This window comes from Heterocephalus glaber, unplaced genomic scaffold (assembly GCF_053883595.1).
Source record: "Heterocephalus glaber isolate CG9 unplaced genomic scaffold, H.glaber_assembly_v1.0 deba00001564, whole genome shotgun sequence".
In the NCBI taxonomy this organism is placed as follows: Eukaryota; Metazoa; Chordata; class Mammalia; order Rodentia; family Bathyergidae; genus Heterocephalus; species Heterocephalus glaber.
The window spans coordinates 5,802,899-5,944,865 of NW_028258351.1; the positions used below are offsets into that span (position 1 = coordinate 5,802,899).

General features: G+C 51.5%; 1 protein-coding gene and 1 long non-coding RNA gene across 3 annotated transcripts; one reads left to right on the forward strand and one right to left on the reverse strand.

The window, feature by feature from the left end:
* Positions 1-3,114: 3,114 nt before the first annotated feature.
* On the reverse strand, positions 3,115-56,803 carry Tmem132e (transmembrane protein 132E). 2 transcript variants are annotated; one of them, XM_087191491.1, is made up of 9 exons: positions 55,315-56,803; positions 14,332-15,262; positions 12,930-13,076; positions 12,526-12,718; positions 11,721-11,864; positions 9,269-9,474; positions 7,301-7,493; positions 6,118-6,309; positions 3,115-5,240 (listed from the first exon to the last, which is right to left on the reverse strand). In XM_087191491.1, the coding sequence occupies exons 1-9, from the start codon at positions 55,379-55,381 to the stop codon at positions 4,188-4,190; spliced, it is 3,126 nt and encodes a 1,041-aa protein (XP_087047617.1). In that variant the 5' UTR covers positions 55,382-56,803; the 3' UTR covers positions 3,115-4,187. The 2 variants fall into 2 exon arrangements, with proteins under 2 accessions (XP_087047617.1, XP_012923193.1); XM_013067739.3 differs by having other exon boundaries at positions 7,205-7,493; positions 55,315-56,799.
* A 143-nt stretch (positions 56,804-56,946) lies between these two features.
* On the forward strand, positions 56,947-66,260 carry LOC110346894 (uncharacterized). The gene is made up of 3 exons (XR_002391186.2): positions 56,947-57,810; positions 58,072-58,226; positions 58,586-66,260. It is a non-coding gene; the product is annotated as an uncharacterized LOC110346894 (long non-coding RNA).
* The last annotated feature ends 75,707 nt before the right edge of the window (positions 66,261-141,967 follow it).

Here is a 141,967-nt window from a genome sequence, read left to right on the forward strand (position 1 = left end):
ATCTGCGACAAGGTGTAATAAGTTCTCATGGAGCCATTGTAGCAAGGATGGGGCTGTTCCCAGCTTCCCAGTTTCTCTAGCTGAGTCCCAGAGGTTAGGACAGGGGCAGCCTCACACCTAGCTCCTTGCACCAGGCATCTCTACTTGTGTCACCAGCTCCCCAGGCCAGCTCAGCAACTGATCAGGAAAGCCTGCTGCTTTTCCTCTCTGGGTCGGGGGATGTTTGTCTGCTGTAATAGTTGGCTGGGGGTGAAGGGGGGTGAGAGTATAGCCCCTCGGCCATGATGCCTACTCCTACTGCTCATCTCCCTAGCCTTGTCCTTCTTGCCAATGTCATCAGCTGTCTTGGGACATGGCAAAGAGTGGGTGGGTTTGGAGCTGCCTCTGGGTCATGTCTAAACTGGAGAGTTTAGGCAAGTCCCTTGCCCTCTCTGTGCCTGTGTCTTCATGTGCAACCCAGGAGTAGGAATTCTTACCTCCAAAACTCTTGGTAGAAATACAAATGGTGAGCCAGGGGCATCTTCAGCCAGGCTCACAGATATTCCCTAGGCGTAGCGATTTCCATGTTTTTTCACCAGTGGGGAATTGAGGGCTCAGTGCTGGTGATATACTGGCTGAAGAACACACAGCAAATACACAGTCAGACCCTAGGAGTCCCTGTCAAGTTGTCTTGGGATGTTCAGTCCTTTGAAGTAAGAGTTTCCTTCTCCAGTCCACTGATTATATCTATAATTTTCTCAGTTTGGCTCCAAACTCTGTCCCTGCCCCAGGAGCTTTCTCATTTGCAGAGCTCGGTGCCTGGCTTGTGGTAAGTGCTCAATCAATATCTGTAGAAGACCAGCATTGAGGACCATCCAGGGCTGGTGTGGAGACGGGTGGAGGGGTGTGGAGCTGGCCCAGGTGGGGACATGCAGCAGCAGGTTCTCCATGCTTCCTGCATCTCTGCTCCGCCTTCCCGCTGTGGCTGTCTGGGAAATCTCATTTTGCTCACGAGCTGATTCATGAGCCCAGTTCTCCAGTGCTCCCAGAGCAGCTCTCTGTCAATAACTATTCTTTACAAGGTCCCTCGATTAGTTTTCAGGGTTGAAGACAAATTTTTAAAGAGGAGTTCAGTGCCAGGGCCATTCCAGAAAGGCTGTCAACTTAATGTCCTGCCTCGCTCCCCAAAAGGCTGCTCCTGCTCCCTTGGACTCTCAGAGGGTCAGTCTTTGCTGCTGTAGCAACTGCTCTTGGGTTCTTGTGAGTGAACAGAGTTGTGAGAGCTGGGGAGATAGGGGTGGAGTCCAGGGCAGCTCATGTGGCTCTGGCTTTGTTCTGAGGTCTGCTGTGTGGCCTTCGGCCAACCGCTCCTCTTCTCTAGACCCTCATCTCCACATTGGTTAAAGCAGACAGGGGAAACACAATTCCCATGGTATCTACTTCCTCCCCTGCAGGGCAGGTCCCTGGAGATAATTAGGAAAGGAGGTCTCAGCAACGAAGCAGCAGCTCATATCCCCTCCTGTTGCCTCCACAGGGAATGAAGTAGTCAGTGAATCTGCCGATGAACCACTGCATGCACCAGCTCTGTTCATACTGCCCTGCTTGGGCCCTCAGCCTCTTAGCTGCAGCATCCTCTCAACCTGCCCCTTAGTCCCTGCCCTCCTTCCACCTGCCACCTGGGGACAGGGAGAGCTGGACCTCAAGTATGAACCTGAGCCCACCACATTCTCAGTGTCCTCCCCACCTTTGGATGGATGCTCTTTGCTTTTCTCTATGGCCAAGGATTCATGCTCTGGCCCGAACACCCTCTGGCTTCCTTAACCATTCCTAGCCATGTTCTCAGCAAACATAGCCTGAGTGTGTCTTCCCCTCCTCTGTGCCCCAGCCAGCCAGGGCAAAGCTGTATGGCCATCCCAGATGATGGCAAGTGGCCTGTCTGTCTTCCCTGGGGGGGCTGGAGGCTCTGCAGCATAGGCCTGTAATGTTTGCTAGGAACCTACTAACTCCAGGTACCATGTTAGGCGCAATGGGTTATGAAGTTATTGAGATCTCTGTGCCCCTCTAGGGTCCCCTAGGAGCTCACCATCAGGGCAAGCTCACATAGCACATGTCTGGTGCTCTGGGAGCTCTGTGGCTGGGCACTGTGCACAGCTTTCAGCAGCTGCCCCCTTGCAACTGAGCTAACACATGGCAGGCAGAGACGGCTAGCCTCTAGTTTCTTTCAGATCTGCACTTTGCTTGCAAACTAAGGCACAGGTGGGGCGAAATCCATTTACTGAGACCCTCTTTGGGCCATGGATTGTACCAGGTTCCCTGTCTGCTATTGGGCACTGCATTGCACATTTTACATACATGATCTCATTTAATTCTCACAATAACCACAGAGCTGCCAAGATGGGTGGAACAGATGGCCTTGGAAGCCAGGCTTCTTTGAGGTCAGGCAGTGGCACATTCTAGCAGTACCAGTGCAGCCCCTGTCTGCTGTAGCTCCCTTCCCAGAGATGGGCTGCAGTTCCTCCTCTCCAAGAGGGTTGTTGTACCACCTGTCCAGAGCCCTGGAGGCTGACTAGCCACCCTGCAGGCCAGCCTCCTTTCTCTCTACCCTGGCCTGGAGCTCCCAAGCCTGCCACTCTCCCCATGTTGCTGCCTGTGCTGGGAGAGGAGTCCTGGGGCTATGGAGACCCAGTGTGTGCTCTGTACAGCCTCTCCCAGCAGTGGGAGGGGGACTCCCTGACTGTCTCCTCTATGGTGGAGCCCCAGGCTTCCCCTTGAGCATGAGGAGGAGGCTTCCTTCAGAGTGGTAGGAAGGGTTTATAGTGCAGGAAATGAGCAAGCTCAGGCAGGCACACCAAGCCTCTCCTCAGTCTCTGTCCCCTCCCTCCTCCTAGATGCTTCTCTGCCCTTCCCTCTCTCCTCTGAGCCAGGCACACCAGACTCCCACAGGAGCCACATCTTCTCAAGGGCGAGTTTCCAGGTTGGAGCGTTCTTCATCCCTGGATGTGGCCATCCCCATGGCACCAGAGTCTAATGGGCCTGGCTGTAGGGGAAGGAGAGCAGGACTACAGCTGTGTGTGTGTGTGCGCGCGTGCACGTGTGGACATGCTCATGCACACAAGAGACAGAGTCAGCCATGTGTACTGTCTGTTTGCTGGGAGCTGCTGCCCCCACCCCCAGTCTGATGGCCTCCATTTATTTATGAAAATATGACACAGTGGTGGGCAGAACCCAGAGAAAGTGGCCACGGGGTGGGGAAGTGGAGGTGCCAGCTCCCTCCGGCCTTAGCACTCTCCAGGTCCTTCACACGCTCCCAGGTGCCCTCTTCTCCCAGCCAGGGATTCTGCACTGGAGAGATGGTGGCTGCCCACCCTGTGGCACAGAGGGAAGCAGTGTGAGCACAGCCAGGCGGCTAAGGTGTGCTAGTGTGGATCTTGCTGCGGCAGAGGGGCACCGTCTCCCTGCACCCCGAGGTCCACAGTGCAGGGGTGTGGTGTGGCCAGACAGAGATGAGGACTCCTCTTGCATGGGCCCTGTCGCAGCCCCAGAAGAACCCAGGAAGGTGCCTGCTTGGCACCAGGCCCCTCTGTCGAGTCAGCTCTGGGACCTGGGAGGCACCCAGAAGCCTGCAGTTGTCACAACTGTCCCCAAAGCCCCAAATGTTTTGTCTGAAGCAAGATCTTCAAGATCTTCGGCAAGGCAGGCAGCTGCCACCTCCCCACCCTGCAGGATGGAAATCCCTGAATATTGGTTTGAGGAAAGTCTTTGTGCAGCCTGTGACACAAAACCCGCCAAGTCGCCCTGCACAAGGGGGAAGACAGGGTGCTCAGGAGGCAGGGCCGGGCACAGAGTGGGCCCACCTCGCCCAGGAGCCGGTGGCCTCCGAGCCTCACTCTTGGGCAGGCGTTGCTGGAGACTGGGGTGGGGGAGGTGAGGGGGTTGGTTTGGGAAAGGGTAGAGTGAGGCCGGGATCACTTTCCTCCTGCAAGCCAGGGAGGAAGGAGCGCTCTACCTGCAGGGGGCGTGAGAGGGTAAAGGTGGGTGACAGGCGGGGCCACACCAGGGAGGTGGCTGTTGGCTCAGAGCAAAGCTGCAAGGGCAGGGGATAGAAAATCAATCAGCTGGCCCTGCATCAGTGTGAGCTGGGGGTCCTGGCTGCGTCCCACCTGGAGCAGACTGCACGGGGGACGTCCCAGCCACCCCAGACGGTGCCTCTATGCAATCTGTTTGATTCTGCGCATGTAATTTTGCAGGTCCGGAGGTGGAGTAGGCCTTGTGGTGCCTGCCACATCCGGGCAGCCCCAACCCAGTTCCTCTTCATCCTCATCTTCCTCACCAGCAGGCACTGAGTCATAGGCCAGCTCCTCTGAGGGCAGTGTGGTGAAGGTGGTGAACTTCACCCTCTTGCGCTTGGAGGTGGGCGAGCTGGCAGGGTCCTCGGCCTGGTCCCGGGCCGAACCACCAGAGGAGCCGTCGCCCCGGCCATGCACCTGGCTCTGGACGCTGGTCTGCGAGCTGCCGCTGCTGTGGTGGTCGCCGTGGCAGCAGGCAGGCACAGTCTCCAGTGGGTTACCGACCGGCGGCGAGAGCTCGCCCTGTGCCCTCAGTGGCTGCCCGTTGCCCAGGAACACCCAGTGGTGGGAGTGGTCCATGCTGGTCTGGCCTTCCGGTGGGATGCGCTTGTGCCGGTATCGCAGCACGAAGACGATGCAGTTGATGAGGAAGACAAGGATGGCGAGGCAGAAGACCCCCAGCAGAGCATACATGCCGATCTCCAGGTCGGTCAGGCCGCGGGGCATCTGCAGGAAGCCAGTGGGCAGTGGCAGGAAGTCTTCTGTGGGTGGCATGGCTGGGCTGGATGTGCCCGGGCCGGGGCCCTCCAGCGCAGGGACCCCCGTGCCTGGTGGACCAGCTCCTCGAGCCTCGTCCTCGCCACCACCAGGCCCCGGCTGGCTGGGGCCCGGGTAGTCGTAAGTGGGGTCCTCCTCGTCCCGCCCAAAGTGCACCCGCAGGCCCACAGGGGTCGTGGCCAGCACACTCTTGCGCTTGGTTTTCTGGCAGCTCTCAGCAATGGTGAGCTCGGCGCGGAGCAGCTCCCCTGACCCCTCGGCCTTGGCCACCACCAGCGGGAAGGCCCGGTCCTGGGTCACTGTGGCCACTCGCTCGTCCAGGCTGCTCACCAGCAGCCCATAGTCCCGGGGGCTGTAGAGGGAGAGTGGGGCCATGGTGCCATCACTGTAGGAGAGCCAGAGGCTCAGGAGGGCTTCCTGGGGGAGGAGGAAGACGGGACAGGAGTCAGAGCCTCTTCTGAGTCTTTCTGGCTAGATTCTGAGCTTGTGAGACCAGGACCAAGGGCTCCTGGCCCCTGCTGTGCCCCCAGTGGTGGAATGGAACCTGGCATGGGGCAGGCACTCGGGAACCCTCCTGTGGGTGGGAGTGCTCCCTGCCCAGGCGGGTGCAGAGAGTGAAGAGCAGGTTGCACGGGCATCTAGACCTCGTACGGCCCTGAGATCGCTCCTCTCCTCTTGATAAACTGAAGGAAGCTCTGCAGAGGTAGCCCCATATGTCCATGCTTGACCTTGGGGATTCCTCAACCACCCCCAACCTAATGAGGGTCCATACCTGCCCCCGCCTCCTCCTCCATCAGCCAAGACCATCTGGGGATCACCCTCCCCGCAGGTTCGGGGGCCGAGCCCAGAGAGAAACGACGGACCCGGGCACACCGTGTTAGGGTGAGGAGCCCTGCGTCCTGGCTCCTGGCCCATCGCAGACACCCACTTCCCACTCCTTTGGCCTCTCTCCTGTCACCTTCCCACCTTGGTCTTGAAGCCGGGGCTCATGATGTGTGGCTGGGGCTCCAGGCATGGGTTTGGGTACTTCCTGGGGGTGAGCCAGAGGCGACTGCCCTCTGGGAATCCAGGAGGGGACCCTCTGTGGAAATGTCTCGGGGTGGCAAGTGGAACAAGCGAGACTGTGCTCAAAGCCTCTGTGCAAGGAGCAGTGGGTGGGGCAGGCGGGGCTCTGAGGGCAGACAGACCACCCATTACCTAAAGTCCTAACTCAGGGGCTCATGGCATGAGAGCAAGACAGAGTCCCCCAGTGTACACCCCAGACTACCTGGCTGGCTAGCTGGGAACCAGTTACCTGCTTGAGGAAGCTGAGGGTCTGTTGGGCAGCTGTGGTTGCCAGGATTGTGTGGCTGCTCCCGGGGCTGGGCCGCAGGGAGAGGGCCAGGCTGGCCACCACCTGGGCCTGCAGATGTGTGATGCTGACCTTCTCCTCTGTCACTGTCAGCAGTGTCTCCCCCAGCACAGCCTCTGTCAGCGGGGACACCACCTGAGGCAGACAGGGTGGGGGTGGGAGAGGGCCAGGACAACAGCAGCCCCTAGCCAGGGTCCCTGCCTAGGGTCTCCAGCACTTCCGGAAGAGATTCCCATATGGTGGGGCTGGCAGGAAGGCAGGACTCCAAGCCCTGCACATGAGAACCAGGGTCCAGGGGTCACAGGAGAGTCACAGGCTCAGCCGGGAACACAACTAAGAGAGGTGAGCTGATTTTAAGGAAAGCAAGCCACCCCCAGAGATGAATGGCAACTGATGTTCAACTTCAGTGTCAGGGAGACAAAAGGGAGTGGTGGGGCCTGTGGCCAGTGGGAGAACCCGTGCTCACTGAAAGGGGACGCTCAGCTTGGCTCTGGTCGATCCTTACTGGCTGACACTGCAAGTCTGGCTTTGCCAAATTCGTTCTTTGGTAAACCCCACAATCTAGATTATCTTTTAAAATGAGAAACGCCTCAATTTTGAAATGTTGGATCATTGTTTTATGTACAACATATATCTGCAGGCAGATTCTGGCTCATAGGTCACTATTAATAATCGCTTAGGTAGGTGACGTCTACCCAGACACAGTTGTTAGAAAGGAAGGTCAAAGTTAAGTTCCTAGGTCCTCAAACTTACCTTCCTGCTGTTCCCCCTCCCGCCTATACCTGTTCTGGGGGCAGGGTGGGTAGAGTCTGCTGGAGTCACCTCACTGAATGGGGCAAGGTTGATAAATGCTGATAAAGCTTGGCGTGAGAACCCGACCAAGAGGAAGCTTAAAGAATTTGATCGTGGGTGCTGCAATCCTGGGTAGAGGGCAGGCGGGAAAGAACTGATTCTGGGACCAGGTGGGGTCCGTCCCAGAGCCTGAGGCCCCTGACAGTGTCCCTGTGTGCTCAGATGCACCCAAGCCTACCTTAAAGGGGGTGGTGCCTGGCTCCAGGCCGGCCAGGGTACTACTGTCCACCATGTGTGCCACACGGGGGTCGCCCACCCGCATGAAGTCACTGACCAGGTCTGTGACCTCCACCAGCCAGTCTGGGCCCAGCATGGTGACCACCTGGTCGGTGCCCTCGGAGGACGTCGTGTGGAACTGGGTGAAGACCTGCAGGGTGGAGTGCTGGTACTGCAGGGTGCAGCCCCTGCTGGCACTCTGCCGCCGCTCCTCCTCCTCCTCCTCCTCATCCTCGCTCTCCCGGGCAGACCTGGGGTGGATACGTGCCAAGGTCAGGGCTGGTGGGGCGAAGAGGCCCCTGCCTGGCTGTCAACTAAGCAGTCCCTCCCCTCAACCCTGCCCTGCAGGCTCCTCTCCAGCTCCCTGTGCGTGCGGTGGGGAAGCTCTGCAAAGAGCAAGCCACTCCCCTGGCTCATGCCTTCCATCTCTGGGTGCACCAGGAGTCCCAGCTCTCTCCTCCTAGAAGGGGGCTTCTTTGAATTTATTTTCAGTGCTTGGGATGAAATCCCGGATCTTGCACACGCTAAGCACAGTTCTGCCATTGAGTCCCATCTCCAGCTCCTTCTTTGACCCCTGTAATCCATGTCTGGGAACAGCTGGCATATAATCCCAACCGTAACTGCTTCTCTTCTAAGTGCTGGTACTGTGTGTGCTCTACGCTGGAGTGAGTAGGGGCTCCTTGTTATAGAGTGCCACAAACTTAGCTGATTTGTGTCCTAGAGTTGTGTGGAAAGTAGAAATTGAAGGTCACAAACTTGGATGTTTAGCAGAGGAGATTTCCAAGTCCAGCATGGAAGGTGCCACCTGACTCCCTCTTGCTGCTTTTTAGTAAAATGTGAGAGGAGAGAGAGAAGCTGATATACAAAAGGGAACTTGGACTTGATTAGGGAAATCCTTGGCCCATGAAAACTGCAAAAGATGCTAAAATCAGGAGACTTGTGGGCAGGAAGGCACGTTCTGGAGATAAAGCTTGCTGGTGCTTGGTTAGTGTCAACCAGGCAGAATATTCATCCACAAGGAGGGCTCTTCGCTGTGTTAACTAATTCAATCCTCACAACAATCCCAGGAGGTATTATCCTGCCTATTTAAGGCACAGAGAAGTTCCATAAACAGCCCAAGACTGCACAGCCGGTAAATAATAACATTTAGAGCAGGCTGCCTGGCTTCAGAGTCCACTACATCCTTACTAAGAGCAACAGCCCCATCATCACAGCTGGTCAGCAGCGCAGAACCACAGGCTTTACCCCAGACTGGCAGAATCGAAAGCTGCGTTCTAACAGCATGCCCGGGCGAGAGTGTCTCCATCTGGGTCCGAGAGGTTCTGGTTGGCACTGACTTGCTCTCTCAAATCTCTGTGGAACTGAACTCAGCCCACTTCTCCCATGGCCACCTGCTTCGATCTCCTGCCTTGTGCCCCAGCTGCCTGACTCTTTCCTTTGCTTCTCTCCCGTGCTGGGCTTTCTCTCCGCAGCACACAGTGGGCGAGGGGAGCATGGTGGGGACACAGGAACATGCCCCCCACCCAGAGGGCCCCGGCTGTGTGAGTCAGGGAGCGGGGGGCAGATGCACAGGGGCCGTGCCCCTGCTTTGTCTCCTCTGTGTTGTCGGCCTGACTGTTTTCTCTCTCTGCCTCCCTGGCCCAATCTTTCCACTTATCCGTAAAGATATAGATCAAGAGTAAACTCTTCTAAGACGACTCCCTTGATTTCTCCTGGAAAGAGTGGGGTCTTCTCCTTTGTGACACCTGACTCCCTGGACAGGGGGCTTCCTACTCACCAGTGTGCTCTGTGGCATGTGCATGACTGCCTGCCCTACTGGGCAGAGCTTGGCTGGGTCAGGCACTGGCCGCAGCCACCCCATATTTTCAAATACCTGTCAGTGCCCAGCACATAGTAGATGTTCAATCAAAGTTTGCTGAGTGCACAGCTGACTCAGACTGTGTGTTCCTTGGGTCTTATATACACACACAGATCAGACTGTGCTGAAGCTGGGTCCACCCAAGTGTGTCCCGAGAGTGCACGGTACCTCCGGTCCGGGAGGATAGGTACCCTCCAGCCCTTCACTTGGCTGAGGCGGGCATCTGAGAGCTCAATGTGCAGGGGCAGCTTTGGCACCCAGACTGTCATTTCCAGGGGGGCACTGAGGACATCGTAGCGGAAGGTGACTCTGGCATTCATGGATCCTCTAGACTCCTTTCCACTCACAAATACATAGTCGCAGCTGCTGGACACCTAGGGAAAGGGAGGAGCGAGATGACCATCTGACCCTGAAGGTCTTCCTGCAAGGCAGTGCAGGGGACCTGGAGGGAGAGAGAGAGAGAGAGAGAGAGAGGGAGAGAGAGAGGTGAGACTGCAGGGGAGGGGCAGGTGGAGAAGGCGCCGTCTCCTCTGGGAGGGGCTAACCTCTATCTCTGCCTCTCCAGAGATCATTCCTCTGCACTGGTGGTGGGAGGCATTTGCCCCTGCCAAGGGGCCAATGGGCAAATGTAATTACCAGGGGCAGTTTCTAACCTGCCAGCACCACATGTGGAGGGTGGAGGCGGAAGGGGGAGGGGGCCTCCCATGGCTGGCCCCCTTCCTGGCATGCCTGAGGCTCCAGAGCCAGGGGTCTTCCAGGCAGAGTCTAGAAGGTGCATGGCTAGGCAGGAAGGAGCCAGGGATGAGGGCAGGTCCACACCTCCTCCATGGCCTTGGTGGCACTGCTGCCCAAGAGAATGGGCAGCTGGTCAATTTCAAGTGAGGGGGCTGCTTGAGCCAGGGGTGGAGCTGAAGAACAGGGGAGGAAAACTCAGATCCGAGAGCCTGGGCCCAGCCAGATGGGAGGCTGCCAGCATGTGCCCACCTGGGTAGCAACCTGTATTTCTCAAGGTTCCCTGGGTAAAACCACATGCCACTGGGCACATTTTGGTGGAGACCAGCGCCCACTCACAGAGGGACACTGCCAGAACTCCAGGGCAAATGCAAATGGCTATGTGCATAAGTGTGCCCACACACACCTGGCACGCTGGAGTGGATCCTGCGTGCACATGCATCTTGGGCTTCTGCCCGTAAACGCTCATGGGACACAACCTTGAGACTGCAGGAAGGTCTATCATGCAGCCAGTGGGCTGGTAGCACCCTGGAGGCTTTGCAGAGATGGGGTGGGGTACTAGGATGGTGGCTCATGTGAATCATCTCACAGGTGCATAGAGGGAAGTGGGGACAGCAGCCCTGCCAACAATGCTCATTTCCCACCTGGGAAGGCAGAGAATTCCATCTGCAGGCTGGTGAGTTCCATTTAGAATGCTGGCAGACCCCACACAGAACTGGAGTACACTTCATTGAGATTTGTAACAAATTCCATTTAGAATCCGCCTTACTTCCCTTCCGTATCTGAGCCATCACTGGGGTGGGGGAGTCTGGGTGGAGAAGAGGCGCTGGATGAGGGCTCTTGGGAGCAGGTGTGTTTGGTCCTGTCCCAGCCTGCAGCAGCAGACAGACCCATGGCCTGGAGCAGCGAAACCGCCATGGCAGTGGAGGGGTGCTGTGTGCTGAGCCTCTGCTCTGATTCCCCTGGAGGGCAGGAGTGGACAAGGAGCCCCACGCTCCCAGACTTACAGGGCCCCAGAGGCAGTGCATGGGGGGGGGGAGCCGCTGGGGAGAGAGAGAGAGACAGAGAGAGAGGGGGAGGGAGAGAGAGAGGGAGAGGGCACGAGCGCTAAGAGAAGTTGTGCTGGAGCCTGGCACAGCACATGGCTCACCCACATGGGTATCAGGGTTGGTCACACTCTCCTATGACTGCCTTCCTTCTCCACTAACTCCAACCCCATCTCAACTCTGACTACCATCCAGAGCCATAAGGAGAAACAAATCTGGAGGCCTCTGGGGGAGCTGGCAAACCGGCACCAAGTTGGATGGATGTCCTGTGTGCTGGGCTGTGGAGGACCTGGGAGGAGGGAGCTATGGCTTGGGAGTTGAAGGATCTGGGGTGGGATGGGAGCATGGCTCAGTACACAGCCTTCAGTCCTGGCCTGACTCACAGGAGGCTTCCTTGTGAGCTTCATCTCCCCCACTGGCTCCTGGCACCCTGTGTTCTGACCAAGTTTTTGAGGGTCCCTCTCCCCCACTGATGCCCCCTTGTCCAGGGTCTGTCACATATCAGGGCTTAGTAATGACTCGTGGGGCTGAGTTCAAGTTGTCAGTAGTGTCTTTTCCCTGAGGCCTGCCATGTTCCTCCAGGAAGCCCACCAGAAGTGGCTGTAGGGGCTGGACGAGGAAACCCGTGAGGACAGGCTGATTCTCCTAAGTGTAGTGGGCTTGGGTAGTGTAAGCTTGGTACTGGGTGGGGGGCATCTGCTACAGGAGAGGAGTCTGGGGCAGGTGGGAGAGCATCATCTTCAAGGGTAGGTGACAGGAGTCACCTGCATTCTGGTTGGGGTTCTGCTCCCCTGGAGGCCCGAGGCCTTTTTCCCCAGAAGCCCTACCTCTAGCAAGCCTACCTTGATGATGTCCTCATTGTCGGACTCGCATTCCACTAGTGCAGAGACATCCAGGACCAGGCCGGTCACCTCGATGGCAATGACTTTGACAGGGATGGCCACTGTCCGGCCTGTCAGGATGGCTGTATTGATGATCTCTGTATCCTGCATGGAGGAGAGAGGAAGGAGACTCTGCTTCTTGTCCTCTTCTCTCCTGGAGGGCACGGCTCCCGGCTGCTGTCACTGCTCCGATGCATGTCTTTCCCACGGGGACAGGGCAGTGTGTGCAGGGATATGCTTCCACCCAGCCTCAGGCCCCTCCTCAGACGGCCTGCTTTCTTGGACTGCTGCAGTGGCCTCAGGGTCCCCTCACTCTGTGCCAACAAGCACCTCTTTCCAACTCCCATCTCTCCTCTACAGCATCTTCTAGCACCCCCAGGCTTGGAGAGTGACACCCAGAGCTTACCCCTGGCCATTCCAGGTGCTCAGTGATGGTCCCAGCAACCATTCCAGCCTGTCACCCCCTGCACTCTTGCTAAACCCATTGCTCCTTTGCGCAAACCACACATCGCCACCGCTGCACCTTTGCCCATGAAACCCCCTACCCAGGGCACCTTCCTCATCACTGACAATTAGGAGCCTTTCCTCCAACATGGCCTTCAAGACTCAACTGCATGGCCCCTCCACAGCCACTTCTCTCACTGCTGCCCTCCTCAGCACGGGCACCCGGCGCACGCAGAGTACATCCTCCCTCCGGAGCGCACACACCCCTTCCCACAGGCATGCGGACAGAGACATCCGCTGGCCTGCTCACCAGCCTGCTCACCATGGCCAGGGGCAGAATGGCCTGCACATCCCGCTGGATGACTGTGAGCTCCGTAACTGCCCTCTCCAGGTCAGGCAGGGCACCGTGGCCTCGGTAGTCGATGTGCCACATGATCCTGCGCTTAACTGACTGGCTGGTGAAGTTCTCCATCTCGAAGTCCAACTGCAGGATCTCCAGGGGGCCCTGGCCCTCCCTGCCGAAAGGGGCAGGAAAAGGACAGAGGATGAGGCAGGGAGCATCCCAGAGGCTCTGGCAACCTTAATGGGGACCCCATCCCTCCTCTGAGCCCTCTGAGCCTATCCCAGTGCACCCAGGTGCCCTAGCCCTGGACCTCAGATTACCCCACAAGCCTGCCTTCTCCACTGAGGATCCCCTAGGTGCCTGCTCCACAGAAGCAGACTCACCAGGGGGGCAGGGGTGTGCCCTGGGCCCAAGCCACATCCACAGTAGCTGTTGAGTGCTTTGCTCCAGTCAGCAGCTCCGAGGTCACATGCCACTGGCCACTCCGAGACTTGGTGCCTAGAAGGGTCACACCCTTCTTGGCCTTCACCCTGCAACAAACAGGAGGAAGAGGAGACAGAGGGTCAGGGTAGGGCTCACAGGCTGCCTACCTGGTCGCGGACCTCAGCTGCAGTTGGGGTAGGGGGAGCAGGTGAGTTGAGTTTTACACTTAATACTCGAGTGTGGCTCGGCCTGCTGTTGCTCAGTGGGGCAGCAATCCCTTCTATATCCTTGCCATGCACTGGTGACACTACTGCACACACCGCAGGGCTTTTTCAGAAAGCCCATAAGGACTAGGAACTTCTTCCTTTTTTGTAGCTGAGCTGTAACAGCTGGGGGTTTAGCTGCACCAGGAAAGAACAACTCCCCTCCACCTTAGTGGTGATAGCTCTTCAGACAGCTAAAGAAAGGAGGAAATGTTCTTTGTTCTCCTTTCCTCCTCTTCCTCCAATTGTTGCTTTTTGACAGTTTCAAATGACCTCATAGCCTAGTCACTCTCCTCTGGACACCCAGAACACGTTAGAGTAGTGTTCTATTGCAAATCGACACTTCAGCTGTGCTGGGACTTATAATTGTTACCTTCACCCTAATTCTATCTGTTCTACTTCTAGCAATGCAGTCTAAGATCTTTGATGACAAATCTAACTCATTCACATTTACATATCAATCATTAAATTGGATATGCCTCTTTCCAGGAATTGAGCTCAGAAGAAAGGGCAATACTCAAAGGGGCTGGAGGCCAATGCTGCTTGTTTGGGGCAGCATTTTGCTGGGCACTTTTTACGTCCTCAGAAGCCTCCAACATGACGCAGACCTCGGATCCCACAGTGAAACATCATTACATTGTGTGGAGATGGATGGCACGTGATTCAAGACACCTTTGAATTCACGAACTGTGTTAGTCTCAAGATATGGGAAGAGCTGGGTCTCCTGAAAATTTTTCTCCCGACTCTAGGATCAGGGTCAGTGTCCCAAGAGGCACCCACTTCCGCTCATTTTTTGATGAGAGCTGCTCTCTGGTCTCCATGTCATCTCCCGGGTCTCCGTCCCATCTGTAAAATGGGAGTTGTGCCACCTTATTCATTCTGCACAGCACACACGTGAAACCGACTTTCCTTTACCGTGACTCCATTTCCAGGACTGCAACCCCACAGGAAAGAACACAGAGCCTCAAGAAAGTGCAGCGTCTCCTGAGGCTCCTCCACTGACATGCAGAAGAGCCGGGATCCAGCTGGGCCACCCGCAGGGATGCCTCTGGAAGGGAAGCCAGCCTGGCTCCCAGCCAGTGACCCAGAGACCCCTTACCTGAGTGTGAAGTGCTCCACGCTGGGGCTGGAGGGCGAGGAGGAGTTGGGGGCCAGGTAGAGGAAGATGCTGAGCACCTCGCCGGGCTTGAGTGGCCGGTCTGGTAAGCGGATCATCAGGTTGCCGTCCAGCCGGTGTTCCTGCAGCGTCCTCCGCGGCGGTGGGCGGAACAGACTGATGCTGCCTATGCGCAGCAGCGGATGCTGTGTGGGGCTCTCTGCTCGCGCCCCCACGCCCTGGCCGGGCCCCCGCCGCGAGCCCCCACAGCCGCCCGCCGCGTCCGGGGCGTGCAGCGTGTAGTACAGCTCGGCCTGCTGGGCCTCCCCAGCCGCCTCGGGCTCCAGCTCGTCGGGGGACTTGCGGCGGGCGCTGGGCGGCAAAGCAGGCGCCGGGGGCCCGAACCAAGCCAGGGGCAGCTCTGCGCGGACCAGACAGGTGGCCAGGCCCCCACTGAGTCGGCAGGAGCTCTTGACCTCGCGGGCGTCACGGAAGGCGTGCAGGCGGACGCAGGGCAGCCGCTCAGTGACGCCGAAGTCGTCCCAGTCACGGCCGGCCACATAGAACAGCACCTGCGCCACGGGCTGCGAGGCGGGCACGCGCGCGCGCACGATGAAGGCCCGCACCTTCCAGTTGACCGTCAGGCGCTCGGGGATGTCCAGGGTGCTGGACGGCTGCAGGAGCTCACGCGCCACCACCTGGCTGGTGCTGAAGGGCCCCAGGGACACGTTGAGGACCGGCAGCTCCTTGGTCTGGAACACCACGAAGGGCTCAGAGCGTTGCAGGGAGCCGTTAGTCACCACCCGCGACGGTGGCCGCGCCTCCCGCAGGAAGAAGGCCAGCCGCGTGTGCGACAGGCGGTAGCTGACCGGAAGCACGGGGCTGGCGGGAGGCCCCGGCGGGGTGGGGCTGGCCGGGTGGGAACGGCTGGAGGCTGGGGACAAAGAGGCCTGCAGTTAGGAGGGCCCTCAAACCCCCCAGCCACCACGACTCCCACTGAGACAGAGGGCATCTGCTCTCCAACCGGGCAGGTCGCCCCCTGGCTCTGGGTGCTAAGCCTGGCATTGTCTTTGGTGCCGTGTTAATTACCCTCTCACCCTTGCATCACTTCTGCTCTACAACCTAGGGGTGAAGCTAATCTCCCCACAAAGCCTTTTGAAGCTTCTCTGAGGTTCTGTACCCTGGTGTCCGCAGGCCCACCAAAGGAGTATGAAGACTGTTTCAGCCTCCAAGTGCCCTTGGGAGGGCTTTCCGAAGTCCTGTGCCTAAAGGGCTGAGCAGGGCTCCAGCGCCAGGTAGTGGTAACTCTCACTGTGACCCACACCTGCTGCGGGATGTGCTCAGTGCTCCACCAGCACCTGCCGGTGTGAGCCTCGGATCCAGCCTTGGAGGGAGGACTGTTCCAGTCTCCATCAATGCATTTGCTCTGTGAAGAGCTTTTTTTTTTGAGTGCCCATTCTTACACCTTACAGAGAAGCACTAAGGCGTGAGGCACACACACAAGGAATAAACCCAAACCACATGGGGGACAGGGGCCAGCTGCAGGACTGGAACTTGGGGCCACATGATTCTCAAACCCTAGCCCTTTACTGTACCTGCTGTCTTAGATGGTGTAGTGACGGTGAACCTTTCAGAGATAAGTGCCCAGACTGCAATCCTAAACCCACTGATCTATCACAAAGTGCCAACAGTGTAATTAAACCTGAATACTGAGGTTTTTGTTTAGAAAAAAATATCTCATACATTAACATCTTTTGTCTTAAAAGAAAAACAAATAACATGCGTGCCATAGTTTGCCACCACTGGTGTAGTCTCCAGAGAGCCCCATCTCCTCCTTTTCCCTCTCACCACACTCTATATGAACAGGAATTTTGTCCTCAGTTTCCCAGACCTAAAAGTGGGCCTTGGGTTTGACATCTCCTTCCTCCCAGTCCCTTCCCACTTCTGCCCAGGAAGCTGCCAAATTCTAGGTCGCTGGCTCGTTGCTCTGTCCTCCACTTGCAGAACTCTGTCTCTGTTCTGGCCTCACTCTTGGCAAGGCAACGATGTGACACTGCCTAACTGTGTCTCTTTTGACCCTGTCCTACCCTCTCACTGATATCGCTGTCTCCGTGGTGGCCAGAGTGGTCCGCCCTGCTCACAGTTGGCACCTTGGCACTCCTCCTTCCCAGCTCAACACCTGGTGGGAAGATCTACAGTGGAGGGCTGGAGCTTGAGATGCTTTTGCAGGTCTTCCCAGGGACTTTCTGAGTGATGTCCCTTGAATTTAAAATCAGGGTGATGATACTTCTGGTCTTGCAGTGTGACACATTGCCATTTGTTTTAAGAATTAAATAGGAAAATGCTATAAATTGTGCAACACAATGCAAATATGTATAGATATTATTAAAGAATCTCTCCTGCCTGCATACAAAATAAAATTCAAACCCAGTTCATGCCTGAGTGTGGCATTCAGAGTCCTCTACATGTGGCCCCAGGTTCTTCCTTCCCCTGGGGTTCTCTTCCTGAGCCCCCGCTGATAGAGTAACTGGACAGCTCACTGCCATCACTGCCCCAGATGTTGCCTTGTCTCCCCTCTGCATCCACCTCTCCTTTTATGAACCTGAATCTTCCTCCCAGGTCCAGTTCCAATGCCACCTTCTCTAGGAAGCCCTTCAGGATGTCCCCTCAGCTCCTGGGAATTCCTCTACTCTTTGTTATTCTCAGAGGATCCTCTCACCACCTGCTGGCCTAGGAGCTACTTATTACCAGGCCTTGCCCCAAGCAGGCCTTCAACAAGTCACAGCTGATCACACAGTTGACTGGGCGAATTGCAGACGACTCCACCTCAAACAGGAGACCTTGAGTCAGTACTAAGCACTACCTGCAGTTCCTGCATAATCATCATTTTACCACTATCCCTTGAACCTTGACAGTTTCCAAACATTCACTCCCAGTTCCTCATCAGAGGACTGAACTAAGAATTCTCTGCTCGCAAGGATCCTGTGTATCCATCTTATTATTTAAAAAATCTGCAGGTTAATTTCCTCATTGAAAATTATGGAAACTGGCTTGAGGTGCTGCAAAGGCGCTATGGGCCAGCTAGGAGAGGAGTGCTACTCTGTCTCACCGCTCCTCCTTAGGGCTCCTCCTTGGGGCTCCTCCCGAGCAGCCCTCAGGACTTTCCTGGTTGGCCCATCATCCCTGGTTGCCTCTGCTGCCACCCAGGAGGTGCAGCTGCAGCCAGACATTCTGTAGCCTGCTGGGGCCTGGCTGTTGCTGGGGCAGAAGTGGACAGTGTAGTCTGAGATGAAGTCAGGAAGATGTCTGCAGAGAGAAGGAGAGTCTTCCTGCCTGGTGCCTGGAATCCCTGTCCCATGGCTACCCTGCTTTCTGAGGACGTGTCCCTGCACCCTGGTGACAGGCCCCAAGGCATGCACGTGGGAGTCCAGGCAATGTTCAGAGTCAGGGAGTCAGCAGGAAGCAGGCAAACAGAGGCTTCACACTCCAGGTCAAGGCCTCCTCCTGCCACAAGCTCCCTAGGAAAGTTGCTTCCCATTTGTAGCCCTCAGTTTCCACCTCTAAAATGACATCAGCCCCTCCTACCTCATAGGGATGTTGACAGTAACCAAGAGACTCAGCTACAGGATATGCTTGGTGAACTGCAGAGCAGTCCCCAGGAGACGGAACACTGCTCATGTGGTGGGGATGTCCAGGGCCTATGGGTACTGGGTCTTGGCTTAGGACTGGTCTCCGTGCTTGTGCCTTGGGCTTAGAGAAGGGCGGCTGAGTTAGGTGAGTGAGTGCTCAGGACGCAGGGTGGGGTGCGGGAGGTCAGAACACTGACCCTGCCCTCCATAGCCATCCCCAGGAGCCCCCAGAGGCTGCTAAGTGGCACTTAGTCCCATTTGCCCCCTCACCATTCTCACCTGATGGCTGACCATCTGGACCCCTTGGAGGCCCAGTGGGAGTGGAGGCTACCAGATGGGCACTGGACTCAGAGGGGAAGTGAAGGAAGGGAAATGTGCTTGCACACCCTCTCTGCCTCCTGGGGTGGAGAGCTGGTCTGGTAAAACCAAGATCCTAGATCAAACTGCTCTTGCTGCTCTCTGAATCTTCTGAGCCAATGTTTCTGCCTTAGGCCTCAGGTGTCTGTTGTTCCTTTTGCCTGGAACTTTCTCCTCTTGATAATCACACATCCCTCTCTGTCTTCCCAGTCTATTCAGGGTCATCTGCCCTGGTCATCCTGTCTACAGTGGCGTGTCACAGCCCCCTTGATCTCTCTCCAGCCCCTTTCCTGTTTTGTTTCCTTCATGGCAATCATAGCCACCTAACTTCATATGAAATGCCTGTGCCTGCTGCTCCTACCCACTGGGAATTGATCTCCATGCTGACACAGCCCTTGCTCTGCTCTGAGCAACTCTAGTGCTTAGAACATTTAGTGCTTAGCACATAGCAGGTCCTCTATCAATGCTTGCTGCAAGAATGAAATTCTCTGAATGAGCTGCCCATCACTGGCTGCGATTCATGGGGGTCATGAATTCCTCATCAGTGAGGCATCCAAGAGGACACTGGATAGCCACTGAGGAAGGGTTTCTGGCACTGGGCCTAGTGGCTCTTATCCCCTTTCAGCAACCTTGCAGATGAGAACCCTGAGTTTCTCATGGGGAAGTATGTACATTAAGAAAACAAGTAGTATTTGGAAAGGGGAGCCAGGAAGATGATGGAATGTTACAGTTTTCATATTTATGTCATCAGGATACCTAACAACACACTCCTGGAAACCTTGTGCATCACTCCATCCCTCTGAGGTCCCAAGGTATCTCTATGGGCGAGGCAGGATGTGTCCCTAAGGGCCTAGAACTAACTCATCTCTATTCTCCTGCTCATTTGTTCTGCAGCCAAAAAGAAGATGTGGGTTTTCAGGGACATTGTGCACCTCTGCATCTAAGTATGTGGCTGGGTTTGAATGTGAACATGCTAATTCACACACTGGCCTGCACCTCAGCACTGAGTTCTGGCTACTGTGCACCATGGAGCTGCCTGAAGCCCCCTTGAAGGAGGACAAGGTGGGTTAGGGGTGGGAGATCAACACAGAGACCAGAAAGAGATCAGGCCAGGCCCAGAGGCAGGAGAGAGAAGTGCTTCAGAGGTGTCAGGTGGGAGTGGCAACGTGGACTCTCCTTGGACTTCACTCAACACAAAGGAGTGGCCAGTAACCTCCGCACTAGTTGCATGCACACTAGGTGGGTGCAAACACACACACACACACACACACACACGTCTCAGAAGGTGACTGTTTGGAGCTAGGGTCTCTAAAGAGAGAACAAATTAAAATGAGGTTGTAAAGGCTCTTAATTGAGGGTAATTGGCCTCCTTATATGGAGAGAGCAGGACACAGGTATGCACAGATAGAGATGGTGTGAAGCAGAGGTGCCAAATGGCAGGAAGGGAGCCCTCCCCAGGAATGACTTTGCCATGCCTGGACCTCAGGCTTCCGGCCTCCAGAACTGTGAGAAGAAACATTTCAAGAGCCTAAGCCACCCCACTGTGGCACTCTGCTAAGGCAGCCCCCGCAAACTAACACACGGAGATGGGCTATTCTGCCCCTCACTGCCTCAGTTTCCCCAGGAAGATGTGGAAGTACCATTCAGAGGAGGAAGAGATGCAGAGATCACCCAGCTTTCGCAGATGGGAAAGTAATGGTGATGGAGGTGTTCCCAGCTCTCCCCAGCATCCCTGCCGAACTGTGCCTAACAAGTGGCCCTTCCCACAGGGGCTGGACCAGCTCCATCCACCCCACAAATGAAAGAGACAGAGGAATGAATAGCAGCTCCATGGGTCCTCAGAGGGGCATCCCATCTCCCAGAACCGAAAAGACGACTTGCCCATGGGGGTGGGGCCAAGGGTCCCTGCATCCTTCGACACTCAGCTCAGGCCTTGCCTCATCCCTGCAGCTCCTTCCAGGCCACCACCCCAGACAGAGCCTGCCCCACTCCCTTCCTCTCTTCTGCTGCTCTTCTTTGTGCTGCTCTGGTGCCAGAAAGGTGCAAATGATCAAAAAGCCCCTTCCACCACTGGCAGGCATGAGCTTGTTTTTTCCCATGCTTGCCTTTTTAGCAGCATCCTGGGATATGGCTAGACACCACAGCTGGACCACCTGTGCATAGGAAAAGGTGTGACACACAGAAGGTGCTCAACAAATGTCAATTTTACCTCTTTTTGAGGCTCAGGTACCTGGGCAGGGTCTCATCCCCTTTCCTCTCAGGTTGGCCCTAAGTATCTGGATGCCACCCCCAGATGCCCTTTTTCTAGGTTCAGAGGTCACCCCCCTTTATTGAGTACATAAATGAATCTCATGGAGATTAGGGCCAGGCCAGTGTGTGTGTGAGGGGGTGCCTCTGGCCATCTCCCTGCTTCTAATCAGAATCAGATGCCTCCTGCTTATGCCTCTAATTGTCCCCAAATTAAAACTAATCACTTGCAAATCAGAAAAAAAAATGTCATTAGCTTTGGTGCGTTTGAGGCTGAGGGACTCAGCAGGGCATGCTGGCAAGGCTCAAGGGTGCTAAGTTGCACTGTGAAAGGCTTAGCCTGCTCACCTGTGTGTGTGCACGCGCGTGTGTATGTGTGTGTGTGTATGGGTGTCTGTGTGCACATGCATGCACATCCACAACAGGTGTCAGTGTTTGGAGATCCTTCTACACTTGCTCCTGAATTTGCCTGAGCAAAAATTTGGCTGCAACAAACAAAATAACAGCAAACAAAGGCTAGGGACTAATCCAGGCTGACACATCAGAATTTCTAGAGGACAATCCTGCTAATCTGTGTGTTTATCAAGCAACCCAGGCATTGCTATTACCATAGAAAGTTGGGAAACAATGCTAAATAGGAAGGGTTGGTGAAAGTGCTAGAGAGGTTGTGACTCATCTGGCATAAAGACAGCAGTGCTGACAGTTAATGACAACCCAGAACACAGAACAGTATCTGGACCATATAGACACCAGGAAAATCTTCTGTGTCAAGTCTATGAATGAATGAATGAATGAATGAATGAATGGCAGGAGTAAGAGCCATGATAATTCAGACAGTGAGGATGTTAGGGGCCACGTAGTCTATGATCAGGAGGCCAGAGATAGCTATGCCCAGTGAACACTCCTCAAGCCAGACTTGGAGGGCCACAGGAGTGGTGTGACCTAAGGTTCAGGATGGACTGGCCCTGGGGACACACTCCTGTCCCCACAGAGCCACAGTGGAGAATGTGGAAACCACAGATGCATAGAAGTGGGCTGTGACCCAGGAGGATGGAGCCCTGCTCTTCCTTGGCTGGCTCGTAGGTCCAACCTGGTGTGCCATTCCTGTTTTCTACTTCCCCAGAGGCAATGGTACCAAATGGTTCCTAAGAGCAGAGTGCTGCCATGGAAAATAGCTAGCTCTTGAAAAAACAACTTGATTTTTTATTAAATGCGTGGTATTCGGGGCTAGCAAAGGCTAAAAGAAATGAGGCACTGCCTGGCTCCATTGGTAAAGGGTCAACTGGGTGAGTGTTTGTTCTAAAAGCAATTTACAAATATGCTTTAAAGGCCTTGAAACTGTCCATGCTCCTGAACCCAGCAGATTCCCCTTTGGGAATCTGATGAGCAGAAACCTGCTCAAGGATTTACACAGAAAGATGTTCACTGCAATGTTATGCTTAATAGCGAACAATTAGAAACAACCTAAAATGTCTAAAAGTGGGGTTGGGTTAAGTAAATGCAAACACACAAGAATAGATACAGGCATTCATTATAGACCAAGTTTTTCAAAACACTGTTTAGACAGATGGGGAAACTCTCACCAAATAGTGTGAGCTGACAAGGAAGGTGTGGAAGTGACTACAGGCACAATGCTAGTTTTATATAAAGAGATGCAGACCTTGGAAAGAAATGTGTCAAAATGCTAATGGTGGTTACCTCTGGGGGGTGGGGATTAGGAGTGATTGTGATTTTTTTACTTTTTGCTTTTATGTATTTCCCACTTGTCTGCAATGAACATGCATTGCTTTTCAAATTAGAAGGAAAGCAACAAATGTCTTTCAAAATGAAGAAATGTGTTTGAAGCTGTTTCAAGAATAAAAATAAAGGATTTTTTTTTTTTTTTTTAAAAAAGGAAACAAGAACTTGTGTGGCTTTGGAGTCACTCAAGCTCATATTCAAATCCTAGCTCTGACACCTTCTAGCTGTGTGATCTTGGGCAAGTTACTTAATCTCTCTGAGCCCTGATTTCCACCACTGTAAATTGAGGGTCACAGAACCTATTTCACAAAGTTGTCATGATTAATTAAAGAAGTAAGCTGCTTGATGCAGTCCTGGGTACAGTTGCTCAGTGTTCATTTGTTCCTTCTCTAACTCGTTCATTCCACACTTGTTGGTTATCCAGTTCTGAGAGGAAGGAAGTGCTGACTTGGTTTTCTCCAGCACTTGGTGCACAGTTTGGCTGGTGCCAGGTCCTTTGTCAACACCTGTTACGGCAAACAGGACAAGCAAGAGATGACAGGTGCATGAAGCAGTGTCCCAAGGGCCTTGGAAGAGGCACAGATGCTGGAAGAAGCGCTAGCTGTTGGGCCTAGGTGCCAGCCCTGGAGGCTTGGCCACTGGCCTGCTCTGGGAGCTGGGTCAGGTCCCCTGCCCTCTCTGGGCCTCAGGCTCCTCACCTGCCCTGTATGCCACTTGGGTAACCTAGGTGGGGTGGGGCCATGTCTGCAGGCAGTCCTGGGGCTTCTGGGTCAGGCAGAAGTGGCTGGATAAAAGCAAGTGACAGCTGGGCTGCCCCTTCCCCACTAGAACAAGGTCTCTGTGCTGCAGAACGGTGTCTTGGGCAGAGCTGTCCAGCCTGGGGAGCAAGCAGGGCTCAGACTCAGCCCAGCCCTGCTCACCATTCTCGGTGCCCAGTGTGGGGCTGCTTCTGGATTTGTCTAAGTTGAGCAAGGATGCCGTTCCTGTGGGAATGTCCCTACTCAAGGCTGGAGCGCAGTGAGCCATCCTGGGGTGGAGTGGAGGGCCCAGTGCAGAGGCAGCAGAATGGGCGCCTCCTACTGGCTAGGGCCTGAGACAGATGCCTGCCTCATCATGGGGCTGTAGACCCCATCTCTAGGACAGACGTGGGAAGGACTCCAGGGCAGGGCTGCCTTCTCCAACAGAGCAGGGTGCCTCTCTCTTTTGACCTCTGGGTTCCCAGCATGGAGGGCTCCTGTGTGCCTGCAGCTGGGCTGGGCAAGGACCTGTGGACATGAATACTTACTAGCTGACTGCATGTGCCTACTCCCATGGTAACAGTGATGGGTGGGAGGAAGGGCCACCATGCTCCAGCCACCAAAAGCCCCCAGATGGCCCTGGCTTGCCTCCCCGGCAGGCTGTAAATCCTGGAGACTCAGCTTCCCAGGACTGTCCTCTGCCCCACCCCCATGCTGGCTGGAATTCAAGGCAGGAATAAGTCAGCTGCCACTCCCTGAGACCTCCAACCTGCTCTCCAGCACCTCTCCTTCCTGCCATCTGCCCGGGAACTCCCGTCCCTTAGCTGAAGAGACCTCAGAGGAAGAAATAGTTCAGGAAGGTTGGGGTCAGACTGGCTCTGCCATTTACCAACTGCGTGATCATGGGCAGGTGGCTTAGAATTGTTCCACCTTGGTTTCCCAGACTGTAAAATGGGGTGAAAGGGCACCTCTTTCTGTGGGTTGCTTTCAGAATGAAAGGCCTGTGATATAAGACGACCTGCGGAATACTCCCTGTGCCTGGCTCCCCATGAGCCCTCTGTAAAAGTTGGCTATTATTTGAGTGCTATTGTCATAATCATTAGTGGGGTTCCCACAATGCCTCCTGAGTCAGAGTCCAAAGATTCTCAAGACCCATAGCCAACTCCCCTCTCTCCACATGGAGCTCCAACACTAATCCTCTTGCACCTGCCAGGCACAGGGACTCTGATGCTTTCTCTGTCAGATCTTTGTGCATGATCCTTGCTGAATAGAGAGCTACACAGAGAAAAACTGAACGATGGGGTGGCCCTGCGAAGGTGTGCTTTCTAACACACACACACACACACACACACACACACACACACACACACAGCCTTCCTTTTAGGCACCCCTGTCCAGACCCTGTCATTCCTTTTGCTCCCCCAGCCTACAACTTTCCACCTGACTGGAGGCCGCTGCCAGGCTGATGGGAATGAGTGAGGGCTAGCAGAGGACTGGAGGTAGAGGCAGGAAAGAAAAAGCCAGCTCAGATAACATAAGGGCCATCACTGCTTCCTGAGAGCCCAAAGGAAGGTCAGGGACAGGTGGCTATTGGACTCCTTGTCCTGCTTCTGGGGCAACCAGAAAACTGGGAGGGAAGACTTCCTCCAAATTCACAGCAAGGTCATATCAGAACCAGGTTTTTGTTTCCCAGCTCCCTGATGGTCCCAGCGGCACCTGCCTGACCCGGAATCAGCCACCAGGCAGAAAGCAATTCCCAGGGGGTCTCAAGGAAGGCACCCCAGTTCGGGGAGATCAGCTGGGCCAGAGTCCTTCCCTATAGTCTCTACACTATAGGACTCTGTAAGCCACTCCTGGTAGGGACAGGGAGGAGGGTGGAAAGGGATGAGGCCATGTGCACCTCTTAGTGCCAGGGCCTGTAAGGTGTACGACTCCAGTTGCCCCTGGGCCAAAGGGTCCCAAGGCAGGAGGGACCTGGAGCTGGGAGGCCTGTACTGTGAGGAGAGGTCCAGGCAGAGGTGGGTGTCAGCTGGGGGGACAGAAGCCGGCTCTCCAAGGGCAGTGACCCTGGACGCTGCTCTGTGAGCCCCCACGGGATGTGGAGCCAGTGTCAGTGCATTTGTCTGTGCCTGTGACCTCAGGCTCAGGATCGGGGCTCCAGCAGCCCTGTGAAGACAAGAAGCCTTTGTCTTCCAGTCCAGCAGTCCTCATCCTTGGAACAGCTCTTTTATTTCTGGAAGTTAAGGACCCCCCCCCCCCTTACCCCAGAAGCAACCTTCCGGAGCACACCCTTGGCCCTAGCCCTCTGCCTGCCCAGCTGTAATGGATCTGACCCAAGACACCTTTGTGATGGGGTGGGTGGGGGGACAATCAGAGGTTCATCAATTTCCAGGTCTGGAGTTGTCCAGTGTGTGGGTCTGGAGAAAAAAGAGATCTGTAGGAATAGGCCTTTGCTCCTAAGGGTCCCCACCAGCCACTGTCCCTGCCAAGTGAGGCCCCACAAGATGGGGATCCCTGTATAGCTGGCATATGGATGCCCCACCTTTACTCCCAATCCTTATATCCTGTGGTCCAGTTGGGTTTCAGGACATCGATGGGGATTCTGGGAAAAGGGCAATGGAGCCATAGGAATTGCTCATGGAAAGCCTTTTGGAGAGAGTGGCCTGCCTTGGCCAGCCCAGTCCTCAGCCTACAAATGCCTGGAATTTGGGGCAGGAAGGAGAGTGGGCAGTAGCTGGGGGGTGATCTCCAGGAGACAAGTAGCAGGAGGGGGTCTGGATCCTCCCCTGGTCACATTAGACTGGAACTGCCCCCAGCATTTCTTCCTCTGCAGGTCTGGGAGCCCTGAGAGGCTCTGAGCCTATCCAACCTCACAGTGCTTCTCTGGTTCAGGCCTAAGGCTCTGGGGGAGGAAAGGAGAGAGGGAAATGAGCAAGGATGCAGAGCTGGAGGGCAGGATGAAGGACAGGGAGAGGCAGAGAAAAGGGGTCCTGAGAAAGAACCCAGGAAGTGAGACAGGAGAGTGGGGAAAGGTGGAAAGCCTGTCCTGGGGGTGGCCAGCCCAGGGGTGGCAGGAAAGGGCGGAGAGAGAAGCAAGGCAGGGCCAGGAGAACTGGAAGGGCCAGGCAGCAGGCGCGGGGGAGGGGCGCTGGAGTTACACTAAATGACTAATGTGCATTATCCTAATTATAGCGGAGCAAGCTGAGCCTTCCCACTGGTGCAGCCGCCTGCATCTCCTAATAAACAATTAGCCCGCAAACAACAGAAAAGGAAAGTGTGTGTGTCTGTGAGAGAGAGAGAGAGAGAGAGAGAGAGAGAGAGAGAGAGAGAGAGAGAGAGAAAACATGTGTCTGCAGTGAATGGGGGTGAGCTGGAGGAGACACTTCTGGAAAAGCTGGGAGCCATGAGCAGCAAGCACCAGGACTCTAGTAGTGCATGGTAGGGCAGGTGGTGGGGTGCAGCCGATATCCAGAGGGGACTGACTCTGTGTGCCGGGCACTGGGCTGAGTGTGTTGCCTACCTTCACAATAACCTTCAAGAAATAGCATCCTTGTTTTTGCCAGTGAAGGAACCAAAGTTCAGAGAGGCTAAGAGGCTTGCCCAAGGACACACAGCGGGGGTTAGTCCCCACTGACCATTGTGATTTCCTGCCTTGGTCTCATTTCCTGGGAGTACTGGAGCCTGAGGTAGGGACTAGGCATATGGATCCCCTCAATTGTGTTCCCAGCCCGAGCTGGAATGGGGATGATTCTGAAGGTGGGCTTTTCTTGCTGGTCCACAGTGTGCTTGTACATGGATGAGTTCAGGTGTGCTGACTGTGGTCCCCATCTTAAATGCAGCCTTAAGATGGACAACACTCATTCAGGGGCCCAGAGGTTGAGTGGTAGGTGGGGGTTGGGACTCACAGCCCTGGATGGGGCTCTGCCAGGCTCCACAGCTGTGTGCATCACCAAGACCCTGCTGGGAGTGTCCAGGAGAGCAGTGGGGTAACCCCTGCCTTCCCAGGGCAGAGTGAGGGCACAGCCTGAGCCTCTGGGGACTTAATCCTGGGGGAGGAGCCACTGTCTTCATGCCTAAGTCCCCCTATATGGTGCTCAGAGCCTTAGCCTGGGTTTCCTGTCTCAGTTCCATGCTCTCCACCTTCTTAGTATCCTTAGCTGGGGTCAGGTCACAGGAAACCTTGGAAACCCAGTGCCCCAGGCTGCATGCCTTTTGTGCCTTGTGGCCACCTGCAAGGGGGGACTTGGGCCTTAGTTTGCACTTGTAGAATGAGTAGGGTGACCAATCGCTTTGGATTTTCTGGGACTGAAAATTCCTTAGTCCTGGGCAAACAGGAACAGCTGGTCAACCTAAGAATAAGGCTAACTCCCTCCCTCTGTCCCACAGGTTGGGGACAGGGCCTAAAAAGGACTGGAGTGTGTGGGGGTAGCTGAACCCGGGGGTGCCCAGGCAGGGGCAGGGGTGGGCAACCCTGGAGGACCTGCCTGCCTGTGGGATAGGAGAGGCACAGGTAATGGGGATCAGCCTTGGTGAGCCTCAGCTTCTCCATCTGCAAAATGGGGCCAAGAAACCCATACATGCCTGGTTGTTGTGGAGCGTGAATATGGGGTCCAGGTGCAGGCTTCTCCCAGACCTTCCCATGAGCCTACTTCATCCCCCCAGGGAGCCCTCTGGCTCTCTGCCCTGCCCTGATCAGCAGCTGATGCATCCTTGACATCTCTAACTCACAGCTGGGAGCGGGTGTTTGAGACCCTTGGGGATGAAACCACCTGCTTTACAGATGCAAAGATGAAGGTCCAGGAAGGACAAAATCTGCCCAGGGTCTCACAGAATTCCCACATCCCCTGCTGCCACATTGCGGCCCTTTCTTCTTCTTCAAGAGTTGCTTCCCATCCTTGACCCACCTCAAGTGCATTATCTGTACCCACCTGCTCTTGGGTCCTCTCCTCCCACTCCCCAACCCGAACCCCTGAGCACCTCCAGACAAATTCTCTCTGCCCAGTGCTTCTGCACATGCTGTTCCCCCTGTTCTGTTCCCCACACATTCTGCCTGGTAGGTGTCACCTCTCCCTGACTTCTCCCAGGTGTCCACTCCAGTGTGAAGCCTTCCTTGACCACCCTCAAAGCTGGGTTAGCCACTGGCATCTGAGCTGCTCGCATTCATCCCTCTGGGCTTCAGGTCTGTGATGGAGGCCTTGCTGGGGGCAGGAACTGACCAAGTCCGTCCCCATGCATTACGAGTGTGTGTAACTGACACTCAAAGACATTGGACAAATAAATATTTATTCAGCCTTCTCTTCAAAGCCCCTGCTGGGAACTGCCGGGGAGACAGAGATAAAGAAGATAGTTTCTGCCCTTAAGGAATTTGCTGGCTAACAGGGAGACCAGACAAGTACATAAATAACCTCTAAAAGGTGGGAAGTGCTGAGAGCCTTCCTGAAGTGTGCAGCTCCCTGGTGCTCTAAGAGGAGCTGATGCCCACGTAAGATGCCCTGATGTTCAGAGGAAGGAGGCACTGAGTACAGGATCTGGCAGAATGGGTGGAAACCCTACACCAGCCTGGGAGTTGTGGGGACCAAAAGTTTGCCCAATGTTCCATGGCAATGGGGAACCACTAGGTTTCTTGATTGGGGGAATGACATCTCCAGCAGGTGCTTGTCCTTGTCCTCTCCCTGAATACTGCATGCACTAAGATAGCAGGGCAAAGGCAGGGGACACAACAAAGCTACTGCTCCAAGGGGCTGGTGTGTAGCTTGAGAGGCAAGTGCTATAATTAATTTTCTGAGCTACATTATCTCAACAACCTGTCAGGTTGGCTAGCCTAGCTGAGGAGGAAAAGCTCCCTGCCCAGGGCTCTGCTCCACATCTGGAGCTAAAGGGGCGTCTCCTTGCTCACCAATGGGTTTCCTGCTTATATGTGCATTCCTACATCCTCTTGTTCCTCCATCCAGTCCTCCTTCTTCTCCCATCCTAGTGCCTCCCCAGGGCTTACCCCAGTTCCAGGACTATGAGGATGCTGGGATGGCATAGCATGGGTGGCCACACACACAACCCCTCAAATTCCCACATCACATTTCCTCACTTCTACTTAATACAAATCACCTACTTTTTTTTAAAGGATTCTGAAATTCCACTTCTTCCTGGAAGCCCGTCCTGATTGCACAGAGGCAGGCTGGTTGCGACACCTACACTTATCTCTCATGCCTGGGGGTCTGCAGTGAGAGTGACTTGTGACCTGAGTCCCAACTTCGGGGAAGAAGGACAGGTGTCCTGATTAAGGACCTCAGCTGTGAGGGCTGGATGGGAAATAGAGGCTTCTACGTCCTTGCCTTACCATCCTCACCATCCTGACTGCAAACATCAGACAGTGTATTCAACTAGACAGGCTTGAGATTTCCTACAGCCCTCATATTCTGGAAGAGGCCACAGAAAAGCGGATGACTTCCTCTCCAATGCTAAGGCCACCTACTTCCCCGACAGGATAAATCTGATGTGCTCTGAAATGCCCAGCTGGGCCTCGCTGTCAAACACCTCTGGCCCTCAGTCCTGAGGGGGGAGAAGACAGAAAATCAGAGAGCAATGGTGTTCTGTGCCCTTCTGCTTGGGGTCAAGTCAAAAGTTACTGCCCCGAGTGAGGTGTGTCAAGTGGTAATTCCACCCTGGGATGCATCATTATTAACAACATCAAGACAGCAGGAGCATCCATGAACTTGCAGTGGTGCCTAGGGCTCTGCATTCTCTCCCTTACATCCTTCCACCTGGACGCATGCCCAATCTCAACTTTACACAGAAGGACACTGCCCCTCTCTGTATGTTGGAGAATTCAAACCCAGCTCCAGCACCCAGCCCCAGCAAGGTGTCCTGGGGAACGGTGGTAATGTGATAAAATAAGATAGACATATCTGGTCTGTGTCCTCCATTCCTGACACCGTTCCTAAAACCCTTGGAATTTCTGAATAATGGAGGTGACCAGAGGATCCTTTGATATTCACAATGAGCCCCCTTCAAGGGATTCTGAGTTTTTGCTAATGAGGTGACTCTGAAAGGATGGCCTGGTTACAGGGAAATCGACCTTGGGAGAGTCAGGGGCTGGAGACTGAGTTGATTACCAAGAGCCAATGATTTAACCAACCATGTCTATGCCTATGTGAAAGAACTTCTGTAAAATCCCTAAACTGCAGCACAAATAGAGTTGCTCAGCTGGTGATCACATGCAAGACAGTGAGCACCTCAAACTCCATATGAACAGAAACACCTGTACTTGGGACCCTTCTGGGTCTCACGCTTTGTACCTCTTCATCAGTTTGCTTTATAATACCCTTTAAAATGAACAGGTCAGAGTAAGTGGCATTTCACTGAGTATCTTGAGCTCTTTTAGCAAATTATTAAACCTGAGGAGAGGCTTGTGGTAGCCAAGTTAGTCAGAAGCAAGTGTACCTGGGCACCCATCACCTGGCATTGGAAACGGGACAATCTCTTGGGATTGAGCCCTTAATCTGTGAGGTCAGCATGAACTCTGAGAAATTAGTGCCAGAATTGAATCAAACTCATTTGGTGTCTGCAGAAGACTGGAGAATTGTTTAGTGTGGGGAGGAAAGCCACACCTGGTGTCACAGTGCTGAGAACAGAGGAGTGGGGTCTCCTAAGGAAGGGATTTCTTTGTTGCCCCAGGAAGACAGGGTGCTCCCGGGACAACTGTCTTCCCCTCCCCCTTTTTTCTACCTGAGCATCTGTCACCTCATGCCCACCTTGCTCCATCCTTGTCTGCCTTCCTCCTGGTCAGGGCTCCTATTTCTCTACCTCCAGTTCCTAGATGACATACAGTAAGACTTCTCTAAGCACTGGTTAAACTAGATCAGCAAATGGAATTCAGAGGAGGTAGATTTAGAATTAAAATGAGTTAGTAATTTCTTGGCATCAGGCTGCCCAGCAATAGAAAGGGCCACTTGAAGGGTAGTGAGCTCCCTGTCTCTGGAAGGATCCCAGCCACTTAAAGCTGACTGATCTCCACTGGGGAGTCTACACTGGGGCCTCTTCAGGGGCAGAGGGTGGGCCCGGATGACCGCTCACCTGGAGACTTTGTGAGGTCATTGCTCTTTGGCATTCATGTGGAAGGGAGGAGGAAAGGAGGACACAAGAGGGAAGAGAGAGGGTGAGTGGGAGATGGCGAGAGAGGAGAGAGGGCCCTGTACTTCACGTGGTGAGGAGGTGCAGCCAATGAGGAGGTGGTTTTGGAGCTGAAAAAACTCAGACAGCCATGTCTCTGCTCACAAGGTCATAGGATCAGGGTGACCATAGTTTTGGTCTGAAATTTTCCCCAAGGCCCACATGTTAAACGATTAGTCCTCAGATTGGTGCCATTGGGAAGTGGTGAAATCTTTAAGTAGGAGGTCTCAGGTCCTTGGTAACCCTTGAGGAGGATAGTGGGGCCCCAACCCCTTCATCTTCCTCCTTCACTTTCTGGCCATGAGGGGAGTAGTTTTGCTCTTCCATGTGCTTCTGCCATGAGATGTCGTCGCCCCAACACAAACCTAAAATCAATGGATCTGTCTGATCATTGGACTGGACCCTCTGAAACTGTGAGCCAGAATAAACCCTTTCTCTTTCTAAGTTAATTCTCTCAGGCATTTGTTACAGTGGAATGGGAAGCTGACTAATGTAGGAGTAGGACACTACCCTAAACTCCAGCTGGCCCAGTCTTTCTTTGGGGGGCACCCCAGCAGGAACTGGGCTGAGCACCCATTTCCTAGCAGTTGGGCTTCTGGCTGTCCTTGAGGGAGGGCAAGGCAGAGAGCCGAGTGGTGGGTCTGATCTAGAACTCTGAGCACATGTGCTTCCTTTTCTGGTTCTGCCCCCCACCCATCCCCTTGCTGTATGACGTGGACGCATCCCTTCACGTCATTTCTGTTCCTGTGGCTTCTGACATCTTTTCTAGTTCTGCTCTCTGGATCACCCTATTTCTGTACAGTAAATGAACCCTTTGTCCCAGTTCTTCAGCTCTCGGACTAGCATGGCTCCTCCACAGCCTGGTGACAGCCCCATGGGAGTGGAGAACACTTCCCCTCCTCAACTTGAGGCCACAGGGCCCACACATAGGTTGATAATGTGCATGCATACTTGGGCCTTCTCTCCAAGGGGAAAACACAGTTCAAATAGGGCCCAGTGCACAGAGGATAGAAGAAATGTGGACAGACCAGGACTGTCCAGCTAATGGAGCTCTGGATCAGCCAATCCCAATTATTCAGGACTGGAATTGGGGCGGGGAGGGGGTTATGTGGCAATAGCTATCTCATCTTTCTTAGATGCAGGGAATCCAGGTGCTGATAAGGGCCTCTAAAGGGCCACCCTAGCCCTTCCTCTGCCTGAAGGCAGGGCCACATTCCACAGTCTCAGGACAGCCCTCGGTGTCTGCAGTGCCTGCTGCAAGGCTGGGGTACCTGGGGTGGCAGCTCTGCAGGCCTGCTCTAGAGGCCAAGGGAAGGCTTCTACAGGAGCTGGCTTCAAGAGGGCTACCTCACCCACCAGGGTGAGGTACCAAGTGCGCCTGACCCCTTACTCCAAAAGGAGTACCTTGCCTGGGCCCAGCTGTGAAGCACATGTGGTTCTGAAGTGGGCCTAGGCTCACTCATCACAGGGTTAATGCTCTGAGGGACCTAACTGCCCTTGTGACAGATGGGGACAAGGGACCTGAGTCTGCTCACTCAGGACTCCACGGCTGATTACATAAGGAAATGAGCAGCTCTTTGGACAGTGGAGGACAGGTGTATCCCTCTCAGCATCTTCAAGAGTCTGCAGGCTCCTCCACATTGCCCAGTTTCCCGGTGCTGTGCTGGCTGGGTTTCTGCAGCCTGGGGCTGTGGTAGCTTCTGGACTCACATGAGCCCGGTTTCCAATCCCAGTCCGGCCTCTTTCCAGCTGCTTGACCTTGAGCAAGTCGCTTAACCTTGCTGAGCCTCTGCCAACTGTCCTTTAAAGTCCTGACCACAGTCACATCCACCTCCTGGGATGGGTGTGCGGATGAAGGGGGAATGCTTCACACGGAGCCAGACACAGATAAGCATTCGGTCATACACACATCATTCTCCTCTGGCTTTGGCTTTCTCTTCTCAAAGTGCATCCATTCTGTTAGTCTCTCTTTCTAGGACTGTGTGCTTGGTGGGCAGAGATTATGAGTGGTCCTGAAAGGAAGCAGGCCTTCAGGAAGTTCATAGCACTGCTAAGAGTAGGCAGAGGAGGGAGCGATGATCCCATTTGGGAATCAGCAGATCCTCGGCAGGACTGTGAGCAGGAATTGACCAAGAAGAGGGGGTGCATTAGGGCAATAACCCGGGGCCCCAGGACTCAGTGAGCTCCAGCGCCTGCTATGACCCTCATCAGATGGAGTATGGTGTCTGGAGAGAGAGTGGAGGAGCGATGGTGACACAAGAGAACATGCAGGCTTTCTGAGGGCTGGGATCTCCCTCCACATGGGCCATAGTTTACCTGTGACCTCCATTTGCATATTATTCTCCTGGGAGGTATCGTCTGACACCCAGGGGTGACTCAGGATTTGTCCTGCAGTACATTAAGCTTCGACATTTACCTGAAGCATTTGACTGATTAATTCCTTGGCTGAGTCGGTGTTGTTATCCCAGTAGGGGGCTGGAAACTCCAGCTTCCCAGCCAAGATCTGGTCGAAGAGATCCTCCTGGAGATTGTTCTCACTGCACAACAGGGGGAATCCACACAGAAGTATGTATGTGACCACGGCAGGTGCCCAGGTGTCCACCTTCAGCCCGTAGCCGGTTTTGGTGATGATTTCTGGAGCCACGTAGGTGGGTGTGCCCCAGACTGTGTACAGAGGTCCTTCTACCACCATTGCCAGCCCCTGCCAGCCGCAGCTGGTGCAGGTGGAGGGGTGGTAGTGGCGGGGAAACAGCTCACTTGGAGTGTGGCCTGCAGGCGGCTGTCATGGTCCAGAGGTGAGACATGGGCCTGGGTAGGGCAGGGGCAGTAAGGAGGGGCTCTTTCTGAGGGCACAGACTAGGCCTGTCTGCCTGAGCTTGGTCTAGCTCCACACTGAGCAGGACTGTGTGGCTTTCAGCAAGTCACTGGCCTCTCGGGCCTGCAAAGTGCTGTTGTCATGAGGATTATGTGGGTTAAATGTGCAAAGCCCTTAGAGCAATGCCAGCACTGGCTATGAGATCACTGTGTGGTGGATATTGTGGGTGTCACTTCCCAGCAGCACATCTAGGCCCTCGGCGTACTGGGGCCAGGTGTGTGGAGAAAGGGGAGAGAGAGGGACACAGGATGAGGGCAGGTTTCTGTTTGGCCTGCAGGTGGAAGGAGAGCAGCTCTACTGCATGAGGCAGGGGGATGGGGGGCCAGGCCTGGCGGGGGAGGTACAGGGACTGAGGCTCTGGCTGGTGACCATGGTGGTGAACCTGTGGGCATGTGGCCAGCTGGAGCTTGGGGCTCTGAGGGTGGCTGAGCAAGCCAAGGGAAGGGGGCCCCAGGACACACCATTGAGAGTGGAAGGCATTGCAGAGTGCTTCAGGGAGGCTGGGAAGGGAAGGCCTAGGACACCTGAGGGAAGAGCTGGTTGGAGGAGGACCCTGCCTCAGACCACACACACCAAGGTCCAGACCAAGCTGGTTCTCAGTGCACCCTGTGGGCCTGAGTGCGGTACAGGAGCAGCTGGCACCCTCCCCCACACTTCCTGGTACCTGGCTGCATGGGGCTTTATTCGGGATGACCAGCAAGGTGACTTGGCTGAGCCTGGGAGTCGTCAGCTGTGGCCATGGAACATATCTGCACAGGATGCTGGCCGGGGGAACCCTCTGGCTCAGCATCCCTTCCTCAGGTGAGAGGGGCAGCCCCTACTCCAGGCTCTGGGTGGCCTGAGTGCCAGCCTCAGCCTCCTGCCTTGGGACCCTGACGCCCGTGGCTGGGGCACGTGAGGTCACATGCATGTGGGATGGAACACAGGCTTATCCTTCAAGAGAGAAACCTTGGCAGCTGCTAAGATGATACACCAGACACCCAACACTGGGAGACCGCCTAACCTACGTAATGGAGCCTAGGCTGGGGGCACGCTTACAGCAAGGTCTCCCCAGAGGGCCGTGCCACCACTGGCCAAGTGAGCTGGCTCTGGTGTTTGGCATTTTCAGGAAGACCTCCGAGAGGTGACTCACATCTCCCTGTGCAGTGACAGTCCACTGGCTTCCACCCCACCTGGACCTGGTTCCCTATCTTCTGTCTCTGGTCACAGGTCAGGCCGCGGAAGTCCCCCATCCTGTGGGGTGCAAAAGGGCAGCTCAACCAATTCCACTCACGCTGAGCACTGGCCCCACCGCGCAGTTCCCAGATTTTCTCCTCAGAAACCACAGTGCTTCCCCTTTGACCTCTCACACTGGGGAAGGCCTTCCTTCTGCCAGACTGGCGCCTTGGGATGACACCGTGGGCAGTGGGAGATAGAGGGATGCTCTATATCCTAGGCCTTCCCCCCAGGACAGCCCTTCGAATTTGAGAGCTATGGGATCCCATCCAAACCTTCTTCCTAGCCCCTGTCGCACTGGAGACAGGTAAACTGAGGTCCAGAGAAGGGCAGGGACCTGCCCGTGGTCTCACAACTCGAGTGGACAGGGCTGTGTGTCAGTCTGGCCTCTCATCTGTGCTTGCACAACCCTTCCATGGGCTGGCTAGTGCAGAGGTGGCCTCACTAAGGTCCTGCAGTCCAGGAGCCACTAGACCTCTGACTGCTCTGACCATAGGACCTCTGCAGCTTCAAGGCAACACTGTAGCTCCTTCCAGAAGGCTGGGAGGCCAGGCAGAGGAAGCTGGTTTCTCTCTGGAGACATTGTTTTTTGTCCCTTCCTCTCTTTCTTTGGAGAAAAGTGGATTCTAATAGGCTAGGGAAGTGGTTTTCAAACTGCTGCGGCAGACCACAGGAAACTGCAGAGGCCAAATAGTATGGACCAAGGAGCACTGGAGCCCGAGTCCAAATGCTGGGCTCAGATCCCTTTTCTCCTATGAACTTGGAGCACCCCACCCCAGGAGCCCTAATTGCTCATTTGAGATTGAGACCCAGGCAGCTACAGGTGAAGGCTATGGAAGCCTCGGGGCAATGGAGGGCTCACAAAGCTCAGGAAGGTCTCTGAGCCTGGGGCCTTGTGGTAGAAGGAGGAAGAGGAGCTTTGCAGACAGGGGACAGCCTCCCCGCCTCTTTCCCTCCCAGGCCCCAAGGGGGCCAGAGATGTTACAGAGAGGGGACTTCCAGTCAACAAAGACAAATTGGCTTAATTGACCCAAATTAGCAGCAGGGATGGCCTGGTGGCCCAGCTGCTAGGACATTTAATCACTGTCATCCTGCGCAGCCAGGATAGCCCCCTCCCCCAAGGCCATCAGGGTCATCTCCCCCATGAATGGCCAACTCTCTGGACTCCTCCATCAGCAGGAAACAGAGCTGGAACTTTGGGGATGAAGACAGCCTTTGGCCAGGGGCCAGAACTTCCTACAGAGCTGACAGCCTGGCTTCAGCAGATACAGCCTGGCCCGGGACCTGAAGGTCTTCATTCAGAGTTCAACGGCAGGCCTGGGACACAGAGGGATTCTGGGGGCTGAATGGCTGCTCTGACCAAAGGACCTCCTTTCCAGAGGCAGGCTGCAGGGCAGGCTCCTGGGACCCCTCTGTGGCCCTCTTTCAGCTCCTCAACACTGCTGGGGCATCAACGGGGACAAAGGGCACCTTAATGCTCAGGGTACTTCACAGCTCCGTCCGGGCCCCTGGTTCTTCCAGGGCTATACTGCATCTCTGTCTCTCCCAGCACAAGGCTCTTCCTGTTCTACACCCACAAGCCCTTCCACAGCCTCTCCTGGCTGCTTCTTTGAGTGACCACTGAGGCCTTCCTCCCTCATAACCATCTCCTTTGCCATCTCTGTAAAGGTGCCACTGGATTCCACCCAGTGCCACAGAACACTTTAGGGTGGACCTTACTAGGGTCCGCAAGAGCACAGCCCCCCCTTCACACACACACACACGCACACACACACAGAACCATGTTCCACATAAATACGTGCTCCAACTTGCAAATGGGTTACTTATAAGTTCACTGGAAATTGGCTCTTAGACCCTGGAAACACATTTCAACACATTTCCCTATAAAGACAATATTATCAAGAGTTATCAGTAGTATGGGTTGGGTATTCCTTACCAGAAATGCTTGGGACCAGAAGTAATTTTAGATTTTTTTTTTGCTTTTGGAATACTTGCATACATCTAATGAGCTATCTTGGGAATGGGACGAAAGTCTAAATGTGAAATTCATTCATGTCTCCTACATACCTTATACACACAGCTGGAAGGCAATGTTATACAATATTTTTAATGCACTTGCATTTTGATTGTGACCCCTTTGGTTAGGTCAGGTGTGGCATTTTCCATTTGTGGTGTGGTGTCCATGCTCAAGAAATTTCAGGGGTTGGACCATTTTGGATTTCAGATGTTGAGATTAGGAATCCTCAGCCTCTACTAATTATAAATATTTACATCCCCAGGCTAGCCCGAGAAACAGACTTTATCCATCATTTGTTCAGTCAGTATTTATTCAGCCCATACTATGTGTGCCCTTGGACTGAACAGTAGTTCTAGGCATACTTGAATTCTGGGCCCCAGAACAAGAAAAGTTTCCCTCTAAATCATTTAAAGTAAGACAGGCCCATCTTCAACACGCTTTCTTCATTCCTCTTCCTTCCCAGGTCCTGTTCCCTGGCCCTTGGGGTCTCCAGGTCCTCTCCTCACCTGGCCCAGCACTGGAGAACCTACCTTGTGCTGTCTCAGTGTCAGGGAGGGCAGTTTACAGGGGACCCATCCCAGCCACTGTAAACCAGAAGGTCTGGGTGAGCCATCCCACACTGAGAGGCAGCTTTGCTCTGGCAGGGGGGTTCTATCTCCATTTCCCATCAGAATTACTTGGAAACAAAGTCAGAGTCTCGGTGGGAGCCCAGACCCCAGTGTCTTAAAGTTATGCTGCAGTGTGTGGGCAGGGCTGAGAACCACTGCTGAGCTATTCCTCACAAGTGCTCCCTGTCCCTATGCCTGAATCCACTCATTGCCAAAATTCATATCCTCTCCTGACTGCAAGGTAGCAGCAGCAGCAGCTCCTGCCATTCCCTGTGTTCATTTTTCATGTGTTATTAATGATGTTTTCATGCTCTAAAAGCTCAGTGTAGAGACCACCATCACATAAGCCCATGGTGAGGACAGGATGCACTCCATATGACACCACTGACTGCTGGCAGTGGACAGTCAGGCTCAGCAGCCTCTGTGGTGCCTGAGGCGAGGCCGGGGCTTCCTTATGCAGGTTCCCAGGACACTCCATGAGCGAACGATCCATTTTCCCGGCTCTGATTCTCCCTCCCCGCTCTTGCTGTGAAGAAGCCCCACCTCTGCTTCCCCAGAAGGGGCTGGCTTGGGACAGCCACAGAATCTCACTCCCTCCATTCAGAAAGGTTTTGCCTAAGGCTTGCAACGTTCCGGTTGGGGCCCCTCCCTGTTTCTCCTAGGGACATATGTCCGTGCCATAGCTTATTTAGTAAGTGTGCCACTTACAACTGCCTGGGCTGGGCCAGGCTCCTGAGAGCAGGTGGCTGGGATTGCCAGGAAGCTGTGGCAGAGTGTGAGTAGCTGAGTGGAGCTGGAGGTACGACTCTGCTCCTTAGTGGCCAGGGCTGCTGTGGGGCTGGCCTGGGTTTGCTGCTCGGCAGCTCCTCCTCTCCCCACCCTGGAGGAACCTAACCTGCAGCCAGGCCCACCCCAGCCTGGGTCCACAGCTCACACTGCTGCAGGCCCACACCCCAAGTTGGCAGAAGGAAGGTAATTTCACATTTGTAACAATTATTCACTTAATTGGGTTGCAATTAAATCAGAGAGGGAGCAGAGGGCTGTGTCTGTGTTTGCCCTCCTTTTTCCTCGCACATCAAAGGGAGGGCAGGGAGGATGACAAAACTGGCTCATCTCATCTGGAACCTTCCCACCTGCCTGCAGGGTGGCCTGCTGGCTGCCTCCAGAGCTTTGCTTGGGCCTGTGGGTCTAATCAGGGGCGGGACTCATTCCCAGGGGTGCTGGCTCTCAGGCAGGAGCCAGTTCCACTCCTGGGTGTCACCCCCATGGTACACAGAGAAGGGTCCCAGGGAACCCAAGGCAGTGAGGAGTGGAGCTGCCCATCAGCAGCAGCACCCAGCCCTGGCGTGGCATAGTGCCAGCGTTCTCGGGAGGGTACAAGTAGACCAAGCACTTGCCAGCTGGGTCTCTGTGGGAGTCTCAAGGGCTGCCAGGGGTCCCAAGGGAGGTTGGGATTAGTCAGGCCTAAGGGAGGCACTTCCACTCCCCCTCTACCAGCAGCTCTGCTTTGATCTGTATCATGTTATCCATATTATATATATATATATAATAGAAATGTAATATATTATATATCATATATTATATATTTCTCTGGCTAAAAATATTTCATTTTATTCTTTGTAGTACTGAGGATTGAATCCAGGGCCTTGCACATGCTAGGCAAAGTGCTCTACTGCAGTTGCTTCCCTGCCCTTTTTATTTTATTTTGAGACAGGGTCTTGCTAAGTTGCCCAGGCTGGCCTCGAACTTGCAATCCTCCTGCCTCAGCTTCTGAGTAGCTAGAATTACAGGCACACAGGCCCATGGCTAGCTAAAATTATTTTAGAAAATCATCGACTTCATCCAAGTCTATCAGATCTCATTCAGGGAAACAAGTCCAGAAGAGCTGAGGGACTTGCTCAAGGCCACACTGTTCCTTCTGGGCTGGATTCCCAGCATGGAGATTGCCTCATCTTACCCCCAGTGGCCAGGCAACAGCAGAACTCCAGGGACAGGAGGTGTGGAGGGGAGTATGACAGAGATTGTGGAGGACAGAGTGGGCCAAGACAGGATCCCCTGGGGCACTTCCCCCCTAGACCTGTGGAGCCCTTCCTGCCTCTGAGTATACTGAAACAAGGCCTATGGTCATGATGGTCACAGTGGTGACCAGGCTGAGGCTGGGCTCCTGTTCCCAGGTGCACTGCAAAAACAAAATAAAATGAAATGAAATATTCCCCAAGGTGAATCAGGGCGACATCTTGTGCTGGATCTAGGAGCTCCTCAAAGGGGCCAAATCTGCAGAAAGACACATATCCCATTGGTGCCTGGGACACAGTAGGTATTCAGGACAGATTTGTAGAATGAATGAATGAATGAATGAATGCTTGACTGGATCAATGAATAAGATCTGAGTCTAAGATCAGGACCTAGATTTCGAAGCTGGAGTGAAAGAACTGAGGCTCTGTAAGAGAACTGGAAGCAGAACAAAAAAAGCTAGAATCAGAGGCTCCCACCTGTCCCCCCAGCCCTGCCCAGTGGGAATCCCAGTCTGAAGGGGCAGCCACAGCCTCTCTGGAGACAGCCCCAAGTCTAATGAGAGAGGCAGTCCTCTCTGGCGGAGCCCTGAGACAGATGAGGGAGGCAGGCTGTCCTCTGGGAGAGTCCCCAGTGTAGAGGGGAATGCAAGGAAAAGAGGAGGCTACTGCTGCCCTGAGAAACTCCTGGTCTGAAGGGGTCGTGGGCCTGACTTGGGCAGCTTCCAGCCTGAGGGAGGGCCAAAGCTCAGGCTCAGAGGTGATGTTGTCCCTTTCTGGCCTTGGAGCAAGAGGGGCTGTGTGACTGGATGCCCTGCGGGAAGGAGCCAGGAGCTGCGGCCTTGGAGGAGGGCCATCGACATTCTGGTCAGGCAGCCAGTCGCTCAGTTATTATTATTTCTTTTTTTTTGAGCTACTTAGAGCAATTTACAGAAATCATTTAGGGGCTGTTTAGGGAGAAGAGAAAAGATGAAGATTTTTAAAGGCAGGGCCCGGGGATGGTTTTATGCAAATCAGCTTTGTAGGGATGTGAAGGAGTCTGGTTTCCAAAGGGAAGAGGGGAGGAGGGCTGCAGGGCTCTGGTCCCCACACAGGGCCTTTGAGACCAGAGACAACGACAAGGAGCCAAGGAAATGGGTGGAGCAGGGGGCATATACTGGGTGGTGTGCTGACACATGAGGGAAGGCAGCTCTAGGGAGTGGATAAGTCAGCCACTCCATGCCTTGGTGTCCCTTTTTGTGTCCGGAGCACCTACCCGAGCAAAGTTGACGGCACTGGACCAAGCAGAATGGCTATGGCATTAAGGGCTGGAGGAGAGGCCTGGGGACCTAGCACCCCAGAGACAGGTGGTTAGGGCCCACAGAGGAAGGGAAGCCAGGCTCTAGAGCTGGTGTCCCACGCTGCTGCTTGCTTTCTCTGTTGCCTGGACAGTTACTTCTGCTCTCTGAGCTTCAGTTTGCTCATCTAGATAAGGAAATGGGGATCATGGTTACCCGTTTCATGGGTGAGGCTTGTATGTGTGCACTGTTAAAGTGCCAAGGCTCCATACTCCTTGGTCATAGTGGGGAAAGGTGAGGGTTTCAGAGCCAGAACCTGACCTTCAAATACTCCTTCTGCCCACTTCCCAGGCAGGCAGATGGAAGGGGAAAGTTCTCTTTAAGACTGGACAAGCACATAGTTAGCCTTCACTGGACTGAGATCAGAGGTCTGAACCTAATGTCAGGGGAGCACAGATCGTGTGTGTGTGTGTGTGTGTGTGTGTGTGTGTGTGTGTGTGTATGTGTGTTTTCACATGTGCATAATGTGAAAGGGACAGGCTGAGGACTGTATTGTAGAAAGGGGAGCAGAGGGAACACTAGTCACACATTTAGCAAAGCTATCCGCATAGTTCAGGTCTCGTGCTATTTGTGATGTGATTATTGGAGATGGAATCTGGTTACTCCTTGTAAACACTAAGCCTGCTGAGACCTGTCTCCCAGATATGGCCCTGGGGAAGCAGGAGGTGGGGGGAGCACACTTGCGACCAAGCAGCTTCCGCCAGGGATTCTTTACCATGCTGTGCCTACATCCAGCACCAGCACTTGGAATGTGACCGGTCTGGGAGTCAGGCACGTGGGTCTCAGCCCTGACTTTGTAACTCTTGACTGCTCTACGAATGTGGCCAATCCTTTCCCTCTCTGGTCCGTAGCCTTCTCACCTTTAAAAGAGGGATGATTCCAGGTGAGAGGAGACTGAAGCTCCCTTCTAGCTCTCCTGCTGCAAATTTCTTTGACTTTAGGGATCTCGCCTCACTGAGTAGCCCCTCTGTGCTACAGTCCTGAGTGGACTACAGAGTGCAGATGGTTTGCAGGGTGTTTCCTTGGCACTGATGGGGTCCCAACTCCATGCAAGGTACCTGGCCAGGAGGCTCAGGCCAGTCTTTCCTCCCACAGGCTAGTCCTGATGATGTGGGTAGCAACAGTGTCTCCTACTTGCTACTATTTAATAGTATCTCTTGTGGACTAAACATCCAGGACACACAGTAGCTCAATGAGCCCATCAGCTCACAATCTAGGATACAGGCAATGTTGGTGATTAGCCCACTTCACAGATAAGCAGACTGATGCTTAGTGAGCAGAGGTAACTTCCTTGGGATGTCAGAGCTGAGGTCCCTGACTCCTCGGCTCCTCTCTTTCCAGCACACTGTAGTAGCCAGGTAGGAAGGCTCTCAGCAAAATGGTCACCTATGTTGCTGCTGGAGTTAAACCTGCCAGTTCATGTAGATTTTCACGGTGATTACCAGAAAATGACAGGAAGCCACACCTGTCCTCTCCCAAAGTCCAGGTGACTCCAGGTGTTCTCTGGCACCTCTGCCACCCTGGGATAGGTTACTTTACATAGCACTGAACTCATGTGCATCTTTGCCCCAGATCAGCTAGTCACTGTGTCTCCCCTACCCCTTACCTGGTGTTTGCCATGGTGTCTGGTGTACAGGAAGCATTCAAAGGCACACGCTGACAAACAACAGCTCCCTTTTATTGACCACATACTATAAGCCAGGCACGGCTCCACGCCCTTTACTTGCATTAACTCATTTATTCATGATAATAACTCCATGTAGATTGTTACATCCTGGAGTCTTGGTTAAGTGTGGAAACTGAGTCACAGACAGGGTTAGTAATTTCCCCAACATCACATAGCTAGGATATGGCAGACAAATGTGTTGAGTGAATGAAGGAATATATTTTCCACGTCAGGTCCCTGTCACCCATGTAGCTACTAATCTGTCCTCCTAGTGGCTCTTTGATGGCGAGGGAGAAAGGATGGAAGGAGCCACCTCTGAAATGGATTCCTCATCTCACAGGTATGTGCTGAGCCTCTCCATGCTGATCCTTGGTCTAGGAGTCGGGGGTGTCAGTCTCTGAACAAGCAGACCCGTGAGCATGTAGTATGTCGCATGAAGCAAAACAGCAGAGTGAGGGGATAGAGGAGGCTGAAGAGGGCCACTCTGGTGAGAAGCATTTGAGGGAGACCGGAAAGAGGTAGAAGAGATGAAAACGACAGGCCAAGGGGTGGCAAGGCCAGGTATCCAAGGGTCCTTGCCTGGCACCTTAGGAACAGGAAAGAAGCCAGTGTGACCAGAACTGAGCAGGTCAGAGAGGCGATGCTGGGAAAAGGGACAACCTCAGTGGCCTTGTGAGCCTCTGTAAAGACTTTGGCTTCCACTCCCGGTGAGGTAGAGGCTTCTGAGCAGAAGGGTGATGTGATCTCACTTGGGTTTACAGGATTTCCTGGCAGGGGAGGACAGTGGTCTCCGGGCCCTGGGCACAGCTGCTTGGATACAGTGGGAGTGGTGATGGCCAACAGGAATCACGCCAGGGCTGGGACAGCTCTGAGCGGGGCAGGGGACTTCCAAGAAGCACTGCAGGAAGGAGTGCGAGCCTAGTTCATAGTGCCCACACCCTGACCCAAGGGCCCGAGAGACAGCCCCTGGGGAATCTCGGGGGGCCCTCAGGCTGCATCCAACCTGGCGCGCTGGCTGCCCACCATGTGTAGCTCCTAGGCCACTGAGTCGGGGTCAGCTTGGACTGAGCTGTGCTGTGCTAAGCAGGAAATGCACACAGGCAGTTTGAAGATTCAGTACAGAAGAAAGAAAACAAGAACTCAAAATATCTCATTCATAACGTTTCATACGGATTACACATTGAAATGACGGTCTTCTGGGTATCTTGGTGAAAACACACTATTTAAATTAATTTCATCTGTTGCTCTTTGCTCTTACTCATGTGATAACCAGAAAAATGTACATCAGACACAGAGCTCCTATTGTAATTCTACAGGATAGTGCTGATCCAGCACAGCAGCCTGAATTTCAAAGACAAGGCTACCACCAAACCCCACTGGGAGGCAGGGCTCATCTCCCACCTACAGTGGGTTGGAAGAATAGGCAGCAAGAGGCCAATAGCAGAAGCAGGGGAAGAATATGGCAGGAGAATGGGGTTGGGGGTCTCTGGGTTGGAGGTAACTAAGGGCTCCCTGATATCTAGGACACTATCAAGAATCAATAGTTACTGCCAGGTGTGGTGGTACACAGCTGTAATCCCAGCACTCTGGAAGGCTGAAGCAGGAAAATCTCAGTTCAAACCTCCTTGCCCAGAGAACTTAGTGACTTAGGTAAGACCCTGTCTCAAAATAAAAATTAAAAAGAGCTGGGGATGCAGCTCTGCGGGAAGGCCTTGGGTTTGATCCCCTGCACTGCAAAAAACAAAACAAAACAAAACAAACACCAAAAAAGAATCAGGGGTTATAGTAACTGCTTCCTGAGGGCAGCCTAGACCAGGCAGGGGGCACAGCCATATTACTCAACCTCAGTACCCCTGCAGGATGAGTAGGGTTTTTTTCCTATTATTGGCAGGAGAGGAAACTGAGGCTGGGGAGTGGCATGCCTATGGTCACCTGCTAAGAGTAAAGGAGGCAGCTCTGGGAAGGATCCTAGGGACAGAGTGCAGGATGAGGGAGCCCCAGGCTTCATGTCAGAAACTCCCTGTGGCCCCAGCCCTGACATCTGGCCATGGCACCAGCTGCCTGCCCTGTAGCTTGTAGATAGCTCTGTGCCCACCCTGGGGGTGCTAGGGAAGGGTTGCAAACTTTGGGAAGCAGTGGCTTATCATGTTGGGAGGGCAGCTGCAGCCGGGGAAGGCCTCCTCCACCTTGGTGGGCTGCAGAAGCGCTGGGAATGTGGGGCGATGCCTGCAGTCCATCTTCTGGAGAAAGGGCAGAGAGGCAGGAATAGGGGTCAGCAGCTGGCCACCACTGTTTCAAACACCAGCAGCATGTTGCTAGGAGGCACCAAGGGATGAAAAAAAAAGACCCCAAACAAAACAAAATGAAAAACCCAACCTCCAGAAAACAGCTCTCCGGGAAGCCTTTGGCACTGTGTAAACGTGCTTCCCAGCAGGCAGCAGCCTGCTCTAGGCAAGAAAGGGAGGAAACACACTGGTGTTTACTGAGCCCCTGCAGCAGGCGCAAGGTTTGTTCTGGGAGCTTCCACGGGGGACCACCCTGAGAGGTGACACTGTCCCTCCCCTGCTGCAGATGAGGACACTGGGGCTCAGAGAGGTGGTCAGGCAGGTCCTCTGCTTCTGGCCTCACAACTGTGGTAGGGGATGCAGGGACTGGAAGATGCCAGTGTGATTCAGCGTGATCACTATTCTCTGACTCCTGAGGCCTTCCTGGACTCATGATGACAAGACCCCGGGGGGATCTGTCCCCTTGGTGTCCTGACTGACAGCTGGGTGTGGAATGAGGAGGGAGGCTGGGCCTGCATTAAAAAGAGCAAGGGGATGGTCCTGCCTCTCTGAGCCCTTTTACAGGGCTATTTTCTCCATGCCCCCACACCGGATGGTAAAGACACTTCTGTACTGCCAGGGGGTCAGAAACGGCTAGGAGTGACAGGCAAGTCCCTTCCACTCTCCATGCCTGGCTGCTAAAATCATACTGGCAGTTCCACGTACTGAGACTCCCTGCCACAGTCTCTGACCTTCCACCTGCCATCCACCTTACAGAGGTGGAAGCCAGGACCCAGGCAAGTGGCAGCGCTGGCACTCACACTCTGGCTCTAAAACTGGGCTCTTTGCCAGGTGGTAGTACCTTGGATGCCTACTCGTGGTCCTTTCGCATTCCATGACCCCTGTTCCCTAATCAGCTGCAGCAACAATCTGCAAATTGCTCCCGACTTCGTAACTAAGAATCCTGCTCTGATCATGTCATGCTTTTCCTCCATAACTCTCAGTGGGTCTCTAGCACTCCATGGAGCACAGATCACAATTCTGAGAGGCCTTAAGAAATCATCCAGGTAAAGGACGCACCCAGAATTCAGCGTCAGGTCCCGTACTCTTCATAGGCAGCCTGCCCCCTGCCCCTCAGCCCAGACTCTGAGCAGTAGAAGGCCCGAAATCGATTTTGCCCTGAGTTTCTGTCTGTCTCAGGGTATCAGACACACAGGAGAGGCTGAGTGGCTGCCTTCAGAAGCAGGCTCTAGAAGCCGGCCAAGGTCTCCTGCTGCGACACTCCAGGAAGCCTCCAGGATCCCTCCAGCAGTTACAGGATTCCTTTCTCTCCTTCCATAACACTCTGTCTTCCTTAGTGCCTGTGACTCTGAATTTAATCTCAGTCTGTGCAGAGACGGCTCATCTCCCTAGGACACTGCATCAGAAGCCCCTCATGGGACAGACATTCGTATTCCTTCATCTTCACACTGAACACAGTGCCTGGCACATGCAATAAAATTAACAGCAACTAGATTGACAGCTGTCGTTTTTACATGTTTGCTATATGCTAGGCATGACTCTAAATATTTGACATGTAACTCACTGAATCATGACAATGGCTCTATAAGTGCAGTATTCTGGTAATCATTTGAAAATGAAGAAAGTGAAACAGAGCGGTTAAATAACTTGCCCCAAGTCACACCGGAAATGATAAAGCCAGGCAGTTTGATTTTAGAGGTAAGTGCAGGGGAAAAGGTGAGGGTAGAGAAGGAAAGCTATGAACATCAAGGCCATGCTGAAACATAACAGGGTCTACTGCTGGCTGCAGAGGGATGATCCCAGTGGCCAGCATGGTGTGGCACATAGTAGGTGCTCATTAATATGCAACTACGACGATAACTAGATAATACAACTGCTGCTCAGGCACACACATGGGTACAGTTAGTGGGGGCTGAAGGTGGAGAAGGGCAGGGACCTGCTAGTGACCTGGCAGGGACCCCATGGGCACTCAGACCTCCTAGCTGGGTCAGCCCCACTGCTTCTCAGCCCACCCCTTCCTTCAGCCCAGCCTCCTGTCCCCAGTTTTTCAGACTTCTCATGCATGGGCTGGCTGCTGGCAGTTTTTTCTCCTGCCGAGAACAGCCACAGAAAATTGAGATCATTTCTCTGCTATGATGGCAGCTGAGAAAATGGCACTTTTTCCTATTTCCAATTCACGAGTTCCTTCCTATTTGACAAAGGCCCCCTGAGCCTGTCTGTCCCCAGGAGTGCCGGGACAGAGTGGGCCAAGGGTCACCCTCTGGCAGGCCATCTCCTTGGCCAAGAGATGTGGCCTGTAGTGGTCATGCGATGGGCAATGGCCAGTGGTGGCAGAAGAAGCTACCAACTAAGACACTTGCACGCATAAAACAGGGACAGGTGGAGAGGTCAAAGCAGCAAGTTGCTGCAGGGAACTCAGGGACTCCAAGCAATTGGTGCTCTGCAGGCCCTGAGCACCGGGCCCCAGACCTCCTGACTGTCACCCCCTCTAATCAGGGTGGTATAAAATCAGGCCAGACATGTGCGTGTGATCCCCACTGTCCCTTGGGAGATTTTATATATTTAGTTTAAAAAATTAGAAATGGTGAAAGAAATGGAAAGTTGCTTAGCATCCTAAATGCCCTGCAGAGATGGCAGCAGGCATTTGGCCTCCAAGGGGCTGTCTCCTATTTCACTCAGCCTGACGTTCATGGTCTCCCCCTAGCTAATGGCACCCTCCCATCCCCTCCAGGTGCCCCAGGCCTCCTTTCTGCTCCGTGAGTGGCCAAGCCTGTGCCCCTGGATTCTGACTCTGGCTGCACCCTCTGCCCCCCCAGAGGCTGTCACTTCCATGTGCAGATAAGGGGCCAGGTTGTTTCTCTCCTCCTCCAATCTGTGCTTGATGACATTCTGTCAAATGAGCCTTTCTTTAATGTTGTAATCCCTCCTCAACACACCCACACCCCTTAGAATTTCCACTTCCCCTCAGCATTCTTTTTGCTCCCTAACATATATAATTTACTTAATAAATGTATCATTAACTGACCTTTGCCAAAACAGAGGCTCTGTGAGCACAGGGATGTTTTGTTACGTCCAGATTGTGACCAAACACCTAGAATGGTGCCTGCCCCTATACCGTGAGCACCCACTGAATACTCACTGAGTGAAAGGGTGTCTATGCACAAGGGTTCATGCATTGCTTCATTTGGCCAATCATCAAATTATGGCAGGCAGGTCTGGGAGCACTGGGAGCACAGTGGCCGGGACACAGTCACCACCACCCCAGTCCCTGTGAGTGCACAGCCAGAAGGGAAGCCAGGCCATACACAATTCAAAACATGGCAAATGTGAATGAGTTGGAGGGGATGGCAGGTCCTCATTTATCTGAGGATGGAAGCAGTGGTGGACGTGCTCCAGCTTGAAGGCTGCTTAGTTGATGAGTGGGAGAGTATTCTGAGCAGAGGGAACAGCATGCATGAAGGTTCTGCCGTGGAAAAGAGCCTGCAACAAGCCAGGAGAGCAAAGGGCAGAGGGTTCAAGGTGAGACTGGAGGGTGCCAGATGGGGTAGTCCTGGCTCAGGTGTATGGGCCCCTCTGTGTCTGTCTGCTGCATCTCCACTTAGTCCCTGTTCACAGGGACAGAGAGGTATGGCAATGAGACCTCTGTGTGCAGTCAGGACAACTGACTCTGAGAGCCAGCATGGCCATGACTCCGGTGGGCCTCAGCTCTGCCTTCTGTGACATGGGGATCACAATGCTGCCTTCATGTGGCCACCACTGTGAGAACCAAATGGGACCACGGATCTAACTGCAAAGAGCTGTTAGGACTCTGGAGCGTGGCAGTGCGCCACCGTGACCAAGTGGCTGTGCACAGGGCACCTGCACTCCTAGCTCTCTCCAACACCTTTCTCCTGTCGCCACAAGTCTGCTGCTTCAGGGAGCCAAGCTGGCAAAAATACACTTGCTTCTGGGCTGGAGCCAGCCCCAACTGCCCTGGGGGCAGAAGGGCTGCCAGGTGGGTCCTGGCAATGACCACAATGTGGCAATGACCACACTGAGGTGGTCATCTACATCACAGTCAGACCCACCCATGCAAGGGGACACAGGCCATCGGAGATAGTGGAGCTGTGCCTCTCTTATCAGATTGGGGCCTCTCTGAAGATTCGACTCAGTCATACTGGGTGCTTCTGAGGGCAGGAACCAGTTCGCTTCCTCCTCCTCCTCCTTTAGAAAAACAGAGGCTTCAGAGGGACTGTTTAAAGGACACCTCTAGGGCTGGATCCTTGGGGAGGGCTTAATGTTAAGGGCCGAGGTGTTGCGGATACCTGTTCTCTCTCTGGGCCAGGGGCCTGCCCTGTGTGGACAGTGTCCTTCAGGCGTGGGATTCTTAGGGGATGCCTCTGAGAACCTAGACCATTTTAAAAGGCAGCTGCTGGGGATTTAGCTCAGTGGTGCTGTGCCTGCCTGGGAAGCGCAAGGTCCTGAGCTCAATGCCTGGTACGGGGGCGGCGGGGGGGGGGGCAGCCATCCATCTATCCATCTTGATGAGCTTGGTCACATCAGTCCTAAGCAGGATCATGAGACATGGGCCCAGGGAAACAGAGTCAAGCTGAAAAAGTTCACCAGCAAGCTCACATTCTGCCTTCTGGCCCAGTTTGAACGGAACACATAAAGTCATTCAAGTGAAGAGAGTAGTAACCAGATGCCCGTCTTCATAGGCTAAAAATGGTGTGGATGAGAATGCAGCAGGAAGGACACAAGCTTGATAAAGAGGAGAACTTTCCAAAGGCAAATAATTATCTTGATAATTTAGGCAAAAAGAGATTTTCTTCAATTATCTTTCCTATCCTTTTTTTGCACTGAATTATTCATTCTTGCATTCATTCATTCGTGCAGCCAGCACTGAATTATCTAGGTAATTGCTCCATTTTCCATTTCATCCTGCTGGGTTGTCTTCCAGCCAGCAGGGCCAGGGGTGAAGGTGTGGGTGGTGAGGGGTGGCAGGGAGGCAGCAGGAGCTGAAAAGGCCCAAAAAGACAGTGGAAAAGAGGTAACGACTTCTAGGGTCTCAGCCTGAGGGTGCCGGGACAGCTCTCAGGGACTTGTCCTTGTCACTACACTGGCCTCCCCCAGGCAGCCCATCTGTCCTCCAGGGGCTGGTGCGTGGCCAGACAAGTCTGGGTGCCCCATGATCCTTGTCCCACCCTTGGGGACCGCTGGAGATGGCAGAGCCAGCTGAATTGATAATAAAGAGGCCCACTTTTCTTTGCGTTTAAAAAGACAGAGAAGGAAAATAGGAAAAGACATTTATTTTTCTTAAAAAAAATACATGCACACACTGGTTCATTAATTTCTTATTAAAATTCTGTGTGAGCACAAGCAGGGAAGGGGTAAGGAAGACTCCGGGGAAGGGATGGGGAGGAGAACAGATCCACTTGTTAGCATCTACTGAGGCTGGGGGAGGGGAGCAAGGCAGCAGTGAAGGAAGGAAGAGGCTTCTCCATCACCATCACAGAGGTGGATGGAGCTGGGACAGCACATCCCCTTTCCTCTGACAGAGGAGGAACACAAGGCCAGGGAGGAGGTGAAATTCCTGGGGGTATGCAGCAAACTGGGGTTTGAACCCAGATGTCCTGCATTCTGAGGGCTGTGATTCCAAACTGCTTCGGATGTCACAAATCTGTGGCCTTGCCTCTCCTAGCAAATGAGCTTGGAGCTCTTGACAAGACGCTGGAAATGAGGCCTGGAGCTGTCTGCCAGTATTTCTTTTGTAGTGCTTTGTAGTGTATTAACAAGCCTACTACTGGTTGGTTATCTAGACTGCTAAGACCAGGGGCTAACCCAAGGCTAGAAGGATCTCTGCAGGAGGCGCAGTCAGAGGGGTGGTGGAGGTAGAACCTGCCTAGTGACCCTGGGCAGGCTGCCACTCCAGGAACAACCCTAGGTTCTGGGGCTAGTCCTGATTCCAGAACTAACCTTCAGACTGACCTTGGCCAGTCCCTTCCTCTGTCTGTCCACTTCCTCATCCACACAAAGCTTACATTGGGTGGTTTTGTGATCTTTTGTAGTGTTGTGGACATTGTGACATATAGGGCCACAAAGTGAGACCCTCCAGGGAAAAAGGCCAGGCCCTGGCAGCGGGAGGTGGTACCTTGCAGGGCCTCAGTTTCTGTGGCAGCACTGTACTCACACCCTACAGGTTCCAGACAGTGCCTCGCCTCCCGCTGCCCAGCACCTAGCCATCGTCAGAATGGACTCCAATAAAGCTCATTTCCTACCACCAAGTTTATAACACATCCCCACCTACTGGTCTTAAACATTAACAAAGCTGTGTGGTGGCATACGGCTGCATGTGGCCAGACAGAAGATGATGTGGGAGGAGGAAGACAGGCACAGTCCCGGCAGCAAAGGTACCGAGGCCGGGTGCATACCTGGTTCCCTGCGTTTACAAAGGGGCCCAGGCTGGGCTCCTCAGTGGGGTGGGGAGGATGGACACAGTATGAAGGAGAAATTCTGGGGGACAGGCTGGAGATCATGCACTCAGAGCATCGTGGGACACTACATTCATATGCTGGGCAACCGTGTCTTAACATGTCAACTGAGACCATGTGTCTTGCATGAGCCACTCAAGGGGCGTGGCACGGCTCTGCTCCTCCCTCTTGCTCTCTTCTGGTGCCTCTGCCTGTCTCCTCCCATCCCTCCGGGCCCCACAACCCAGGGCTCTCCCCATTGCCCCATCCATTCCTGCTGAGACCTATATGGGTGAAGCACTGAAGAATGAGGCAAGAACAGCAGACATGGCTCTTGCCCTAAAAGCAAGTCTGAGCAGATCTGGAGGGTGGCACAGGCAAGCATGCCTGCCCACGCCCTGCCCACGTGAGCATGCCAGCCTGGGAGCTGTGCCTGGAAGGTAGCACCGGAGAGTGTTCAAGTCCTTGTGTGGGGGTGGAAGGCCCACTAGAGAGCCGGGTAGAAGCTAGGAAGACTCCATGGAGGTGGTGAGGATTGAGACCAGCTTAAAGGGCTGGGCAAGGATTTCTGGAGGGGGATGTGTTACAGATGGAGGGGCTGGCATGTGTCAAAGCAAAAAGGCAGGAGAGTAAGAAGAGGGGTGACTCAAGTGGCACATAGAGGATGTATAGAGGGAAGTACTGTGGATGGGAAAATGCAGATTAGGACAAAATTGTAAAGGACCTTAGATGCCAGGGCAAAGACTGTGTCCTTGGTCCCACAAACAGTAGGGAGCCAGGAAAAGCTACTGAGTAAGGGAGCCGACCTAATCAACTCTCCAACAGATTCAACTACCACCCTGCTCCCTTCAACTCCCGTTCAAAGTGAAAGTGGAGGAGACTCTCCCGAAAGACAGACAACAGCCATTGCAGATGTTCTCGACAGAGCCCCAAGACTGGGAGCAATGCCGGGGATGCCTAGACAATACCACACTGCAGCTCTACAGGCTGAGCGGGGCCCTGAAAGGGAGAGGGCTCTATTCACATGTGGCCTCTGCCCAGCAGTTCTGGCAGAAAGGGAGGAAGAATGGGCCAGAGGCCATACTGCCTGTGAAGCTGGGGGATAGGAGGCAGGCAGCCCAAGGTCACCCTGCCCAACAGCGCCAGAGTCAGAGAGAAACCCAGGCTACTTGGTCTCCCGTCTGGCTGTGTGGTCAGAATCCTGTGGTCTCAGCAGCCTGCCAGGCATGGAAAATTGCAGTTGACCCCCACTCCCAGCATCTTGGAATAGCCCAGAATACCCATCAAGAGTTGGCCTGACATGAGATTAAGGCCCTGTACCTTATCCTAACAGAGAGAGAAGTGGCAGAAAGCCCTGGAGGACGATGGTCCAGGGCCCATGAGTTTTGTTTTGTGCTGTTTCTCGATGGGGGATCTATTTCTGTCTTTCTGGCCTTACCCACTGAGGGGGGCGGGGTCCCCAAGTTTTAAGCATCTGCTGGTATCCTTCCCTAAGGAAGAGGACAGTGAGGCATGGGATGAAAAAGACTTCAGGTCTCTGCAGAGCTTGGAAAGGGAGCCAGAAAGGGGGGGCGGGAATGCCTGCCTGCTCAGTGAGGTTCCAGCCCCACTTCCTTGAGGACCTTCTTGTAGTGGGACCCGGAGCCCATGCATGCTGGCACTGTGCTGGCACTGGCTGTATGGACAGACAGAAGTGTAAGCCCATGGCTCTGCCCTAGTGCCCCAAGACTACCTGGCACAGAAAGCACTGGTGCCTCAGGAAAAAAAGGCAGTGCTCACATACACAGGGAGCCGTAGGCAGGACACAAAGGCCACTGGAACTGGGACTTAGGAAGCAGACAGGGCTCCGAAGGGGATGAAGGGACAAGATCCCTTAATGTCAGGCTGAGGGATCATCAGGGCAGTGGGGACCTAATGACAGAGTTTGAGCAGCCCAGTGGCCATGGCTGGGTTTAGGGACCAAGAACTCAGGCAGCAAAATGCAAGAGGGGTGACAACCACGCTGAGATCCAGGCCTGAGACCTCTGACTTCCTCCTGCTGGACACTCTTCTCCTTGCCTCCCCAGCTCGTGGCAAACCAGCCCCTGCAGCTCCAGGGTGCACACACAGCCCCCTTACCCCCATTCTCAGGCTTGCACCCTGCTGGAGATCTCTGGCTCCTGCTGCACTCCCAGCGCCCCCACCCTGTCCCCTGCTGGGGTTCTGTCCAGCCCATCGCTCCCTGAAAGAACTGAGGTTAGCCATCTCTGGTAAACTGAGCATAACAGCTCCGCTGGGGTCACCCCAGCTTCCGCAGGGAAGATCAACCCACCCATAGAAGGAGGTCAGCTTGCTTCCATCTCCCTCCTAGCCCCAGGTCCATACTATTCTAGAGTCCATTCTTTATCTTATTCTTTCAACCTTGATAGAGCTCCCTGCTTCCTGGCTGGGCGAGTTAGACCCTGGTTAGAGACCTCCAGCTCTCCTGACACCTTGGGCAGGCTCCTAGGGACCGGCCTATCTGGGGAAAAGCTGAGCACCACGCATAGAGGTGTCTTCCACCACGGCAGAGCTTATTGCCTTCTCCACGGAGGCCCTCTATGTCCTGTCCGCGGCTCACCCATCAGCGTGGGGCCATCGAAGCACCCCTCACCCCATATCGATTGGAGAAATGTGTCCCAGGTCTGCTGCTGACACTCTGGGAGGGAACAGAGGTCTGAGCTTCTTCCTCCTCTTCCCAGCAGCTCTGGCCCTCCCCCTCGGTCGGCGCCCCTTGCCTCCTGGAGCGTCTCCAGCTTGCAGAAGGCTCGTTGCAGCCTCCTCGCGTCTGGTCTGTGTTCCCACTGGGGGAGGGGGTTGGTGCTGCTCAGAGACCTTCTGTCCCCCACCCGTACCATCGCTGTCCCACTGCCAACTCTCGCCAACCCGCGCCCCTCCCTCTCCCACCCCTTTACCGCTGAGCCCCGGGCGAGGCTGGGGAGCAGAAGCAACAGATTGCAGACCGCGAGAGCGTGGAGCCCGCTCCCTCCGCGCGCCGCCCGAGGCCCGGCCCGCGCCCGCTGCCCAGACCCCCGCCCTCGGGCTCGCTAAGCCGGCCATTTAGATGCAGCTCACAGGACCGCGGGCGGCGGGCGGCGGGCGGCGGGCGGCGGGCGGGCAGCCGCGGCTCCCGGCCACTGTCATTCCACTTCCCTTCCCGAGGATCGACGCAGGAAGCCAGACAGCGGGCGACGCGGCCCCGCACTGGCCTGCGTGCCAGGGCCGGGAGGACGCGATACCAACAGCCCCCCGCCCAGAGGCCAGCTGCAAGTGACACGGCGGGTGGGGCGTCCCGGGCGCGATCTAGCAGATCTCCCTAGATTTCTGTGGGCAGACACGCCCCCACATTCTGGGGTTTGGACCCTTCTTTCCAACCCCAGAAGATTGGAACGACCTCCTCCCCCCACCCTGTTCTGGGGCCCGGCTCGTTCCCCTCGGCGGGCTCCAGCCTCAGCTCCCACTGGAGGGCTCAAGGGCCCGGGTAACCGGAGCCGCAGGGAGAGCTGGGAGCCCGCGGCAGAGTCCAGAAGGGGTAGGGATGGGGGTTCTCTTTTCTGCGGTCCTCCCTGTGCCCCCTCCAGGGGCGCCCACCGCATCTTCACCCCGGAGTCTGCGCCGCGACACTTACCGTGGGCGAGCAGCGCCGAGAGGCAGAGCAGAGCGGCGCCACCGCGGCCCGACATCTCTGGGGCCATGGTGAGGTGGCGCGGGAGGGGTCCGAGGGGGCAACAGTCGACGATTTGGCTCCAGGCTAGGCTTGGTCACATCCAGCTCGGCGTGGCCGTGGCGCCCAGCTGTCTCGGCAGAAGCTTCGGGGCCCAGGGAGCGCAATTCGGGGACACTTCGTGGGGAGGGGGCGTCCCGGGCGCCGCGGGCTACACCCTCAGAGCTGGTGGGGGCGCAGCTCCGGGCGGGAGGAGCCTCCACCTCCCTGGGCTGGTGCCCCCTGCAGGAGCTCTGAGGCGAGGGGGGAGCTGCACGTGCGGTCCCCAGGCCCAGTGGCCGCTGGCGTCCCGGGAGCTGCCTAAAGCTAAGTGCGGGATCGTCTGGCTCCGCGGCCCAGCTCGAATCCGAACTCGCTCAGGGGTGCAGGTTTCCAACTCAAACCCTAATTTCTGTGGTTTCGGCGGTAACCCCACACAGAGAGCGCAGCTTTCCTTCTCCAAGAGCCCTGCAGCAGCCCCGACATAAAAATCCCAGGTCAGGTGCAAATGAATGATTTCTTTCGCAAAGACAGAGAAATTCCAGGCAACTTTAATCCATCCGGAGAAGGAAAAGTTTCCGTGCAGTGCTGAGAAGGGAGAGGCGGGTCGCCACCACCTTAGGCGACGCCCGGTTGGAAAGCTCGAGGTGGGCGTCCAGATGTCTGTCCCCTCGAAGAGCTCGCTCTTGGACTCCAGCGCGCTCCCTCGTCTCTATCAGGGCCCGCGCTCAGCACAGGCCGGCTCCGCGCAGCCTGGCCCGGCAGCAGCTCCGCGGCTGGCGCGAGGGTGGCGAGGCGGGAACCGGTTGCCCCATGGAGACAGGGGTTGGAGAAATGAGGGAGCGGGAAATCCAGCTACTACGCCCCGACCCGGGCCCGTCCTGCTCGAAGCGTGGACTCCAGCCTCCAACCCATCAACGCTGCAGGACGGCGAGGGGCTCGGCCAGCGACAGCTCCGGAGCCCCCCTCTCTTCTCTCAGGTCTCGCCTTCTCAGCAGGGGGGCACGCTGCCCAGCCTCACTCCTCGCCTTCCCTGGGGGGACCTGCACAAACCTTGAACTTTTCCGGGGTTCAGCGTCTCCGACGCCTCCTCCTCCCTGCGCCCCCGCCCTGCCCCTGGACGCCGGCTCCTCCACCGGCTCGGTGGGTGCGGCCAGGCATCTGCTCTTGCTCTCTCGGAGTCAGTTTGGGCCAGCGGATCGCAGGGCCAGTCCGGGCTGCGGGTGGCGAGAGGCGGGCGAGCAGCCCGGGGCCACGGCACCCAGCACCTGCGCAGCCCCCGGCTGGGGAGGCTGCAGCTGGTGCCTACCGGGCCGAGTGGAGAGGAGATGCCGGTAGGGGGGCCGGCTCCCCATGAACGTGTGTGGGGGTAGAAAAATCGAGGAGCAAAAAGGAAGAGGAGGCGTGGCGGGGGGGGGCACAGTTGCACGAAGCAGTCGCCGCCGCCGCCGCCGCCTCCTCGGCGCTCGCGCCGGCTGCTCCGCCGTAAATGACTCGAGAGAGACACACACTCGCGTTCGCAGCCTTCCTCTCGGGTCCAGGATTCAGCGCCCACCAGGGCAGGAGCGGGCGCCGAGCTTGGCGCGCTCGTCCCCCTCCCCTCCCCGATTCCCCGTGGTCACGTGGCCCCAGAGCGCGCAGCCCACGGCTCGCGCGCCACGGAGACTCCCCCCGCCTCCAGCTCCCCCTAGTCTGTCCACGTGTCCATTCCGCATTCCCGGCCTGGGGGCGCGCGCGGCTCCTTAACGAGACTCGGGCAGGGGCCGACCTCGCGATTCAGTTCTCCTCTGTTTTACGTTTTATTTTTCCTTCCTAATGCAAGCTAGCGCTGGGATCCAGTGGGGCTTGTGGCCGCTGCGTTTCTCCCGGGTAGATGCCACTGCAGTCTCCGATGTTCCCTTTCAAAGGATGCAAGCTCCCCGCCGGCGCCGGAGGTGTTCTGCAGCCGTTCTGCCAGAGGCTCGGGTAGGGGGCACCCCACCCCCACCCCCAGAGTCTGCTTGGGGCTTTCCAGGGACCCAGAGTGGGAATCAGCCTAGCTGGTGCGCCTAGCTCCTCTCAGGTCCCGCCGTGTGGGAGCTCTCTGGTTCTGCGTCTTCCTGCGGTGCACGGAGGAGCGGAGGAGAGGAAGGCACAGCCTGGGGCAGACCCAGCCGGCCAGCCGTAGAGGGGTCGGAGAGGACGGGATGCCTGCCTACAGGTTGCTTTGCAAGGCTTTGCTTGGGGTGGGGGTGGGGGTGTGTGTGAAAGGCCCTTCTTGCACATTCACCCAGGCACCTGCTGACAAGGGAGAGGGGGCGGCTGGGGTGTCGGTTCGTTCCCATCACCAGGCCTCTTCCCTTACAATACAACCCAGATCAGACCGGACAAGTCAACTGTCTATCAGTCTTTGGATCCATGGCGGTGATTTTACAGCATCAGGTATCATGCCTCAATTCCCAGAGGTCTGGTTTGCGCCCAGCTCTACACTTGGAAGCACGAGTCTTCAATACTGTTGGACGTAACCCATCTTGGGAGGGGACATGGGTCTTTAGGCTCACCCCTCCACACTTACCCATGCAGCCAGATTGACAGTGGGACCAGGTAGCCATGAGTGATGCTGGACCCGTGCTCAACCCTCAGGCCCTGTCTGCCTGACTCCCTCCTAGCCCCCTTGCCACTGTGAGTTTCCCTTTCCTCCAGAGAAATGGCATCTTGTTTATGGAAAACGGACTTGGATCGCTCTTAAGATCCCCCCTCCACCCTGGCTGCTGGCTGTGTCCCTGCTTCAGCTTGGCACTGGGACCCAGGAGACTGCTCTCGCCCCTCCCCAACCCCACATCTGCCTGGAACCGGAGGTGTGGCCTGAGGAAACTGGCTGGGCTTTTGCAGGTCTTGGGGATAGGAGGTGCTGGAGTAGTCAGAGATGATTCTCATTAGGCCTGTAATGCCTGGTGGCAATTAATGTCACCCAAGGGCTTATTACCCATCCCACTGAGAGGCAAACCAGCAATCAGGCTGTGTGTGGGAGAAGGGGAAAGGAGCAACCTCCTGAGGCAGGGAGGGCTCTAGAAGGGGGCAGGAATTGGGGAGTGGTCCTTTTATCCCTGCCCACTTGCCTCATTGGAAGAGACCCAAAACTGAGGTTGGTCGGAAAGAAGGTAGAAAGCAAGGTTGTTTCTTCAGTGATACTGACCAAAGATGTTCATCTTCACAGTACTTCAAAGCTGCCCAGGAGCCTGAAGGTCCTCGGCTTCAGCCCGTTCCCCTGGCCATCTCTGAAAACTGGCAGGGTCTTCTCTGGTTAGGTCGTCCAGTGACTCAGACACGGGCTTCTCTCTGCCCTGACTTCATTTCTCTTCCTTCCTCCCTTCCTTTTATACCAGCACTGAGTATCTCCAGCATCACAGGCATTATTGGCCCAACAGTGAGCAAGAGAGAAGTACCCCTTGCCTCATGAATTCCCACTCTAGAGGAGAAGGCAGAACACAGAGCTTCTACCCAGAGATGGCTATGACTCCTGGTGTTGCATGCTTTTGCTCATCTTAAGAAGACCTGTGTCAGGAAGGGCAAGGGAACCGTGATTTCTGCCCTGCTCTTCCTGTACCTGCCGTGTGGACCTGCCCTTCATGGACTGGGGCCCCCTGCTGGGTCAGTGTCTGATCACCCTCTGATCCTCCAAGTGCCAGATTTTCCACCTCCCTGATGCCAACAGCTCTCCTGAGGAGTAAATACCCAAACAACCCCAACTCCAGGGCCTGTAACCCTTGGCAGTACACATTCCAGGGACCAGGGAGAATGCATTTGGCATGCGGAAAACACAGCCACGCAGTATTCCAGTCCCAGTATACCTCTGCCTTTCCTACCACGCAGTGGGCTGCCCTTAACCTCACCCCTGAGTCCTAGGCAAGGGGAGGACAGTGAAGCAATGTCAGGTAGAGCCAAGGCTGGAGAGAAGAGCTGGCCTGTGTGCATGTTTCTGTCCCAGTGAGCACATGACCAACTCAAGGTGGTATTATCTCCTCTCCAGGTGGGGGCTGTGTGTCTTTTTGGGTAAAGGGTTGGCAATGGAGCTGTCTCAGTTTCCAGCTCCTAGGTGATGTTTGGAGCAGCCTTAGCCTCCTGCCAAATAGAATGGCAGTGAGTGAGTGCTATATCAGGCCCCAGTGACACTTGGATGCACACCAAGAACCCACATAGAAACAAGCACCCCTTTCTCCCTGACCAGCCCAGGGGACACCTGCCCTTTAGTATGTCCCTGGTTTTTAGGAAGCCTGCCAGCAGCAGAAGACAGGTGTCATGAAGAGGACATTCCTGGGATCGCCCCAGATTCCTAGTCTGTCTAGGAAATCCAGGAGGGCTCTAGATTTCCTAAGCTAGCCTTCTCACTTTACAGCCACAAAAAATTTGAGGCCTGTTAATTCAGTCATTTTATTAAATACTGTGAATTTTTATTGAGCTCTAATTATGTGTGAAGTGTAGTGTGAGGTACTAGAATGCACAGGTTGAACGAGACAGATGAGACCCAGATGGCAGAAGCTCAAGAGCTTCCACAAAGCCATATTGAGAACCTAGTAACACTAATAGCTAACATTAATGAGTATTTTTCTGTGCCAGGCACTGTGCTAGGCATTTTGCATACATTATTGGGATCCTCACCACAACCCTGTTAGTAGGTATTGTAATTATCACCATTTCTGATTGAGAAAATGGAAACTCAGACAAGGTAGGTTTCTTGCTTAGGGTCAGCTAGAAAGTAGCAGCACCGTAACTCAGAATAACATATATGTGATTCCAGAGCTCAGTTATGTAACCCACTTAAGCACTTCTACCATGATATGTAAAGGCTCAGGATTACGTAGATGACAACACTACCATCTCTTGCTGGACATGATTCTGGGCTCTGGGCATAAACGGCCCATTCAACCTAGGGAAGGTGGTGCAGCACAGGAGGCCAGCACAGGTCTCCAGCAGCAGGGAGCCTCTGAGACCACACGGTAGTGTTCTCCCCTGCGGCTCTCTCTTGAGGGACTCAGTCTCTTACCTCCTCTTCCCCAGCACCCAGATGCATACCTATATGTGGTTAGATCCATGTCCAGTTTACATGGCTGTGTACACCCATGGCTGTCATAACCATTACCAGCCTCTGGCCCACAGCTGGATCTCTGTGTCTCCCTCTACAGGTTAAACTCCCAGCTCAGATTCCAGGACCCTACTTTATCCACAAGTAAGGAGAATGTCAGTGGAAGGCCAGCTTGTGGATTTCCCAGGTAGAGACCTGGCTCTAGTTCCTGTAAGGCAAGGTGACTGGACTAGTCTGGGCAGGCTGCCATAACAGCCCACCACAGACTGGGTGACTTAAACAATGAGAGTTTACTTCCCACAGTTCTGGAGGCTGAAAGTCCACGATCAAGGTGTCAGCAGGGCTGATTTCCCCAAGGCCTCTTTCCTTGGCTGCCAGGTGGTTGCCCTCCTGCTGTGTGTTCGCAGAGTCATTTCTCTGAGCTCATGAATTCCTGGTGTCTCTTCCTCTTTTCATAAGGACACCAGTTGTAATGGATTAGGGTCCCATGCTGTTGGCCCCATCTCAATGCAATGACCTCTTTAAAGACATTATTTCAAATATGCTTAACATGCTGAGTTACTTACTGAATATTGGGACTTCAACATATCAATTTTACGGGGACATAATTTAGCACATAACAGTGACTATAATTTACCATCCAAAACTGGGATTTTTTTTGAGAGTAGAAAGGGCTGCTGTTCATAATTACCTTGGAACAGCTGCCTTAAGTGAGTACACTGGAACATACGGCCACCTGAAATTCATATCCTGTCACTCACTCTGCAGCCCTACTTTAAACCACCTCATCTATCTCAAGACCTGAGCACATTACCTTCTGCTGCTCAGTTTCTCTCTGCATCCTGAGCACCTAGTCACCACTGCACAGTTTGTCCCCTGCCCTCATCCCCACCAGGTTCTCAGAGATGGCAGAGGCAGGAGGGCAGACCCGTGGGGCTGTGTTGCATGGTAGCCATGAGTGCTGTCCAGAGGAAAACATGAGGCCAGGGGCTTCTGGTCAGCCTAGATCACGGAAGTGGCAGGACAGGGAAGGCTTCCTGGAGGAGGTGATTTCTGAGCTACACTGAAGGAGGGACAAGTGTAGGCCTGGGACGTGACAAGAAGAGGGAGTGGAGACTAGGCAGAGTTGCTTTCCATAAGAGGGCTGGGTGTGCCAGGTACTATGGATGTGTCCTCCTAGCTGGGGCCCTGAGAGCTGGGGTGGAGCTAGAGAAGGAGGCTAGAGAGGCCAGCAGGCCACTGTCCCCTGAACAGAGTCCCCCCCGCCAGGTCTATGCCTGTGATGACATGCACACTGGGGTTACTGCACTTATTCATGCAGAGCTTCACATGCAAGAGCCAAAGACACTAGGAAGCTTATAAAGCATCTTGCCAGTCATGCATATACAACACATGTCCATGTGTACACACACACACACACACACACACACACACACACACACACACACACACACACACACACACCCTGACTGAAAAATGAGTTCCCTCTGAACTACGTGGTTAGAGATCTTTTTGCTTTCTTTTCCCTAGAATCTCCGCCTTTGGTTCCCCTTCAGACAGCACACTCCTGGTCCTTCCGGCCTTGTGCCCATGTCCTCTGACTCTAGCTCTCTCCTCTTCCCTCCTCCTTCTGGCACACATGGACAGTAAGCTGGGACCACCCCGGGCTCCCAGCCAAGGGAGGATTTGGACTCTGGCCATACAGGCTGGACGCCACTCTTCCATTTTCCTCCCCACCCCCATGCCTCCCTTAATTCCAGGACAAAGCACTGCCCAAGGCAGAGTGGGGGTGGGGTGGGGAGACTATTTCTGCCCCAGCCTGGCAGTAGCTTAGTGGCAGTAAACTTCATATTACTGTAACTTGCTCCATTTGGCTGCCAAGTGCAGGGGTAAGAAGAAGAAGGGCTGGGGCTTGCTGCCAAGACCCTCCTGAAATAGGGCCTGGGACCCCACAGAGCTGTGGTACCTCTCTGCCTGGGTCTTGGGGTTGGCATCACCCAGAATTCCTGCATTGAGTGGACAGGGACAGTCTGGGCTGATGGGAAAGCTGAGGGAGGAATCAGGCACAGTGAGGACTGGGAGGAGGCCGGGCCTGCTGAAGAGAAGCCCTCTCACTGCAGACTGTATGTCTAGACAGCCATTAGAGGCCATCCAGGCAATGCACGAACAATGGACACTTTGCTGCCTTTCACACAAAGGCTCATTTTGGAACTAGAGTCAAAACCCAATTTCTCCTTCCTGCTCCTCTAAGATGGAATTCTTGCTTCAGGTTCCCTCTTCACCTTGCAAATGTAATTTGCAGATTCCTATGTCTTATTCTTGCTGTAAAACCATCTGTGTCTCCCCACTCCCTATGGGACTGATTCTAGATGCCTGGATTTGCTTTTAGGGCTTAACACACCCCGTTCCAGCCCACCCGTCCTTTGTCCTTTGAGCCACTCTCCTTCTGTGAGCTGCGACTTTCTCTGCCGAGGGGTGCCCTTTTGCTATGCAGGAAGACCTGTTCCTCCCTCTCCAACTCTTCGTGGAGGTTTTTCTGCGAAGCCTGGTTCACTACCTCAGATGGTATTCATCACTGTCCGCCTCATGGTTAGAATTCACCCCAGCGCTGTCTTTGTTTCCTCTACTCACTTATAAAATCCTTCAGGATGAAGACTGTGTTTTGTTCATCTCTAAATCTTCCACAATGTTGAACACAGTTCCATTCATGGAGTAGTTTCCTAAATGTTTACTGTGCCAGTGAATGGATGGATGGATGGATGAATGATCAAATGAATGGAAAAGGAAGCAGTAATTTGGATGCCTCTTTCCTGAACTCTGGGTATTTTCTATCCATCAGCCTTTGAAACTTCACTATAATTGGAAGTGGCGTGGAAATATCATCTCCATTTAGAGAAGAGGAAGCTGAGGTTCAGAGAAGCAAAGTAACTTGCTCAAGGTTACACAGCTACAAAGTGGCTGAGCTGAGATTCCATCCAAGACTGTCGGCTCCAAAAGCCTGTAGTCAGTTCACCCGCGAAGAGTGCGTCCCATTACACCTTCTGCAGCTGGTCGTTCTATGGCTTCTCATTCACACTGAAACTCCATCAGCAGAAGATGGTCACCTGCAGTAGGGTTTCCTCACTCGAGGCCTCACCTCTCCTCAGGCCAAGGGAAGCAATAAGTGTCCTGGGCTGGCAGAACAGAGAAGAGGCACCAGCTTTGGTCCCATGGGACCCCTGTTTCTACCTCTTACCACTTGTCTCTCAGGTGGTTGCTGGGGCCTGGCTAGTGGGTGCTTCTGAACCCACACCCTGGAGCCAGACTGCTTTCTGCCTGGTGCTCTGCGCCTGCTTGCTTATTCTCCTCTCAGACACAGACCCCAAAGGCTTTGATTTCTTTCCCTGCAGCGTCACTGGGGTGTCTTACTCTGTCCTGGACAGGCCCCGAGACACTCTGGACCTCCCATGTAAGGCAGAAAGCAAAATTGGGCAGGGAAAAGAGCTCCAAGGCAAGCCAAATCAAAGGGACTTTTGTGGTGACAAATGCTTAATAATAACTTTACAAATTCAGTTGAATTACTATGAATAACAACCCTCTTTTTTCTTTTCTCCTTTTTTCCTTTTTTTTTTTTTTGTATGGATACCGCTCCCATCTCCCAGAGCGCGTGCAGCTACAACCCTGAAATCCACCCAAAAGAATCATTACTGGGAAAACAAACTAAAAATAACCCCAGGGAAGCAGTGCCAGCTCAGAAGCAGCTCCTGGGAGGTGGGGGCTTCCGAGGCAGTATTGCTCTTGCCCCTGGGGTAACAGAGGCCAATTAAAAAATCTGGTGTGGCTGTGGGAATGCCCGGCCCTCTATCATCAGGCCATTGCCAGTCCGGGCTCCAGGGCATTGCCAGTGCCCTTCCTGGACATCTGGACCCTGTGCCATTTTCTGGGGGCTTAAGGCGGGGTGTGGCAGGTTAGGCCCCACTCCTGACCCCAGTGGTTGCTTTGTTTACTACCCCTTTTCTTCTTGAGGACCAGAGAAGCTATCTCCCTGCTTCTTCCTGTGAGTGGGCCTGACCTAGAGTCTGCCCCCCTTCGCGAAGGGCTCCATGCACCAGATGCTCTCCTTGGCTTTTCTTTCTCCTCAAGGCAAGTCCTATTTTCCAGGTACAGAAAGAAGCTCAAAGAGGGGGAGTCACTGGTTTGAGGACAAACAGGAATAAAAGCACGTGGTTGGATTTGGACTCAGGTCCTGTTAGTTCCTAGGGTTTCTCTAGGAAGCACTGTGTGGAGGGGCTCAGCTTCCCCAGGCCCTGCATGGTATGGGTACAGGAGGCAGAAGTCAAGATGTCTCTGTGCTCAAGGAGGGGCTGAATGTTATCTGTGTCTCTCAGCTCTGGTACTCCACAAGAGAGGGCTATGTCTCCCCATCAGACAGGCCGTCCCCAAGGATGGGACTCTCTACTCAGTCTGGGACATGGCTAGCCAAAGCTGTCTCCCCCAGCAGTCCCAAGGCTGCCTCATGGAAGGCTGCATCCTCACCCACCAGGCAAGGTCCCCTTCACCCCACTTGGGGCTGTCACCCTCATCTGACCAAGTGCCAGTGGCCCTTGTCTCCATTCCCTTCATTTTCCACCCGAGTTCTCGAGTTTCTGGCTGGCAAGTGACAGCTGACGAATGGGAAGGCAGCGGGGTAAACACAGGACTCCCCTTGGCAGGAGCCAAGGCCGCCTGTCTCCTCCTGCAGAGATGGATGCTTGTCCCGGGAAGCCTGACTGCGCTGCTTCCCCAGAGCGCTTCGGCTCCCTATGATTGAAATGTGTCCCCGTGGCACTAAGGCCGGCTCCAGGGATGGGTGGCTGCTAGTGCCCCTGCCCGGCCTGCAGGCTGCGTCAGACTGGGGAAGATAGATGACGTTATTCCAAGCCAAGATGATGCAACCAAGGTCAGAGTGAAGTGTTTAATTGGAATGTCAGGGGCCAGGCCTGGCTTTGGTGGGAGTGATTGATTCCCGAGAGGTAGCAGTCAAAGTCACACCACGGCAGGGGAGGAGCCATGGGGGAGTCTGTAAGTGACCTTGAGGGTTGGGGACCAGGGTGGTCAGAGATTTCCAGGACCTGCCTAATTTTACAGTGAGAACACCCAACAGGGTTCCATATCTGCTAGGCTATATGCCTTCTGCAAAGGGAAACCGAGGCACAACAGATGGGAGGCATTACTGGGATGAGGATGCTCCATATGTCTGTGTTCAGTTCACTCTAATATGCTATTTCTGGCTCCTCTTCCCTTCTGATTCCCTGGATTCCTCCCTGGGCTAAGCAGGGGGCAGTGGGGACAGGAGCATTGGTCCTGTGGCATAAAGAGAGCACTGCTGCCTGTGGCTTCACAGTCCTGCTCCAGCCCACTGAGGACTGGCAGGGTTTTGGCAAAATTTAGGAGCCACTGACCTCCCTCTCTGCATGGAGAGAAACTCTTCTCATAGGCTCCAGAGACTAACATGTCATGCCTGTGTGAGGAAAACCAAGGCTGAGAGCTGGACTTGCTGTCATCCACGAGTAACCTTCTTATATGTCGCAGTGGTCCTGTCCCAGGAGCCGAGGAAAAACCGAGTGTGGTAGCAGGCAGGACTCTGTCCACCTCACCCCTCATCCTCAAAAGTTTACCATAGAATGGTGCTGAACAGGGGAGGCCACAGCATAGAGACAGGAGGGGTTGCTGGGTACAAGCAGCTGAGGAGTGTGCAAACCCTCCTTGCCTGGGACAGGGCTATGTCAGGGGAAAGGACAGCCTGGGAGGTGGCCAGGGAAGGAGTGGGAGGCTGCAGGAGGAAGATGACCTGTATGGGCTCAGCATGGAATGGCACCTGCAGGGAGGGGCACATGGGGGAAGGCGGGGAGTCTGGAGCCTGGACCCGAGGGCTTGGAGGGTCACAAAGGGGACAGAGGCCTGAGTGAGGATGTGGGAATTCCTAGATGCGAGGTGGAGAGGGCCTGCTGTCTCCAAAGCTCACTGTATCACATCTCAGTTCTAGAAGGATGGATCCAAGGCATTACCTTTTTGTCATCATGAACACAGTCGCCATCGTCAGCAACATCACTATTGTCATCATCACCAATGTCACTATCATTACCACTGTCCCAGTTATTAATGCCTTCACTGCTATTATCACTGTCACAATTATCATCCTCCTCACCCTTGTTCCCAACATCACCATTATCACCATCATCACCATCACTGCCATCATTATCATCTTCAGAGGGGTCATCATGGTCACCAGTCATCAGACCTCAGCCTGCCCTCCATCCCTGCACAGTGCTTTACAATGATCCCAAAGCATCTCCACACCCTTTCTCAAATAAGACATTAACCAGAGGCTTGTGAAGCAGGTGGGCTTGCTCCAGGTGTCTCCGTTCACAGGAGAGGAGCAGAGTTCAGAGATGGTAAGATATGCCCGAGGTTAAAGAGCATGTGTACAGACAGGCTGTCCCCAGAACTGAGCTCTCACCTGCTGGGTAGAGCTCTCCCTCCTCTACCTCACTGCAGTAGTCACCAGTGCCCTCCTTATCCTGCTCCTCTTCCTCCATCTGCATCAGAGCTGCGTCACAGCTTGCAAGGAAGAGAAAAGTTTCAGCCATCAGAGTACAAGATTAGATGTAAGCGTGTGGGTAAGTCCCGGTCCTTGTTGGGCCCCAATGTCCTCACTTGTAGGTTTGGGCCTGATGACGTCTAAAGGCCCTCTCTATTCTGCTGGTCTGTGATGGTGCCATCAAAAAGAGTCATAGAAATGAAGAGAGACAGAAAGACACAGACATAGACACATGGAGATCCAAAGAGACCTGGGAAGGCCCAGACAAAAGACTCATTATGGTCCAGGAAGATACAGAGACAAATAGTGACAGAGCTGGAAACAGAGAGCAGCAAAGTGACAGAGTACATGTCAGAGAAGAGATTTAAGAGGCAAAAGGCCCAGAGAGGAAAAAGAAGTCTGACCAGGGGAAAGAGGTTACTGCTCTGCATGGTGGTCTCCAGGCCCCCACCCTGGTTTCCAGAGAGAGAGAGAGAGAGAGAGAGAGAGAGAACCCACTGAAAACAGACTACTGAGCAGCATGGAAGCATTTCTGAAGAGCTTTGGCTGCAGCGGCAGCTTCTGTGTGTTCCTGTGTGCTTGGACTGTGGGCTGCAGAATGGTTCTGTTCAGACTCCAGGTGGGACATTAGGTCCCCTATCAGAATTCCTGTCTGGCCCTTATGGCAGCATGGTTGCTGATTTGGCTGCCTCTGTCTTTGGTGCAGAAAATCCAGAAAAATAAGATGTGGAGGAAGTGGGGTTGCTGGTTTCAGCTGCAGTCACAAGGCAGATTTAGAGATGGCTTCTCTCCTCCTACGAGGGTTCCTTGTCTTCTGTCAGCCTGGAGACCGGGTCCAAGCTCAGCCCAGGCACTCAACAATGACCTTGAAGAAGACTCTTGCCTCTTATCTTCAGGAAGAGGCAGAGATGGGTGAGCTCTGCCCTCTGTGAGTCTTAGAAATGGACTTTCTTCAGGGACTACCTGCTATTAGTGTACTCTGTACACTATTAGTGACTTTGTGGCTGCCTCCTTTCTGTTTATTCTGGCAGGCTCTATACTACCAAGCTCTCAGTGCATTTTCACATTATCTGTTTGCTTCACAAATTCAGCTGTATGACTCCCCTCTTTAGAATTATCCATGGCTTCCCATTGCCCTTGGAAGAAAGTCTAGCTGCTTCTTCCAAGGCCTGATGGTCCTGCTGTAGCACAAGATTTGAGGGTGGCTGGATTTCTCACATTCCTTCCACTCATCAGTCTCATCTGTACCAATCCCTCCACCAAAAGTCTGGGCAATCACAGACTTCCATGGGTTCTAGCTGGCCTCACTTGGGTGTGCTTGACTCAGTGTCTGGCAGCCGAAGGCTCTAGAAGGACTAGAGTTCATGGAAGAGTCTAAAAAAAAATGAGGAAGAGTCAGAGTTTTAGGGTCTGATGCTGGCACTGCTAAGAGAAAGCAGAAGAGCCAAGGTAAGGGAAAGGGACTGCCATGGCTGGGAAGCTTGGTAGGATCTGGCTCTGGTAGAGGAGTCGCCAGAGATTCCCCTCCCACCCCTGGTGAAACAACCTGCCAGTGATGCCCCCATTAGCAGAGGGAGTCTGTTCTTAGAATCCTGCCTGGTGACACTGGAAACCCTTGTCTCCTGCTTACTTGCCCATCCAGTTCTCCCACTCTCTCTTTCCTTCTAGCTTTGCACTCAAGGTTTCAACCCCAGAGGACTGTGTTACCTGAATTTGTGGTGACAGTACCATCAATTTCTTGGTCCTTCATGTTTCCTTTATTGCAATGCTTCCTCCCACTATTCCCATGTCTCTCCTCCCTCAGGTTACCTCCTTGGAGCTTTTTCTGGGCAGGCCCCTTTCACACCTGCAGGGCCCCTGCTCCTTCTTCTGTCTCTGTCACTGCCATGAAGAGCTTGGTCCTTATCTGTCTTCCCCTTGAGACTAAGAACTTGCCAAAGGTGGAGATCACTTCTTTCTCACATCTTGCCGTCTCCAGTTCTGGGCACAGTGCCTGCCCTGGAGAGAGCACTGAAGCTTTGTTGATTTCAAATGTTCACAAGCCACTGTTGAGAATGTGGAGGTTGACCAGGTTGGGGTGGGCTGGGAGAGAAGGTGAATTAGGTTCGGACAGGCTGAACTCGCGGTGTCTGTGCACTTGGGCATGGAGGTGCTCAGGAGGCAAAGGGCATGTGAGCCTAGAGCTCAGGTATAGGCCAGAGAGAATTGCAAGCTGCAGTTTTTGGGTGGTAGTTGGAGCTATGTGAAAGTGTGCATGTGCTCAGGAGAACAAATAGAAAAGATGAGGAGGCTGAGGAGGGATAGGCCTGAGGGGGATAGATCCCTGTGCCTCTCTCTTTTGAGCTGGGAGCTACCCTCCTGCTACCCCAAGGCCAGAAGCAGCTATAGTACCAGGAGAAGGAGACGTGAGGATGAGCAACTCACCCTATGCTTTTTGGACCAGTTTCCTCACCCTTGGTGCCAAGGGCTCAGCAGATGCCTGCAGTCCTCATTAATGAGCACACTGATACATCTCAAAAGTTTTCTTTGGATGATCCATCCACCAGGTAGCCAGCACCCTACCCACCTGCTCTCCTTCCACAGGGTTTGAAAAACAGCATGGGGTGTGACAGCCTCCCATGAGGCTTCACTGGACAGCAGAAACCTCTTGGCAGCAAGGTGCACTCAGAGGGCAACAGGCTAAGGAGATGAGCAAGGACAGGCTCAGAGTCTGGGGCCAGGAAATAGGCCCCTTTGAGGGGTGTTGTCTATGTACCAGGGATGGCAGCAGGTGCCATATAGATGCTTTCTCCTCAAGAGCCTTTTTGACAGGGAGTTCACCCTGTTTTACAAATGAGGAAACTGAGGCTCAGAGAAGATATAACTGTCCCAGAATAAATGCCATTCACTTACAAAGGCAGTGTGGGAATCCAGACCTCTAGGACTCCACGGTCCTTGTCCTTCACTGACCATTGTCCTGGAAGGGAATGTTTCACTGGACTGGGCACACTTGCCTGTCAAAGTAGGTTGACCTTACCCCAAGAGCCACAGGGCTCAGCGTTCACCTGGTGTTGGGCCGTAGCCACTGCTTCTTTCCTGCTGTGGTCATCATTGGCACTTACCACTTATTCCTAGCAGTCCTACTTATCCCTACCTGCATGGCTGGGTTGCCTGTTTCCCTGAGAGGGATTGTCTGCTGGTTCAGACTCCTGATGCTGTGAGCAGAATTAGTACATGTCACTTCCAGGCCAAGCATTTCATTGACAGAGTGAGATGCTCAAGTGCTCTCTTTTCCTTCTGGTAGCAGGCCTGGCAGCACGCAAGATAGTCTTTCCATCAGTCTGGGGCCCAGGGATGGAAATGTGATGTGAACAAGAAATCATGTGGTTTTTCAGTCCCTGAAATTGGGGGAGGGTGTTATTTGTTACTGCAGTGTAACATAGCCTATTCTGACACATGCGCTCTTTCTGTATTGCTAGAAAAAGTCACAGGCAGCATTGCTTCCACGGCTCTGTGACTGCTGGCCCTGGTATTCTCTCTTTCTGAGCACTTTCTTCAGAAGGACCCTGGGTCTTATGGATGTTACCAGCAAAACCGGAGATCCAGGTGCTGCTCTTAAGCACAGAATCTGGGAACCAAGTCTTCCCAGCTCCCTGATGTTGCTGTCAACATCTACAGATGGTTTCATAGCACCCAAAGATTTCAATCCTAGAAACAACCTCTCTGAGAGAAAACAGTCATTCTCATTTCACAGATGGGCAGAGTGGAAGTCAGTGAGTTCTGGAACTCGGCAAGACCACGTGATTTATGGAATTACAAACTGGGAGTGAATTCAAGGGCTTGTGACTCTTGTGCCCTTGGGTTCCCCATATCTTGACCCAAGGGGAAGGCCTGGATTCCTAGAAACAAATACAGACCCAAGAAGATGTCTTGACAAAGTCAATGAGAAAGGTCCCTGCAGACAGGTAGAGTAAGAGTCCTGGGGAAAAGGCTCAGTGTAACTCCATGTTCTTGGAATTCACGGGGAAGTGGGTGGAAGGAAGTGGGAGATGGTAGGATGGCCAGGGCAATGCTCATGCAACTCTGCAAGACTCTGGAGCCAACTTCTGATTTTCCCTTATCCCTTGTGCAACTTAGGGGAAATGACAACATTTATGTGCCTCAGTTTCCTCAATTCTAAAGTGACTGTAATTGTAGCGCCTATCTTACGTGGTTGGTATGGAGGTGAAATGAGAGAGTATATGATGAAAACACAACAATAGCAGACTCATGAATGAGGGGTATCCGCTGATCATCATCTTTGTTGTCATCCATTAATCTCTTCACTCCTTTTTTGTTGGTTATACAGATTAATGGGTTTTGTTTTGACGGGTCCATACATGCACATAACATGCTTTGATCGTTTTCACCTCCCTGCCACCCTCTTAGCCCCACCCTCCCCTAGTTTCACATTTCTTTAGGGGGGGTACTCAATGTGTATGTACATTTTGCTTATATCCATTCTCCCCTGTTACCTGCCCTTAAACCCTCTTCCTTTCTCTCTTACTCCCTTCCTCTTATGTAATAATGGTCTCCCTTCTACTCTCTTGTCATCTCTTTTAGATTCCACATTTTATCTTGTGATATTTGTTTTTTTGAGTCTGGCTTATTACCATTAATCTTAAGACCCTGGACAAGTGGAGAAGTCATCTCCACTCTCTCGGCTTCAGTTTCTTGGCCTGTGTGAGAATGGTGAGAACTTGTAGGCTGTGTGACAATTATATAGTTTACTAAGTACTTACCATGTGCTTGGTATCTTTCTGAGTGCATTGTTTCATTTAATTCTACAAACCCCTCCAAGATCAGCTCATAAATGGCATAACTGGGATTCTAACTGAGGCCATCTGACTCCAGACTGAGCCTCTTAACCACTTCTCTGTTAACTGTCTACTCAGGGAGTCTGAAGCCTCGCGGGTGGTGACAAGCTGTTTGTGCAGGGCAACATACAATGCTGCAGGATATATCTGGAGCCTTTGACAGACAAACAGTGATGATGTGTGATCTATGTGAGTCCACAGGTGTTAAATGCCTGTGTGTGCCCATGTGTGTTTGTGAGAGTCTGTAAGTGACATGCTGTTTAAAGAGTATATTTGGTTTGTATGCAAGAGCTTGTATACTTTCTGTGTATGTGCTGGTCCACTTGTAATACTGTTTGATCTATAATTACTGGTTTCTCTGTGCTTCAGCATAAATCATACATACACGTGGGGTTGTCATGCCATGAGACCGAGACCGAGTGTGTGGGCCCCTGTGGATATATTTGCACTGACATATGAGCCATGGGACCTGCTTGTATGGGATACAGTGACTGTGTGTGTGTGCATGTGGATGTGAGTTGGCAGGCAAGGTGCTATCTGTGTGTGTTTGGATGTGAGTCAGTGGTAAGTCTCTGGGAGTGTGTTCATGTGTGCTTCTGTGCATGTGTCTAATTATGTCTCTATACTCAGAGTGCTAGTATGTGTGAACATGTGTGCCAGTGGGCTGAGTGCCCTGAGCATCACAGAGAGCCAGAAGGCCAGCTTAGTGGGGGCTGGGGAGTGTGAGTTAGAAGGTTTAAACAGGCTTCCTGCTGGCCGGGGTCCAGCTCCTCCTCCCTCCGCAAACACTGCCTAGCAGACGCGCTAAGTTTTTACACACGTGAAAACAGCCCTCTAAATATTTACCAGCCAGCCTGGTAGAACGGCTTGCTTTCCTGCCTGCCTCCCCTCCACACAGAGTCCGGGTGTGAGCACTCAGCTCCCCTGCCTCCCTGGGGCTTAGTTCAATGGCCTCCACTGCCCTTGGGACTCAGGAGATACTGGGAAGCCTGAGCTAACCCAGTCCACCTTCTGGGTTGCATCATTGGCCTCCCTTCACACTGCCTTCACATCCACTCAAATTATAGGCACATTCACATTTTGCTGCCCCTCACTTTTGTTCTCTGGCATACCTGAACCCTAAGGCCAGGACTTCATTTGCTCTCACCTCCTTTCTATGAAGTCCATTACCCTCCTGGTCCTTTTACCCTCTGCTCTCAACTTTGCCCTTTTATACCCATTATGGCTCCTCTTCCTCCACTCTCTCCGGTCCCAGGAGCTGGTTTCATACTTTTCCTCCATACATCATCTCCGGTCCCTGGCCCAGACCCCAGCCAGTTGCCTTCCTTGCTTTAGGGCAGGAGGTCCCAATGCACAGATGTGAAACTCTGTCCGTGGTCCTGAACACACACCTAAATGATGCTTTCTCTCTTAACCCTGGGCATTAGCACTAGCTTTCCCCCATGAGTGTTTAGGAATTCTGCACTGAGTGACAAGAGTCAGTACAGGAGAAATACACATAGAAATACACTCACATACACATAGACTATGTCTGCGACATAAAAGCAAGACAAATAATAAAGAGAGAAAAAGGAAGAGAAACATACAGAAAAGATCCTGAAGACAGAGAGATAAAGAGAGACATAGATGTAGACACAGAGATAGAGAGACAGGCAGACAGACAGGCAGACAGAGAGGTGAGGTGAGGTCATTGGAGAGATAAAAATGCTCTGAGATTTCAGAGAGGGAAAAAATGACTTGTTTTGACATCACTTTCAAATAACTATAGTGCTAAGAAGACATACTGTTTTCCCCTGGGAAGCTGGGAGAATACGTGCCCCTGATCCTCTGTCCTGGAACAACACTAATGAAGGCCAATCCTCAGATGCTACTTCCTGCTGGGACTGAGATTTATTCAAAGGAGAGGCTAAGAGTGTGATCTAGAATTTGGGATCATGACAGAGCTCAGATCTGCCTTGACCCAGGTTTGGTATCCTGGCAGGTAGCCCTGTCTTCCTGTACCATCCCTGCCTGCTAATCCCTTGCCTCCCCCACCTACCCTGGCTGGATGGTCAGTGGTCACCTGGAGGAGGCACCTGGAGACACACAGGCCCTCTGCTTGTCACTGACCATGCTTGATGTCAAGGCCTGGGAGGCAGGAGTGTGAAAACATGGTCTAGTTGGTTCACACCTCTTCCCCTTCTAACCATACTGGATTCTCCTCTCATACAAGTGGCTCCATGGATCACCACTCCATTCTTGGGCATGTCTTATATGCTGTGCACTCTGTGAGGCACAAAAGTCATATTCTAGACTTGCCATTACCTTGGGAGGTCATTGTTATGTTTTACAAATAAGGCAGCTGAAGCACAGAGAAGTTGAGTAACATGCCGAAGGGCCCACAGCTGGTACATAGCCAGACTCAGATGCACAGAGTCTGACCTCCTCTTTGGAAAGGGTCTCCTCAAGGGCTGGTTGTGCAAACTCACCCACTGGCAGCTCCCCAAGTGTTGCACTGCATGGTTATGGAGACCCCATGCTTTTTACTGTCAGGAGTTCTGGAGCTGTGACCCTCAGGGTTTCCACATATTCTGGAAGGATCCAGTGTGGAGTTCCTCAGCCTGGCAGCCCCATCTTGGGTCATGGGCATTGGTACTGGAAAATGTCAGGAAAGGGAGGTGGTAGCAACAGTCCATCCTGGACAGGCAGAGTGGGCTCAGCCATCCATGAAATGCCACAGCCTCTGGCTGTAAGTGCCCCTGCCCATAGTGGCAGAATCCCCCTGGCAGGGTGGGAGCCCAGCTAATGGCCATGTTTATAGCTCAAAGCATTATTAGCTCTTAGGAGTGCTCAGCTCTCGCTTGTTGTCAACAGCTGAGCTTATTGATTGAGTGACTTGATGTTTTTGCTTATTAAGTGCCTGGAGTGCTGGCAGATTTGGGCCAGCCTTGGCCAGTGAGTGGTGGGAGCAGCGGGTTGGGGAGGCAGTCTGTGACGGATACATTCCAGTCTTGTTTATTTGCTCAGCCATACGTGTTGGACTGGTGGGTGTATGTGTGTGCCTCCTCCCGCTCGGGTCTCTGAGTGCAATTTGAGGAGAATGAACCTTGATTTCTGCCCCCAGCAGCCACACAGTGGCTCTAGAGAGAACTGAGATTTGGATTTGGGAGGCCTGGCTTTGAATTTTGGTCTTATCTTTCCAAGCTCTGAGCTTGGGCAAATCCTTTACTGTCTCTAAACCTGGGCTTCCTTATCTGAAAAATGGGGATTAAAATAATGCCAGCTCTGCCTACCTTTGAGACTGAGAGTTAATGAGGAACAGCAGTTGTAAACTGTAAAGTGTTTAATGCATGTCGAGAGCATAACTGTTGTGAGCTGCGTAGGTTCATGCTATGAGACAGGTGGTAGAGTGGAAAATGAATAGGGAGGCTTGGGGGACCCGGGTCTGAGGCACCTGTGTCTGCCTTTGCTGCTTACATTTTAGGATGCTCCCAAGACTGGGCATGAGGAGACCAGGGGTTCTAGGTCTGCTCTCGAATCAAGGTGCTGTGCAGCCTCAGAGCAGCTCATTCTCTTCTCTGGGTTTTTCCTTTTATCTGTCACAAGACAGGCTTGGATGCAGTGCTCTCTAGGGCTGTTTTCAGCTCTGCTTTTTAAAATAGGAATATCAGACTCAGTGAGTCTTTTCCATGCACTGTGTGGACACTAGCAGAAATTATATTTAAGCATCTTGGACCCGAGTCTCCCCAGTGTTCACGTGTCCCTGGGTGTGTCTGCAGGGGGAGAAAGCTTGTGTGTGTCAGAGCAGGGGCAGCCCCTGCTCCCTCCAGCATCTGAGCCCACCCTCATTAAGGCAGAGGGGCTGGGAAAGCGGTTGCCTCCCTGGACTCCAGTGGTTAATGGGAAAGCCCATTTTAGTAGCTGATAACAAGATGGGTCCATTAAAAGAATAAATTAACTGCAAACTCCAAGATTACTTTCTGTTCTTCGGGTGCTTGGTGAAGGGCTGTTGAATGTCGGGCTCTATTTGTTAAATGAGCCTTCACCCCCAGCCCTCTCTTCTGAGGCGTGGCTGCTGCCAGGAGAGCTGGCTGGCCATCCCCACCCAGCTTAGGAAGGAAGGCCTCTGTGCTGCTTCTCAAAGCTCTGCACTAAGCTTCCTCCTGGGGAAGACTCTCTCATCTTTCCTTGGCCCCTGGTGGGAGGCAGCCCAGGACCCCTTCTTCCTGCTCTGAGCCATGAGAGCCTGATGGGAGGGAGGATGCCCTCCCGTGCTTGGTACAGCTGTGTGTCTCTCATGCCTCTGCTCTCCAGCAGAGCAGCGACTTTGTGCTGATCACTTGGTTGTTTACCCACTCATTTGCGCCTCTGACCAGTGTGTTCTGTGAAGACATCTTGTTTGCCACAGCATGTGTACTAGGACCCGTTTCTGCCTTAGAAGGAGAGGGGGCCCAGGGTGAACCCCTCAGGTCAGAGTGGGAGGGGAGCAGAGCAGAGAAGCAGATCCTTCTCAGGGAGGCCAGGTGGAGCCTTATAGAAGAGCTCAGCTGAGCGGCATCCCAAGCATCTGTGGAGTTTTCCAGGGTAGAGGGGACTCGATGCAGAGGGACGTGGTGGGCACTTGGTTCGGTTCGCGTTTATGAGAAAATGAAATATGTACAAAGTATGTTATAGGCCAGGCATTTGCAAGTGCTGGAATGGTGGCTTGTGTCTTCTCCTGTGGGAAACAGGGGTAATAATACGACCCATATTACAAGGAGAAAAGACAAGGATGCCCCGGATGCACAGGATGTTAGAAGGGAGCCTGGGCCTCTACTTTCTCCTGCCTCCCTTTCCTGAAAAGGAGCGGGATCAATCCATCCAAGGCAAGAAGGCTGTCCACAGAGAGCAGGGGATCCATCATTCCTACCTTCCCCAGGCCTCCTAGGGCACACCAGAGAAAGTGCCATGCCCCACAGGCTCAGGTTCTGAAGCCAAATGGAAGCAGGGTCTAGTATCAAATGACCTGGATAATTGAGAGAAAAGAGAAAAAAGTCCATTTGGGATTGTGATGCTTGGATTTAGGACTTAGCCTCTTTTACTAAATCCATCAGGATGCTTTTCTGTGTGGTTTGATATGGAGTCCATGTGAGATGGGATGGAACAGGGCTCAAAGCCTCTCACGGCTACCACTTGCTCCTGGAGCAAAGCCTGTATCCTGAAGAGTTGCTGTACCATTTTCTAAGCAATTTTCTCTTGCCTCAGCTTTAGTTGCGACCTGCAGCTGCTGCAGATGTGGGACTCTTCTCACAACAGACAGCCCGTGCCTTTGCATATGCTGGTTCCCTTCTTGGAATGCTCCTTCCACACCACAATCTCACTGCACAAAATGCCCATTCACTCCTTAAGGCTCTGCAAAGTCCTCTCTGCTTGGGGAAGTTTCCACCAAGTCTCCTCAGGAAGGATGAGTCCCTGCCCTTTCTAGGTTCTTGTGTGTGTTTTCACTTGCAAGATGCCATCATTTGGGGATGCCCCATCGATTTCATAATGGCTTTGGTGGAAAAGAAAACCTGTTTCAGTGTACCTGTCTATATTCAGGAATGAGCAGATGCTTTTGAAAGTGCATTTTAGGATTAGAGAGATGCAGTTAGTGCTTCTCTAATGGCACAAAGGCCACAAGTACTGATTTCATTCATTCATTCATTCAATCAATCAATCAATCAATCAGTCAATCAGTGAATTTCACTAAGTGTTGTGGTAGGCACTGAAGGGGAACAGTGAACAAAATCATGTCTCTGATCTCATGAAGCTTACATTGCATATAATCTGAAAGAAAAGTCATGATGACTGCTTGGAAGAAATGCGTGGGAGCATAGGAAGGTGGGGAGGGACCAGGTTGTCATTTTAGCTAGGGTGGCCAGAGAAGCAGACTGGAGTGAGGCAAGGCATCTGGGGAGGAACATGCCAGGCAGAGGTAATGGCAAGTGCAAAGGCCCAGCACTGGGACCCCTTCAGGTGTGTTTGAAGAACATGTCAGTGGAGTAGCCTGAGGGAGGAGCAGAGCTGGAACATGAAATCAGTGTGGCAGGCAGGGTCCTGAGACCAGGGCCAATGAGGGATTTGCGTCTCCAGTGTTGTGGGAGGGTTCTGTGCAGGGGCCTGCCATGAGCTGCTTGCCGATGAGAACTGTATGCATCGAAGGCCTATCAGGTTGTAAGTTCCCTGAGGTCAGGAACTCCAGAGTTTACCAGATTGCTGAGTGAATATTGGATAGCCTGAGTGTGTCCCTCTCTGGTATTATAGATAGGGCAGGGAACTCAGGGTGGGGAGAGAGTATGAATAAGGCTTGAGGCTGTGGGGCCCCTGCCAGGAAGGACCAGCGGCTGGGTGTGCCAGTTCTAGCTGCTGCTTGGTTTGCCCAGAGCCAGAGTTACAGGAGAGGTGCAGTTCTCCCTGGAAAACTGTCCTAGTTATCTCACTTACCCCAGTGTATTTGGACTGGAACAGAGGGGGCACAGGCCAGATATTTGTTAGAGAAGCAACAGTGCAAATGAGAAGCCAGCAGACTATCCTGGTGCTTTACAGTTCAAAAAGCCTTTCTAATATGTGTTCTTATTTAACCCACTCCTGGAGCCCAAATGATTCTCTTTTTATAGATGAGAAAACTGAGGCTCAGAGAGGGGGACTTTGCATGGTATGTGCTAGCAGAAGAGGCAGGGCTCAAGCCAGATCTCCTGACACCTGGTCTGCTTTGCTTTCTCACCTGCCCATGGTTAGAGTCTAAAGGAGAGCACAGCCTCTGAGCCCACACTTCAGTGAGGGACAGAGGTGGGACTTTCTGACCTCACAGTGGGGACACAGGCTCCCCAAGCCCAAATGTGGTAAAGGGGACGGCACAGATGTGTCTGGACTTGCTGCTGTCCCAGGACGCCTGGACAGTGCAATGGCTGCACTGTTTGTTCTCAGCTCTACCGCTGACTCGCTGCATGGCCTTGGGTGAATCTGAACCCTACAGGGTCCCAGTCTCCAAGTCTGTCAAATAAGTGGGTGGATCTAGATGCTCTTCCAGGCCCCTGTCCGGCTTGGACTCAAGGGTCCATAACAGTGCCTTGCAGGCGAGGTTCATGGGCTGGCCTGAAGCAGGCTGGGTCTAAGAGCTGTGCTAGTCTGTGCTCCTTTATGCAAGGTGAGCAGTGCAGCAGGTAGCCGCGTCCTCCCTGATGAGTTTTTGCAGCAGACCCAGTGTCTCTACCTGTGTCCCCAGTGGCACTGCCATCTGCCCACTCACCCAAGAAACCTGGAAGTCTCAGGACACCCTGCTTGCCCCCCTACTTCCTCATTCAGACCCCAAGGCCCTTGCCCTTCCTGAGGGCCTGTGGCTGCAGACATGTCCAGGCACGGCTCCTCCCTGGGCCAGGCCCTCACTGCCCCTGCAGGGGAGGCAGCAGCCTCCACTGTCCTGCCTGGCTCCCAGTGTTCCCACCTCCAATCTGTGCCTCACAGTGCGACCAGAGCCATTGATCTGACTGCCATTTGGGGCATGTCATCCTCCGGCTAAATCCTCAATAACATCCCTTCGCCTCAGCCAAAAGTCTCAACTCTTCAGCCTGGCCCACAAAGGTCTGTGTGATCTGGTCCTACCAGTGGCGTAGCTCTGTCCCTTCTCCCTTTCTCTTCTCTCCTCCTCTCTCCTCCCTGCCTTCCTCCATCCCTTCTCCCTCCTTCCTCTTCACTCCTTGTCTTCCAACCCTAATTCTGTTCTCCATTCCCGCTGAACTCTCCCGAGCCCCTTGAACATCCCACACCTTCTTGCTGCCCAGCTTTGTACTTGCTGTCCTTTCGTTGGGAACACTGTTCTCTGGTTACTGTCACCCACCACACCCTGGGGACCAGGCTTCTGCCAGTATGGCTGTCATTTAATAGCTCTTCAGGACCTAGATTTGAGAAACCTCCTCTTAGAGCACTTTGTGAATCCCTCTCCTGGCAGAGCTCCTTTGAATCTTTCTGAGCACATATTACAGAGACCAGAATCATCTCTTCACTTGCCCCTGGGCAGTGCGCTCCTAGACGGCCGGGCTTTCATTCATGGCTGTATCCTCAGGTACTGTAGATGCTCAATAAATATTTGAAAAGGAGGGAAACCCTATTCAAGGAATAAAAGGGTGTAGAAGGATTCATTCATTCATTCATTCATTCATTTGTTCGTTGGTTTATCCAACAGATGCTTGGCAATCACCTGCTAGCGGGCAGGGGCTTTGGGTACAGAAATGAGCATAGCACTCCAAGGCGGCCCTACCCGGAGACAGACTGTGAGTATTGTCTCCTTTGTGGCTCAGGTTTGGGAGGATCAATATTTTTTCTGCCTGAACCATTGAGAAATCCCTCTGGGTTAAGAAAGTGAGAGCTGTGGTATGGTCAGGGTTGGAGCTCAGGCCAGGCTTGGTCACCTGCCTGGCCCTCTTGAGGGGCTCTGGCCCCCGTGGAAGGGTGCCTCCTGCTTCTAACTCTCCCTCCCTCCCCTCAGGCTCTTCTCCCTCAGCTGCTTCATTTCCAACCAGGCAGCTTAACTTAGGCCTCCCAGTTGGGCTTTTAATTTGGATCTATTGCCGGCCGTGATTGTATGTTAAACAAACTCCAGGCTATTATTAAAAAAGTGATTATCTGGGTTTATTGTCTCACTTGGTCCTGGGTGGGTGTTCTGGGGCTGAGATCTGGCCAGGCCTTTGAGATACAGTGAGGGGGCGGAGACCCCAGAGAGAGTCCCCTCCATGCCCTCCTTGTCACAGCTCCCAGGAAGGAAGAGGTGGCAGTGTGGACCAACGGGACTTCTGAAGCAGGACGGTGGCCAGGGAAGCTGCAGGCGCATGGCAGAAAGAGCACTAGGTTGGTACCTGGGGAGCCCTGTGCCATCTGGGCTTCCATTTCCTCATCTGAAAACCAGAGTTGGCCCACAATGGTCCAGTGCTCTGAGAGCTGAGTTCACTTTGTTCCCCAGAAAGATTCAAGCCAGAGGCAACTACAAGGCACACACAAAACAGAGCAATGCATCATGGGTGTCTGATGAAGGTCTACCCACCCACCCAAGCTCCTTATGCTGACTCGGCGAGGGCCCTTGGTTGGTAAGCTCACCTCTGGTTTGAGAGATCAGGGACACCTCCGCAAATGCACTGGCCTTATCATCACCGGGGGGCTGATGGAGATGAGGGTAGGCTTGGGCCTGGGAGCCAGAGCCCTGGGCTCCACCCACTCTGCTACTGACTAGCTGAAGGGTCTTGGACAAGGGACTCCTTCCCCAGCCAGGACCTCAGTTTCTTCTTCTGTTAAATGGAAGGGTAGACTCTCCAATGACCTACCAACTTAAGCTCTATTTGCCTAAACAGAAGATGCTGGTTGGGGCCAGTCACAGGGAGCTGGGCTGCCAACCTCCCTTTCTGCCTCTGCACCAGCCCAGTCTGGAAACACTAAGTTCTCCAACAGCTCACAGCTACCCAAGCCCCTTTCCAGAGTTCCAGTCCCTCATTGTGCAGAGACTGCGTCCCCCTCAGTGGTCCCCTGAGCTCCCATGAGAGGGAGGGCAAGTGGCTCCAATGTCCACCCAGGGCAGCTTACCTCCCTTGTCTTTAGTGGGGTACAGAGGCAGCCAGGGCAGAGCCCTAGTGCTGCTTGAGATGCCCACCCAGTCTGCCAGCCTCCTGGCTTCCTTCCTCAGCCCTCTTCTGCTAGGCTTCTCAGGCAGACAATTGGGCCAGTCCCAAGCCTGATGAATCTTGGATGGAGTCTGAGTAAAGGCTCTTTGAAAAACTCAGGAAGGTAGGGAGGCGTCAAGGGTGAGGGCAAGGTGATTCTGCTCCTGTTCTGTCCATCTCCCCTCGTCGGTCCACTAATGAAGCCTGAGCCCAGGAGTGTGGGGAGCAGAGAAGAAAGGACATACCTGAGCCTCTAGACCATGGGCCTGCAGGTCAAGCCAATCCAGCATTGTTATGGGAGCCTGTTAGAGAAGGGAAAGCTTAGAAATAGCATCTCAGTCAGCTTCCTTGTACTCAGTAGGGGAGAAGGCTGAGTCTCAGATGGTGATGTGCCCAGAGTCAGACCACCACGGCCAAGGGAGGACTAGGATTCAGCACTCTCAGGATTCACCAGTCTGGTGCTGATTCACAGGCCCATCCCCTCAAAGTCCCATAGGAGCCATCTCCAGGATGCACAGGACCCAGGGAGCAGCCTGATCATCCATCTGTGGGACTTGGGAGGACAGAGAGACTCAGGGCAGTCTTCCTGCTGCTGGTTTTCACTAGTGCTTATTAACAGTCTACAGAACTGGGTCTCCTCTGCACTCTGTTCATCCCCCAAACTCTGTGGCTTAACCTTTTTTTTTCCCTCTCAGCTGTCAGCTGGATAGAGTATGGCTGGTGTTCAGTCACTGTTCTGTGTTGCAGCTCTGGCTCTACCCATACTAGCTGTATAACCATGAGCAAGTTACTGAGCCTCTCTGAGCTTCTTTCTCATCATTGACATTCAAGATGCTAAGGATTCAATGAGACAAGAGGGGCAAATGCCTACCCTGGTGGAGAGACAGGGCAGGTGCCCCACATGTATTGGCTGTATGCCTTTCTCTGTGAATTACCTGGCCTCCAAATTTTAGGAAAGTTAGGAGAATTCCCACATTTTCCTTGACTCCCCAACATGTTGGATCTCCTTAGAAAATAAGGGATAGATAATAGGAAACAGGCAGATAGATCTTTTGCAAATAGGAAGGGGACCAAGACATGGAGGGAGGTGGGAGGGAGAGGAAGGGAAGGAGATGAAAAAATAAAAGAGCTAAGATGTGTTATGTACATATACCAACTCCCTGTGATGAATGTACCGTCATTATGTACCACAAATATCTACTAATAAAAATGTTTTAAAACAACAAAAAAAGAAAGCCCCATAACACGGAGGGAGGGAGGGCTGGCCCACTGTGTGGCTTGATGCCACTTGTTTGTTGTACGCGTGAATGGCAGCTCAGGGGTCCCCTGCATGGTAGCTCTGGCAGGGAGGCAGGTGTGGCTCTGATCCTTGATGTCTGAAGACTCTGTTGGGTCTGTTTTTCTCCTGCTGAAGTTCCATTCCCTTCTCTTGGCAGTAATACCTGTTATCTTGTCTGGCTCTCCGTGTATTTGAACTTTACTCTGAGAACTGAGATTTCAGCTTGATTCCCATAATTTAGACTTCAGCTTTTGGAACAGCGTTTCCCTTCACCAGGGCATCCTGCTTTGATTTCCAAGCATGTAAGATTCTAGAGACACATTTTTTTGGGGTCTATTTCAATTGCACATTCACAGCACTTGTAAATATAAAGGAGGCCCATAAACTGAGAGACACTGGGTAATGGCCTCAAAACAATACATTGTGTATCAGAACCTGAAGGGTAGTCCCTAAATTGGGGCTCTGGGTTTGTGCCCTCCAAGTCTTCAAACCCAAAGTGCTGCACGTGGTAGCTGGAGGATCTCAGAGCATGGAATGCATTATCCAGCTCTACTCTCATTTTACATTTATATCTGAGCTCTGGCACTTCCACTTCCTGGCTGTGTGACCTTAGACACATTGCACAACTTCTCTGAGGCTCAACTTTCCTTTTAGAAAAACAAGGCTGAAAATTACCCACCCATCTCACAGGGTAGGGGGACAGTTACCTGAGACGTCTGTAAAATGACTGCATCAGACGTACCCCAAGATAATAGCTCTTGCCTTCTCCTCGTATCACAGAAGAGAAAATGGAAACCAGAGAGGTCAAGTTGTACTTGCCAAAGAACACTCAGACTGCTGGGATCCATGCCCAGACTTGCCTGACTCTCGAGCTCATGGTTCATTTCCGAGCCTAGCTTTACCGTAAAATTTTTTTATTGTGGTAAAATATACATAACGTAAAATATGCCACCCTAACCACTTTAAGTGCACAGTTCAGTGGCATTCGGGACACTTACGTCATTGTGTGGCCGTCACCACCATCCATCTCCAGAACTTTCTCATCTTCCCAAATGATACTCTGTACCTATTAAACACGAGCACCCCACCCCTCCCTTCCCCAGCCTAACCAACACGGTCCTACTTTCTTTCTCTGTGATTTACCATGGCAGCTACTTTATATAAGCAGAATCAGTGTCTGTCCTTTTGTGACCAGCTTATTTCACTTTGTATAATGTCCTCAAGGTTCATCCATGTTGAACCATGTGTCAGAATTTCCTGTATTTTAAAGGATGAGTCTATCTTTGCCTAGACCCCATTGTGCTCACATAAGGATATGTTGTGATGCATATAAAAGAACTGACACACACCAGGTTAAAATCGTGTGTTGTTATCATCATTGGTACCTATTTTAATCAACTATGTGACTGTTATAAACACTTGCTATGGAATTCAGTTCTTCAGCAATATTAGTACTAGCAATGACAATAATAACTGTGCACCAAATAGAGACATCCCTTCTTTGATCCCTTCTCAGGATTTCAAACTCTACATGCCTCCAAGCCTCCTGGGCAGCTTGGGAACCATGCAGACACCCTACCCCATCCCAGTATTCACACTGTCAGCCAGCCCCCAAATTCTGATGTACACAGAAATCTATGTACCTGTCTCCCAGTCTTTGTGTCTTCCCATGACCTGCTGTCCCTGGCAGCTCCCAGCAAGATGTCATAAGCCCAAGATGAGAAGGATTCATAGACAGAGGAGCAGAAGCCCAGGTAAGTCTGGACAGCTTCTCCAAGACCACAGGCTCTGGTTTTGCAACTGCCCTCACTCTGACCCCTTCTATGGTGGACAAGCATTCCAGCCTTTTCTGTGGAAGTGCCTTTTACAAGAAATGACCTCTTGGGACCTACAGTTAGAAGTCAGGTGGATCTCTACCCTCTCAGGGGATCAGGATGTGATTTGGGCCCCAGGCCAGCATAATGAGGAGGTTTGGTGCACAAATGCATGGGGTTCTTCAGTTATAGCTCACTAGAGAAGATCCCAGCATCCTCTTCCTCACAGGGCAGAGAGTACGTGTGTCCCAGAACCCTCATGTCCACCTTTCCCAGTTAAAGCCCAACTTAGTTCTGGCTTAGCTGCCTTGCCCTGATTCCTCCATTGGAAGTGCAGGCAGGAAGTCAGTGCTGGTGGACGCAGGAAGTGCGGCAGCCTTCTCAGCATCCTCTTGAACAAACTGGTTGGGAAGCAGGGGGTCCCAGGGCAGTGTGGAGAGAGTGGATGAGGAGTGGAAAGAAGGTATCTCTACCTTCCCATGTGCCTACAGTTTCTTCCACCCACGTCTACCTATCCTTGAGGACATAGTCCAAAGTCACCTCCTCTGGGAAGACTTCCCTGATTGATCTCTGAAGGTAGAGATGAACGCTCTCATGCTGGGGAGTGTACTGTGGCATCAGCGGCAAGGATATGGTGAGACCATCACTCATCTAGCTCATTACTCATGATCTTTTTGCAGGGGAGGCAGCTGGAAATGTTAAGAGTATTTTGTCATAGACAAAGGTACAGTCAAACAGTACCGCGCAGCATTTTAGTAAAATGCATGTATTTTCATTCTGAGAATCATGTTTTGATGGAGAATTCTGTCACATATTGTGAAATCCTTTCCAGATTTAGGTTAGGGTTTGTTGTATTGGTCTCAAGATCAACCAGGGATTTTGAATGTGACTGAAATAAGGCAGTCATCAGATGACTGTATGTGACTAAGTTCAGAATTCAGTGTGACATCTTTGCAATGCCTTCTATAATTTCTTTCCCATTGTCTTGTTTTTCTTGTAGCCTTAAAGTCCCATGTTCTGGATAATGTTCTGATGATGAGCAATTATATTTTTATTGAAAAAATTATCATGTCACTTTGAAGTTAATAGTTTTGAAAAAGAAAAGAAGAAAAAGTGCCAGCTAAAATCCAATTGCTTATTCAAAATGGTTCTCAAAAACCTTGTCCTGATCCAGCAAATCCTACTTTAAATTCTACCCTGTGACTTTATCACTGCCCAGGGACATGACATTGACAGAAACCAATAGACACAGATCCAAATGTCAAATTTTTTCTGTCTATTGGTGCGGCTTAAAATATTTTTAAATATCTGGGATTATCTGCTGGTACTCCTTCAATTTTGGGTCCATATCCTTTATATATTGGAGACAGTCCTTTCTAGATGCTCTCCAAATATCCATTTTGACCGCTCAAGGGTTCTATCAGCTAATATTTATCGAGAACCTACTGTGTGTTGGATACTGTCTATAGCAACAGTGCCCCTCAAGATTACAAACGGGAATACCACAATCCATGTCCAAGGCTCTGGTAGTGTGGTCTGAACACCTGGATCAACAGTTGAACTTTAAAGGGGGCTTAAAAAAATTAACTTTGTACTAACATAAGGTTAAAGGCAATTTTCAGACACAGAGCAGTGAGTTCTCATATATTCCTCCCCTGGTTTCAGGCACTCTTCTTCAGAATTGGTTATGCAGGGCTCTTTCTCTTAGCTCCAGCTTCCGGATTGCTGGGGCATCTCCAGAGTTCCTCCCATGCTTTATTTTTAGGAATGTTATAAATTTTAGAACTCTGAGATTTTCTTCTTTTGTATCACCTGCTAGGAAGTTCAAAGGCAAATTTGGAAGTGCAAGTCTAGCAAAAGTATAGGAGATATTGACAGATATTAACTATCTTCTGAGTTTCATCTTGTCCTTCCTACATTGTTTCCCTCTCCCCGTTTATGTAATTTTCCCATTGTGTTTCTATCTTGAGCTCTGCTGACCTCTTCAAGTCATTTTTGGAATAAGGTGGGGCACGTATAACTGGATAAACAAATAGATTGTTTCCTCTGTGTTCCCAAGGTGGCTGATGCAAGCTTCTACTCTTGCATGTGTCACGCTTTATTTTAATTGCTTGTCTTCGCGCTTGACTCTCCCATTGGGCCACCTGGTTTCCCTGCAGCTGGACTCTTCTGCATGACTGAACACCCCAGGATTGACTGCCACTCTCATGGCATTTCTCAGATCCTGAGCCTACTACTGCCTTCCCACTCCTACACACACACACACACACACACACACACACACACACACACACACACACACACACGGGCTCAGAGCCTCAGCATTTCTCAGTCTTCCTTGGTGAATATCCTACCTGTCCCATGTTGGGCATAGACAGACAGGACCGGTCAGCACTCAGAGGGAAAAAGAACCAAGCAGCAGCCAGCTACACCCACATTCAGAAGAGGGCACCTGAGCAACTGGACAGGGAAAGTAGAGTGTCCTCTGTTCCCCTCCTGGTTACTTCTTTTGGTTTTGCTACCTGTTGTTTTTAGGACCCTCCCCAACATAGCCACTCTGGTGATGGCTAAGAGAACGTATACCCAGGATCACAAGAGGGTCAGTGCCAGATTGCTCATGTCTCACCCAGGAACTCCATCTGGACTGTTCTCCTCCCAATCTTTCCCCCTGCTACTCTCATTGTACAGACTGAACAGTGGGAGCCCAGGAAGGGAAAGAGATTTCTTCAAAGACACACAAGGAATTTGAGGCATGCTGTTTGTCTTTTTGCCCGAAGAGCAAAGCTTCTAGTCTCTGGGAGCTTCAGGCAAAAACTGAGCTGGTTTTGGAGAGTTTTGGAGTCTGAAGAGCTTTCCCAGTTCCATGTAGACAGCCACCCCACAGGTCTGGAATGCTGGCTGATCATTCTAGGTTTTATGGATTATATGTAGGTGTCCCCTCAAAGCCTCATATGTTCAGAGGTGGGGTTTGGGGGAGGTGATTGAATCATAGGGGCATGATACTCATAGATGGATTAGTCCACTGATGAGTTTATAGCTGGGTGTGATGTTGGGAAGTGAAGCCTGGTGGGAAGAGGTGGGTCACTGTGGGTGTGGGGAGATGTGTGTGTGTGTGTATATATATATATATATATATATATATATATATTCTTCCCTTGATCCTTCTCTCTGCTTTCTACCTGCACCCCATGAGCAGTTTCTCCTTTGCCCTGCCTTGATACCAGCTGACTATGGCTTGAAACTTCTACAAACTGTGGCCCAAAATAACCCCAAATAACCCTCTTGTCTTTTAACTTGTGGGTGCCAGGTATTTTGTCCTAGCAATGAGAAAGTTGCTAAGACACTAGATAAACCTTTCCTTCTGCCCACCCCCACTGAGTTTCATCTTGTCCTCCCTCCATTTTCCCTTTCCCCACTTAGATAATTTTGTCCTCTTGGAGTCTGGCAGACTCTGACAATTTTGTCCTCTTGGTGCCTGGTAGACTTTGTAGGAGGAAAAAGAATGATAAAGGGGAAGCTTTGAGATAGGAGGAGGGAAAGGTGAGCTAGGGAATGACTTCATGTGCCAGATGGACTGGAGAGGCTGGAATGTCAGGAGTGGGAATGGCAAACTCAAATGCTTTTCCTTTCAGTGGTCCTGCTGCAGGGGGACGATGTGGGGCTGCAGGGGAATGCAGGCCATCGTGTGGAATGTGTGGTGCTGGGGACTGAGGCTGCAAAGTTGCCAGCTCTTCCAGGTTTTAGCTCAAGAGAAGCTGAGAACCTGATGTGTTCGTGAAATCCAGTTATTCACATGTTGACAACTAAATAAAAAATTTAAAAGCTCTGTGTGAATACAATGTATAGATCTTATTTAGATCTTGATTTAAACAAACCGGCTATAAAAAGACATTTTTGAGAAAATTGGGGACGTCTAAATGCATAGAAGCTACCAGACACTAATAAGGAATTAACCTTTGTTTTGTTAGGGTGATAATGGTTTTGTGGCTCTGCTTTTTTTTTTTTTTTTAAACAAGTCCTTGTCTGCTAGAGAGACATATGAAGTATTTATGGATAAAATAATGCAGTGTCTGGATTTGCTTTAAAATATTTCAGAAACAAAAAGATGTGTTTTGGGGAGAGATGACATAGGGTTGACAAATGGTGATGCTGTTGGAGCTGGGTGATGGGCCTGTGGGTCCATTGTACTAGAATCTGCTTTGGGATATGTCTTAAAATCTCATTTAAAAAGTAGGTCCTCTGTTTGGGCTGCACAAAACCTGTCAGTTGGCTGAGTAGGGGCTTAGACCACCTTTTCTCAACCTCTAGTCATACATAAGCCACACAGCATCAGTGTATGAGGAAACCCTAGAGAGCCCATATAGGTTAGGAGTTGGCAAACTCCAGCCTGGGGGCTATGTCTGGCTTACAACCTGTTTTTGTCAATAAAATTTTATTGGAGCACAGCTATGTGCATTTTATTTACATATTGTCTGTGGTTGCTTTGGTACTACAATAGCAGATGGAGACCATATATCCCGAAAAGCCTAAAATAATTACTCTCTTACCCTCTACAGAGGAAGTCTGCTGGCCCCAGGTAGAGATCAACAATGGTCCATCATTGACACTAAAGTCCTTGTGTCCCAAGTTCCTAGCCTGAGGATTACCTGGAGTTGGAGGGCCATGGGGACCTGGTGATGGAGGGATGTAGACGTAGATGGAGATTAGTTGGGTAGTATGTGGCCCTTGAGCCCCTGTACTGGAGCCTGCTGGCACTACTGAGAGTACCAAGGACACTTCTAATAAGATGTAGCAGCAACATGGGGGCTGGCAGACAGCTTGGCTTTGGACCCAGGCAGGTCTCACATCAATCATAACTGAATCTCTGCCTCAGTTTCTCCTTCTGAAATATGAGAATACAGTCTGATAAATAGTGCTTGTTGAGTGAGTTAGAAGTGTTGATATAAAGTATGTCACACACAGTTGGTACTTAATAAATGGTATATATTATTGTTACTATAGCCCTAGGGTACAGTCATTGAATTTTTGGGTCATAAAGACTCAGTGTTACTCTTTGTTATTAACCTTAGAAAAATCCTCTTAATAAAAGGAAATAGGTGCTGATTATGGAGAATTCATATAACTTTTATTAAAGGCAAAACAAAATGTTTATTGATCCCTTAAGAGAAAACAAAGGAGAAAAGTGCATTTCTTGCACATATAAAAATGTTATGCCTCTGTATGAGTGAGAGACTGGAAGTTAACATCAGATGCCTGCACTAAATCAGGCTTTACAGGAAGGGAGGCATATTATGCAACTATGTTCATTATATGATCCACGTTAGATGGTGATAGGCAGATTCTGGCATGTCTCACATCTATCTAGATGGACCATGGCTGGTGTGATAGCTCCATACTTTGTCCATGTAATCATCAGTTACACTGTGAAGTAATACTTATTGCCTAGGGCTCTGCTTTGGAGAGAATTGAAATAAACCATGTAAAGTTCCAAGCATAGTACTTGTCATGTAGTGAGAGTTCAATAAATCTTAATTCCACTCATCTATTCATTCTTCCACCACCCAGTGTTAGTTGTCTTCTGTTTTCTCCATCCTCAACTACCCTCCATTTGGCTTTTATGGTTTATAGTCAGTTAAATGCCCTATCAGCATTGTTTTAAGGTATGCTTTTCAAGCGATAGTATGAGTTCAGATTTTTACTCAGTGGGCCTGATAAACAAGCTTTCGAGTGGCATGTAGCCTTGGTCACACTTCAAATATCACGGGTGTAGAGCAGCTTTCTCAGTCGCTGAACTAGTGGGGTTTTGAGTGGGCTCATTCTTTGTTACAAGGCTTCATGTGCCTGAGAAGGTATTTAACCACATCCCTAGCCTCTACACTAGTTGTCTCTCAGATGCGACTACCAGCAGTGTCTCTAGACATCACCAGGTATCACCTGAGGGACCAAAATTACCCCCAATTGAGAACCATTGATGTAGAGAATAATTTTTCCATAGGCAGTGGCAGGGATCACATAATTATTTTCAAGTAGTATCATGCAGGGTGTAATGACAATTCTGTCTACGGGGGACCACATATATGACAGACCACAAATGCAGTAGTGGTCCCATAAGATTCTATCGCCTAGTGACATCACAGCCCTCTTAGTTTGTGCAAGTATACTCCGTGATATTTGCACAAGAAAATCATCTAATAGTGCATTTCTCCACTCCCTGTTGTTAAGTGACATGTGACTAAAGGCTCATCAGTTGACATGTGACTAAAGGCTAGTCAATTGCTGTGCGTAGTTGAGCATTTAGTTCCAATGTTCTGATGATAAAGATGGTGGTGAGAATGACAATGATGACAGCTTCCACCCCTCCCTATGCTTTCAGTCTGAACCTAGCCTGATCTTAACTTTCTCATCTCTGTAGGGCTCCAGAAGTCCAACTTGCCTTCTCTTTTAGTCCATTTTCTGTTGTTATAAAAGCAATATCTGAGACCAGGTAATTGATAGAGAAGTTTATTTGACTCATAGTTCTGGAGGCTGGGAAGTCCAAGAGCATGGCCCTGGCATTTGGAGAGAGTCTTCTTGCTGCAACATCACATAGCAGAGGGGATCACACGGTGAGATGGAGCACTTGTGTTAGCATTGCTCTCCCTCTTGTAAAGCCACTAAACAATATCATGGCATCCCACCCTCATGACCCCTCTGATCCTAATTACCTTCAATGGCTCCACCTCCAAATGCAATGAGCATATAAATGGGGGGGTCACATGTCCAACACATGAACTTTTGGGAAAAACATTTAAATAGAATGTTCTCCCTGCATCCATCCCACCCAATATCATCCCAGGACATCGGAGTGAATGAGAATTATAATTTAGAGTTTGCATGTTTCCTTTGCTGCTATGGCCTATGCGGAAGGGCAAATGTTACTACCTTTGTTTTGCAGACAAGAAAATTGAAGCTTTTCAGTGTCCAGAGTTTCAGGACAATTTGGAGCCAGAGCTGGATGACAGCTACAATGTCACAGTTGCTCCTGGGGGGAGGTGGATTAGTCATTCTCTCTGAGAGTACAAGGGGCTGCCATCCCTCCCCTTTCCTCCTGAGCCCTTGGGTCAAGAGTACCCAATAGTGACAGCTGGAATAGTGACAGTTGGCATTTTTGGGGCACTGTTTAAAATATTTTGTAAGTATTATTCTACTAGTCCCTCTTGACAATGCCTTCATAGTAAAAGCACAGATGAGGAAACTAAGGCACAGAGAGGGTTCAGTAAGTTGCATGTGGTTATAGAGCTGGGAAAGAGCAGAGTTAGTATTCAACCCCAGGCAGGCTGGCCCCAGGACCTGAGTGCTATATTGCCTGCTGGGACTTGGAACCAAAGCCCTTGCCCCCAGGCTATCATCCTGTCAGCTTGGAGCGTGAGGACCTGTCTCAAATTCCCAGGATGACACAGCTCTGCTGTTGGCAGCAGTGTCTGCTGCTGCACCCAGGAAATGAGTAACATTTCCGGCCATGTTCCTCGGCAGGAGACAATCCCTCTGAGTGAGTCTTCAGCGCCAACTCAAGTGAGGGGACTGAATGAGAGATGCTTGATCTTGTTAGCACTGTAATGGATGTTCCAGCCGCCTCTGGTGGGAGTTAGCCTGCCCAAGGATGACAGGGAATGGAGAGAGCAGAGGAGCCTCCTTCATAGCCTTCAGTCACTGTCAGGAAGCTAAGAGAACACATTTGTGCAGGCAGCTAGAGCATGGACGTCAGCTGGCTGCAGATTCCCACCATGGAGGTGAAAGGAGATGTGATGTATGATTCAGGTTTAGAGTTTGAATCTCAGCTCAGCCACTTTCTAGCTTAGTGACTCTGGACAACCCACTTGACCTCTCTGAGCCCAGATTCTTTGCAAAACTCAGTCCTTACCTCTACCTATCTGTGAGCATGTCTTAGTCTGTTTCTCATTGCTGGGACAAAATTCTTGATACAAGTTAAAGGAGCAGTGTATTTTGGCTCACAATTTGTAGAGGTCTCAATCCATAGTTGGCTGGCTCCAAGGCACAGTGGAATGACAGAGGGGCATTGCAGAGGAGAAAGAGCTCATGGTATGGCAGACAGGAAGCTGAATTATCAAGGGAGGAGTAAGGACATATATCATCTCTATCTATCTATCTATCTATCTATCTATCTATCTATCTATCTATCTATCTATCTACATGTATCTCCTTCCTGGCCACACCTACATTAACCCTCCCAGCTATAAACCTATTGGTGGACTAATCCAGTATCACACACCCATGATCCAGTATCACATACCCTTGATCTAGTATGCATACCATGATCTAATCATCTCTCAAAAGCCCCACCTATGAGGGCATGACGGTTTGGGGGGACATCTAGGGAAAGCCCATATGTGGGTGGTCTTGGGCATTCAATAAGCAGAAGGTGACACTAAAGGGAGATGGAGATTGTAAAACAACTTGAACTGGGCCCTGGGAGACGGGTGCTCGTTAGGAAGGTTAACAACTCATCTACTGGAGTCCTGTAATGTCTGCCCAACAAGATCCTCTTCTTGAGAAAGACACTTCCCAGTTTTGAAGAGCTTCTTCTTCTCCCTATGTAGTATTGGTGGGACTGTCAATCTCAGGATTATAACTCTATTTGAAACTCAGGGAGAGCATATGGCCCCATTTTAGCCTCTCAGTATCTACCCCTGGGATTTTGTGTACAGACACTTGGGCAGAAAACTATCTCTTTCCTCTGAGATGGCTAGCTCCCTACTCTTCTGTCCCACCTATGCGATGACATGGACATCCTGTTTCCAGAAGGAAAAGACCACAGAGTCATAGGCACACATTTATACAAGAGAGAGGGTGCTTAAATGGTGACCTCATTTAAAATGCTTTTCCCTCCCTCCACCTGGGCTTCTCTGTTAAGTGAGTCAGTAAAGCCTCCTTTTAGCTCCAGCTCTCTTGAGGTTTTTATAGCTTCTACACCATCGGAAACATGGCTTATACATAGGAGGTCTTCTGAGAGACTTGGGTAGGACACAGAGGGCATCCAGCTGAGGGCACAGGGGTCTAGAGGTAGGTAAAGTCCAGCTTAGATAGAGTGGGCTTCCTAATCTGTGCTTCTCTTGTTTGTATTGATTTCTTGAATCTTGCATGTCCTTAACCTCAAAGCATTTTACATTCCCCTGTTGTGTTTGGAGGAGTCTTAATACCCAGGGCTGGAAATGTAGACCACAACTTTTACTCTAGCTTTGTTCAATGCACCTTATCTACAGATCCCGGAAGCTGGGCAGAATGTACATGGCCTGAGTTGTAGCCTTGGTGCAAAGACATCAGCATATTCTTGATGGGATATGAGCTTCCAAGTGCTTCTGGACAGTATAGTATAAAGATGCCAGGAATGTGAACAATAGCCATGAAATGTAGCTAAGCCAAGGGTTGGGCCTCCCAGTGACATTAGGAGGACTAGTCAGTGGGTTGCTGTCTGGGGCTCCTAGAATGCCCTTTTGGTGCATGGGGCTAATGTGGTTGGAGAAACCTTCTCTATGCAAATGTGGTAATGGACTAGAGAGACGAACTCTGACCTGAGTACGATCTTCAGGTGGATTTGGGCTAAGCATTAGAAAAAGTTAGGGCATTAAGGACACTACTATGTGAATGAAGGAAAGGGTAAAGTGATACTATTCCTTATTTGACTACTTGTCAGAAACCGTACTAGGTACCTTGTAAACATGATTCAGTGAAACATCAAAAGAAAAACCCTGGGCCTCAATACATAGGAATGCAAAATGGTGCAGCTTCTTTGGAAAACAGCCAGGCAGTTCCTGAAGTGGTCAAACACAGTTACCACATAACCTAACAATTCTTTTCCTAGGTATATGTGTGAGAAGGATGAAGACATATGTCCATGAAAGACTTGTGTACAAATGTCCATACACCATTATTCATGAGAGCCACAAGTGGAAATAACCCAAATACCTATCAACTTGTAAGGAAACAAATAAAATGTGATATATTCATTCAGTGGCAAAAGACATGCTACGTAAAGGGTTAAACTTAAAAATATTATTTTAAATTACCGAAGCCAGTTGTGAAAGACCACATATTGTATGATACCATTTATATGAAGGTCCAGAGTAGGGAAATCTATAGAGACAGAAAATAGATTAGTGGTTGCTAGGGACTGGGATTTGGGGGACAGATGGGAAGACTGGGAATTGACAGCTAAGGGGCAGGAGGTTTTTATGAGAATAAGGAAAATGTTCTAAAGTTAATGCTGGTGATGAATGCACAACTCTGTAAATACACTAGAAGGCATTGAATTGTATACTTTCAGCTTGTGAATTGTATGGTATAGTGTACTATATCTCAATGAAGCTGTTAACATTGTCATTGAGAAGTAAGAAATGGGAGGTGGAAATGGGAAAACTCTTCTTCAATGTCTTTTATAATAATTTAACCCTGGGCTATGAACATGTACAACAGAGTAAAGCAAAGATTAGATTGGAACCACACACTAATCTTTAAGAAAAAGGAACAAACTTGCAAGTATTATTATTTCTATTTTACAGAGGAAGAAGCTGAGATTCAGGAAGAGATAAATAATTTACTCAAGGTCAAATTACTAATAAGTGCAGGAGTCAGAATTGAACTCATGTGGGTTCGATTCCTAATGTCTCACCATTCTGGGGGGCTGTTGTAAGGAGGACCCACAGGCTTCTCTGGGAAATCATCCTCTTTGAGGGATTCTGCAAGAGCTGTGGATAAATGAGATTAACTCTGTTCCTCCAGACAGACCAGCCAGTTATCCCTGGTGATCTGTGGGGCAACAGACATCTCATCCCGTGTGTTGTAAGAACGCCATGCATCTGGAGGCGAGGCCCACCTTTCCAAAGCTGGTATAAGAAGTAGGAGCAGTGAAGCTGATGGGGATGTCTGTTTCACCTCTTCTCAAAGTCCTCTCTCTGATTCCTGCTGGCACCATCTTGCTGGCCTCAAGGGGACACATCTTCAGGAGGACATTCACTCCTCAGCCTGGACTTTGGCCCTTCCCTTTTTAATCCAAGGAGAGATAGATGATCTTTAGTAAATGCTGTAATGGGCACTGAATTGAGACCAAGGGAACAGGGGCAAAGAGGAGATGGGCTCAGCTGCTTGAACTTGTCTAAGCCTCATCACTGTTATGAGCCTTATTTTCTCATCTGGGCCGGGGGAGAAAACTGCTCTGATTATAGCGTCAGCATCTGGAAGACTCACCAAAGAGTTGAACATGGTGGTGGGCACCTGATGTCCTTGTGTCCCTGTGTGGCTGTGGTCCTGGGGCATGAGAGATGGTGGTCAGGGAACTTCTACACTTTCAGTCCTAAGTGTGTTCTCTTTATGTGACCGACACCTCTTTTGGAGGAATAGCTCCTATGTGTCCTAGTTTGGGGACCATCTCACTTGTTGAAGGAGGGCCCTCCGGGAGCTGACTCCTGCCTCTGGGTACATACCACCAGTTGTTTTTACTGGGAACACCTCACAATGGCCACATGTTCCCCACTCTGAGGCTGTGAACCCTGAGGGCAGGGATGGGGCTTATCCATCCGTCCATCCCTACCAGCTGGCATTGGGTCTGCCTTGAGGCAAGAAAGGGATTCAAGGACAGGAAGCAGAAAGTGAAAGAGGCTGTCCAATCCAGTCACTCTCCATTTATTTTTAACCTCATAACCTCTCTTCAAAGAAGAATGCTATGCAGAGGTCTGCTCTATATTTAGATAAACATTGAGCTGTGGTGACGGTGGGGGATGGGCCAGGGCAGTCCCTGCTCAGCCCCGAGGAACGCCCCCAACAACTGTGGGAGCAGAGTTTGGAACTCAGTGATCACATCTCAGCTGCTCATTTTGCAGATGGGAAAACTAAGGCTTGGGGAGGAGTAGTGGGTTGTGATTTGCTTGGAGCCTCATAAGGATGAGTGCTGTGTTCACCCCAGGGCCCGCTGTGTCCCAAGGCCCACATATCTCATGTCACCCTGAGCTCAAGAGCAGTTGAGAGCCCAGGTGTCTCAGAATGGCTTTTTCTTTCCAGCAGCACCAATTGCCCTGAACTCCTGTAAAACAGCATCAGAGCCACCATCACAGTCAGGTTACTCTTTGAGTTGGGGAGCACTGGGGAGGAGAGAGAGGCAGAGGTCTGCAACTTGCCAGTAAGTCAGGCTCCATAGTCATCCTAACTGAGGACACAACTCCCACCATCCCAGAAGAGCAATCTTCCAAGATGGAAGGAATCTATTCCTCTCCCATGCTCCTCCATTCTTTCCTCCTTCCCTTCCTTCCTTTTCTGGGCATTTTCTCTTTGGCCATTCACCAAGGCAAGCTGTAGGGGGCCTTCTATTCCATAGTTGTTTAATTTGAAACGCAATTTTTATACTACCTCTGGAAACAGAATTTCTCCTGATAAGAGGCATGGGTCTTGTTTTTGGGAAAACCCAGCCTAGAGCTGGAGAAAGCCAGGAAAGCAGTTGATTACGTTGTATTGTGCTGCTGCTCCAAAATAAGATAGCCAGGATGCTCACTACCCATCCTCTGAATGATGGACACATTTTCCCAGCCCCAAATTGGGAGGTGAGCTTAGGCAAGCACTCATGCACCTAAGGTTACAACAGAATGGAACACTTGAAATTATGGTGGTCACCAAAAACCTGGGCTATTCAGATGTGTGATTTACAGCACTGATCTCAATTTTTGGACTCTGGAGTTAGGTGTGTGCACAGATGGTGTGGAAGGACTCAGTGGGTGTCTGCCAGGGTCACATGCAGGGGTCTTCGATGCGTTGATGTTTTCATCAGACACCACACAGAATCTTTGTTTTCGTTTTCTTTGTTAATAAAAACCTGGGAAATTGCAATCTTGTTGCATAGCAAATAGAATTGAGTTTTAATTTTTATAATACCCACAACTGAGTCCAGGCACCTGTGATGGTTGTTTTGGATTTCTGATCACCACCACTGTCTTCCTCGGGGGAGGGGCCTTTGCATGAGCATCCAGCCTCCTCCCTGGCAAGACAAGAAGTTCCTTGAGAACAGGCATGGAGCCTTATTTTATCTTTATTTTTCCATTGCTTCCACTGCCCTGCACAGCCCTTGGAATGAGGTGGTCTTAAGCAGAGCTTGTTGAATTGAATTATTGAGTAGACAGGCTTGCAATGGGAAATAAACAAACAAAAGAACCAACCCCCTATGATTCAAAGCTGCTCAACCTGTCACTTGCAGATTAAATCCCCAGCTCCCTCAGATGGATGGGGAAGGAGCTCACAGACAGGGGAGGGGAGGGGATGCTAAGCACTGCCCAGGGCACATGGGCTCACGCTCACCCCTCCCTGAATCCCAGGAGGGAGAGCTCTTCCTGTCTGGTTAGGGAGGTCCAGACTCCCCAGGGAGGACAAGGAGAGCTAAGACCGGCCCTTCCTGGCTTGTCCCGAGTGCACCCTCTCCCTCCCAAACAAAACTGTCTGGGCCAATGTTTTGTCTTCCTTGGAACCAGGCAGCACCCCCTGACCTCAGGTTAGAACAGTGGCTGTGGAAATAGCACCCAGTGTGACCCCTGCTGTGGCTTTGATTTCCTTATTGGTCCCAAATTTGTTAAAGATGCATTGTAATGATCTGACCCAACGTCCTGCAGCTGCCTCCACCGGTCTTTGGTTACAGGACGAGCTGTGCTCCTTCGGCCTTCTTTCAGTGGGCAGCGTTTCCCACATACTGTGTATTCAGTTCCTGCTGGTTGAAAGATGAAGAGAGGAGGGCTGGATTGAAGGCTGGACTTGCCCTGGCTCACTTCATTACTCAGCTCCCAATTCTTTGGACAGTGAAGGCCCAGCCTGACAAAACAAAGCAACCCTAAAGGCAAGAAGGAAAGAAAGGAAGGAAGAAAGACAGAAAAGGACAGACAAAAAAGGGAAAGAAGGCACGAAGGAAGGGGGGAAGCAGAGATGAAAGAATAAAAAGAAAGGAGAATGGAAGAAGAGACAAAGACCAGAAACACCACCCTACCAACTTTCCACGTTCATTTCCTAAGCAGAAATGGTTACCCCGTGTCATAGTAATTACTATGTTACCGTTGTTCAAGTCCATAGAGGATTGAGTATGGGCGAACCCTTGACCTTCAGTGTCTCATTTAATCCGCACAGTAGCCCCATCAAGGATTTAGTGTCACTGGGCTCATCTCGGAGAAGAGAAAACTCAGGCCTCCATGTTGAAGCAACTTTCCAAGTCCCCCCAGCGGGTATGTGTTCTGGCTCCAACTCCGGCCTCCCTTTGTTCCACGACCTTGGCCAAATCACTTTGATCTCCACCTCCAATGTGACAGAATCAGTTCAGTGATAAGCACGAAGGCAAGGGCGAGATGGCAAGAAATTGCCTGGCTATCAAGCCAGGCCTTTGTGACGTCTTCCAAAGAAACTAATTAGAGGAATATTTCTTTAAAGTATGTTTGACCCAGACATATCCACTTCAGCCTAGGAAGCCAATCCAGTTTGAAAACTTGGTGTGAAGCTTGAATTATTAACGCACACATGAAAAATGATATTGCCTGTTTATCTTGGAACATTCTGGGGATCTGCTAGGATTAACCGTATCTCTCGAGGACTTGAGTGAGGGTGGGGCAAAGCTAGAGAGGGCAATGTGTGTGTGGATCCTTGAAAAACTCACATCATAAACGGGGTGTGTTCTCAGAGCTCCACGTTCGGATGACTGAGACAAATTTTAAAGAGAAGTGTTCATGGCTAATGCCTAAAACACGGTCCCCACTGTTGCCCTTTTTAAACAGTCAGCCGAATAGCATCTCCCTTGCTGCAAGAATCCATCAGGGATCGTATTTACATAGGGAATTTTACCTGATGCTCTTGAACAGTCGGGGGCAATATCAATTCATTCAGCCTCCTGGCACCCTGTGGGAGCTCAGTGAACCCTCTGGGTTTCTTTCTCCTCCCCTGGTGCTCAGACCATGGCTCTGTGGAAAATGGACTGAGCAGAACCAGTGTCCCAGGGTGGCTGGCACAGGGCTGCCTCTGAGTCCAACTGGCCAGGTCACAGGGATGCAGGAGAAGGGCACAGGCATGGGGCTGGTGTCGCACTTCGCTGTCTCTCCTTCACCACTCACGTGGTCATTATGTGGATGTGGAAACTCCACCAAGGAAGGAAGCCGGCATCTATGTGTCAATGGCACCTAAAATAGGTACAGCTTAATCTGTGTTGGATGCCATGTTCAATGCTTGGCACAGGTGGGCCAAAAAGTCCTTGCAAGCCATCCAGGTGCCCTTGGTGTTGCCCCTACAGCCCCGACGGAGGTGCTGGGGCCTCAGAGGGTGAGATGCCTGACCAGAGCCCACCTCCAGAAGACAAATACTGGACGGACCTGCTGAGTGTCTCAGTGCACACTCCTGTCCGCTGTCATTACATTGCAAAGGACCTGGATGTGCAGAAGGGGTTTTAGAAAGGAAGAACATGCAGCACAAATCTGTCTGACATATCTGTACCCACTGGGTGCATTCAATAGACACCTCCAGTCTTGCTCTCTCCATCCACCCCATCTGGAACATCTAGCTGGAGTGACTTCCCTTTTTCCCCTATAGTTGTCTGGCCTGGCATGTGTGAAGCAGCTGGCGTGGAGGCTGCTGCAGCAGACGATCAATGGAACTCCCTTTCCCATTCATGGCACACACGTGCACACACACACACAAGCCCTAATTTCATGATTCAATATATTCCTTCAATCACGGAGAAGGTAGATGGCACAGAGCTATGGCAGCCACCAATTTAAATGTGATTAGCCATGTCAGCAGAATCCATTGGAAATTCCAATAAAGTAGCAAAACAGCAGAAGGCTCCATTAGGCCAAGGGGACCGAACACAGTGGTGGGTGGGTGGTGGAGTGGTGAGAGGTGAGGACTGATCTGCTGTTCTGCTGTGGAAAAGCTGGTGTGGTTGATGCCCTCACACAAACACAAACCGCCTATGGCCTCAGGGCCAGCGGGTGTAACCATGCAGGGTATATATATATATACTGCACAGGTCCGGGGGACGCCATGATCATCTACCACCCCGGGCCATGGTGGCCTGGAGCTGAGCAGTGATAGGCAAAGACTTTGTAGGAACACTTACTGAGCCCGAGTAGAAGCATGTGTTGTAGGCAGTGAAGGGAGAACACAGGGCAGTTGGGGACTGGTTTGGAATAAAGGGATTTTTGGGCTAGGTCTTGTTGGTGATGGAGAATTTCCATAAATAGAAATGGGGAGGGAGAAAGCCTACACAGCTCACTCTTATCCTTTAGACTGAACTCACACCTGAAGCCTGGTGCAGAGCGGGGCCTGGCAGGCAGTAGGTGCTGAATGAACCAGCACAGATGTATGAATGAGTGCAGCTGCGGGATGAGGGCATTTGCAACTCAGAGATGCCAAGGTTCCCAGAAGGGCAGGGGACCAGGTGAGAGCAGGCAGGGGAGCTGAGGCCTCTGCTCAGGAACCTGACACACAGCCCAGAGCTCAGAGCCAGGTGACAAGCCCCTGCCCATGCCACTGCGCCTCATTCAAAGATGATGCTTTTTAACTGCATTTGTCCTCCTGAGGGTCAGGATTCAGGATGTTCCTCTCTCTAGCATGGAAGAAAAGCAGCTAGGAAACAGACAGCTTTTATCAGATCAAAAAATTAATGTGTGAACCAAAGCCAGCACTGCCAAGCACTCCTGGGCAGGGGAGGACAGAGGCCTGGTGATGCTTGATGAATGACTGGCAGACCAAGCAGGAAGTCCTCTAGGCTAAGGCAGTGGGCTTGTCTGCTCTCACCTCCTCCCTGGAGATAGACACTTTGGTTTAAATCCTAGCTCTTGACTTCCTAGCTGCGTGACCAGAGGCAAGTCACTTAACCTCTCTGAGCGCCTGTCCAAGAGGAATAATGAGTCCTTTTCCCAGGATGATCATTCAGATTCCCTGGGACACTTTATGTAAGTCAAGTGCCTGGTCCCTGGGAGCCTTTCAGTGAGCTGCAGCTGTTGCACATGGTTATGAACACTTGTCTGCTCTCAGCCTGGCTGGGGCTCCACTGTCTGCTGCCTCACTCCCTTGTGTGCCCCACAGCTGTCCTTGACTCCAGGACCTGCCTCTGGCAGGAGCCCCCAACCACTTCTGGGTGCGGAGGGACCTTTCCTTAGAACAGAATATTCTCGTTTCTCTCTTTTAGCAGGAATCCTAGAATAGCACAATGGCAGAGAGCTGAGCTCTGCAGGCAGATGGACTCTGATTTCTCTGTGCCTCAGTTTCTTCATCCATAAAATGAGCACAGCAGCATGCAGGGCTTATATCTGTGCTCCCAGTCTGTAGGAGGCCAGGAGAGCCATGTGCCCTGGGAAATGGGATGGGAGGTACCACCTCCCGGCAACACTCTTCCTCTGAAGCCAGAGAGGCCAAGGGGCAGGAAAGGCAGATGGGGTGGACCATCTGGGCCCAGGTAGGGTTGGTCTCCTGTCCCCTGCCTTCAGGTCATCAGAGGGCAGGTACCAGAACTCTGCCCAGCAGGCTTCTCCCCAGCAAGGCCAGATTGCAAGCTCAAAGGCCTTATCAGGTGGAGATCAGGCACAGCCCATTCACACATGCTCTGTATTTCTGGTTGCTTCCTCCCCTCCTATCTCAGGACACCCTGGGGTGCTTTCTACCCTCACTGTGATATCGTCCTGCTGCCATTATCTCTGTCCCTGGAAGGCTGAATGCTGTGTCTCAAGCTTCCTCTGTACGTGTGACTCTGTACAATGACCAGAATCCTCGCCTTAATCCAGGGCTCCTCTCTGGGGACCCGTGTGCCTAGTGAGCTTTATCTCAGCCCTCCTTGCTGGGGTCCACCGGGGAGGCTGCAAGGGCAAGAGGAACATCTTCCATTTCACAGGGAAACTGAGGCAGAGGCTCCCGGGGTCTCCTCTACAGGGTTCCCAGAGCTCTCCATAGACCTCCGCTTGCTCTAGACTTGCTGCCTTCCCCTTGCTGCTTGCTGCAGCTCTACCAGTGTCGACCTCTCCCTCTGCTTCAGCCCTCAGCCCCCAGATTCTCAAGTCCTCTTCCACCAGGCTTCTTGACCCTCGTGCCTTGGGATCTGACTTCAGGTGACTTCTGGTGGGCTTCCTTCTTCTGCTTGCCCAGCTCTGTGCACCTTCCGGCCTGTCTGCAGGTGTCAGGCCACCTGATTCTAGTGACCCTGCAAATGGGGAGCCCATAGCTGCCCAAGAGTCTTGCTTCTTAGTGCATGGGACGTGGGTGCTGAAGTGGGAGGTTCTGGAGTCGTGGATCAGTGTGTTAGTATGTGCTCGCCAGAAGGCTACCAGGGAGAGCCCATAACCAGATGCCTGCCCCACACTCCTGCCATCTGCAGGCTCCCCATGACTCACACCACAGCCAGGCTGCTCATCCTGATAAGCTCCATTTCCTTTCTCCACATACCCTGGCACAGAGCCATTTCTGAGTCCCGGTTTCTCCAATGGAAGTGGTGCTGCTTGTTGTGTGGCCATGAACCTGCATGCTACACAGTGCTGTCCCAGCCTTTCTCAGGCAGTTCCCATCCCTGTCCCCTTCAGGTTATTCCCTACCAGGCAACTGGAGGACTTGAACCAGGTTAAATCAGACCATGTCTCAAGCCCCGAACCTTCCAAAGGCTTTGCATTACAAATAAAATCTTCACTTCTTACCGTGGTCTATGATCTGCCCCTGGCCTCCTTTGCTAACCTCATGTCCTAGACACCCCTTTCTGCATTCTAGCAACACCAGCTTCCTTTCTGCCCAGACACACTAAGCTCCCTTCTGCTTCAGGTCTTGGCCTTTGCTGATCCCTCTGCCTGTAACATTCTGCCTTCACCTCCTTGGTTGGCTGCTTCTCTGTACCACTGATACTTCAACTCAGTGCCACTTTCCTGGAACCCCTAGCTTATACTGTGCCCTCACCTCAGCTACTCTCTTTTCCAGCATGCTTTCAATTTTCGCCATAGCTGTTGTTGTCTGAAATAATCTAGTTTCTTTATGTGTTTACCTTGACATTGCTGGTTTCCTTCACCGCATGCAAGCTTGCTCGACCAGGATCTAGTCTGTTCATTGCTAGATGAGCAATCAGAGTAAGACCCAGCTTGCAAATATTTGTTGAATGATTCAATGAATACACAGGGATCCATTGTACAGGTGGAAAATCTAGGCACAAGCAGCCTGCTGGTGGGGAAGCCTATGGCTCTGGGGTCCCAGTTGCACCTCCTTCCTGGCTGGTCTTTCTCTCCTTCCTTTCCTGCTACTGTGTGATGGCAAGCACTGCTCCTCTCCTCCACAGGCCTGGCTGAGCGGAGTTGACTGAGCTGGTGTGTGCAGGCCATCAGACCCAGAAGTGTTCCAAGAAGCAAGAAGGATCTTGGTCCGGAGGGAGAATTCAGCTCCCAGCATCAGCAGGAGATGGGCAGCAGACAGCCATTTCTCTCTGTGCAGCAGCGTGCACTGGGAGGGAGTGCTCCCCCGGGGTTACTGATGGATCTGATGCAGAACTGCAGATTATGCTCCCTGCAGCTCCTCGCTACCCAGTGCTGAGCCACTGGCCCCAGGTGGAATGCTGCTTGCCAAGGAGTGTCTGGCTCCATCACTCGCTCTCTCCCACCCTGGGATTTATGGAGCTGCCCTTGAGCAGGAGTTTCTGGCAGAGATCTATGGGCCTGCTTGTCTGCCAGGAATGGGCCCTCCAGTGCCTATGTATTGCCACTGTGGTGGCACCATGTTGGGGGCCGAGATCTATGGTTTCTCTCTGGCCGGAATTCCTCAACTGTCATGCCAATCTGGCCGATGTGCCACTCAATGGGAAGAGGAAGGCCTCGATTTGCCTGGTCCCTGTACAGCAATAATTTGGTGACTAAGAAAGTCAATAGTCCTGTCTCTTCCCAGCAGAGCTGGGAGAATAGCTGGACCAGACATAGAATTCCAGAGCTTCTGCCTAGATGTTTCCATCTGTACAATGGTCCCTATGTATGCATGAACGTACACATTCATCCATACTCTGGGTCTTGTACTGAATGATATATGTGGCAACAAAGAGGCAAGATCCTGCCCTGAGCAAGCAGGCAATGGGGAAGTGACTCACATGTGCCCTTCCAAGTGCCAGGCACATGCTCATCTCCCTTAATCCCCTCATGAGCTTAGGGAAGTGAGCAGTGTTAACTCTTTTACAGGAGTAGCACAGAGACTCTAGAGGGGAGAAGCGAGCTGTGCTGATTGAGCACCATGTGGTGGTAGCTGCTATGTAGCTTTTATATCACTCCTAAGTGCTGGACTTCCTTACTCCACTTTAGAGATTAGGAGCATGGCCCTCAGGGTGAGCACAGCAAGGGTGGGGTAGGAAGAATGAGGACAGTGTTTGTTGAGTTCCTGCAGAGCACCAGACATTGCCAGTTCTCCGCGTGAGCCTTGTAACTCATCATTCCCATGGTGACGGCGGTGGGGCAGTCAAGGGCCTCCTCTCTCGGTATCTCCCAGCCAGCCCCCGGCCGGATGCTTCTTTAGATCTACTCTGGGACCTTTCTCTGCTTCTCTGCTTCAGCTGGTGGAAGAAGAGTGGCCTAGCTTTCTCAAGGTCAGGGACCCAGATCATTTCCTTGCCTGTCACTGTTCCCTCCAGCTACCACCTCCTTCCCACCAAGCCTCTATCCCTCCATCTTCCTAGGTCAGTGGGAGATGTGGTCTGTGGCGATGTCTTGAGGCCTCCTGTGATTTCTCTCCCCTAGCTGCAGTCTGTCAGACTGTCTCTTCCCACCTGCAAGGCTGTGCCAGCCCCCAGGGTGGGGTTGGGGACAGGCACTTTGAGCAATGGAGCCCTGGGGAGAAGCTGGAGCTTCTGCTCCACAGTGGTTCTGGGAAGGGTGTCATTAGCCTGCTAGATGGGTCCCTAGCCATCCCCTCGTCCCTGCTCCTCCCTGTCCACTCACCAGAATCAGAGACCATCAGAACCAGAAGGGGCCCTCCAGTTCACCTCATCTACCCCTCTTGATATAAGTGGGGAAACTGAGGCCCAGGAGGGGAGTAACTTGCTCAAGTCACACGATTTGCCAATAGCAGAGCTGAGGTTAGGATTTGGAGCCCTGGCTTTCCAGGCAGGGTTCTTTCCATGACAGCAGAGGAAGTACAGGGAAAGTAGCTAAGAACACAAGCTGAGGATGTGTACAGGCCTAGATGTGCACACAAGCACAACCTCTGGCACCATGTGGGTTAGGACTGCTGTGAGGCCTAGATGAGGCTGTGTACCATGAAGAGTTCAGAAAGGCTCACTGTTATCATTATTGCCATCACTGTTGTTGGAGCTACTCCATGTTGTTGTCATACTCCAAGCAGAGTAGACACGGGTGATGGGAGGCAGCACTGAGTGAAGGGCGGGGTATAGAAGCTGAGTAAGGAAGGGGCAGGCAGCTTCTGCCCAGTATATCTGAACATTTTGGTGGTGCTTAGCTCCTCGGAAGGTCAGGAACTGGTCAGAGATGATCTCATGTAATCCTCCTAGCAACCTAGCGATTGAGTGAATTTAGCCCCATTTTACAGATGAAACAAACAAACAAAAAACAACATTTAGAAGATGGAAGCAACTCCGCTTCCCCGTTGGTGAGAGATGGGGCAGGATTTGAACCCTGGCCCCTTGGTTCTTTCTACTTCAGCAATGACTCCTGAAACCAACCTGGCTTCCTGGGGTTGCCTGTACTTGCAGGGCAAGGATGGGTGAGTTTAGACCACTTGCCTGGTCTGGATGAGCCCCATCTCAGGGGCTTTCTCCTGGGCTACAATAAATACATTCATCTTCACCCAACAGAGGGAGCCAGTGCCCTGGTTCTCTGGCCACCCGGTGGCCCACAAGAGTCTTGTCTGTTTCCATGGAGACAACAAGTTGCTGTGCCCGAGCTGGTGCAAGGGGGGCTCCTCTCCTTCTTCCTCTGCTCCTGTCTGTTCAGCTTATGTTCTTGACTTAGGTTAGCTCAGGGGGTTTGGCTTGGGAACAACACAAAATAAAACAGGATGGCATTTCATAGTAAATTACTTTAATTTTAATGGTGCCCTGTGCCCTGTTCCCCGACAAAGTAACTTTATTTAGTTTACAAGTGGAGTATTTCTCACTGGATGTTTAGTTCTCCAGCCCTATGGCTCCCTTCATCCCTTTTCACCCTCCTCCTTTCTGCTTCCTGCCTACGGCTTGATTACAGCCTCAGAGAAGGAGATTGGGAACCATGGGATCCCCTGGAGTCTGCGTCACACTTTCCAGCAGCATCGCCTGGGCTTAGCCCATCCTCCACCCCGTGCCTGCCACATCACCTGTGATCTTGTCATCCAATGGATCTGGGTGAAGTTGGCGGCTGGCGTCCCAAGGCCGGGAGAGATTCTAAGACCCCTCTCATGGTTCCCCCTGCGGCCACCAACATATGCAGGTGGGCAGAGGCTCAACCCAAGTTTGGGGGCTCCCACTCTCAAAGGGTGGGCAGAAGCTGAGGGCTGGCCCCAAGAGCTCAGCATCAGATCTGCGAGGGTTCCACTCACCTGCCTTCATGGCAAGGCAAAGCCACATATTCCTCAGCTGTCCTTTGGGATCCACTGTCCTATATTCTCCGTGCTAACAGTGGTTGGGCAGAAAGTCCCTCTGAGGCTATCTTTACAGTTCTTGGTAACCTGATTTGTACAAAAAGTCCAGGTTGTAGGAATGTACCTCCTAATAAGATACCTGCCAGGCTGGTGGAAGGGAGAAGCCTCATGCAGTGTGATGTCCCTCTTGCTACACAGCTCCATTTGCACACCCTGGGGGCTGGTGCTGTTTGCTGAGCAGCAGGTGAAGAGTCATGAGCTTGTTCCACCAAGTCCCCAGCAGCACTATATCCCAGGGAGTCTGTTAGGGTTGAAGGCACTGGGGCCCCATCTAGACCCACTGCACCTAGGCTCACTGGAGAACGAGAGCCCCAGGTGACTGTAGGCATGGGGGGATGATGGCTAAGTCCAGTGTTGCTGCAGGGAAGGCTCAGTGCTGGGACTTGGGCTCTGCCCATTCTGAGACTGGGGAAAGAGGACCTTGAGGAGAAGGGACAGCTAGAGTGTGCACAAGGGATGGTGGCAGTGGGGCAAGCTAGAGCTGCATGGGAACAGCCTTGGCTTTTACCTGAGAGTCTGGGAGCTGCTTTCTGGGAGCAGGAGTGGTCCTGAGGTCCATCCATGGGGACTCATCACCCCACTAGGTCCTGCCTTGCAGAAAAAGCCCAGATAAAAAGGCTAGAGACATTTGAGGGTCTGAGGGCCAAATGGTGTCGTTGGGGCATTTTCACCAGGGCACTGGCTTCCTCTGTTGGTGAAGCTGGACGTATTTCTGTAGCCCCTGGCTACAGCTCCATTCTTGGCCTCATACTTGAATTGTCCAGCCCAGAGAACATGTGGCTGAGGTGCAGCAGGAGGGCAGGCCAGGCAGGGATGGTGGGAGCTGCTCTGGAGGGAAGGTTGGTTCCTGTGCCCTGAGTCATCTCTTCTCCAGTAGAAACACTTCTTCATCTGGGTCTTAAGGGCTTGGTTACCAGCTCCCGCGGCACCTGAAGCACCTCTGTGCATATGGTCCTTTGCCCAAGGGATGGTTCCAGGAGTGGGTCCCAACCATGGCTTCTGCAGGAGACCAGACCATCTGCCTTCTCCCTGGGTCTGGAGACTGTAATCTAGCAATGCAACCTAACTCTGGAGAGTATTAGCACCCAGCAGAGTTGGAGGAGCAGTGAGCCTCAAGTCTATCTGTCCCATATCTGTTCCAAGGACAAGCTACCCTCAGTCCTCCCCCAGTTACCTCATCTCTGCCCCACCTCCTAGCATGCTCACAGCTGATGCACCTCTTTTTTTGTTTTTTAAATTTCTTTTTATTTTTTTAATTTTAATTTTAATTTTTTTTTGATGACACCTCTTAAACCAAGTTCTTCAGAGCCAGGTTCTCCTTGGGAAAACTGCTGAGATTAATGGGATCTATGTCTCCATTGTATGGATTGGAAGTTGGTAGCATTAAAGATCAAATTGCTGGCCCAAATCTCACAGTGAGCAAGTCTCAGGGATAAGGCCATTGCTCTTGACTTTGAGTTTACGACTCATTCTGCTTTAGGACCCCAAGGATATTTTTCCCCCTTATACTGGGAATTGAACTCACCTCTACCACTGAGCTACATCCTAGCTCTTTATTTATTTTGAGAGTGTGTCACTAAGTTGGCCAGGCAGACCTCGAACTCATGATCCTCCTGTTTTAGCCTCTTGAGTACTGTAGTTGGGATTATACAGATAAGCCATTGTGCTTAGGCCCAAGGACTTTTTCTGGAACATGAACTCCGGGGCTCAGGAAGAGAGCGTGATGACCACCACATGTCTGGTGCTGGGCACTGGGTCTCCTATCTCCTAGTAATCGGGGTTAAACTCCTTGTTAAACTCCTTGTTAAACTCCTCTGCTGTGTCTGACCCAGTATTCCTCGAGGGAAAGAAGACTTAGTCCCAGTATTCCCCGAGGGAGGGAAACTTCTCAGCCTTCATCTGTTTCCCTGTCCTGCCCAGCGGGGTGCTGAGGGGAGGCATTGATGAGAGTGCAGTAAGTGCTCTCTGACAGGGTCCTGCTTCTCTCCCCTTGCCCTCCGATTTTATCTCAATAGAGAGATGACTGGTTAGTTCTGTTGTGAAACAGTCTGTAGCCCCCTACTGTCCCTTGCCCCAGGCACACTGGGACATAAATTCCTTTAGCTTTCCCTTTCCTGGACCTCCCCACACCCTGGGAGGCCTTTTCTGGGCTGCAGGAGTCAGCTGGGCCCATGCCCTTGTCACTTTTCCTGGGAAGTGACAATTTGAGGGCTGGGCACGGACACCTGCCTGGGTACAGGATGACTATGGAGGTCCTGCAGTTTTGAAGCCTTGCAGAGTTCTGTTCAGAGAAGGCCTCTGGATACCAGGGGGGCTTGGTTTTTTTTTTCAGTACTCTGGATGGAACTTCAGGCCCCATGCATGTGAGGCAAGCACTTTACTACCAAGCTACACCCCAGTCCCAGGGTTTGCTTTTGACAGCTCCTGCAGGTGTAGAATTAAAACCCTTCCCAGGTCTGACGCAATTCATTGTTGGAAAAGCCCAGGCCACTGATGACTGGGCTAATGGTGGGTGAGGGTCTTGGGTAGGGTGAAATGGGGTGCTGGAATTCTGGACGGGGAGGGAACAGGATGTCGGGTCTGGGGGAAATAAGGAGACATGTGCTTTGGTGCTGTCTCTCCAGCTTGGGGCTCAAGTTGGAGGCTGCTATTCTTTGCCAGGGGACTCATTCCCAGCTGGAGTAAAAGCCAGGCTATTATCTGGGTGCTGGGAAATCTTGCGCACCTCCTGGGAGGCCACACAGACTAGGGGCAGGCATGGATCTTTGAGAGAGTGAGAAAGAGAGGGCTTAAAAACAGACCCAGCTTGTCAGTAATAATCGGCTCCTGCCTGTCTCTCTCTCTACTGGGGTCCTGGCTGCCTTGCAGGGAGATAATTTACCTCTAAGAGGCTTTATGGGTCCCACTTCTGCCATCCTCAGAGCTGGCACACAGGAGCCCAAGGCCTTAGCTTGATGCTCTGCAACACCACTATCCATCCCCACCACCCCAATTCCTTAGGAACAAGTTACCTTCAGAAAGCCTGGGTCTCTCTCTCCATCTGGGTGGGATTTTTCTCCATCTCTCTCCCTCATTTTTCCCCACTTTCCTACCCTGCCATTGCTCTGGACTCCTCTTCTCCTGAACAACCAGCCCCATGGGAGTGAGGCCACACAGAGGCCAGAGTAAGGCCCATGGAGCAAGGGGTGGGAGCAGGGAACTTGGCAAGGGGCTCATGATTGCTGTTCTCACCTCTCCTCTCCTGGTCTGGCTCTAGCTTAGAGTTAGCAAGTAAATAAGGAACAGGCACTTAATTTGAATTTCAGGTAAGCAGCACGTATGCTTATGGTATGTTGCATCCTACGCAAGAGTGCATTTACCTGACATTGGGATTCACTGGTGTCTTGTATTCTCTCTGGCAATCCTATCCTGGCCTGCTCCTTCCTCCTGCTTCTGGGAAGGCCCTGAGAATCTCCCTGGCTCAAAGGCACAGCCCCAAATCTTAGTCTCAACCACTTACGAATAAGAACAAGGGCCCCACTTCCCAGGAGTGGACAAACTGTGATAACGGGCCTTTGAGTGGTCTCCAGGAATCAGCGATTGTTGCCACCACTGCCTAAGAGAGCACATAGGGGCCCCTTAGGGAGATGATGGAGGTGGGGTCCAGAGAAGCAGCCTGCCCTGTCTGAGCTCCCCAGTGCTTGGCCGATCCTCCTGAAATCTGTACAGTGCTCTGCCCAGCCACCTGTTTCTGGAAGCAGCCGGCTTAGCTGCTGCATTTCAGCTGGGAAGGGTGTGGATGGGCACAGAGGTGAAGGCTGAGGGTGGGGGAGGCCCTCCCAGGAGACACCCAGGCTGATGCCTCTGCCCTTGCAGATTCCCCTCTCTGCTGACTGCTAACTCCACTGCCTGCCACAGCCCCACGTAGTTGAGGTGCATCCTCTTTAGGGTGCAGCCTGGTGGAACCTCTAGCTGTCACTAAATTAATTTCAAACTGAGAGTGTGTAGGTCTGGAGGCTGCAAATGACTCTGGGGCAGCTCCACTCAACAACTGTTGTTCTGCACAGCACCTTCCCTCTGGCCTCCAGCCTCCACTGATGAGCCCAGAGACTGTGCTGCACTCACAGTCAAGGAGGGAGGAATCCACTCTGTGCAGAACCAGTATCCAGTCCTGGGCATTTCATGTGGAAACTGCAGGTGGGCTGTGCAGAGTGGGTCCTTTGAGCCATCTGGGGAAGAGTCCAGGGAACTGGGCTTGAAGCAGAAAAGGCTGGGCAGTTTCTGCACTGTCTTTGAATATTCCAAAGAAGCTGGGTGTGCTCTGGAAGCCCCAGAGGGTAGATACTGGACTGATGGGTGAAAGACACCGGGGCAAAGCCATGGCTCTCATTGGCTTGGAAGGAGGGGGAACAGCCATAATTCTAGTCTCAGTTCTTCTGTGTCACTTTGTGTAAGGGGCTACCCTCTCTGAACCTCATGGCCCCACTAGACTATTCCTTTCCAGTGAAGAGCCTAGGTGAGCCTAACTTGTGGTCTGTTAGTAGACTCTATCATGTACGAACTGAGGTCAGAGATTACATATGCCTCATCTGCTTTGTACTTCTCCTCGCCTTCTGTCTTGCTTAATAACGATGTGTTAGTTTGGAGGGCATAAAGAGGGGGAGATGCATGTATTCAAGGCACAGCTCAAAAGTCTTCTCTTCCACAAAGCCTTCCAGGTTGTTCTCGCGGGGCTAAGTCCTTTCCTATTTTGATACACAATGAACTCCAGCCTTGATCTGACCTATGTTTTCCTGGAGCTTGTCACATGGTTGTGGGACAATCAGGACCTTACTCATGGCCTCCGACAGATGAGCTCAGTCTCCCCACTGCTGTCATCCCACATGCTGTCACACTGAGCTCCCACTACCCAAATGTGTAGCTCATCCCCTAGGTCATTACCTGACCTGTAATTCCATTTTCCTTATTTGAGACCTAACTTGTATCCACTCATCCTTTAAGACTCAGCTCAGATGTCTTCATAAAACCTAATTCCTCCCCACACTCCTCAAGCCCCACCACCCACTCAGTTGCTTCCTCCTTGGTATCTTGAGGAGGTGATCCCATCTGTGTCACACACAGCATGGACCGAGAAGCTCAGCAAGGTGCCTACCTCTTCACCACCACTCCCCTCAGCTGTGGGCTCCTCCAGGACTAGACAATGCCATGTCTATCTCCACACCTTCAGCCTTGTGCACAGGTGGGGTGCTCAAGGCTCCTCCACTTGGTGAGCCTTCCCCACCTACACATTTCAGGGGAAGTCTTTGTTCTTGCTTACAGCACCTTGATTACATGCTTCATGGAAAATCATGATCTGTAATCTCAATATGAATTTATCATTGACATCTGTGTTTTCCATCTCCACCTCTGGAATACAACAAGCTCCTGTGATTTTGTCTTGCTCCATGCTGCTTATCTAGCACCTGCAACAGAGTCTGCACACAAAGATTTGTTGAATGAATGAGTGAATGGATGTTCTATTGCTTTGCCAAGTCAGTATGCATGGATCTCCCGGTGTGGCTGTTCTAGGAACCACCCTTTCCCTCCCTGTCTCCATTTCTGGGTGGCTCTGATGCTTCCCAGGCACAGAGCCAGGCCAACGACCCAGGCTGAGCACCTCAGAGCATTCCTTCTCCCTTACGGGAATGGGCATGGGGTCAAGCTGTTCCATGGAGACACAAGCCTGGGACACTGGCTGCCAAGGTGATGGGAGGTAAGCCTGTGGCTGCCAGTACTGTATGTGGGAATGATGCCCACACAGAGGGAAGCCAATTAAGAGGTGGAGAGAGACAGGTTCCTGACAACATTGTTGAAGCCCTGGACACAGATGTGCCAGAAACTACCCCTAGACTTTTCAGTGACACAAGCCAGTAAATTGTCTTTTCTACTTAAGCCAGTTTGAATTAATTTCTTATTACAACAGGAATAGTCCTCATTAATATAGATAGGGAAAGTGTTTTAAACCATCTTTATATTCTTATCTAGCATCTGACATGGCCTGGAACACAGTAGGTACTCAATACACACTTTGAAGAAATAAATGATGAAGAGGAGTATGGTATCTAATTCACTTTAAAATTTGCTCCTTTTTTTGGTAGTATTGGAGATTGAACCCAGGGCCTTTGCATTGAGCTACATCCCCGGCACTTTTCTTATTTTTTAATTTTAAGACAGGGTTCACAAAGTCACTAACTTGCCCAGGCTGGGCTAGAACCTGTGATCCTCCTGCCTCAGCCTCTTAGAGAGCCACTTTTTCACCCTTTTTCTATCCATGCAAGTGTTCAATATGGAAACAATGAGTACTGGTTGATCCCAGAGGGTGATATTTACTTCCTCTTCTCTTCTTCCTCCTCTATTAACTCCCTGTTAACAGAAGTCACTGCCTCTCACTCCTACCCCTTCACGGCTCCCAATTCCCATCCTCTTATTCTTTCATTTAATAATTGCTATGTTTTGCAATTTATCATCCAGAATAGGCCTGTGTCCTAAGTCTCAAGATAGCTTGGGGAGAAAGTGAGTGCCAACAATTCCAGAATGCAGGTGTCAGGATTCGAGGGCTCCTGCAGTCACTGCCACGGTGCATACACCATTCAGGTTCAGGCCACAAGCCAGAGAGGGGAAGGAAGCAGACTGAATGCCTAGAAAAACTCCCCCATCACTGCCTCATTGCTCAGGGCCTCAGGTAGTGGGACATGACGTTCTGGAAACAGCAAGGATATGGAGGGTGCTCTTGTCTCCTTTGCGTTCTAGTGTTGGGCAACAACTGGCCATTTCACACAAAATTTTTTATCAACAGAAATATCTAATACATATAAAAGTGTGGAGAAGACTATGACCCACAACATACTCATCAGTCAGCCTCCATAAATTCATGGCTGATTGTATCAATCTCTCTATCACCCACTCCCTCCTTCTCACCCCTGATTACTTTCAAGCACATCATTTTACATGGAAATGTGTTAATACACATTTGTAGATGGTAAAACTTTTCCAAAGCCATAACAGTTACACCACCATCACACTGTGGTGGATTGTTACTAAAGTAATGACCTCCAAAAAACTCAGTTTCTATGTCCTTGCAAAGTCTTTCTACATTCACTGCATGTGTGATAAGGTGACTTTCTTTGGCCAATGTGTCAAAAACAAACACTGTAAGGTGAGGGGTAGAAAGCACTTGTCCACTGTGGCCTTCTTGCTTTTACTGATTACTGTGAATGCTTCTGCTACCATATGAAGATGTGAAGAAGCCCAGGCTCCCTGCCATGGAATGGCTCATATCTGCCCAATTTTGACTCAGAGAATCATGATCAAACTAAACAGTTGTTGATTTAAGCCACTAAATTTTAGGATGATTTGTTACAAAGCAGTAGCTAGCTGATGCACACACCAAAAAAGAAACAGCAATAACTCAATTTTATCAAATACTTAATTTCCCTGATTGGCTCAGACTTTCCTTTTGCATTTTACTTGTTATTATAAAAACCAATAGGTTTATATGTTCTGATTGATTGATGTGACTCTTAAATTTCCTTCTATCTATATTTTCTTCTTTAATTTAACTCCTTTGAGTCCTCTGTCTTATAGATTTTCCTACAATCTGATTTTGCTGAATGGTATGGTGCCATTTAGTGGGCTCCTCTGTCCCTAAATTTTTTGTAAAGAGGCAGTTAGATAAATCTGGACTCATATCAAATTAAAGCTTGATTTATTGTTTTCAAGGCCACCACATGGGTGATGGTGTGTTCTTCTATTAGGAGAGATCAATGTCTATTTGTCTTTCCTATATCTACTAAGCTATTTGTTGTCACAAAATGATACAGCACTTATTCATCCTTCATTATCATCTATTTATTATTATTATTTAGTTTTCATTAATCAGTGCTGCAATACTTCTATATAAATTTCTTCTCATACAGTACTTGGCTACCAGTGGTATCATTTGTATAGGAAAGCAAGATAAATGTTTGATTCTTTCTATTTGTTTGGCTGTTTTCAAAGTATTGAGTTGGCTCCCTAGTATCCTCCAGAGACCACCAATGAGGTTTATTTTATTTTTTTGAGTATCACAATAAACTCATGGCTTTAAACAGCTTGATGTCTTTTAATACAGTATAGTTACTGTCCTCCTGGATGCTCAAATAATATCATCTTTGACCAGCCGGAGCCTTGAATAAGTTGGCTCCCTTGTCATTTTGACATTAACCCAGAAATCTTGTTTCCTTGTTTCTGGCTTAGAGATATTCTGGCATATCTTGTACTTTTTTATTTTCTGGTTTTAGAATGACCCTTTTCTCCAAGAATACTTGGTTGCACTCGACACAATCATACGTGATGTTTCATAGGTTAACTCTGAGAGAAGCAGCTCTGATGGGCTTTTTGTTAGAACAGAAAGGCCAGAAAATTTCCATGAGGTTAAGTTGCTCGACATAGATAAGTGTTTTCCCCTGAAATCAATCAGGAAGTTTCTACCAAGTTAGAGTACACCATTACTGTATTTGCAAAAAGCAGTGGGCAAGAGAGATGACACTTCTTGGAGAACTATTGCTTTCCATATTGAAGAAGAGATCTTACTTTTGTAAACAAAGGGGCAAGAGAAAGTGTGATCTCAGAGCTGGTTGATACTGGAGATCTCAGGAGGCCCAGGCTTTCAGAGCAGTTCTTGCGGAATGAATGCTTTTGGGAGCCCTTGTGCTGAGTCATGGACTGCGCATGTTCCACCTGGGAAGGCCCAGCTGCACACTGAGGGGCAGAGATGCTGGAGGCCCTCCAAATCCACGTCAGAATCTTGCATCTGTCACTAGTACCTGGCTTGTTAGTGTTTCCCATCTGAAGAATGGGGATACTGAGCTTCTTCAGATGCTTTTTGAGGATGAAATGAGCTGATTATACAGATAGTCAACGTGTGCTGCTCAGCATGGGCTCCTTTCTTTTGGTTTCCTCATTCTAGCTGGCTGCTCTGCTGCTCCCAGACTTTTCATTTGGTTCTTCCTCTAAACTAATGTGTGTGCCCCAAGGCCCTGTCACTTTTTTCAGGGGATCAAGGAGGTGTGAGTAGCACAAAATCTTTGTCCAGAGCTTCTGGTCCCCTAAGATGGATCCCCATGCTCACATGCCCCGTGTGAGGTTCAGCAGTCTGCATTTGTTCCCTCTGTGAACACAGGGTGGTTTAGGCTCTCTCTGACCTTTCTCTCTCAATGGTGATGAACTTGATGATGCTGGCAACAGAAATCATAGATAACACTTAGCACTGCCGATGTGCCTGCTCTGTTATCATCTCTCTGAGACTACCCAGTAACTTCCTGACTACACTGGGTGACTTTGCCCCTGCTGCCCTCTGTTCCTCACAAACTGCCCAGAGGGATCCTTCAAAAAAAACACAAGTCTGAGGATGCCAGTCCTCAAAAGCTTCAGTGACTTCTGACCTTACTCTGAATAATAGAGAAAGCACAGATGATGGTCAGTAGGCTTCTTGTCATCTGGCCTCTTGCTATTTCTCTGACCTTGTCTTTACTCTTCTCCCTCCAAGGAGGCCACACCAGCCTCTCTCTTGGCTTGTCCTCAGCTCTGTTGAGACCACCTTGGTCTCAGAGTGTCTACCCATGGGGTTCCGCCACCTTGATCACTCTCCTTCAGTCCATCTCTCCCTTCCATCTCTGTTCCAGTCTCATCTCCTTGGAGAGGCCTTTCCTGATCATTCTGTATGAAATAGCACCCCTATAATGTTGATAACTTCTAGTCCCTTCTTCCTAGCATTTCCACCATTGGCCACATCCCATAGCTACTTCTTTACTATTGCCTGTCTCTGCCCCCTACAATGTGAATTCCATCACAATAGCAAGGTTTATGCAAATCTTATGCATGTAATACAATGACAGGCACATAAAAGATGACCAATACACATGAGTATGGTGAGTATGTGTTGAATGAATGAATATTAACTCACATAATAACCCTATGGTGTGGGTAAGATTATTTCCCCAGTTTCACACATGATAAAGCCAAAGCAAAGCTGTAACCTAAGGCCTTAGCCATCAATTTGTTCAAGATTACAGAGGATTGAGTGGAAAGATGGATTGGCCAATTGACCTGACAAGTTGGCACCAAACCTTCAAATCTGGGTACCAGGCCACTCTTTTTTCTTTTCTGTGTTGTCATATTTTATGAGGGATTTCTTCCTCCTCTACTAGTAGGGTCCATGGCTACCTGGGACTCTGCCCTGACCCAGTGTCTGCCTCCCTACCCTGGAATTCAGGTTTCACATGGTATGAAGCAGCTGGAGGTGCCCAGAGCCTCTGTGGTGTACAACCTGCTCCACTGTAAGTGCCAGTTTCCCCACAGCCTCAGCTCACAGGCTGTCCCAGCTCCAGGGCTTCCCACCTTCTGTACTCACTTGCTTCTGAGGACACAGAGTAGAAGTTGAAAGATGTTGAAGGGGGAAAGAGGGAGCAGTGATCATTTCTTTGCTCCTCCTGAAAGGTTTCGCATGTCTATCTCAGACATGTGGGATGCACAGGGATGGCGGGAAAGGACTCTGAGTACAGCCATTTGTCTGGGCCGCCATTTTCACTTGATGGGGCCATCTTAACAGCACTGTGTTGAAATGGCCATGTTCATATTTTTGGCTTTTGTTCTTTTTTTTTGGTACCGGGGATCGAACTCAGGACCTTGTGCTTGCGAGGCAGGCGGTGGAACCACTGAGCTAAATCCCTGGCCCTATATTTTTGGCTTTTGTTCTCATTAAAAAATTTTTTGTTTTCATTTAAAAATTTACATTTAGGGATGCCCTCAGAAAAGTTTCCTCTTTGTAGTGCACAGTTCTGTGGGTTTTGACAGCTGCACAGTGTCACATGCCCATCACTGTAATCATGATGCAGAAAGCGTCCACCACTCTCCAGAGTTCTCTTGTGTGCTCCGCTTCTTCTCTCAAGTCTCCCCCTGGGAATCACTGAAATTTTACCCATCCTTCTAGTGTTCCTTGGTCCACAAAGCCATGTGAGTGGAAGCATTTCGTATCTAGCCTTTCGGAACAGGCTTCTTCCACTTAGCAAAATGCATTTGAGATTCATCGGTGATGTCTTTTGATGTTCCTGTAGTTCACTGATGTTTATTTCTAGGTACTTTTCCATTATACGGGTGTACTGCAATGTGTTTATCCATGCCCTCATGGAAAGGTGTTTGAATTATTGTAAATTTTTATCCATTATTGATAAAACTGCCATAAACATTCTCATGTAGATTTTTAGGTAAACACAGGTTTTATTTATATTGAGTAAATACCTAGGTGCAGAATTACTAGGTCATGGGACAAGTGTATGTTTAACTTTATAAGAAACTGCCAAATCATTTTTCAGAGTGTCTGGAGATTTTTGTTTTCCTACTGGTAACCCTCACCAACACTTCATATTGCTACTTTTTAGGAAATCAACCATTTTTCTGACATTTTAGAGGGTGGTCTTTGACAAATGATGTGGACCACTTTTTCAGTTGATTATTTTGCTTGTATATCTTTTTTGATGAAGTGTCCAAATGTCTCTGTCAAAAGTGTTGCTTCTTTTGTGTTAGATTTTCATGAATCGGAACCATTTTTCTTTCTTGCCTAAGGAGGGTAAGGGAGAGCATTGTTTGAAGGTTGTTCCATCAAGAGCCTTTGCCAAGTGTGGAGAAGGTTGCAGGGGTGGGTGGTTGTTATCTAGAACCAAGAACCTCAGCTGCTGCATTCTAATTTTAGTAGCTGAGAAAATTCTTCCAGTCTCTTTTGTCCAGTCCAATTCTCTGCTTGATAGCAGAGGATGCTCTGTTTCTTAGAAATAGGAAAAAGATGATTAGGAAGAAACCCTGTTGCCCAAGATCCTGTGATTACAGTGTTGCTGAATTAGATCAAGAACCTAGATCAACTAATCTCATTTCCAAAGGTCTTAAGCTCTTGGCACTGGGGAACTTAGGTGCAAGATGTGGGTCCAATCCCTGGAAAATGTCAGGGAGAAACAGAAGCAAAGCAAGCAAACTTGAGGAGGAAGAGATACGTATGGACCGGTGTCTTGTTTCTGAATGGACAGAATAATGGCAGGAATGGAGAGGAAAGATAGAGTTGGTTGAGTATGGGTACCCGGAGAGAGAGCACTCTGTGGTCCAACTTGAAAGGGAAGCATGAGTCTGAGCCTGTGATACACGAATTTCACCTCGCCAGGGGCAGTGCTGATGCTGTATAGAACAATTGCTATTTTCCTGATCTGTAGGGCTCAAAGTGAGTATCCGTGGGGTGTATTCTTGTGGCGTGTTTCCGGCCTTTTCCTAACTCGGCATTTTCTTCACCGCCCTATTTCTGGACCTCTGGTGGGGAGCCCCTCGGTGACCCCTCCCTTAGTCCAAACCGTAGCCACCAGAGTTTAAATCCAGCAAGCAGCTTCTCGGATTTGCTTCTTGTTGAAATCAATATTTGCTGAGAAGAATGCATCTTAATTTCAGCGGCCAGTTCTCCGGGTGAGAATTGCTCTAAAACAAACCTCCAAACCCACAGACTTAATGCGTCCTAGTTCGGTTGTTTAGTAAATCTCTCTGCACAGAGAGAAATCCATTAGCAGTCAGGGGCAGGGATGGGGTGGGGGTGGGGAAAGACAGCGAAAGCCTGAGAGAGGCCTCAGCAGCAGAGATGGATCTCAGAGCCTGGGGGACACAAGCGAGTCCGTGGCCACACGTCCCTGCACCCAACCTGGGACTTCCCTGGCCTGCTTCAAGCCAGGAGGCCCTGCTACCGTGGTGCTGGGGAATGAGTGAGATGTGGAATGGAACCCCTTCCCTAGCACCTGCCTGGGGAAGTGTTTTCTAATTGCCAACTGTCCTGTTCTAAATCTACAAGGAGGCGATCGATTTTCTTTTCAGCAGGACTAGGGGAAAGCAATCATTTACCCCAGAACACAGACTTTAATGAATCTGTGAAACATATGAGGTCACCCTGATTACGTCTCCTCCTGACAGCCCAGGATGGCTCCAGCCCTCAGAACTCTGAGTTGGAGGTTTGCAGAATTTGGTTCCCTCTCCTACTGCCTGCTCTCTGCTGACTCAGATTGCATCTTGGAGCTTTTCTACCTGGAAGGCAGGAGGCCTGGGTTTGGGCCTGGCCTCAGGCACATGGTGGAGCTGCAAGGAGAGCCACTGGAGAGTGCAGAGGGCTCCAGACTCAAGGTGAGCTGAGGCAGATCAGCGCTTCCTGACTATGTGTGTGTAGGTAGCTGATTTAACTTCCCTGAGCCTTAGTTTCCTCAGGAATCACCTACATCCTAGAGCTGCTATCAGGCTTCAAGTTCGCATAAAGCATCAGGGATATAATAGGTGGGCAAGACAAGGTGGCACTAACTGCCACTTTAGTATCTCAGTTTGTCCTTTCTCTATAATGGGTTGAATATAATTCGTTTAAAAATGGAAAAAGCAGAGAAAGGAAAGTTGGGACCTACCCAAAGCCTGGAAACCAGAAAGAAATAGCAGCATGGGAGGGCTTCCTGTGGTCAAATGATGAAGATCAGAAATGAACTTAGTGGGTACAAACAAGATATGCAGGAAATGACAGGAAGCTCCTGTCACTCTGTCTCTGAAGAGCACATTAGAATCTTGGGCTATGGGCTCCTAATCAGGACTTTACAGCTGAAGGCAGCAACATTCAGAGAGGGACAGCCGCTTGCCTGTAGTCACCAGCCAGCTAGCAACAGCGCAGCTGCAACTCCTGGCTACAGATGCCAGGCTGCCAGCCTTTGCTCCCATGGTCGATCCCCGCCTTTGCTGGCCTGTTTCTGTACTTGGCTCAGAGCACCCATTAGATGGGAGGAGAAAGCTGAGGTGGTGTTGATGAAGAGGGAGGAGGGAGTAGGGAGGAAGAGGTATTTTTACCTTGAATTATTTTTATTAAATGTCACAACGGCTTCGCAGCACTTGAGATCAGAGTAGACAAATCAATGAAAATAATTATAGTGAACATCCTGCCTTCCACTTTCCTCCCCCTCCCACCCCCACAGCTCTGTGGGACTCACAGAGGGCCTGGCTACCTCAGCCTTGCTCCACAGGGATGGAGCAAGGCAGTGGCCCCCTCTGACCCCTGCCTTTTCTTTACTCTGTTTGAATGCAGCTCAGCCTGGCACAGGGCTCAAGCCTTGGAGGGAGGAGCAGCTCCTAAAGCAGCCACTGCAGGAAAAATGAGCCAGAGGCCAGAGAGAGACAGGTAACTCCTACAGGGACTTAGAAATTAGGAAGGAGGCTCTTATTCTTAGAACGCATTTATGCCTTAGAAATAAAGCTTCTAATAAGGCTTGTATTTCTAGTCAGGTGTTGAGATTAATCAAAGCCACATGAATGAAGTCTGCAGGAGTTACCCATTCATCCATCCATCCACCTAGCCATCCATCCATCCTCCCACTCATCCATTCATATACGCACACCCTCAGAAAGCATTTCTGAGGCTCTACAGGAAATGACATTGCAGTGGAAAAGGACTGACCATCCCCATGAGATTCTCAGTCTGCCATCTCTGACCTAGCCATGTGTTCTGCATTTCTTCCATTTGCCCTCTAGCCTACAAGCCCCTGCTAACAGCAGGTTGGTCTGGATGCACTGTGCTGTGGGCTCCCTTGCCCTTGGCTCCTGGCTGGTTCATCCCTTGGTGGCACCATTGGAGATGAGAGGGAGGGAGGACAGAGAGGTAGGTTATCTGTCTCCCTATAGGGTGCCTCAGAGCAAGGTCAGGGTTGCTGACAGGTGGCCCTCTCCACACAGCCCTGTCTGTCTTGGGTTCTGGGAATCTTCCCTTCTGGGAAAGACACCTGTAGTCCGTTACCTGCCCTCAGATACTTCCACATCCCCAAGGTTTTCTTGACTCTGGCCATGCCTTTGCAAGTAAACCTTTTGCTCAACTTTCCTCAGGTTATTTCCATTTCCACATGGCTCTGGTTTACTGCAGGCACCCGGACTGACGCCCTGTGACCCTGAGTCCATGATCTCACCTCTTTGAGTCTCAGTTTCTTGCTGGGTAAAATGGGAACATAGAGTCTGCTTTGCAGGATGGCTAAGTGGCTTAGAGAGGAGAGGTGACTTGACCAGGCTTACACAGCTGCTTAAGAGCAGAGCTAGGAGGTAAAACCAGAGCCATTTAGGGCCAAATCACCCTTCTCAGTATTTGCTAGGGTCTGGGGCTCTGGGGTGGTGGCTCTGAGTATCTTGGAGTCAGTGACAATAGAGGCCTTCTGAGGGGACCCTCATGGCCCAGCTGGCACTGGGGACTTGCACTCAACATTCAGGTGTGGGCCCATGGGGCTGTGATGGGAGAGCCTGTTAGGGAGGCTGAGCTGTGGAGGCTACTCAGCAGCTGTATTTGAGAAGAGCATGGCCTGGTGTTGGCTGATGTTGTCAAGGAAGTCGTTGTCAAATTTCCTTTTTGATGGAGCAGATGGTAACGTAAAAAGAAATGGGCCCGGTGTTTGTTGAGTGCTCTTCAAGTGCCAGGCACTTTACAAATGAGTTCTGTCACTGACTCTGCCAGCAGTGCACAAACAGGGACTTTTCATCGCCCATCTCAGGTGAGGAGATGGAGACAAGAAAGGTTAACTCATCCAAGTTCACAGCAGCAAGGCTGGGGGAGTGAGAGCTCTGTAGCCTGCAAGCGCTTCAGCCTTCCTGGGAGAAACAGAGGGAAACAATAATCTACTTTATTTTCTCAGCAATTTATAGCTCTGCCTGCATCTTCTGGGACTCTGGCCCATCAATTATACTTTCCCCCTCTCCTGCATCTTCAGCCTTGCTCCCTTTTTCACTCTTCTCAACACAAGAGTATATTTAAGTCTCTTGTATCCTCGAAACATTTGCTAGCTCCCTCTCCCAGTTAACAGTCTTTCTTGCCCCACTGTGATTTGCTCCTTCCCATCTCAGTCTTTCTTGCCTGCTGCCGCCAGGCTTCCATCCCCATCAGGCATCCCCAAGAAAGGCTGCCAGTGACATCCTGCTTGCCAGTGAAATACTGCTTGCCAGTTGCAATAGGAGCCATGTGGTTTTCTTCTTCAGTTCACTCTCTCATTCCCTACTATGTGCCAGGTAGGATCCTAGATACTAGACATAAAGTGATGGAGAAAGAGAAAAAAAAATCTGCTGTCATGGAGCTTACATCCCAGAGGGATGACAGAGATAATAAAGAAACACATAGCATCAGTGGCAGTAACTGCAACAGAGAAACAGCAGAGAAGCACAAGGAGACAGGAGTGGTAGGAGACCCATGCTGTTTGAGGTCATAAGAGGCCTCTGTGACAGGGCAGGATCTGAGCTGAAAATTGAAATGAAGGGGAAATGCAGGATAGGGGGAAATGTGGATATTGGGGTGGAGGGTTCAATGTGAGGGAGCAGCAGGTGCAAAGGTTCTGAGGTAGCAGCACACCTTGTCATGTTCAAGGGGTAGTTAGTGAGGCTAGTGCTCCTGGAGGGAAGGGGGTCAGGGAACAGTAGTAGGAGGTGGGATCCAAGTTATGAGGGGCCTGGTCCATAGTCTTGGAGGCTGGGGTGAGGACTTTGACTGCTACTCTGAATGACAAGGGAAGGAACCATAAAGTAGGAACAAAGAATTGAGTGGTCTGTTTTAGGTTTGAAACCACCTTTGTTGCCGTGGGCCAGATTAAAGAAAAAAGGTAGAAGAGGAAGGGGTGACCTGGCCATCTTCCCAGTTGTGCCTTTACCCCTCTCACCCGATTGCTTGCCTCTCTGACCAGTTCTTCTTGGTCTTGCATGACAGCTGTCCCCTTTATTATTATCATTAGTTTTGGTACCGGGGATCGAACTCGGGCTCTTGCGCTTGCAAGGCAGGTGGCCGAACCACTGAGCTAAATCCCCAGCCGGGTCCCCTTTGTTTTTCTGCCTGTGGATGCTGGTCCATCTCTCATCTCTGTCCTTGGTACTGACGTTCCTTATTCACTCAAGTAACAACTTATGAGTGCCTAGCACCCACCTAACTCCCAGCCCAGGTGTTGCATCAGATATTTATCCAGTTGTCTTCTTGACCCATCCACATGCATTCCTCACTCGAAGCACCGCTTAGCCACAATACACAGCAACACTTTCTTATCTGTCATTTTGCTTTCTGGGATTTTAGGAATCCTTGATCAACCACATCTGGAAACATTAAATGGGAAATTCCAAAAATAAGTGAGTCATAAGTTTTAAGTTACATGTCCTGAATAATGTGATGAAATTTACCATTTCCCACTCCATGCCACTCATGCAGTGACTCATCCCTTTGTCCACACTGTATATGTTAGTCTCTTAGTTATCAGATCAACCATCCGCATCACCGTTCTTGGGTTAAAGTAACACTTATTTTGCTTAATGGTGGCTCCAAAGCACTAAAGTAGTGATGCTGACAATCCAGATGGCTGAAGGGAAGCCATAAAGTGCTTCTTTTAAGTGAAAAGGTGAAAGTTCTTTACTGGATAAAGTAAACATATGGTATATATAGGGTCAAGTACTGTCCATGGTTCCAGTATCCTGTGAGGATCTTGGGATGTATCCATACAGATTGGGGGTCACTACTGTATCCATGACTGGATATTCTTCCCCAGCCCCTGATCCTCTCCATTCCCTGCCTTCCCAGGCTCTTCATGGTCCACTGAATTTCCCATCATGCTTATTAGACTCCTAGTCATTATTTTATATATCCCAAGCTTCCCCTCTTCCTAACATGAATATCTCCTAAGCTACTCCCTCCGCCTTCTACCATCATTACCTCATTCAAGTGTATTGTCTCTTATGTGGATTGCCAATGTCTGCAATCTCCCCAGATCCCAAACTTACCCTCCCAACTCAGCTTCCAGGGCTTGGTCTGTACCATATGTCTGGTTATGAGAGTCTCCTGCCAAAATTCTCCAACAGCTCAAATGTAGTTTCATGTATTTACTCATATTTCCAGCTTCATCCTTATGTCTTCTTCCTGGCACTTCAGGATCCAGCAATCCCAGCTTCTCATGATTCTCCCAGTTCTTCAGTATTTCCAGGCCTCTATGGCTTTGTTTATATGCCTGCCTCCTTTTCTGTCTCTTCTGGATAATTACCTTCTTTCTCTGTAGGATACAGCTCAAAGACCACATCTTTGAACAGATCTTCCCCAACCCAAGAAAAGTTGTTAGCCCTCTCTTTCATGGGTCTGTAACTCCCTGCTCCAGTCTTCCCTTAGCAAGCCTCAATCTGCACCAGGCATCACTGCTATGACATGGTCCTCCAATTCAGTCCTTAAAACAGCCTTTGGGGATAACTAATCCTCTCTTCACTTTGCAGTTGAGAGAACTGAGGCCTAGAGGGGCAAGTGATTTGCCCAAGATCGTACAGCGCCCATGAGGTGGAGGTAAAATTGGACCAGGTCCTGAGGATCTTTAATGTCCTTTCCAGATAACCTCCCCTGCTACTGCTGTTCATGCAGCCCTGACTTTTGTTCTTGTTTCTTTCTCCACTGTGTTCCTCAAGAACAAGGGCCCTAGAGAAAACTCCATTCCCCACTTGGTGTCGTGCTTGGCATATAACAGAGATCTACACAGCTTCTGCTGACGGAGGCATGCACATAAACATAAGGAGATACACAGGCCTTCCCTGTCCACCCCTGTCCCCGAGGAAGCTTCACAGCAACCCGGAAGTGCCCCCTCCCCATCTTCTTCCTACAGCTCCCACACTGGAGGCAGAGAGGCATGACAGAAAGTCCCCCAGCTCACAGGGGAAAAACCAGAAGTGCAGCCTTCCTATTTGTTGGATTTGAGAAATCTCATGTTTAGGGCGTCAGGGTTGGGCCAGAATGTTTCAGGAGCAAATTGCCAAGAAACTAGCAGGTCCCTGAGTAGTCGAATTGATGTTTCCAGAGCCGATAAAGCCAAGATTCTTAGAGGATCCTCCAAGGGAGAGGAATTAAGAGCTAGTGTAGCGGCTGGCCTCGTTGGCTTCAGGGGACCAGAGAGGCCCAAATGGATCCTACCAGGGAAGGGGTGGTTAACTCGCCCCCACAAATATCCATTGAATGCCAGTGGTATACAGGGCACTTATTCTAGGCCTGGCTAAATTGCTAAGTTATCACCCCTGGCCAGTTGTAACAGTAGAAGAATGAACTCTTCAAAACACAGAACACAACCAAAATCCAAGGGAAACATTCCAGCACAAGCAGGGAAAAAATTCCATTGTGGATGCTTATTAGTTATATCTGACACTGTGTGTTATATATTTTCAATGCCAGGCAACTCGTTAGCTTCTTAGTATGTGTATTCTGGGATGTTTGCAAATATGTTATAGCATTCGGCAAACAGCTCTGCAGGCATGCTGGAGAGGCTGCTTCCATTTGAAGCTGATGTTGTCTCTGACATTTAAACTTTCTCCTCCCCCTGTTAACCCAGGCCCCGGTGGCTGGGTCCTAGAGCAACTTATCTCATTCTTGTCTTTTTGATCACAGAGGGACAGAGAGTTAGTGGGTGGACGTGTCAGCTTAGTGGCCCCGGTCCCTGTGGACGGTATCATCCGTTCTTAGTCTGCCTTAAAATCCTGAATACTACGGTCAAAGGGGCCTATCTGGAGCACTGAGTCTTGTTGTACATTTTACAGCAGGGGAAGTTGAGGTCCAGAGAGGAAAGACATTTATCTAAGCCAGTAGTGCAAGGGGATCGCCAAAGTGAGGCTGGATCCATGCCAGTCCTAGCACAGCATCCCTGGGCATGCCGCTCAGTGGTCAGAGTATAGGGAAGAGGCTGAAACCCCCCGCCCCCAACAAGTGCACTCTGAGCAGAGGCCAGAGCCAGCACTCAGAGAAGGCAGGAGCAGAGAGTAAGCATCTCACAGGCCCCCTAGATTTCATTCTCTTCTGGGCACACTATGTGCAGAGACTTGGGTATAGGCTCCAGCCACCAGTCACAGATCTGCTGCATGAGGCCTGGAAGCCCAGTGGGGACAAATGCCACCCTGAGCTCCCCTCTCTGTCAGGCTTGCTGCCCTTTGGCCTGAGGAACAGAGCTTGGGGATTTACCAGAGCAAAGGAAATCCCCTCTCAACTTGGTTTTCATAATCTGCAGGCAGGTCTTGGCTGGGTAACCCAGTGGGTCATTTTAATTTTCCAGAAGCTTTTGACTTCCCTTGGATCTCTAATCAGATAAGGGAATGTGTGAGTGTGTGTGTACACTAATGCCTGCGCTCACTGGTTTGCCTCCCCTTCCCTCCCCCGCCATGAGCTCTCTCTCATTCTCGCTCTCTCCCCATAATCACTTCCCATCTCCTCCAGAATGCTTAATGGAGTCTGGAGACAGAGAAAGGAGGATTTCATCTCAAAGCAGGAGCCAGCCCTTGCTCCTCTCTTCCTGTTATTTTGCAAGTGCACTTGACATTGGGAGAGAGTGCTCTGTGGGGTGGGGAGGGACTGCCCCCCTCATTGCTTCCCTCTATAAAGGGCATTTTTGCCATCTCCACTCTGCTGTCATTGGTCCCACATAACATCCCAGCCCAGTGCTGTCTGTGGTCAAGGACCAACTTCAGACTGAGGGGTAACAGAATGCATGGAGGAGCACAATCAGAGGAGGAAGATGCTGGTGGCTGGCAGGCACCCAGGCAATGTCCAGGAATAAGGAGCCCAATAGGGTGCCTTTAATAGCCTGTTCCCTGATCCTTGTTGTGTGGGGAAGCTGTTGCCATCCCTCTGAGCCTGTCTGCCCATCAAAGCCAGTGCAGCTTCCTTTCTCTCACCCAGAGAACACCCAGCCCCCTCTGCCATGGAGAGTTCTAAAGCCACCCTGTTCTCCAGCCTGGGGACCTGGTTTATGTGTGTGTCAGGTCAGCCCAGCACATTAGAGGGGGAGGAAAGGGATTTGTTGCTTTCTTTGCAGGTCCTTCCTAAGCCCCATCTGTGTACCACTGTCCCTGGCATGGTGCTTGACACACACTAAGCATCTAATGTTTGTGGTTCCAAACTGAATTCTCAGTTGATGACACTGGGCTGGGCCTGATCACCTGAAGCCCATTTTACTCCTAGAACTATGAGCCTGACCATGTGCTGCTGTGTTGCTACAGGGTTTGGGGTGGTGCTGGGAACAGTGGGGTGGCTGAAACACAGGGGCTCAGAGACTGAATGGAGAAGGAGGTGAAATCAGAGGTGAGCACAAAGGGGCAGTTTGCACAGAGCAGCACCTGCCCCGTGTCTCCAGACTCAACAGATCTACCCTCTATAGGTGGTTGGAGAGCCACCCTGCCTGACCCCACCATCAATCATCGAGCTACTTAAAACCCCAGGGATAGGTGGGGATTTAAGTCAGTGACACAGCACCTGCCTTGAAAGTGCAAGGTCCTGAGTTTGATCCCCAGTACCACAAAAACAGAAAGAAACACAAAGCAAAAAACAAACAAAAACCCCAGGAGTGACTTGCCCAGGGCCTTACATCAGTCTGGGACCAAGTTAGGAAGCCATTTCTGAATGGAGGGGGCTGACCCCCCAGTACAGTGTTCCTTCAAAAGAGCAGCTTGCTATGGCTGGAGAGTAAAGGCCAGGACACCAGTAACATCATCCTGGTACTAAGATGTGTCAAGCACACTTGGGTCTTTGGACATGTCAGGGAGTGTTCAAAGGATTCAGTAAAAGAAGCTACATCCCCACATCTGTAGCTTTTGATTTTAATGTCTTGTTGCCTCTTCATTTGTCCATCCATCCATCCATCCATCCATCCATCCATCCATCCAGTGAAGATTTCCTGAGCAAGCACAGGAAGCGAATTAGAGTGAGTCCTCACAGGAAAGAGCTGACAGTCTTCCTGCCTCCACAGTAGCCACTGCTGCTTCTCCCTGAGCTCTGGCTCGTTGCCCTTGCTCCTGGAGCATCCTGTCGGTGCCCTGGATTATGTTACTGCTTCTCTCAGCTCCCAGGAGACCCACTCTGGGGGCCTTGTGGTCAGCACTTCTTACCTGGCCTGCTGCTCAGCTGGAGCTTAGACTCTTCGTCCCACACCAAGCATGCACCGGGGGGACAGTATTGTGACTCCCCCATCCAGAGATGCCCACAGTGTGCCTTGGCTGATTGTCTGTCTTATCCCCAGATATCTGGACCCCTACACTTCTTTCTGTGGTTTCATCCATGCCCACAACAGGACCCATGCTGTCCCTGGGAGGGAGGAATGAGGAACTCAGCTGAGCTGTTGGCCAAGCTGTTATCGTTGACCTCAGCTTTTGCCAATGCTATGCTCAAGGGCTTGGTGAGTACCTCAGTTTGGGGAGCCACTTCCTGGGGAGACGGGGGTCCTATCTCCACAGCAGTCTCCCTACTTTTTTGCTGTGATATTGCTCTGTCCCCTCTTGCACCTGCCTCTGCTCCCGTTGGTCTCCTGGGCCTCCTCCCATCCAGGCTTCGATGCCACCTGCTCTCTGACTGCAGTTGGCCATTGTCTGGCCCCCAAATCTCTGACGAGAGCCAGTTGGGCAAATGCAGCTCTCCAGGAATCTTTACACATGTTTGCAATTCTGAGAAGCAGAGAGAAACAGACTGAGGCTTAGAAGCTCGAGAACTACCTTGTCACCAAAGCTGTGCCCAGGCCATAGTGATCCTTGTGAGTGGCCACACTGGCTGACTGCTCTATCTCTCCCTGGGACCGGGGAGGAAATGGCAGAGCATCTGCCCAAGGGCCAGAGTCGGGCTGGGACCTCCAAATGGCTTGAACAGCTTCTCTGGGCCGTGGGCGGAAGCGCAGGGGTCAGGCTTTCCTGACCCTGTGAGCACTCCCTCTTCCCAGCCGCCCTCCCTTCTGCCCCTGTTCACTTTGCTTCCATTATTGGTGGGTGAAGTGAAAAATCACCTCCCTCTTAGGGGAGTGCGTGTCTCTGCTCCTTTCCCTTGCTGCTAATGGAACCAGGACCCATCCCCAGCTATGTGTGGCTGCCCTCACCCTCTGAGACTGGGGGTGAGGGGCAGCCAGGGGAAAGGACTTTGCTGTTTCCCATAGGGCACAATGCTGACATCATGGAGGGAGCACAGAGAAACACAGCCATTGATTTGGAGGTGGGGACTCGAGCCTAATAATTACAGCTTCCATTTATTGAGCTCCTCCTGCGAGTCAGGCAGTGTGCAAGCCATTCTGGTTGCATTATCTCATTTAATCTTCGCACCAGCCCCAGGGGGCAAGCTGGGATTGCTGTCATCTTCCTAAAGCTCAGAGAGATTAAGCAATCTGCTCCTAGTCACACAGTTAGCAAGGGGACAGAGCAGGGCTCTGAGCTAGGACTTCCTGACTCCCAGGTTCGTCACTGCTGCTGTAGCAGGGTTCCAAGAAGGGATGGATGTGCTCTCACACTTGGTTCTGCCTTGGACAGGAAAGGGAACAGGCCAGGAGGACCGTCTATTAAGAAGGTCCTAATTCCAGATGGAAGGGTTTCCCCAAGGCTACTGGAGACTCCAGATCGGGAGAAATTATTGGAATCTTGATTGAGGAGGCTTCCCAGTCTGATCCAGGATATCAGAAGTGCACCTCACACCTTTTAAGTGTTTTTTTTCATGACTTTTTCTTATAGCCATGTTATACAAAGTGTGCATCTGTATCCAACCTTGGGTGAGTTGATTCCTTGGGCTGGGCTCAAGAGGTCCAATTCTGGAAGATGCATCATGTTTAATGGTGGGATGAGGCAGGGCTGGAAAGGTCTTGGGGTGGGCTGTGGGAATTTCACAGCCAGTTGGAGGGTATGGCTGTGTCACTCTGAAGAGAGCCAGGGCTTGTGGGGCTCAGGTAGGGCTTCCTGGAGGCAGCACCGTGTGGTAGGTGTCCAGTAAACACCGGATAAAGACCCATGGGCTCCCTCCAGAGGATTTATTCTTCTAACTTGGGGATACTCCTCCCATAAGAAGGAAACAAATGAGCATCTTCGGAATGTTCTCTGTACATCAGGCACCCTGCTAGGCGAGTCTGGACTGCTCTTCAAAGCAAGATGTGGGGAAGCAACATTGGACTCCTCAGAGGAGGTTCTCAGTGCCTGCAGAGCATGAGCTCCACCATTTCTCCGTCCTCCTGGGGACCCTCAGGGCATCCATCCTGCCCACTCCATCTGTAGGCCCCACGCTCCAGCCTTCCTTCTACTTTTGTGTCATGCAGTGAGTGTTTCCCTTTTTCTCAGGGGAATCGGTGATCAGCATCCAGGCACCGGCAGGTCACTGTAGTCCAGGGCCTCTGGCCTGCCCAGCTTCACAGCATTGTGAGGGGACCGTGGCTCTGGGCACAGAAAAATGTGCTTAGGCCTGGATTCTGCCTTGCTGTGTGACCTTAGGCAAGCCAGGACCCCTCTGGAACTGGGATTCTGATTCCAGAAAGGGCTGGGTTCAGGAAGGAGTCGGTGGCTTCTCAGCTTCTTCCTGGTTGTCTAGTCTGGTCTGTTTTCTCCTGCCCCTGATGATCAGGCATAATGAATCGCATGGGATTTGTGATTTCTGGCTCCACCACTTTCTGGTTCTATGACACTGGGCAAGTTGTTAACCTCCTGGAGCCTCAGTTTCTGAGTCCGCACAGTGCACAGTAATGTCCACCTTGTGGGGCATTGTGAGGTTTCAATGAGTTAATGTGTGGAATCAGGTAAAGTGCTCAGGCCCGCACGGGCAGGGTGTCTCAGAAGAGACTCAGCGGATCCTCCTCTCTTCTCCCTTTCTCCCCCTCCTTTCCATCACCTTCATCTGGGAGCTGGATAGGGACCCTTGACAGAGCAAGAGTCACCAGATGCCACCCTGTTCCTTGGAGGAGCAGTCACCCTCCAGTCCCTGTTCTGGCAGGGGTACAGGCAGGGCCGGGGAGGTCTCAAAGGTCTCCTCTGGAGCAAGCATTCCTGGGTCCTAGGGCAGGAAGGCTGAGGGTTTCTGACACTCACCACAGCCTCTCTTCCTGCCTCACTGTTAACGTTGCCCCACCAAGGGCCCAGCCCTGTAATTTGTTTTTTGCTTTTTCCTTAAGTTCTTTTATTGGTACATTTTAGGTATACAGTGAGTTTACATTTATCACTGGGTGCTTGTACCTGTACATGATGTATCTTGGTTCTTATTTTTTCCCCATTACCTGTGCTCCCTTCACCCCCTCCACCCTTCCCTATTTTCATAGACATCATTTCCATTTTTTTATTTTCTCATAGTTTTTCCTTTCCCTCCTTTTCTTTCCCCTTCCCCTCCCTTCACCCCTTCTTCTTTGGAACTTTTTTCCTATTTCAAATTATCAATTATTCATTTTAATCATTGTAACCCTTGTTTGCACTATCAGTTTCTCATACTAGAGAAACTATTCAGTATTTACACATGTGTGCCCTATTTATTTCACTTAAGAGCATGGCCTAGATATGCATCCATTTAGCTATAAATGACTAGTTTCTCATTTTTTATGGCTGAGTAGTACTCCATTTTATAAAAAAAACCACATCTTCTTTATCCATTTTCCAGTTGATGGGCACTTGGACTGCTTCCAAGCTTTAGCTATTGCAAACCACGCCACTATGAACATGGGTGCACATATATCGCTGTGGTATGATTCTTTTAATTCTTTGGGAAGATCCCCAGCAGAGGAATAGCTAGGTCAAATGGGACCTCTAGCCCTAGTTCTTTGAGGTATCTCCATACTGATTTCCACAGTGGTTGCACCAGTCTACACTCCCACCAGCAGTGGAGCAGGGTTCCTCTTTCCCCACAGCCCCGCCACCATTTGTTGTTGGTTGATTTCATGATAGCAGACATTCTTTCTGGACTGAGGTGGAATCTCAGTGTTGTTTTCATCTGCATCTCTCGAATGACCAGTGATGTTGAACGTTTTTTCATATGTTTATTTGCTGCTTTTACTTCTTTGCCTGAGAAATGTCTGTTCATTTCGGATGCCCATTTTTGAATTGGGTCTTTGAATTTGGGGGTCTGATTGTTTTCAATTCTTTTTATATTCTAGAGAGTCGTCCTTTGTCTGAGGCCAGCCCTGTAATTTGGAATTCCCTGCAAAATCCATTGCCGATGGACAGTCACCTAGCACCCTGAGAAAGCCTGTGGGTGTCTGGGTGGGGGTCACAGGGCACAGGGCCAGGAGAGCAAAAGTGACTTTGTGGCACAGTGGCAATTGTTCCTGGGAGGCCTGGGCTCAGGCTGGTTCCAACTCTGACATAAGTTCCCTGGATGCCTGAGATGACTCACTGCCGCTTTTGGGCCCCAGTTTCCTCGTCTCCAAAAAGGGCAGGTAGGATCTGATGGCTCCGAATGAGTTTGTCTCTATCTATGTCTTTGAACTTATCAGGGACATTAGTAGTGGTCACGCTGACTGCAGCCCTCTCCTTCCTCCTGGACCTCATGGCCCTTGTTGCAGATGAGGAAGAGGAGTTCTCCCTCACTGGAAAGGACATAGGACTCTTCCTTGGCCCCATGTCCTTTCTTCCTGCTCCCTGCCCAAGCTCAGGTTTACTGAGGACCCTCCTGGGTAAGGCACTGAGCCAGACCCTGGGAGCGTGGAGGGATGTGAAGATGACATAATCTCCACCCTCCAAGGTGCTTATTCTGGTGGAGGCATCTGCATGCACAGCCATGGGACAGCTGGGAGGTGGGGGATATGCTGGGTATTGGAGGCCATGGAGGAAGTGAGGATGCGTGAGGGAGGGTAGAGGAGTGGATAGAACAGAATGCAAGAGCTGGGTCTTGCAGGAGGAGCCATAGAGCCCTTATTTTTGTTTATTTTTTCGATAGAGCCCTTATTAATGAGGGAGGGGAGGGCGTCCCATGATCAGCACTTGCATATGCAAAGGCAAGCAGTGTGGGAGGGCAGGCAGAGCATGGGCTGCATGGATGCCAGGCTACAAAGGAGCCAGAAAAGAGGGCCTGGGCTGGGTTAGGGAGGACCATAGGCTTCAGCAGTTCTGTAGGGACCACCTGTGTATCTAGCAGTCATGATGCTCATGATGGTTGGTGTACCAGTGCCCGGTCTACTCAGAGCCTGTTCTAGGCATTCAGGGCCTGCCCTACTTTGTCCTCTCCAGCCTCCCTGAGATCTGTAACATTAGCTCTTTATTTTCTTGATGAGGAAACTGAGGCACAGAAAAGTTATTTGCCTAATAATGTTTTCCTGGCTGGCAAATGATAAGAATTTGAATCCAGGTAGTGTTTCCAGGGCCTGGGCTCCAAGCCACCAATGGGGTGGAATGCGGCCCCCAGTGGTACCAGCTGCTCTGGGCCCGGGGTGTTGCACCAGCCTGGGCCTCCTCCCTAGCTGGGCCGCCCTCACCTCTCACCCATTCTCTCAGGCAGACAAGGGAGGATGGCAGCCAGGAGCGAGATTTTGGGGGGTGGGCATCTGCGCCCAGCTCTGAACATCTGCCTCCATTTTGATCCGATTACGCCCCTCATCTCTCTATGGGCAGAAGGCTGCACCTGCTTCCTGCCGCCTTAATTAAGCCACATTTTTGTTTTTATTTACTTAGCACCAGGGTGGGAAGAAGTGTCCCCTGTGCACAGATGACGAGTGGCAGGTGCAGAGGTAGGAGCAGGCACTTGAAGAGCCCTGATTTTTCAGGGGAGAGAGCAGCAGCCACTGAAAGTCACACTCCCAGCCCTCAGACCTACAATAGCTCCCCAGTGCCCGGCACCCCTCTCCTCCAAGGCCCACATCCCCTGATGTGTCAGTCACCCCTCTCCCGGATTGTTTGCAGACCAAGTTCAAATCCCACCTCCACTATTCATCTGAGACCTCCCTTAGCTAAAATACTTATATTCCAGAGCCTCAGTTTCCTTATGTATGTAAAACATGGTTTGTGATACCTTCAGGATTGTGTGTGTTGTAACTGAGATTCCCTTAGGAGGCTAGCTTGGGGCCAGCACTCAGTAGGCACCTAAGTTCATTCTTCCCTTTGGATATTATCCTCCCCAGACCTATATGGCCTGGGAAGTGACTTGCTTAAGGTCACATGGTTGGCAAATGGCAATGGCATCAAATCCACTGGTCTCTTTCTCACGGCCATCCCTCTGCCTAGTTCCTGCCCTCATCCAACCTGGACTGCCAGCTGCTCCTATTTCCCAGCATCTGTACCCTGGTCCCCTGCTTCCCGGTCCCCTCCCTCTCATTCTACTTGTAGGTTTGTCTTTAATGTTGACCTTTCCAGAAAGCCTTTCCTGATTTTTCAGCAGGACGGGCTCTCTCCTCCCTCTGAACTGCCATCTTTCTTGGATTTGGGATCCCAGGCTTTGGGCTCCAATCCCAGCTCTGCTACCCAGCTGCACACGGTGACGGTTGGCCAATCCCAGTCACTCAGGGCCTCTGCTTCCTCAGCTGAAGCACAGGCAGAATCGTGTTACGTTTAGGGTGAGCCCGCCTGGAGGTCAGCTAGTCTCAGTCTCAGCCCCTGCCTTGGCCTGTCACTGACCCTGTGGCTGCGGGTGGCTTATGGAAGGGAGCCTCTGTTCCCTTACTGGTAGGAATGAAATACTTGCCAAGTGCTCAGCACCCAAATCAGTAAACAGCAGAACAGGTGAGAGCACATCTGGATTCAGAGTCACAGTGCCTGGGCTTATATCCTAGCCAGGCCAGCCAGGATCTATGTGACCTTCGAAAAGTTCTTTAACCTTTCTGTGCCTTAGTTTTTCAACCTGGCTTACAGGGATGCTGATAGTAATTTCTAGCCCACTGTGTGGCTGAGAGGATTAAATGAAATAATACAGGTGGCTTTCTTAGAACAGTGCCCTGTGCTTAGTAAGAGGATAGGAAATATTGGCTGCTATAGCTCAGGATTTTTTAGGGATTAATTGACAACATGGAAGTACTTTCGAAATATCTATGCTCTGGTCCAACACGAGGTATGGATCATTCTCCTTCTGCCTTGAGTGTCACCCATCTGTGCCCCTGTTAGGGGGCAGGAATCAGGTTCCTGAGCATGGTCTGTGGATCTGTGTCCTGTTGCCATGCTTTGCCATTGGCCCTGTCAGTCTCTCGGGGGAAGCCAGGAGGACCTGCAGGGGCCAGGCACACAGGTGAAAGGCACCTCAAGACTCTCAGCACTCTCTGGGGTATGACTCTCACCCTACGCCCCAGCTGGGGGTTTGGCTGGGGAACATCTTGGCAGCAGTGCACGTGGCCCTGCAGGAGAGAAGGGTTTTTGCTGAGGGAGGGAAAGGGTTTTTCTCTCTCGCTGAAGTTTGCATTTGTGGAGCTGATGCACAGAACTGCCCAGGCAGCAGCGCGCTCAGCACCAGTCCATCAGTTGTCAGCTTGCTAACCTGTAGTGATGGTGCCTGGCTCCTCATGGGCTGAGCTGGCAGCGCAGGCGTAAGTTGGGAGGTGGCCTAGGAGCTCAGGAGCTTCGGGAAGCTGCGCAGGAGGCCACCTGGCTCACTGGCTCACAGCTCGGCACCTGCTGGGGAGATGGGCACCCCTGGCCGGGAGACCTTGGGCAATTTCTGTAAGCAGTCGGACCCTCAACTTCTTTATCTGTAAAATAGGCAACAGTCACAAGGTCAACTTTACAAGATTTGGGAAGGATTCAAAAAGATTAATATGGAAAACACCCAGCCAGTGTTTGGGCCCCAGTGAGATTCCTGGGGCCTGTGGTTCTGATTAATTGGTATAGAAACCAGGAGTGGTGGCACACGCCTGAAATCCCAGCATTCGGAGAGGCTGAGCCAAGAGGATTGCAAGTCCGAGCCCTGTGTGGGGCAATTTAGCAAGATCCTGGCTCAGAAGAAAAAATAAAAAGGGGGTGGGGCTGGGGATAGCTCAGTACAAAGGCCCTGGGTTCAAGCCTCAGTACTGGAGAGAGGGAAATGGGGAGGGAAGGGGGAGGGAGAGGGAAGAGATAAGATTACCCTGTCCAAAGTGGTCCAAGTTGGGCGTTTCAGATCCTTGGGACTTAATTTTTCCATCTAAGTAGCTAATACAGAGACTTCTTGTGGGATTTACTCTTATTTACTTCTCCTTTATTTCCCTCCCTCCTTCCCTCCCTTCCTTTGGGAGTACTGGGAATTGAGCCCAGGGCTTTTGCACTGAGTTGTCTCCCCAGTCCATAGATAGATTGATAGATTGATTGATTGATTGATTGACGGCATCTCACTGAGTCACTATATTCCCCAGATTTGGGTCAAATTTGCAATCCTTCTGCCTTAGCCTCCCAAAGTTCTGGGATGATACCATGCCCAGCTTCACAAATGTTTTGAGTACCTACTGAGTAGCACATTGAGGCTCCCAGGTGAGTTGTGGGCCAGAAAGGACTTGAACAGGATCCAACCCTTCCCTCAAAGAGCTCACAGTCTGGTTGGTGAGGCAGGCGTGTGCAGCTGGAGAGGTTGACACTGAGAGGCTGGCTCTGCTGGGGCCTCAGGGAGCTTCAGTGAGCTCCATGCAGGTGGGTGGGGATGTGCCAGAGGAAGTGAAGTCTGAGCAGTTTTCTTGGTGCCAGACCACAGAGGGCCTTGAACCTGAGCCCGACTGGAGCCAAGACCTCCACGGGGGCTTCTGATGGCCTTGGGCCTCCACCAGCGGCTGACTGCTGCCAGTGGTCACTGCCAATGATATGGAATGTGCTTGGTTTTGCCCAGCTTGAGGAACTGTAGCTGACCCAGAGCTTTCTGACCCTCTCTCCGTTCTCCACGCTGCAAAGGCTGTGCAGCAGGGTCCTTTAAACAACAAATTTCCTTGGTGTCTTTTTTTTTCTTTTGGCCTTAAGGTTACTTGATATTCAAGGTGTGGCATTGAGTCCCTGACAGTGGATACTTAAATTCTAAAACCAAAATGCGGAAAGATATATGTGAAATAAAATTTCTCATTTTAATAATTTTTAAATGTAGAGTTCAGTAGTGTTGCAGATTTTCACATTATTGTGCAACTGAGCTGAACTTTTTCATCTTGCACACTGACCCTTTGTTTCTATTTAACACCTCCCTATTTCCTGCTCTCTCCAGACCCTGGCAATCTCCAACGTACTTTCTGTCTCTATGATTTTGAAGATTCTAGGTGCTCTGTAGAAATGGAATCATACAGTTTTTTCTTTCTTGTGACCGTCTTACTTAACTTACCACAGTGTTTCCAAGGTTTCTCTGTGAATGAGCTGTCAGCATTTCCTTCCTTCCTTTGTCAGGCTGAGTGTTGCTCCACTGTATGTAGCTACCTCATTTGGTTTTTCATCTACCCATCTGTGCCAATTGCAAATGCTGCTGCTGCTGTGAGCGTGGTTGTATGAGTATCTATTCGAGTCCTTGCTTTCAACTCTTTCCTCTATACCCAGAATTGGAATTGCTGGATCACATGGCAATTCTATCTTTAATATTTTTAAGGCACCACCACACTATTTCTGGCCACAGACTCTCAGGCTGGAGAAACTTCAGAAACCACACACCTCAGCTTAAGGATAGGGAGCTAGAGCCCCAGTGACAGGCTCTTCTGTCTCTTATGTAAGCTGGTGGCCCCAGCCAGGCTGGAGCCAGGTGTTTGGAGTTCTCTCTCTGTGTGTGGCACCACTGAGGTGTGAGGATTCTGCCCCCACCTCCTTATAAGAGATGGTAACAGGGGAGCACAGAGAGGCAAAGGCATTCTGAAAGTCACACAGGGAGTGGGTCAGCCACACCCAGCCTTGTGTGCTTCAGGTCCTCAGGGATCGGGACCCTTCTTGTGTTGAGCAAGAGGCAGAACCCTCCCCTCTGGTCTGCAGAGAGAGCTCCCATCACTGACAAGAGGTTCAGGGGGTGCTGTAGAAAGACCATTGCATGGAGATGTCTTCTCTCCTCTTTCCCCTCCTCCTGGAGGAGCCAATGGCTCTAAGGCCCTTGCAGTTTGCTCTTCCAGAGGAAGCCTGAGTGTCTGGAGCATCTTTTCTAGTCCCCTATGCTGGGGAAACCAGTGGTCTTAATTTGGACCATAGCTTCCCAAACTCCAAGATTCTCTTTGATTTACAGGCAGGCAAACCGAGGCTAAGAACCCGGCACCATGCTGAGAGGGTGGATGAAAAGGAGAGCCCCAGCCCCTGCAGATTTGATGCCAATGCTCCCAGGAACCTCTCGAAGTGTCAGTATGGCTGGGCCCCCAAGGGAACAACTGCCCCAAATATCTTTGCCCTCTGGTTCTGAAGAGGATCTGTGCCTTGAGGGTCAGCCTGTCACCCCTGAGCCCATTAACAATATAAGAGGTTCAATATGTGAGTGAGCTCAAAGGCGGCCAAGTTTATAACAAGCCTCCCCATTTAGCCACCCCTTCCCCGGCCCCGCCCCATTGGCCGGCACCACGGACACATTAGATGGTAGCTGATACTGTATCACTTATTTATTACAGAGCACTTAGGCAGCTGCTCTGGGCTTCTGCCCAGGTGGCCTCCTCCCCTTTGCCCTGTCCTCATTATCAGGCCTAGATTGCTTCTCCTTGCTTCTGCCAGTCCTATCCTGAACTTCCTGTTTCACCAAGAAGTGGAGCTTAGAGGACAGGCCCATCATAGTCACAGGGCAGCGCATGTGGCTGGGATTGGCATTGCGATCCCAAAAATCAGGCAAGGAAGCTGCCTGTCAGGGCAAGAATCTTGTTCACAGGTGGGAAGTGGCAGAGCAGGACTAGATCTTGGTCAAGTTCATCAGATGACCAGCCAAGTCCCTGTGTAGCCTCCTGACCTCTGGGAGCTATGCTGGGAGTAGACTGGAGGACTGCAGTCCAGCAGGGTCGGTGACTGGTGGGTGCTCCTGCTTCGGAAACCAGACTATTCATCGTGCCAACTGCAGGGCTGGTGGGATTCTGAAATAAGCACTCCCACTTGTTGGCTGTGTGGCCTTGGACTAAGGACTCAGCCTCTCTGGGCCAAGCTACTGTCTCCAGGTCCTCACCCTGGGAGTCATAACCAAGTTAAAATTTCTGCCTCGCAAGGTGGGAGTCCCATGTGAGGACGGAGTGGGCCAAGCAGTTGTAGGCCACTATCTTACCATCCTCAGCATAGCACCATCACTCTTGGATGAACACAGAAACTCACAAGCTGGGACCTCCTGAAACTGAGCTGGGACCTCCTGCCAGCTAAGCCTGCCCTGTACTCTGTGGGTTCCAGAAAGGCTTCCTCCTCCCACCTAAGTAGCCCTATCTGAGGGACAGTCAGCCAGCTCCTCTTTCCCACCCAGTCTCAGTGTCGTTGAGGTCAGAGCCAGAAAATCCTGAGCCCCGGAGAAGGAGACAGGCTGGCCCAGGCTCACACGGCAGTCAGTGGAGGAGTACAGGCCTTTGCCAGCCGGTTCTGTGCCTCTCCCCTGTGCGAGTGGCTCAGCACAGGACCCGAAAGAGCTCTGCTTCCTCCCTCATTGCATGCTTGCAGCAGGGGTCCCAGGCAGTGTTCTTTCTCCCAGGAGAGACTCTGTCATTCACCTTGTGCCCAGGACTGGGCTCTCGACTGTGCCAGGATTGACAGATTCAGACAATGAGGAAACTAGTATTTCAGCCGTTGGGAGCATTTGGGGCCTTCTCATAATCCAGCTCATGGCTTCTATTTCCTAGTGGAGAAAGCTGAGGGAATGGTTGTTCCAGGACAAGCTGCTTTGATGCTTTGGCTCAGCTCCGAGTCCAGCCTTCTCTGAGTACCATGTGATCTTCTGTGTGCACTTTCAGCAGAACCAGGACCAGGTTTCAGGCTCTGCCTGGCTCTGGCTACTATGTGACCCCTGGCTCCCTTGCAGGCAGCGGCTTTGTGCCTTATCTGATATCCCTTTGCCCTCTGGCCCTGGTCAGAGCCTGGCCACACTGGAAACTCAGGGTGAGGTGACATCCGACTGTCCTGCCATCAGCACCCCCAGGCAGCATCAGCAGCTGCTTGGCTGAATAATTCATGAGGCCCTGCTTACTCTTCCCTTCCTGGCTGTTAGTGGCTCTGGGAACCCCACCACAGCCTCCTCCAGGGTCCAGCTACCCTGTCTTTCACTCTCTCTCCAATTTGGCCACCAGAAAGTCGCTCCACAGCTGGGCTGCTCATTGGCCCCGAATTATTCAGACCTCCTTTGGCTGGAGCCATGGTGGTTCTGGGCCACGGGGTTTGTCCCATTTGGGGGTCACACAGAAAAAGAAGACGAGAGACAAAGTGGTCTCTGTCTCCTGTCTCCGCCTCCACCCAAGTTGAAGCTCACACTCTGTTGGATGCAGGGTCCTCTGCCAGTTGTGAGCCTCAGGGAGAGACTGCCTAGGTGAGGATTCCCTACACTTGAATGCAGAGAACAGCACACAACACACCACTGGGGTTTAGGTTGCATGTCGCCCGCCAGGCCTCTGCCAAACAGCAAGGGATGACACACTCTAATCCACAGACCAAGACCCCGGCTGGAGTCAGACAGCTTGCGGTAAGTCCTGGTTCTCCTTTCCAGCTGAGTCACTGTGGCCTGTTCCTTAATCTCCCACGCTGCAGTCTCTTCATCTGTGAGTTCGTGATGATGGCCACATCCCAGAGCCCACACACCTAACCTGATGGAAGGTACCAACTGCTCTACCGATCCACCTCACTGTGCCTGGTTATTTGTTTGCCTCTTTTATCCTCCTGAGAACCTCCTATAGAAAGGCACTGGGTTCTTTTTCCTCTGTATCTCAAGAACTAGTAGCTTCTAGTAAATGCTCGGTAAATGCTTGTCGAGTGAATGAATAAATGAGTGTGTGAAGAATTGCTCCCCAGAGATGCAACGGGCTGATTGATGAGGCAGTGAGTCAGCCCCTTATTGCTGGGAGTGTTCCACTGGGTCACAATTCACCAGCATCCATAGCAAGGATTGATGCCTGGCTTGAAA

Coding starts and splice junctions, on each gene's coding strand:
- Tmem132e (XM_013067739.3), bottom strand. CDS start 55,381: ATGGCCCCAGAGATGTCGGGCCGCGGTGGCGCCGCTCTGCTCTGCCTC. Junction 6,310..7,204: donor CAGGCACCACCCCCTTTAAG/GTAGGCTTGGGT, acceptor TGTCTGCCTCAG/GTGGTGTCCCCGCTGACAGA. Junction 5,241..6,117: donor CCCTCAGCTTCCTCAAGCAG/GTAACTGGTTCC, acceptor CTCCTCCCCCAG/GAAGCCCTCCTGAGCCTCTG.